The following is a 128,856-nucleotide window of genomic DNA, read 5'->3' as shown; positions in this document are numbered from 1 at the left end:
CAGGATGGGGCAAGAGGGATGATCCAGAGGACACAGAGAGCTAGCACAGGGGGTATTCCAGTGCCCAGGGATGGCTCTGGCTGCCCCTCCACTCTGCTTGGCAGGACTGATGTTCAGTGAGCCTGACCCACCAGCCACATTTCTCATCCCAGTGTGGCACAGCCATCAGCCATGCATCCATGGGGCAGCTGCCCTGTGCTAGCTTACAACTGAGAATGCCAATGGGATGGGCTGAAAGGAGCTCTTCATGCTCATCCTTCCAGACCAGGAGCCTGTTTGCTGCTGCCTCTCTTGGCTGCTCTGGGAGGGTCAGAGAAGAGCCCTTCTCGAACTGCCAGGTGAACTGTCCTGCAAAGTGCCCTACAAATTGTCCTGCAATCTGCCCTGCAAACTGTCCTACAAAGTCCTAGACCAAGGCAAGGTGAGCTGCTGGGCCACCTGCCATGCCTGTTTGTCCATTTCTTGCCCATTTGCCCATTAGTCCATTTCTTGCCCATTAGTCCATCTCTTGCCCATTTGCCCATTGGCCGCTTGCCCATTTTTTGTCCATTTTTGCCCATTTGCCCGTTCGCTGCTCCCCGGGGCCGTTTGAATCTCCCTTGGCTGCTCCCAGCACCGCCCCCTCCTCCCCTGGTTCGCTGCTGGAGCCGGCGGGCCCCGGGGCTGTCCCGGGCTGGGGAACCCCCGGTACAGCTCGGTCTGACCCTCACCCCCACACTTACTTACCTCAGCCACCGACTGAGATTGTCACTGTTGTTCTTCCCTCTCTGCAGTGGTGCAAAGATGAGATAGGGATGAGATGGAAGGAGATGAAGGCCGGAGGTTTAGCAGCTGTCTGCAGGCACTGCCCCAGAAAGTGCTGATTTCTCACTTCACAGTGTGAATAGGAAATTTCATGTGATCTCAGCATCCCCCCTTCCCCACTGTCCTTCCCTGGTGATGAACACGCTTGTGCCAGCTCAGATTCAGTGACTGAAGCATGGAGACCACCTCCCTGTGCCTCTTACAGAAGCATTCAAAGACATGGAGGTGGCTTTGTAATGGAAACCAAACGAGTTGTCTCCTAAAACATGTTTTCTGGAAGGGTCCTGGCTCAGCTCCAGGATGGGCAATGGCCCTTTGGTTCTGCCTCGCACAAGTTTTATACGAGCTCTCCCTGCCCAAAGGACAGTGGATAGTTGACTTTGGCTGCCTGCATCCCTCATCCAGCTGGAGCACATAGCATTAGCTAGGATGTTCATATTTCTTGGTGAAAGAAAATAATAAAACCAAATCAAGTGTTAAGGGATGCCCAGCCTGTGTTTATTTTCTCCTGACGTGCTCACACATTTCCAGTTTTTCACAGACTAATTCTTACTCCCTGTGTTGTGGCTTTTTTTCAATTTTACAGAGACTTGAAGCTGAACTCATTTACACTAGAAAGATTGTTTCTTGCTTCAGCTTCCCAACATGGGTTAAAATCAAAAACATTAAAGTTTATTTTAAACACTTTAGTTTAGCAAAGCAATTTTCTCAGCATTCCAGCCTGCTGTCATTTTTTTTCACTGCTATTTGCAATGCATTAGGTGTAGTAAAGGAGTGTTTCACAATCCCATCTGTTTTCAAAGACCTTTCTAACAAACCCTACAATGAGGATATAATTCATGTGATGACCTTGGTCAAAAATAAACACAGGCCCCAAGGTGCAGCATGTGCAAGGGGGTTGATACACACACAGGTTTCACTATAAAAGAGGTTTTATGTGTCACTGTCTTGCCAAAGCTGGCTGGTCTTGTGCACACCCAGCAGCATCACTGCTGCTGGGCAGGGTAGATATTCTTTTGACTCATTTGGAATATACATTTTATGGTTTTAAATAGACCCCATAGCCTGGGCATGGGAAATGCCCATGAGCTGATGTTTGTAAATACATGATGCCATTACCTCGTCAGCAGAATGAACCTATGTGCCATATTGTTCAACAGCAGAACTTAAAAGGCATGATCAGACATTTTTGTGAGTGAGAAGGGGTTGGAGGAGGTAAGGTGGGTGAATAAATTTGACACAGATGACACAACTCTGCAGGCAGGTCCCCTAAGGAGAGGGCAGTTGGGTTTTCTGTGCTGCAGATCTGACTGCCACAGACCAGGCTTTAAGCAGCTGATCTGGAGCAGCTGCAGACTCAGCTGCTGTCATGGAGCATTGAGCCATACATGGACCAGGCTTTGACATTTCCCCCGACTTCTGAAAACCAGGTCACCTCTCAGGTATTAAAAGTCTAATTTTAGGCTCCTGGCTGCAGCAAGCATCCCTATAAATGCTCAGTTTCTCTGCCAAGCTTCTGTAGGCTGGAGGGGAAATTTGCATCAAGAAGGCTTTACTGTCTGCACTCTGAATGGAAATAAGAAAAAAAAAATACTCAGGAAGATCATTTGGACGGAGTTACCTCTGAGAAGGCGACACAAGCAATAGAGACAGGATTAGTTATTTTGTTTTTCAGCACAGTTTTAGGGTCCAGCTTGTGACTTTAACCATCTTTCCACCCTATATGAACTGCTGGCAGTTGCTGGCTGCCACCACACTGACTGTCCCTTGGAGCCCCTGGAATGGTCCATGCTCAGCACCAGTTACATGTAGAAACAAAACTGGGCCAGAAGCTGTGAGCAGCTTGAGATGCTGTTGGCTCTGTTGTCCCATCTCACATCTGCTGCACATGGGAAGGGAGATGGGGACTGCAGAAAACCTGGCATTTTGTGGGAAGGAGGTGGGAGCAGGAAGGGATAGTGGAGGCTTTGAGGAAGGAGCGGACTGGATACTTGCCACCCTGTCCCCATGGTTCCACACACATAACTGATACTCTGGGATGACCCCTGGGTTATCTGAGGCTGCAGATTAGCTAAGGACTTGTTTGAAAGGACAGTTATTTTACAGTGGTGTGAGTTATCTGAGATGCAGGCTATATGCATGAAAACACAATTCTTGGAGCTCCCCAATTCAAAGCATTGTGATGTGATAGTCAGATACATATTATAGGGCCTTAAATCATCTCTACAGCCCTGATTGCAAATTCACACAGTCTTGTCTCAGCATGCACCAGGATCAGAGTCAGACCTGGAAAAGATTCTTTGGGGATGGATTATTCAAGTGCTCCAAATTCCTGGTCCGTCTCTGGGAGAGGATACTGATTCAGTGCTACCTTTGTTTCCCCAGGCTTTCATCTTGGAGAAAGCCTGTGCCACTTGCAGAGAAGGTCCTGCAGATATTTGGGGCACAGCAGTTACATCCAGCCACTGCCACTCTCCTAACACAGGAGTACAGACACAGGCCAGCTGGCAGAGTGTCAAATCCTGGCCCTACAAAAACTCGTGGATTTTCTGGCATAGGCCAGGGTTTCACCAGGCACATTCCTGCTCAACTTCATACCTTTTATCCTTGTTCATTAGAACTTAAAATCCAACTGAACAGACCACCCAGGCACTGGTCAGAGAAATGCATTTTCCAGTGTCTGGAGGAACAAGGAGGTTTGCCATGTCCCTTTGTCCTGGGTCTCTTGTGCCCATTTACCAGGCAGAATCTGCTGTATTGTTAACTACAGCACTAACTTCCCCCCCAGCTGCTTATTCTGCATTTTAGAGGATCTGGACCACTCCTGCATTTGCTCTCAGGGTCTTGTGCCTTTCCAAGGATTCTGGAGGATGAACCTGTAATTGGGCTACCTGGTATAAATGGGTGGGCTGGTTTTCAGGGGATTTTTTTAAAATATTTTCTTTATATTTAAATGACAGTATCAAACTCTTGACATAACTTCTGGTCCAATGTATCATATCCAGGGATGAAACCTCTGAGGTAACCACTCTGACAGAGGATCCAGAGACAGCAGGTAAGGAAGGTGCTGTAGGCACATGGAGAGGAGTTAAACATCCATCCTGACCCCTCCTCTGTGTAAGCCAATACAGACCCTACACTGGGATTGGTTTTGGCAACTGTGTTTTCCAGGCCATATTTCTAAAGGAGAGAAAAGCACTCAAATCTCTGACTTAAGGGCAAAAACTCTTCACCTCCTCAAGCCTCTCTGAAAAAACTCTAAACGTGAGGCCCAATGCTGGTAATGATGCTCTTTTTAAATGAGCCTTACTTAAAGAAGCCCCACTTGGTGTGCTGAAGATGACTTCAGATAGGGGAGCTAATTACTTTGCAATCTCCAACTGGGAATATCAAACGCTGGCAAAAGCTTCTTGTTTTACCCAACTCTGCAATTCTACAGAGGAAATAATGGCCATGCACTGCTGGGGTAGCCTCAAGCCAGGGCTGCTGATAAGCAGCAGCAGCAGCAGTAGGCAGGCAGACAACATCTTGAGGAGCCTCAGGGCAGGACTGCACTGGGAGCAGCCACTGACAGACACTGGAGACCTTTTCCTGACTAGAAAAAGTCCTGTAGGGAGCTCAGAGACAGGCACAGCTCCGGAGGGAGGGAAGACTTGTTTCTCTTCACATTTCTATTCCTATGTCCTTTTTCTGATAGGGTCTGTGGTCAGAAGGCCTGGAAATGCAGCAAGTGCTCATTTTACTCAATAGCAGAGCTGGATTTTGGTGTTGACAGTTCTTAGTAAGCTGTTGCACCCGGAGCTGTGCCAAAACAATCAAGGCAAAGAAAAGTAATTCTATCTTTCTGTGTAGGGTAAGTCAACAGAGATCCTTCTCCGGAAACAACAGAGCTGTATTTATTTGCATCCAACCTGGTTTGGCCCTGATTTGGCAAATAAAACCATGTAATTTCCATCAGCGAGCAGCTGAAAATTCCCCTCTGCTTTCAGAGACCTTTTGAAGTGGAGATGCCTCATATTTCTAAGAAAATTGGTGAAATCTTAAGATTAAACCACACGTCTATCATTACAGCGTGGGACATCTGGACTTCTTTAGGAGGTGGCAGAAAAAGGTTATATACAGTTTGAGGTGATCAGAAATGCGACTGTGGTTGGTAAGGTCACACACTTGCTGCATCAAAGGTGTGGGGACAAGTCTGCACCTGGCTGAGGCTCCTCAGGTTAATGCCACTGAACCTGTGGCCATGTCTGTGCTGGGCTGGGGAGATTCACCAGCCCCATGGCTGCCCCAGCCTGGGCACCTCCATCTTGCAGGAGCTTCCCTGGCATATTCTTCACTCTGAGAGTGGTGAGGCATGGGCACAGGCTGACAAGAAATCCATGGATGCCACATTCCTGTAAGTGTTGAAGGCCAGGTTGGACAGGGCTGGGAGCAACCTGATCTAGTAGAAGGTGTCCCTCTCCATGGCAGGGGCATTGGAACTGGATAATCATGAAGGTCCCTTCCAACACAAACCATTCTAGGATTCTGTGATGATATGAGGATGGAGGAAAGGTTTTTGTGCCAGGTACTTATGGAATTATGATCCTTTCTGAGGCCTTCAGGGGTGAGGGGTGCTCTGTTTGTGCTGTGGCACAAGTCCATCTCCTGTGTACTGCAGAGTGACAATGACAGAGCTGTGTGCCTCTGAGAACTTTCCTCCCATCCCTGCTTGAGCAGACCTGACCCCTTGGGATCTTCTTCTGTAATGGTTTTCATTAGTGCTGAAAAGAAGCTTTTCAATGAATTAAGAGCAAAAACATCCCCTTAGATGGGTACCGACACACAACTCACTGGGGAAAACACCTTCCTGAGAAAGAGCCTTCATTTAGCTGTGTGGCAGGAAAGCTCCCACTGATGGCTGTGAACAAAACTAAGAGCTTTTGGCTCATGCATCTATAATTAGACTGAGCAGAAGGCAAAATATTCCGTTATGACAACTTCAGAGTTGAAAGAAATAGGTCTGAGCAGATGTTGATTTGCAGGATAAACAAATTAATTCAATTCAATTTAGCCCCCTCTACAGTTACAGTCCTTTGTTCCTTGATTTAAAGTGTCAAATACAGGGCTCATGCTGTACACATGACAAAAAACACATGCCAGGACAAGCACATAAATCTGAAAATAGAAAATATATCCAGTATCCTTGGGGTCTGCTGTATTTCCATATCATCCCTTAACCTTCAGGACCTTGGCTGTTACCCAGGGCTGGTGTTCCACAAGCACACACTTGATTTACAAAGCCTTTGCAGCTTGCCAGTGGAAGGATTGCCTTTGATGCAGGGACCTCTAAGATTACAGGGCTGCATTACATTGGTCATTAGGTTGGAGTCTGAGCCTCCCAGTCTCCAAATTTTCTGGTGAAAACAATGTCCTTTGTAAAAGGCTGTTTGGTGGCTTGGTGAGGGGAGGGAGTCAAATGGATGCAAGCATGGGGTTGGCACTGAGTTCCTCCCTGCACATCCATCTGTTCTCACCTGGGATGGCAAAATCCTTTGGAATGGAACCTTCCTTGAAGCTCTGGAGAAGCCAAAGCTCATAAAGGGTGTCAATGCAAATTGTTTGAGAATAAGCTTGGAGACAAACAAGCAAACAAACAAACAAACAAGGGATCCCTCCTGGAGTCAAATACTCTTTCTGAAAAGCTGAGCTGGGGTTTAAAGGGCTTTACTTCCTTCAGAGGTCTTGGAGAGGTCTGTGGCTTCTCTGACTTCCAAGTTTAGACTGAGACATAATTCAGCCCTTTTAATAACTGAAAGGCATTGAGTCTTCTTAGTCCAAAGGAGCAGATAAGCAGCTTTCTGAGTACTCCAACTCAGGCTGGTTTTATAGCATTAGTGCAATATTCTGTCTATGCTTAATAATGTGTTTTGTATCAGCGGAGTATCAGTGCACACACAGGCTTAGAACGAGTGTCAAATATTTTTATTGTCTGGCATTCACTTTTCTGAAATTTTAGAAGAATTTATTTGATCTAGAGCACCCATGATCTGCATACAAATGGCTGGTGGGAGGGCTGAGCACTGCATTATGACCTGGAATACTGTTAAGCTGCCCTGTTTTGGATGCTGCTGCATGGGATCTGACATCTCCAGGTGGCACAAAGAGGCAGGCACTCTTCCCTCTACCTCAGAATGACCCAGCTGGCCCAAAACTGGTTCAAGGGAAGGAAACAGTTCCTAACCTGCACAGATGGCTCCCGTTAACTCCCCTGTGTCACCCCTCTGGCTCAGTCTGGAGTTTCATGGCAGTGTGTGCTGTTTGCTGGCAAAACAAGAGGGGCTATGAAATTACTCAAACTACCTTTGATTGCTGTCCTGCAGACAAGATATTTTTGTTTTGAACTACAATAGGATGGATATTTGCAGCTGGAGCGTGGCTGTAGCAGTAGGGCATGTCAAAAGTCATCAGACTACTGCCCCAACAGCCTTGTGGGCTTTTCCCAAGAACGGAAGGCTTCCTCATGCCATGGAAGTCTTGGCTGGAGATGGGTCCTGAGCCCCCTGAAACATTTAGAGTGGTCCTTTCTAGCTTCAGACTCCCCTGCTCCAAGGAGCTCAGCTTTTCAAGAAAAATCTCTACTTTTCTTGAAGAGACAACCCAAACTCTTATTCCACAAAGAAGATCTAAATATAGTACCCAAGGAAAAGAAAGTTCCTCTTTTTTGCATCAAGTGTAAATGCTCTGTGTAAATTCTGCAGTGCTATATGCAGGTCCTGAATGTGTTTTATGAAGCCAGTGAGACAAAACCAGCCCTGGGAGCACCAGCCCTGCAATGCCAGACCACCACTCTCAACTCTGACCCTCTTCCATCCAGAAACAGGACCTTACAAAAACGTGTTTTGTAAGCAAACAACTTCACAGAGGTAGTCATTTTGTTAAATGCTAGCAAAAAACTTCACAAAAATGAGTAATTTTGTTAAATCCTAGTTTCCATCTCCCCTCTCTGCTTGCCAGGCAGCCCAGGGTGGGTGCTCAGGTACAGGTGACAGAAGAAACACTGGGAGAAATTCATCACCCTGTGAGTGGCAGAGCTCATGGTCCAGCTCTGTGGATGCTTGAGTTGCAACTCCAGGGGCTTGCCCTCCCCACTAGCATTGCTAAACTCATCCTGGAGCAACTATCCCATCCAAGAGGTGGAGGTGCTGTGGTGAGCAGCAGCCAGAGCCCCTGCACTTGCAGGCAGGTTGCATAAGCCTTGTTTCTCTGAAAAAGCAGCTAAAAATAGCCAGGGGGGGTGTGCCATGGGCTGCAGGCTCCTGCTGCCAGATTTGTTTTATATTGCAGCAGCTCTGGGACTCAGTCCCAGGCCACGCACTGTGCCTGGAACCAGGATTTGGGAAGGGAGGGCTGGGGCTGGGCTGCCACGAGCCAGCACCACAGCTGGGCTGGGGCCACAGGAGGTGCCCTGTGCTCTGCCCTCATTCCTCAGTGGAGCCTGCCCAGCTCCTGGGGGACCACCCTGCCCTGACCCACTCCCAGAGCTGCTCGGGAGGATGGTTAATGAGGAGGATGGAGGCGCTCTCAGTTTCTTTATCCCTTGTAAGAGGGTTTGCACTATAAGGTGATACCTTTCTCCAGAGCAGCCTGGTCAAGTGGAAATCAACACTAGCTAAGTAAATGCTGATCATCCTGCTTAGAGACTTGAATTAAAAAGCTTTGCCAATCAGCCTTGATTGATAGAAAAAGGACAGGGCATTAGGATCAGTCATAAGGCTTTAGAAGGCAAGACATTCACTTCAATCTTTTTGTTTCCCCATTTATTAACCAGGAAGAGACCTGTATCATTAACAGCAGAATATTTACACATTGCTTTTGCCAGTGAGAAAAAACAAATGCCCATATTAGAGTCCACCTAGGAGCTAAATCCTGTGCTAGAGAGAGCTGTCACTCCGCTGTGATCAATAAGCCTGTTAGCCTTTGCTCAGTGCCTTGGCTCCCAGAGAGCCCCTGCAATCAGATCTGATTATGGTGATGTATTGGTGTGATTTTGACTGAGAGGCTGGGATCAGGTTGTGTGGAAGAGCAATAAAACAGAATAAAAATAGTAGTAAAAAAAAATACCCTGAACAAAGACATTAGAGGTAAAACAAAGCCATTTGGAAAAATGAAACTGGCAGCATGACTGGGAAGATGCAGCAGGGGAGAACATTGGGTACAAAGCTGGTACCTGGCTTGGCCATGTCCTGCTCCAGCTCTGGGCAGCCCAAAATGATGCTGCTACGTGATACTGCTGCTGCAGATGGGACAGTCTGCACTCTTACAAAATCAGCTGGTCGGGGATGTAAAGGGTTGTGGCTGCTTTGGAGGTCAGCATGAGGCTGTGCAATTTTCATACACACCCTGCACCAGCCTAATTCTGTTCCCTTTCTTTCCTGGCAGCCTGTTGCAAACCCCTCTCCCTGCTCTTTACAGATACTGCATAAATACCAGACAAAAGGTTGCTCACTCCAGCAAATGGGGTTTTCTGAAGCCCTTCCATGACTAAGCATAAACCTTGAATGTGATCTTGGCTGCTTTGCCCTGATGCCACCCCACCAGCTGCCCCAACCATGATAGGAAGAGACAAGACAGATCCTGATGCCAGTCCCAAAGACCAAGGAGAGTTGTTGTGGATGTGGAAGTCTCAGCTCTGTGCAGCTCTGCAGCTCTGTGGCTGCATTCAGGCCCCGCAGGCTCGGGGCTCCCCTGTGCTGCTGACACCCTGCTGAGCTGCCATAGTAGGAGCAACCGGGCCGCAAACCCGCCCTGGGGCTCCCTCATGATTGATAGCAGGAGAGCAGTGGGGCTGGCAAGTGGATGAGCAGCTGATGGATTGCTGTAACTCAAGCCTCTGCATCCCTGCTGCAGCGCCAGCTCCGGGGTCAGCAGCGCTCGGGTTGTGGCACAAACCCAGCCAGGCCAGCGAGCTCCCACTGAGAGCCTGCTGAAACTGGGAAACTGGGAATCTGTGGAGCAGCAAAACCCAAGTTCTGCCCCTGGGGAGACCCGTGGGGAGTGCTGAAGTCCTCCCAAAGCCCTTGCTTTAAATAGTGACTAGAAAAGGGGCGCTGAAGAAAGTGTGGCATGAACTTGTGATAAATCCGGTTTTGTTTTCCTGATTTTATTGCAAAAGGAGGACCTCCAAACGCCAGGGTGGGAGCGGGGGAGCCTGAAGGAGCAAAGGAAGGAGGTTACAAAAGGAGCGTGCGGGTTATCGGAGCGAGCACATTCCTGCGGGGCCGGGCGGGCCGGCGGCCGGGGCCCCTCGCACAAAACCCGGCGAGCTGTTTGCACAGCGACCGCCACTCGTCCCGAGAACATTTCTTAAATTGTTTCTAGCACTCTCAAGAGCGTGATTGTGCCTTGAACAGTTATTTTAGCGATTGCTGCAAGAGCAAGTGTTACCCCAACACCCCCTCCCCACGAAACAGGGCTGGACTCTGGAGGGACCCACACGCTGGGCAGGAGATGGAGGCACCTTTTATTCACCAGCCACCTCCCAGGCGAGACACATTGGAAACCCGATTAGTGACCCTGGACCCAAAACCTGGCCCAGGAGAGCTGGAGGGCACCAGCAGACTGGAGCACAGGGATTCTCATGGTCCCGGTCCTGCCCGCAGCCCCCGGGGTGGCTGGGCTGTGCCACAGACAGAGCACAGCACCACCCGTGCCCTCCATCACCTGCTGAGAACTTTGGAAAGGGCTGGGCTGGGGCCAGTGCCAGATAGCCCAAAGCACTGGGGCAAGGCTCGTCAGATGTTTCCATGGCATCTAGGGCCAGGTGAGATATCCTTCTGGGCTTATTGTCTGGGCTTAATTCCTTCAGAGAATTAACAAACTGACCTTTTTTTTTTCCTTTCCGAAGCCCCTCTCCACAAGTCCCAGGAAACAGGGTTAAACCCAGGCTGTGTTCACAGTGTGATGGACATGCACTGGGGTGGATGGAGGGGTCAGTCTCTCACACGTGTGGCTTCAACCCCAGGGGCTTCCCACACACAGCAACATTTTGCTGTCATAAAAGGGTCAAATCATGCTTTCCTCACCGTTGAATGCTCTACCCATCAATTCTCTACCCTGAGAACTGATGCACAGGTGGGCACAGGAGGAGCCCAGGGATTTTTCTGTTAATGAGGCTGGGGCACGAGGGCCACTGTTAATGATGACAGCTGACAGACGTTCCCACATTGCCCATTCCCAGCCCATTTTCCTCATAACCAAGGGTCCAAAAAGCGTTTCTCTGCGTGTCACTGCTTTTGAATGTTTTATTAGAGACTGAAGCCAGTACAGGATATTGAGCACTTCAGCAGCAGAGCAATACAGTGCGTGGTTGGCAGGATTTAATATGGATCTGATTGTATTTCCAATTACGAGAAATGCACTGAAGCCAGTCCTGAGACAGGCCAGAGAGCTCCAAGCGCCACAAATCTGGGCCATTTAGCTGCTATGAATTCTTCCTCTCTTCCCTTATGATTCATCTCGAGAGCATTTAAGTCCTTGTAAAAATGCATTGCCAATTAAAATGTGAGAGTGGCTCTGAAGGATTGGACAAATTGAGAAGTACCTTTTGCAGCAGGGTGGGATTTGAGCATCCCTTTTTTTTGTTTGTATCAAGCAAAATCCTGCATGACCCAGTGGGAACAAAAACTCCCACTGAAAACCTACTTCAGGGTCCATGGCCTCCTTCCTTTAATGAAAGTCAAATCTGGATTGGGCCTGAGGTCTCAGAACTCCACCTTAATGCTGTGCTGTGTGAGATGTAGCATCCCAAAGCAAAGCAAGCAAACCCCTTTTTGGAGAGGCTGAGCCCAAACGGGCTCGACTGCAAATCATTGGTACCTGATGGCAGAGCCACTGGGCAGCAGGAGCAGAAACCTGCTGTATCATAGAATCACTGTCTAGGAAGAGACCTTAAAGATCATCTGATTCCAACCCCCCTGCCATGGGCAGGGACACCTTCCATCTCAGGGACACCAGGTTGCTCTTGTCCCCTGTCCCTGCTCAGGCAGCAGCACTGCCGGTTACCTCCAGCCCAGCACAGCCACTACGACAGGAGCTGCAAATCCATCCTGTGTGCACAGGCTTCGCTCTGATCCCCCTGAAGCCTCTACAAGCTTCAGGCGGTGGCTCCCAGCAGCTTCAAACAACCACATTAATCTGTGACAGCCTCTCCTGCCAGAGCGCGGGGAGCACAGCAGGGGCGGCCCAGACGGACTTTTATGGCCACAAAGGCCACGTCGCACCTGCTGACGGTTGTGAATAGACTTGCAGACAGCACCAGGTGTGCCATTGCAACAGATTGCACAACTGGGTGTGCCTTTCATCTATGTATAGAGCCCCGGAGAAGGGATGGAGCGTGCTCGGCAATTGTCCTAATTTAGCAAAAATCCTATTTGTCCAGCGGGTCGCCCTGCGCGGTCGGCACGTGTATTTCAGGAGCAATTATCTCGGTTGCCCTTGGCCTGGCCCCGGCCCTGGCCCCGCGGGGAGTCGGGAGCGCCGCTTTTATGGCTGGCGGCGAGGGACGGTGGCGAGGGAGGGGGGAAAGGCGAGCGGGCTCCCGCCGGGGAGCGCTTCCAGCGGCGCGGGAGCATCCCCGCATTCCCAGGGGAATCCCGCACCCCGCCAGCCCCAGCGGGCAATTCAGCTCGCTTCTTTACAGTGACAGCCTTTTAGAGAAGGCGTTCTAATCATATCTCTGCTCCTGAGAGCTGGGAGCAGCCCAGGGCTTGCAGCCACTTTACAAATAGGGTCCCAAAGAGCAGTAACAGAGGGGATCCATGGATTTGCAAGGTGCAGGTGCCTTCTCTTCTGCCACCCAATAGTGAGCCCGACAGCGACACTGCATTGAAGATTTTATCATTCCAGGCTTCATTAGAAGTCTGAGTCATAACTTCATGTTCATTAGATTATTTCTACATCTCAAAGTCACATCATAAATACAGCAGAGATTCTAAGACTTGTGTTATAAATGTGGACCGCTCAATTGTACTCAATAAAAGATGCTGATCTCATGGGGATGGTGGGATGAGATCAGATCAGAGCTCTGCAGGCTGCAGCCAGTATTCATTAGCAGCAAATGGGGACCTTGCTTATGCTAACTGTCCACCTTCCATGGATGTATGTGTGGTGGCACGTCCAAAGGATGCATCTAAAACACTGATGTGATTGTGAGATTCCATTAGAAGAACTTTCCCCCTGCCTGGCTTGGCCAATGTATATTGGATTTGCTCTAATTAGGATCTTTGAAATGAACCCTGATGAGTGAAATGACATCTGAATTGTTCTGGTTTTATTTTTATAAATATGCATCATCTACTGTGTTGGAAAAAAAACCCTCAACAAGGCCAAGCCCTTTGTCCCATATTTTCAAACCTTTATAATTGCTTATAAAATCTCCCACCAAAATTAACATGGAAAAAGTAAGAGGTGGAAGACACATTTATATTTAATATTGCAGATTCAAACTCCAGATCCCCCACTGCTTTATGCACAGCTTTCAGTATACTGCTGTTTCTGTGGAAAATTCCCAAACTGTGGAAGAAAATGGAAGTAATCCTGGGACTGTTTTGTGTGTTTGAGAATTGCACAATGCGGGGATGGTGAGGAAGAGCACAGGCATGGAGTCCAGCATCAGAGCCACTGCAGTCCCCCAGGAGTTTGGAGGTGTGTGCCCAGTAGACCCCTGAGGAGCAGCCTGGGAGGTGGGGACAATGCTTCTTGTCTGGCTGCCTACATCATGGAGAAGTGCTGAGGGAATGCCCAGCTCATGCCACTGCACCATCACCACTATCCACCAGTATCAAGTGCCTAAAAGCACTCTGAAGCCTGTAGGTTGTGGTGGTGAGGTCACCTCAGAGCAAGCAGAGCACTGATGCCACCCTGCCACCCCTGTGGCTTCCTCCCCACACCCTTCCACACTGGCACATGTCCCCCTCTTCCCACAGGGTGACCTCCAGCTCTCTCCCCACCCCTGGGAAGCCTCTGCTGCTGCTCTGGTGGCGATGGCTCCTCGGTGTCACCCTGATGGCCCCAGCAGACACCTCCTGCGAGCCCCACCGTGCTGGTGAGCAATGGGGACCAGCAGCAGGACCTAGGGCCAAAATTTGGCAAGCCTGGCACTGCCCCTGGGGAGGTTTGGTACATTAAGAGGCACAGTCACAGCACTTGGAGGGGCAAAATATTTTATTTTTCCCAATTTCTGCATTATACATTTGACATGTATGCACACAAGCTGCTTTGTGACCAGTAATTTTAGTGGAATCAAACAGAAACTTTGGTTACTACAGTCTGGAATAAAAGGCATTATTTATTCTATGGACTGTAGTAGTTCATAAAGGCCTCAGCAGCAATCAGGACACACTGTACTAGACAGAGCAGTGGAGACCCCACCTTGAAACACCTTCCAATGTAAATACATCAGACAGACAGAATTTATTTGCTTCTCACAATAACTCAGCCCTTGACTCACCATGGACCAGGCCCAGCTCAACACAGCTGTGTCTGAACTTCCACAAATAGCCTGACTCCACAGACAGAGGCTGCTCCTTCTTCACTGGCTTGCCAAGGATCTTTCCTTCCTATCACGAGGAGAACCAGCAAGCAGCAATTCTAAAAGCTCCTTTTAAAAAAAATCTTTTTTATTTATACACCTATTGAGATAAGCAGTGATTTAAAATCAGCCACTGGACACCATCAGACACCTCTGCTGCATTTATTTCAGCTGTTAAGTTCAAGTTTGCAGATTTGCAGTTCTCTTCTAAACACACTTAGCACCTCAGTACCCCTGGAGGCATTTATAATATGGACATGTTGATTAAGTCAGTGAATAACATAACCCAGTGCATAATTAAATTGCCAGACTTGATTCTGTTTCATTCATGCTCTTAACAGTTTCACATGACAAACAGTCCACATCCAACCTACACTGATAGAACATGTACTATATGTTCTAATTAGAGCACTTTATTAAATCAAATTATTAAATCAAGACGTTGATTTTAAAAGACATTCCTCAGTGTGTCTGTGCAGGTTGCACAGGCTTTCATGTAAACTGCACAAATCATGATAAAATCACAATAAAGCACTTTCAGTCATTAGATTCCAAGAAGTGCTATCTGAGGGGTGAGTCCCATTCCTCTCATTTGGGTGGTAAGGAAATTGAGACCACAGCAAACCTCAGAGAAATCACTTGAGTTCATCACCTCATAGTCAAATTAAAAGAATTTGGCCTCTCTGGTCCCGCTCTCGAGGACAAAGTTTGATCTAATTTATCAACTATTGCCCATAAAGCAAACAAAGAAGCATGTGTTCCAGCAGAAGCCCCCACCCTTCACCCCTCCATCACCATCACTGCTGCCCAGCATTGTGATGGGAACAAACAGGAGCACATAATCTTACAGCTGCTCCATTGTCAAAGTGACACGTTAGCAGGATTTACAGACCTGTTTGCTTATGAAATAAAGGTTTGCATGTTCAGAAATGCAAAAGCCTCCTCTGTACAGGAGCCATACACCACAGAGAAAGCTGCTCCCTGAAAGCTGTGCTGAACTCAGGAACACTGTTATCTGTGACTATTAAGGTTTGCTGCTTTCTTAAAAAAAATATCAAAACCGACAATGAATACACAGTTGCCAGTATGTACAGACATGGTGAGAGGCTCCTGAGACAGCTGTGCTGAGGGCTTGGGCAGCTCCTCAAACAGTGCTGTGAGAAAGGAGAACTGGACACATTCATTTAACCTTTGCACAAAAATCAACATTTGGCTCTCCAAGGCAAATCCTGGCCCCAGTGAAGCCAGTTAGTGTTTTGCTAATAATGGAAACTGTGTGAATATTTTAATTCATAATTTACATCCAAATTTATTTAAAGAAAATATTATCTTGTGAGAAGTTGAGTTGATTGAGGCAGGCAGATTTGCAGTTTTCTGCATGCACAGCACCAGCAGAAAAGCTTTCCTTAAAATCATGGTGCTTTACTTTTTGGGTAGTTTAGGTGCTATGTTGTTGTGGAACCACATGAAGCTGAAGATGACACCCATTGTCTTCGGGAAAGTCTCATCATAAGCAAACTTCATGGATTCTCCTAAAGGTATTTCCACAACTTCAATCAGCTCTCCTTCTTCAGGCTGGCCACCTCCTCCACTGGTTCTCATCTGGTCGTTTACTTCTGCATAAAACAAAGTCTGCCTAGAACCTGTCACACCAACTCCGGACCTGGAAGAAAGCGGAGAGGAAACTCTGGTTTAGATAGAAAGAAGGCAGCAAGGAGCTAGGAATGGAAACCTGTGTCCTCCATGTGTGATACAGAAATTGATTGAGACAGAATTACTGAGACAGAAATTGATTGCAACTTTCATGCAGAAATACCAACAGTTTTGAATACAGTTCCATATAAAATAGATCCATCTTCAAATATATTCTTTGGAAATATGTGAATTTGGGAGAAAATAAAAAAAAAAGAAAGATTTTGTACTGGTGAACTGTTGTCCTACACACACTGTAGTCAAGAGTTCCTCCAGCTGACCTCAGGGAGGGCGAACTGCAGGATGACTCACAGAGATGCACAAACAACAGGAAGAAGCTCCCCAGTGTATCTGTGTGCTGTCGTGCTACATTTGTTTGCTTGTTTTTATACAAATATTTAGATTTTTTATTCTTAAGAAGATTATATCCATTCACAGCTGGAGTCCTCCACTCATGGACTGGATAGGTAAAGAAGGGAAAGGCAGTCTGAGACTCGCTCTCTATCCTTCCTGAACTTTAGCCTTGACCCAAATGGACCACTGTAAGCACGCACATGTCCAAAGTAATTCAGTCTCCCTGCTAAATTTGCTTCAGTGGATTTAGTTGAGGATATTTTAGATTATGTAGTCTTTCTTCAGCTAGACTGCTTGCTGTGTATTATACTTCTTATTTGTTAATCCTCTATTTCCTTAGGACTATTTAATTTAGGTATTATTAAATAAGGGATCAGTAGATAATCCACTCATTTAGTCCTTCCAAGAAAATATTCACATTGTAATTGCAATTTCTTCATTTCACATGATTACAAGCGACTTTTCACATTAAATCTGGATCCAAAGTTCACTGAAACTATGAATGAGGCATTAGGGCAAGATGAAAAATTAGCTTCCATACTATTACACATACAGAGGATTCTCAGATTTGTAGCAGTGTTATGATCTTAGAGTGTATATCCAGATTTACCCAACCATTAGTCAACTAAATCTTTCAGTTAATCCAGCACACATCACACCCCATAGCAGGAATTAATCATTTGTCTCTCAGTTTTCTAAGAACACTGGCAATTATTTTGTTTGGAGAATTAATAGTGACTACAGAAGTTGGTTTCTAATAGTGACTATTGAAGTTGGTTTCTTATATCAATATAAATTTTTTAAAAATACTGAATAGGGAGCGAATCAGTGAATTCTTTTCCTAAAATTACTTCTGATGCATTCTGTGACTTTGGACAAGATGTGTCACCCATCCAGGATCATTCTTATGAAAAGAAACTTGACCATCTTTGGCATTTTCAGGAACTCTGAAGGTTGATATTGGACCTCTGTCATTCTGTGCTCATCACTTTATCCCAGTGTTAGGACTGGGCTTTTTGATCCATGTTTTAAACAGCTGTAAAATTTGCAAGACAAAGAATGCAGTTTGCTGGTTGCCACAGGTTCCATGAAAAAACACAGGACTGTGTATAATATATTTAATGTCCTGTTATTTATGATGAGTATCAAGTCTGACACCTTCCTCTGGGATGCCCCACCTGGAGAATGAAAATCCTAACCTGAGTATTTCCATGTCCACTTGATGTTATATAAAGGTTATATACGAAACCAGCGAATTTATATAAGAAATACTTCTATAAGAACATTCTGGCTTGATTATTTACAGCATAATCTCCTTCTATGGCACCTGTGACCATTTCCTTATGAAATAGCTACAGCTGTGGAAATCAGTTCACTTTCCACACATCTTTTCTCTAAAGGAAAACTGATTTCCAAGGTGCTACACTGTAAGATTCAGGTTCTTGCCACCACAGCTCAAATAGCGGGATTGATTTCCATATGGTGCAATTTCTTTGCACTTATTCACATGATACTCCCTTGTTATGAACGAAATATATCAAGAGTAGCTACTACACTTAATATACTTGAAAAGATGAAAGTCTTGGACATCAAGGTCTTTCCTTTGATATGATGCCCAAAGTTATGGTATTTCTTCACATCTATTGGCATATAATTAACCACAGAAACAAACAAATATTTCTAACAATACATATTCAAAGCAGGACATACCCACAAGATCATTCTCTCTTACTTGATTACCTAACTTTCTCTTCTCTGGTGCATTTTTGCCACAAGATACTAGTTACAACATAATAAAAACTTCCAAGTGAGCTATAAATAAAATTAAAGAAAGCTGGTATTAATACTCATTACATTCTATTCTACTCTTTCCTTCCCAAATCAGCAAATCTAACATTTCTAAGCCTACCTAAGCCTACCTAGAGTCCCTTCACTATTTATATGGCGACTTTGCAGACTGTTGCAGGATGTTATTTATAAACATATTCACTGCTTTAATTTGTTGTCTAATCTCCCTCAAGGGAGTTGACAGTTACTCCCAATTTGATGATACTAAACTGGGAGGAGCTGTTGACTCCTTCAAGGGCAGAGAGGCCCTGCAGAGAGGCCTCAACGAATTAAGAGAGGGGCAATCATCAACCATATGGAGTTTAACAAGGGCAAGTGCTGGATTCTGCCTTCAACATCCTCACGAGGTACAGCAGATGGACTGACAGCCATCTCTTCACTCCTGTGGCCAGCAGCAGGACCCAAGGAAACAGCACAAAGCAGAGAGAGGAGAGGTTTAGGTTGGATATTAGAGAAAGGTTCTTCACCCAGAGGGTGTTTGGGCAGTGGAAAAGGCTCCCCCAGGGCAGTGGTCACAGCACCGAGGCTGACAGAGCTCAAGAAGCCTTTGGATAATACTCTCAGGCACAGGGTGTGACCCTTGGAATGTCCTGTGCAGAGTCAGGACCTGTACCTGATGATCCTTGTGGGTCCCTTCCAACTCAGTACATTCCATTAGTCTCTGATTCTAAAAGACTATTTCAATGGTTTCAGAAAGAAGTTGAAAGATATAGAAATATACTTTAATTCTTAAAAGAGGCAAATATCTTACTTTTTTTCACTTGATATTTTATTCTCTAAATGCTCTTGCTTACACTGCCAGTTGATCATTTTTGCATAGATCCACATGGACTGCCCTTTACTAAATTCAATATTCTTCAGTATTGCTTACTGCTGTCTTTCACGACATTTCCACACTGCTAATGTATCCTGCTTGTCCTTAGAAAATTGCACACAAATCAATGCTATTCACATTTTGTCTGTCTTAGTACCTTTGGCTTTTATAGAAATCAGAAGGTAGATTTGTTGCTTTGAAGCTTTTCAGGTAGAAGTAATAAAGCATTTTTCCATATAACCGTGCAAAACATTGTACATTTCAGTGATTTTGGGCACTGGAAGAGAGCAGAGAGGGAGAAAGTGGGTCTGACTATTGAATAGGCTACAGGAAACATTATGTTTGCAGTGTGCTTTCAGGTTTATCTGTCACTAGGAATTTTCTTTGCTTTGACACAATTACCTGCACTTTCTGAGTATGCTGCTTAAAGAATTTTGATGTGCGTTTAGTCCTATTTATACTCCTCTTTCTGCTACTGTCTTCTTCTATCCCACATATATGGCATACACTTTTCCTTTCCCCAGTATTTCCCACTACTAATAAAACACTTTTGCCATGGTCTGAAATGAGTCACCTATTAACAGATTACAGCTATATTCATTAGCTTTGCATCTGTGGAAATCACAGGGGTCAGCACACCCGAACCGTAAGTGATGAGTTTCAGCCTGGGAAAGCCACCTTCCTGATAAAGGTGCCTTCCTGGGACAAGAGAGGCTTGGCTGGGGGGAGGGTGAGCAGGTCTGAACTCAGCACCAGCCCACGGTGAGACTTTAGGCTTTGGTGTCAGTCCAGGGTTAAGCAGCATGCTGCCCAAACCCAGCAGGTCATGGCTCACACTGACCCAGACCTACTAAGCCCGGCTTGACCTCAGCTGACTGTTCCAGCTGTATTCTGATGTGTCTGCACAGGGCTTGACTTATTTGCCACTGTGGGACAAAGGCAAATGATCTACACAAAACAGAGCTCAGTTTTCTCGCCTCTTCATCCTGAGGATGGGTTTCCTCCGAGGAGCCGATGGTTTTTCCAATTAACAGCTACAGGGCTCACAAATACTCCTTGTCAAGTCATTAGGGCTTAAGCTCACAAGCCCTGTAATTTCAACAGAGAGATTTTAAACCCCAAAACTCTATTAGCACTAAACTTTCTGTGTTGCTTCAGACAGTCAGAAACCTCCATTACCTTTGACAACAGCAAGTCTAGGAATGTAAGCATGTCAAAGTAAGGATACCGAAGTCATATGGTTTTCATCACAACAGTAACTTATATATAAGTTTAACACACCAAAACAAGACTGTATGCTGCCTTCCCATATTTCATTTTGAATAAAACACTCAAATAGTGAGATTAAATCATGCTATGGCTTTTAAAGCCCTGGGCAACACACTTTTAGGCAATGCCACACCAGAGAAGGAGCTTCTGCAGAATGACTGCAAAGCACTTCTCACCTCCTGGCCAGGGGTGGGACTGGCTGGCAGCATGAGGCTGTAAGTACAGTATTTCCATCTACTTCCTCCTCAGACCAGGGGAAACACAGGAGGCAGACTGTCACTCCAATCTGTTTTTGAAACAGGGCAATAGCAGCTACCACAAAGCCTTTGTTTAACTGTTCCCTTTTATCAAATGCATGAGGAAATACACAACGCTCAAAATTGACCTCACAAAATGGGACTACTTACTTGTCCTAAGTTCATGAGCATAAAGATACAGTACATACATTTTTTATCAGAAGTGGGAAACAGTATCTTATGGCTTAAAAAAAAGGTTTAGTAGTGTCTGAAGCCAAAGTGAGATTGAGTTTGCCAACAGTCCGTGAGATTTTTCTTCACAATGAGTGTGCACACGTGTGCATGTCCACACACAAACACGCTGGTAATCAGGGCCAAAATTCAAAGCTTCTGGTTCAGATTAGCTTTGCCTTTTTCTCATGTCTGGGTGCTCGCCTATGCCAACCAATTATCTCATTCGTAAGTATCATGTTCGTAAATATTATATTTTTAATTTGAAGAAACAAGCATGTATGAGAATGTAAGCAGTATTTTATACTCTTCTCCTCTGCTGCAACATGAGGAACAAATAAATTGGTTTATCCTTGTGAAGACTTATTACTTTAGTTCAGATTTCTGATAGAAAGCAATTAAAAGCTAAATTTCTTGTAATGTGTTAATATTAAACAAATACAAAATCTATACACAATCAACATTCTTACCAACACAGAAATATGTCTCTTTTTTTTTGGTTTTAATCTTACATAGTAAATGTCCAAATTCTTGAAAGCAATATATCCTTTTCTAAGACATAAGCCATCTGGATGCAGAATTTGGGTATAGAGTGAATACATAATTCATGTTTACAAATAAATGTGAAACAAATCTCTGTTATTCATGTTTAAATCAAGATCCACTTAGGCATGCAACATGTAAACTGATGATCAGTGACATGCAGCTCCTATTGTCACTTCTTAGGACCTTTGAACAGTTCTGACATTATGAGCGGCAGGTGCAGGGAAAAAAGCACAGAAGTAATTAACATAAAATTATATTACATTATGCCATCACCCAACAGGTGTACTAGCAGGTGATCTTTCTAATTATAATGCACTCTAACATTTTCAGGGCTATTATTCCTTCTACATAAAAACCTGTGAATACAAACCATTTTTACCTCATTGCACAGAGGCTAAAAGCCATGGCACAGTAATTGGAACATACAATATTAATTCTCTGAATGCTCTTCTTGTACACTTTGGGAAAAAAATCAAATGTAGGAAGATTAAAGTAAGTACCTATTTTAATATAGTCAGTCCTTCAAACTAATCCATCTGATTTCTTTGCAGTGGGGCTGAAAACCTACAGCTCCTATTGTATCCAGGTCAGAGCCAAGAGTATTTTACAGCCTCTGGGAGAAAATGAAGATGTAATGAAAGGAAAAAGAAGCTGAACTAGAAGCTCTTGTACAACTTTACCCTGATGCTCTGAGGTGTTATTGAAGTCCAATTAATTTTATAAATATTCTTCAGGACAACTAACATTTTCAAGAACTAAAAGAAAATACTTGGCAATAGCAACAATAACATCAACAAGAACAATAACAACAATGACAACTTATTTCCCTGCCCCTGTCTTGTAAGGAAACACGTCTCAAGGCAGATAGTTGGAACTACTTCAACCTAAGAAATTAACTCACAGCTGAATTTCAGCACATGGGATTCAATCAGAAAACTGCTGGGATACCATGACAGAAAGAAAAATTGTTATATCTGGTATATGAGTAAGTCCAAAGTAAGACATTAACTTAAAAAAATTTTCCATTTGTGGAAAAAAACCCAAACATTAAGGGAAGCTCACAGATTTCTTTTAGAGCTTTTAAACATGTTGAATTTAACTGCAACCTTCAAACTTCATGAACCCTAAGTTTGTAATTATACTACAATTGGATTATCTTCATTTTGTTATTTGATTATTGAACCAGGTAATTCCTTTATACCCCTCACATCAATCACCTATGCTATTTTTGACTGATGCCATACATAAAACTGACAAGAACTCAAGACACCAGCAGCCACCAAAACTTCCTGGAAGTCTCCAAAAGTGAATTAGCTGCTGCCATAATTTAAACCAACCTTTTTGCAATACCAAAATGAAGTTACTAAATGCCAAGCACAAACGTAGAAATTTGTGGAGTGATGAAACTAAACTCACCACATTGTCTGCAAATAATGCAGATTCTTTTCAGAATGATCTCTCCTCTGTCTACACAGCAACATGAACCATCTGCATTTTAATTCACCTCCTGTCTGGCATTTTTCTATAATAGGAACAGATATTTCTGATTTTTGAAGTGTGATTCCTCTGTCCTCCTCCAGTCAAGTTCCTCTAAACATGTTTGTATTTCTTGTTATCTGCCCGCAACCCAGCCTTCTTCACTCACCCACACCATACTGTCCTCCTGCTGCTGGAACAATTTGTTCCAAATTATTCAAATGGTGCAAATTCCCCAACTCCTGGCTTCTTTCCTGATTCCTCATTGACTCCACAGCTCCTCTGTGGATCATTCAAGGTAATTAAATGTGAGATCTGCTTAATTCACTGTATGACTTCTATGTGATGAGTATTAAGTCACTGGAGTTTCGACAGAGCTTAATAAGGGGTCCAGTGGGTTACCTGCATGTGTATGAATTACCTGTGGCAGTACTGGGGTCACACTTTCCAGGTTAGCTGAGAAGCAATTAAAAAAAAGTCCCCCAAAACCACTGCTACAGGCCCTGATAATAAATAAGGAAAATCCCTGCTATCTTCAGATTACCTCTAACCTATACAGTTATAGAACAGAGAACAGAGCAGAGTTAAATACAGTCTAAATACTTTCCTCATTTCCTTACAGAGAATTCTTCTCTACTACAGTGAATGTACTTTCCCCAGGTCCATTTAGTTCTCAGCCTATGATTTTCTCTGCATTCATCTCTTCCTCTTTTTCCACTCCAGGTTTTCATATTCAATTTTTCCCCATAGTCTAAGTTCTCCCTGTGGATTGTCCATGCTCCATCTTTCTTAATCCATTAGGCATGGAAATGTACTGACCTCCCTAGCCAAAACCATTTCTCCCTTTACATTTGATGTGTCTTTGGCTCTTCATGCCCTTCTGTCAGGTCTAACTTAAATCCTGCTTTTATTTCAGTCAGGCACTTTCCTTCTGATGACCATGATTCCAGCAAGGGGTGTCATTAGGAATACAACTCCCTGCTTTCAGATCAAAAGCTCTGATGACACAGAATATGGACAGGAGCTGAATGACAATGCAGAATCATGGAATATTCTGAGTTGGAAGGGACCCACAAGGATTATCAGGTTCAAATCCTAGTTTTGAGACAGGGGAGGCATTGTGGAAGATAAATTACATCAGTAATGTAATGCCTCTGCAAAAAAGGCAAACAACAAACTGCAGTGTATAAAGAATGATCTGTGAGACTAGGGGAGATAATGCTTCCACTCTATCCAGGAAAGCCCCCACTAAAGCACTGTGCTTCACTTTGGGCACTAAATTTTTAAGAAATATGCAGACCAGATGGAGAGAAGGCAGAGGACAGCAGAAGGAATGATCAGATATCTAGAAAATATGATCTGAAAATAAAGACTTAATCAACTAAAATAGTTTTGCACAGGCAAAAATAAAATAAAGGGAACATGCTTTAACAAGGAGGTGGAAGGAGCAGAAGTACTTCAAGTCCACTGGGGACAGAGTAGTAAGTGTCAGTGTTGAAGTAAAGAAAGGGAAATTTAGGCAAGACATGAAGGAAAAGTTGCTTGTAGTGCAGACAGATAAGACACTTCAGACAGAATGCCAAAACCCTCCAAGAGAGGCCACGGAATGATCAGATTTGAGAGAAAGCACAGATGCACATTTGTCACAACTGGTGCCAATCCAGCTGAGGCTGATCTTTGGAAGAGGAGCCATCTAGAGAGAGCCCCCCAAAACTCTGACCTGAGGCACTGGATCAATAAATAATGCAGAGCAGCTATTACACAGATTGCTGGGATGGGAGATAAGAGTAGAAGTGCAGGATGCATTGCAACTGTAATGGCATGCATATGCATTAATGCAATGCTTTATGCCTGTGCTTTGTATTGACAGTCACAGCATGAAACAGCAGCATAAACCACTTGGAAAAACCTGCTACACTTAGAAAAAGCCCAGGAATTCTTATATGTACTGTAGTCATTACAGAAAAAATGTCCTTAGGAGACCATAAATGAACAGATTACTTCCTGTCTTTGCATCAAATCCTTAAGGATCAGAAAGATATGTCAATCCTTGGCTGGAGGAAAACAGGACACTCCTAATAGGAGTACCAAAATATATGGAATAAAATCCTAATAATAGAGCATGGGAAAGCACACAAAAAAAAAACCTGTGAAATATCATCTTTGAGGCGTCAACCTTTCATACTAATTTAAAAATGTAAAAATTATACAGGCCCTTCTGACTTCAGCATGGATCTCCATGGGCAGAAAGCTGTGTCCACATGGACAATGGAGGATTACGAGCTCTTTGCAAAGGTCTCAACAAAGAATACCCCAATTGTATACACCCTTCACAAGTCAGTGCAATTAAAAAAAAAATGCAACTGAATGAACAACCACCTGTAACATACAAAGACATTTATCAACATCAAAACACAGAGAGTTTTACGTAGATATAAATCATTAATATTGAGTCAAACTTCTGCACTAAATCTACAACCTTCTACAGGAATTGTATTGTACTTTTCCTCTTTTGCATTTGTATGCACACACATACGTACACATACATATGTATATATCTGCATGCAGCAGCCTGTCAGTGTCACCCAACCTATGAAATTCTATAGACAGCTTTTGCTCATAAATCTGGAAGACACTTTTTCTTTCAGCAGAACAAACCCTTAATCTGATTTCAATGAGTTGTAAAAGACAGCTCCTGTGATTCACCCCCTCCCCTCTACAGAAGCACTGCTTGTTAATCCAGCAGGAAATAACATTTGCCAGGATTGACAGCTGTGGATTTGTATTCAATTCCCAAATTAAAAACCAATGACAGTGCCTAGTTCAATGGAGATGTCAAGTAAAATAAAGAAAGTAAAAAACCTGCTGCTTTCTCTGTAAAATACAAACATACATACATTTTGGATAACAATACTAAAAGCAGTGAATGAGATAGAATAGGATTAAAGCTGTGTGCAAAGTTTCTCTTGAGGGTTTTTTTTCACCAACAACCCACACTTTGTATTTTTCCACTTACATATTAATTTTTCCCTTTACTCCTAATGAATGTTTTAAATCATGTTAAAAACTATTTCAATAACTATTTATAACCCTGCAAAAGTACAATGTAATAATTTTGACAGTCAAATCCACAAAATCTTCATATATAACAGTAAATACTGTCCAATTCAAAGAAGCTTTAATTACAGACCAAATATTATGAAGAGATCTAATGCCACAGGTTCTCATGCTTCTGCAAAATCATGTTTAATCAGAGAGCATCTTGAGCAGTTTCTACTGTTAATCTGAATAATAAGAATCAGAGATGGAGAACACCCAGGATAGTAAAGATGGGCTGTTTTCTAGTGCTGTACCAAACTCTGAAGAGCCCAATGCAACTTTTTCCTGTTCTAACAGTCTTTGGAATAAATCACAATAGTATGACTCTTCCTGGGAATTCAATCCCATAATTATCATATTGATTGTATATTTCTAATTCCTTACATTTCTGTAAATACTCCTCTCACTTGCTAAAAATTACACCTTTCTTGTGCCTTCAGATGTCCATGTTCCTCCAACACTCTGTTTAGACAAGGCAAGAGGGAACATTCAGGCCACTTCAGCAATCTGTGAAACAACAAAATGCTAAGTGTTGTAACTTGCTGCTCTTTACCTGTAAGAAGTGATCCTCCTGAGGTCTGCAATGGAAACACGATAGCCACACTCTTCCAAGACTTCCTCACAGGCAATTTCTTCTAATGAAAGGCCTGGCTTGTCCACAATGCCAGCACAGAGTTCGTAGGTCACTCCAACCACAGCAGGTAAGGGATTCTCCAGGGAAGTGAAGCTCTGCTTGTCCTGATTCTCAAAGACTTGAGGATGATGCCTTTCTATTTCACACATGTAAACAGCTTAAAAAAAAAACCCAAAAGACAAAAGAAAAGGAAACAAAGGGCAGTATATTAGTCTCTTCATATTAAATATAAAAAAGGGTGGTAGACAAATTTCGCCTGGAAATTAACAACCATGAGAGTACTTGAGAGTAACAAGGAATTCAGCTGTGTTATCTGTTAAAATAATGACACACCAAACTGGAATTTTAAAGAACAAAGGTTCTCTTGCCATGTCTGTAAAATTATTCTTTAAACTCTTATTTGTACTTACATCATCTGAAATTAAGTCATGCCCACCTTAAAATAAATAAGAATTGAAAAAGGAAGCTAGTTCATCCAAGAAATCTAAGTGCCAGAAGCACCATACAGCTCCCATTGGTTGGGCAATGCAGATATTGGGATTTAATTTAAACTATGCAGTTATCTTGCAGGAAAGTTGGGTTGCACATAAAGTACCATGTGCACAATGATGAGTCTTTCAGCCTGTCAACTCAGCTGTTATTTAGAAAGGGTATGAAAAGCATGTATGTTTTTTGAAAAAAAAAAAAACCTCTTTTGAACATAGAGTTCCTTGCACAGATTCCTGTGTGGAGTCTGAAAAAGACTTCTTGAACTAATCTACAAACAGCTGCCATTGTAATGCACCCCTAAAGAAAGTGCAAATGTCAGATTTTAGTCCTTATTTAAGCAAAACCTCTCACTGATGTCAAAAGAAATTTTGCCTGAGTGAGAACTGCAGGACTGGATGTCAACACACAAAGAATCCCTACTGACAGACAACTTCAGATCATTGTAACTTTAATATACAGGCATAATTCCACTTGTTTTTTCCTTGAAATGTCCTTATGTCTATCCCCTTGCTTTTCATGAAAGGTTTCCAAGAGAGTGTTATAAACCACCCTGAATAAAACTGTTTTAAACTTTGAACCTATTTTTATTCCATTAAAATATTTTACATACATACTTCACATACACGTACCATGGTTTTCTGATTCGTTTCTCTTTTATTTCCCATTCTAAATCTTGCAGAATGGATAAATAACAACTCAGGTTTAATAGGCAACTTTTTGTACTTCCAGATACTGTAGCTTGGTATTTCTTAAAAAAAGCTCTCTGGAGAAATGCTGTTGCATAACAGTGAAGTACCACAGTGTCTCCTTAAGCACTTGGTCTCTGAGGCAGAGTCTACACCCCAGCAATTTGTGCTTGGGCTCTTTCTGCAGTGCTCATTTTGACACCTCAGAAGTGTAGAATAGCAAGATCTGCACTTGAAAGGGAGATGTCCAATATCCAAAATCTAATCTTTCTCCAGAAGTTAAAACTTTCAAAGATGCTAGTCTTAGGTATATCCAGGTCTTTGAGATTCAAACAGGTACGGATCGGAGTTTCCATTTCTTACTTGAAAGACGTGAGTTAGAGCTCTTTTTTTTTTTTTTAAGCACAGCATGAAGCCAGAAAAAAAATATTCCCTGCCAGCTCTAGGGGACAGCTCCTTGAAGGGTGTCTATTGTCATTATTCCAAAAACTTCTAAAAGCTAGGAAAATTATCATAAATGACAACCACATCCAAGATTTCTCTGAGAGAAGCCAAATCCTCTGAAAGTTTTATTTCTTTTTTAGTACTGACAAACCCATATAAGATAATTAAAAAAGGAACAACACATGCATCCCATTAAAGGCTTTGGACATTAAACCAGGATGCAGGTAAGAGTGTGGGATACAGACATATGAAGCTGTGACTTAAAACTGTTAAAACTCTTCTGTATCCCTGAAACCCATCCTGTCATTCCATCAGGCACCTGCCATTCTCCTTCTCCCTCAGCACAACTGGGCCCCACGGAGATCAACATCTACATTCCCAGAAGGACCTAATTCAGCAGTCCTCTTCAGAGCAAAGTCCTGTGATATGGCCACACTTCAAGCCCAGGAACAGTTTTTCTCTGTAGATAAGGAAGAAAAGAAGCAGTACTAGCCACTTCTGTAAGAGCCCAAATATTAGAGCATTCACCAAGGAGTTTAATTATGAATTTAATATCATGTGGCTTGCAAAAGTTTAAACTCAACTCTCACAGATAAACGAAGCCAAGAAAGCCAAGCTGCCTTCTAAAGACAGGGAGCAGAGAATCTCCCATAACTCTCTTGAAAGTGCAAAACTGACTGCACAAGTGATGCACTGGATGATGAAGAACTGGATAGAAAAGCAGTGTGTGACCTACTGACTAAGGCACATTCTTCAGAGGGAAATCTGTGACCCTCCTCTTCCTCACCAGAGGTTGTCATCTTACTGCAAATCCACAGAGGTTGGAAAGCAGAATCCAGAAGCCCCAGCACAGTCATCCACCCACTTGTCCCATGTCCACTGTTCCCTTGTCTTCCGATGCCTCCTCGGCCAGGAATTGCCCCTGCACCATTGCTGGGCAGTCTCCTCCATTGCCAGATGGACACGGCCACGAGTGGCAGCACGGTGAGGAACCAACCTGTGCCAGGGCAGCTTCTGGCTGCACATCAGGAAGAATGACAACACAAAGGGCTGTCAGGCTTTGGAAAAGGCTTCCCAAGGAAGTGATGAAATCCACATCTGGACTAATTACCCTGGAGGCACTCAGCTCTAAGGAAGTTTCCACCCAGAGTGGAAACTCCAGTAGAATTGATGTTCTCACCTTCCTTTCTGTAATGTGGGACAAAGTATAGATGGTTCAACCAAACAGAACAAATAAGGTAACTGCTGTTTTTAAAAGTAGCCTTTGTAGGACACATACAGGGACTTGTTTGCTGTCCCCAAACAGAAGAAAACAACAGTACAGACTAAGGAGCCAGTGGGGTTTGGCTGTCTGGGAAGGCGCTGGCTCATCTCTAAACGTCTGACTGCACTGGAGTTTTGTACCTCCTGAAACAGAACACGGCTTATGATTCAAATCTTTGATACTGCCCATTTTAAGTCAGTGGAAAAACAAACATCACAATCCATTGAAAGGTCATTATACTTACAGTTAATAAGCCAGAGTACATTTTCATGGGTCTCAACCCTAGCAACATATTATTTTATTATATTTGAAAATGTGTGGTAAATTGCCTACCAAAATAAGCATGGACCAATACCTTTAAAAATTAGTCATGGGTGAGGTACATATACAGAGATACATGCTTATATTTCTTCTCTCTGCTCCTCCCAAATGTGTGATTTCATGATCATTCAAGATGATCTAATCCTAGAGCACACTGTTTGCCTCGCTGGTTGTGTGCTTCTGCCACCCTCAAGTCAGCATGAACTCCTTCAGCTCCCTGCTCCTCAAAACCTCCTGTCTGCAGCCATTCTGCTGTGGCTGCATAAGGGCTGCTGCTGCCAAACAGAATGGGAGGCATGAGTGCCTTTACAAGCAGCACAGACATCAGTGGGAAAAGCCGCTCCTGCCAGCACAGCCTAGGGAAAGGTGAGCACACCTGGCACCTGCACATGTGCAGGGGACGTGCCTGCAGAGCTGTTCCCTCACAGCAACGAGTGATCGCCTTCCTGGTGGGACCCTGGTGGGATCTGGTGAGGAGAAAAGCCTCAGCCTTTGTCTTGGCTTTGTGGACCAGGCACCAGGGCAGACAATAACCATGGAATGGAGATATAATTATAAATATAAGGATGTGAGTAATGGCAGGGCATTGTTGTGATCACTGAAGTGCTGTGGGGTATCTGACTGACCATTGTGCCTAGGACCAGGTGTCTGAGCAGCTACAGCCTCTGGAATTGTTTAACTCCAGTCTTTTGAGGCTGATTTGACACTTTCATAGAGATAATGCAATGAATGTGTTGCTGCTCAGTGCATATATATACATGTGTGTATATATATATATGTGTATGCACAGATATGAAGGCTTCTCCCTAAGATAGCTCAAAGAGAGCGAGAGCTATGGGAGCCATTTATTTGCTGGCAAATAAAAGACAGTGGATTAGTGATGAACAAATAACCAAACACTTTATACAAGTCAATTAGCACTTGATGAGAAGGATGCACTCTCAATGTAACACTGCTGCACAGCACTGGAGAGGCTGTAATCACTGTCAGGAAGAAAGGGCAGTGTGACACTACCCTAGAAAGTTTTCTATAAAGTCTACCATGAGCAGTCTTGAAATGGTCTCTTAGCAACAGTCAGTGAAATACCCTGTCATTTCTTTTAATTAACATGCAGCGAATATGCATTTAGTTTTTAACTTCCAGGAAGTAAATATTGCTTTGAGTTAAAATAACTGATACAAAAACTCAGAAGAAAATGTATATAAACCTAAATTCATAATAACTGGTAAAATGAAGTTGTCCACATACTGATGAAAAAGCATACAGTCCTGAATCTCCCTCATTTCAAATTCCCAACTATACAATGCACAATAAGACAGTAGAAATAAAAAGAATATTTAAGACAAAACAAAACAAAAAGGAAAATACTGTGCTTCTGTACAAGTAGGTCAAGAAGGAACTTCAAATTAAAGCAATTTCTTGCATGATCATTGTAGAGCTGTTTGTAATTCCATCCAAAAAAGGACAAGAACCAGCCCCAGAGCAGAATGTAAGACTACCCTGATCATTCGTTTCATCTGTAATGGAAATTTCCCTGGTTAGAAATTCTGACTGACTGAAAAGGATGGGCTATCATACAAAGAAACAGAATATAGAACAAAGATTTTATCACCATAGATGCACCAACTTTTAACTGCTAAACCCTTAAAAGCTTGCTTCACTAGAGAGCAAAAGTAAATGTAAAAGAGAGGATTACCTGGGCGGAACTGCTTCACCACAACAAAGCACTGCCGAGAAGTATTAAAGATCAGGATTGACACACTGAGGAGGAAGATAAAAAACACCAAAAGATCAATGCTTTATGAAGGATTAATGCAGAACTATTAAACTTAAATCTTGTGAATTTAATTTCAACTACATAAATACATGTAAGATTTATTACTAAAGCCTCAACAGAGCAAGGTCCTTGTCCAAAAAATCCGTCTAGAGGGATAGATAACGGATCATGTTTCCAAAGCCCATAACAATTTTGCTCAAAACTGAGTCCCTTTTGTCTCCTGGTGTGCAAAATAAGCACCAATCAATTCCTTCTTCCTAACAAGAACAAGACCACCACCCCCTCTTCCAGTCTAAGAACACTGGTACTAACTGGCAAAAAATCCTTACAAATAAAAACATATTTCCCCCTTATATCAGTCTCAAATTAGGGTAGTCAAAACCTCAGGCACAGTCTAGTTTCATTCAGAGCCAGTGATTTCCGTAAAAGCACAGAGCATCTCCTATGTGCAGATACTTGCTGAGCTCAGGTTTCAAAACAGACACCATCCAAGTCCAGTTTTGTACAAACTTAATCCAGTAGCTTCACCTGCTACATTCAGTGGTTCTTTGGCTGCTTGCAATAAGTGTCATGGGGACACCTGATGGGCTGAGTATTTGGACATGCTCTGGATGTGTAGAGTACTGATGCTCTCTGCTTGCCTAACACACTGTCAGGTTTTACCAGTTTAAGAAAATGCAGCAAAAGATTTTCTCCTTAGTTGGTAGCCCACTGCCACCTGAAAAAACAAGTGTGTATTTTGCTCATTACTATGGCAGCATTCTCTCATTTGTTCTGCCTCACTGTATGCCATTGAGACGTTAATTCATTATTCTATGAATTCTACAATGGATATGACTCACAATGGCATATTTGCAGGGTTGAGTCAAACTTTCAACTTTCCTTGTAAAAGAGCTGTATATTTATTTTCACTATTTGATTTAATAATGAAGTCCCAAGCTGCCAAAGAAAATGCTATCTGATGATTATTAAAAACAATATTAATGTTTATTATAATAGTACATAAAAGCCAAAACAGAATGGAGAAGTCCAGATGTTAGTATTTATATTCATGCTTGCTATTCTCAAAGACCTGTACTGCATATTGATGGCTTCCTGCCCCGGGAGATGCCATTTGCAGACAATTTTAAAGCAAAGGTTTTAGCCTTCAGAGAGGCTGGAGGAGAACATTCACTCTGTTTACTGGCACTAGGGTTCTTTCTGGAATATCTGGGAGTTTGTGCGGGAAGAAATGAAGTTAAACCACAGACCGTAATATTTTTAAGGTTACTTAAATATTATTCTTTTATTCTTTGATTTTTTTTTTCCTTTTCATGACCATTCCTCTCCCCAAAGCAGTACTGTCTGAGGGCAGACACTGCTCTAAATAAAAGAGGAAAAGGAATTACTGCCACTGAACCTTTGTTGTTTTGTCCACGGGCACTGCCTGAAACTGGAGAGAGCAGCAGCCTAAAGCTGCTGATGAAGAGTGGAAGCTCCCTGAAGCAGATGGTTGCCCTTTACCTTTCTTTACATCCACCACCCCAGGCCCAATCTTTCCTTTGGCTTGCCTTCTTCAGCACGTCTCATTAAATAACTCATACCAACTCATTAAAAATGGCTCAGCTATTAGACATTATTTTTTCCTAGGAGTCAATCACTTGAGATTTTTATGGAACAGATGGGAAAATTAAAAACAATCTGTCAGAATTAAGGAACAAGATCAAATTAGCTGGAAAGGAGTAGCAGCAAGTTATTACAATTGTCTGCTTCTCACACCATCTTGAGATGAGAGGGTACAGAAATGGCACAAATCTGTAGAACTTTCTATTTAATTACTTCTAATTTCTGAGAGCCTGACAAACAACTTTGAACAGAAATGTACATTTTTTAACAAACCACAACACACAAGCTCTAATATTTCCTGTCAGAGTTGGAGAGTCATGGAAAAGAAAGTTCAGAATTACCTTCTTAGGAGGGGGTAACATTGGGAATGCCATTTGCTGTTTCATTGTTCACAAGAAACAATGTAACATGAAATATTTCCACAGGTCACCAGGTCTGTAACTTCTGAAAACCCACTGAAGGCTGCATTCAGGACAGTTATTTGAGTATTACACAAAGTTAGAGCAAGACAGTTCAACTAAGCTAAGTGGAGGAGCCTCACTCCCATTTTCAGTGGGTTTCCTTATAACGACTCAAAATGTGGGTTTATATGATTAGTCTGGCCTGTAAGGAAAATATTTATCTTCTGGAGTTTTAAACCATCATACAAAGAATTCACTACAAAATCAGTCTGAAATTGCTATTTTTACAGATGATACAGGCTACCAAAAATAACTACTACAAATCCATTAGTAGGTCCAAATACATCTTTCAGTGGTACCATACCATCAGGTATTATAGAGGTATTTGATGCTTCAAGGCAATTCCCTTCAAAGTATTACAACCAGGTCTATTTTAGGGTATTATATACACAGTTTTTAAGTGAGGAGTAAACATACAAAAAATTAAAACATCCACAAGGACCTTTGTGAGCATCTCCACAATTAAAAGATACAGAAAAGAAATGAAGCCAAAGTTGTACATTTGGGAAAAACACACAGAAGCACTAGAAAAGAAAAAAGCCCAGCCACATTCCCTAAAAGAAGGCAGTAATACTATACAAGAATTTAATCTAAAATGGGTATCAAAGGCGCTAATGTAGTAACAGGCTTCTTGTCTCAAATGGGAGCACAAGACCACTTTTTTATTATATTTTACAAAGGAAAGCAATACCCAGATATAAAAGGATCATGATAAATCCCAAGCTTCCATCCATGCCTTAAAACAACCTCTGCACTAAGGAAACGCTGTCTCAGCTCGGACCTGCTGATCTTTACACTTTGTGTGGCAGGTTACTTTTACCATATTCCAGAGGTGTGGATCTTTGCTGGCTATTCCTCCAGCAGCTGACTCTGGGGGAAATCAGAGGTGCAAAAGGAGAGCTCAGGAATGCAAATACCACTGCCCAGTGAAGGAGACTCAGCTCCTCCACACCACATCTGTCGTGGCTGCATTAGGGACTACAGCCAAACGGAAAAAGAATTTATTAAGAGATGACAGGGTGTGTAAAGCGTCTTCCAGGGCTGGTGAAGACCACAGACCTACTTAGCCTTCAGCCCAACCTCATCCTCAACTTCCCACTGCAGTAGCTCTCACTCACTTTATACATAAAATAAATCACTACTCTAATTACAGTAGAAGTTTTCCCCAAATTACAGTTTCCCCCAAAGCAAACTTGCATGTAAACAGCTTACTGTGCAATGATGTATAATATTGTTCTTTCTATAAATAAAGGAACAATTAGAGTAGCTTTAAAATATTTTAAGAAAGATATGTACCTGAAATGTCACATACAAAGAGTGTTTAACCTGTACTTGAGCTGCTGTTGTACTCAAGTTTGCAGTTGAAGTGTGTCTGGTCTTGGCACCTAACACAAAGTTTTCTGAAAGGGATTCCAACTATTCAGCCAAGGCTCTCATGTAGCATTTAACCATTTAAACTTCAAGAAATCCCCAAGTGAAATAGGTATTAGGATTCTCTGATGGATATTTGACTTCCCTAAACTAAGTCAATGTGCAGAAATCAGATAGCTGAGCCAAGGACACTGCAACATAAGAGTGCAGAACCTTAATTCCTCCTCCACCTTTAAGACTCTTAGGAAAAGAGAAAATACCCACCTGAATACAACTTTTACAGCTGAAAACACTGCTGAGAATAGTTTAGAAAATGACTCCATTGTGTGTCATAGAAAACTACTTCCACATTTTTCCTTCCCCCAACATAGTACAGCTCTGTATTTATTGAAATCACAGTAACTGATGCTTTGTGATATTCCAGCTCAGCAGACACTTAGCTAGAAATACTACAACTTCACACTCTCAAACCTGAGAAAGGAAGGTGGTGTTTCATGGAGCAGCACAAGACACACAGCATTTGACCACAGCAGCTGAGGTAGGGGACAGATGAAAACTGACATCCTGTTAAAATGTGCACACACACATATGGACCATGCAAAGTTAATTCTTTTGAAATACATCCCAGCAATTGAGATCAACAAATGAACTCCACCACAGTTTCTTAAATGTGTACTTCTAGAGCTATAGTTAATCCACATGCAACTGCTGACACTTACTAATTGCTTTTCATGAGACAAACTTTCAAAATCCTTTAATAAATAAAGATGGATTCAGTCTTTATTCTTAGATGTGGTCTTAATGCTGACTTTACAAATGTGAATTTCTAAACTAAAAAATAATTTTAGAAAATCCCCACAGTACAGCAATAGCAAAGACAAGGACAAGACTCCTGTATTTCCGTCAGTGAGCTAAGACTCTCAGGGCTGGAGATGAGAGCTTTTAATGACAATCCTGTACTAATAACTAAAATACTAATACATTAGGTAAGTGATGAGGTAACACAGGCAAAGAAATTGACCTTTCTTAAATCCTTGTAAGAGCAACTCTGGAGCTGCTTGTGTCAAGGATGATGGGTATGTGTGTGACACACACAAATTGTGATCAGAAATGAACAGTGGAAGATAAAGCACCTAAAAAAAGACTGATATTAACATTGAAAGCCAGGACTTCTCAGCTATTAACCTCAGCCACTTTCACCTACTTTTAAAGATTAAAAAGTATCTCAAAAATAGTTTAAGGCTCGTAATACTGGTAAGTGCTGCCTAGAAACAATAATCTCAGCTCCATGGGGGAGACTTTAGGAACGAATGATATATGATTTCTAAAAAACCACAACAAACCAACCAAACCAAACTACCAAAACCCCTCCAATACTACTAATACAGCGCCTGCAGTATTTCAGTTACCATTCTCAAAGAAAAAGGAATGGCAGATTCCAAAAGAAGACACAAAAATGGCATGCAGGAATAAAAGCAAGTAAGTGATTTAATCAGCCCCCTTGACTCTCAACAGATATTTGGTTTTAAAAATCCCTTTGATACAATCAGAAGAAAATAATCAAATGTAGTGTGCAACCACAGAGGTATTTAGAGATGCATTCATCTCTGCTGGAGAGCATGTGAATATAAAACATACATTTCATATTTTTGCCCACATAGCTCATAAAGGAGAAAATGTCAAGATTTACAAATCATACTAGACGAAACGTTAGTAATAAATAAATAAATAAATAAATCAGAAATCCCATAATTGTTTTAGCTTTAAAGTATAAATTTGTTTTTCTTCTTGAACTTATATGAATTTGGCTTTCTTTGTTCATAGAGGGATGACAAATTGATTATTCATAGTTTTCCATGTCAAGCCTGTAATTCCAGCTAGTCTTTTTAAAATATCGTATTTGAGAAACACCCAAGACCACAAATAAAGTTTGTCCATAAAATGCTAAAGGGTTGGAATGGACTTTAAAGATCCTCTACCCCCAACCCCCTCTGCCATGGGCAGGGATGCCTCCCAGGCAACCAGATGTTTAAGGTGTTATCCAACCTGGCTTTAAACACTTCCTGGGCTGGGGCATCCACAATTTCCCTGGGCAACCTGTTCCAGTGCCTCACCACCCTCACAGTAAAACATTTCTTCCTGATATCTAACCTAAACTTTCCCTCTTTGAATCTGTACCTTGTCCTGTCACTACAGTTCCTGACAGAATCTGTCTCTGGCTTCTCTGTGGGCCCCCTTCAGATCCTGCAAGGTGCTGTGAGGTCTCCACACAACCACATTCACATTTGGGAACGTGTCCTCTCCTTGTTTGAATCTAAAATGATTGTGCTTTCAACTTGAAAGCGATAATCAAAAACCACATAAACTTGTTTGAGAGCCAACACTCAAAAGCAATTCTTTGGGAGGAGTCAACCTTTAGGAGGGCCTACTTCATCTTATTTTGAAATTATTTTTGATGTCTGTAAGAAAAAATTGTATGTAGCCCCCATGCCACTTCTGTATTCAAATTAACCATCAATTTCACAGCTGGACATGTCCTGAAAACTTTTAATGTGGCATCTAAAGCGCTGTCTTCTTCCTTTTATCAGCACAGCACCCAGAACCTTAAGCCAGAGAAAACAGCCCCTTCGTTTTCAGAACAGAGATGTAACAAAGCTGTACCCTTTGATTATTCTCCAGTGCAATTCCTTTAGTTTCCCAGAGCTTTAACTATAATGCAGATAGTCCTGAGATTAAATGTGTGCGCTTGCACAATCTTTACTGGTTCATTTAAGTCTTCCTTCAAAGCATTTTGCATCTTTCAAAGGCCAACACCAATCCAATTGGCTGCTTAAAATGCAGCCTATTACAAAAGCAAAGCTATAAGCTCCTGACAAAAACATTCACCCTTTCATACTAATCACAGATAAAGTGGATTTGGCAATAGATAATTAGAGACATCTAAAAGACTTCTGTATTCGGATGAAATTTGAATGCTTTCTCCAACACAACGTAAATATTTAATACTAAATAAACCCAGAATAAAGAGGTGAGCCATGTATGCTTAAGAAAATAAACGTTACTTTGGAAAAAATCAAAAGGAAGATTGCTTTCAGTAAACTGAACTGCAGCAGGAAGTTGTTCATGACAGCATAAAGCAGGAAGCATATATTTGGTTAATCATCAGACCAGCTTAAAATTAACTAAGAAGTGGTAACAAACCCATATACATGCACTTTTAAAACACAATTTGTATCTACTTGTAAAGTAGCAATTTGTATTGCCAACCAGAGAATATCATCAGGACAACTTCTTTGGAATAAACAATTCTCTCAGCAACTTATTTTCACACAACAAAGAAAAATTAGAAAGAAAATTCAACTGCAATATAAATGAGACATCAAAGCAGGCTGCTCTCAATAACATTCCTTAAGTGTCATATCTTGGCCAGTGTCCCAGGATACCCTTAGAAATGACACATTGCATCTCAATGGGATTCTTTCAACAAAATATTTTAATAAATAAATTCAGGTTTTATGCTAATGTATTTGATTAAATACAGCTTTATGGGAATTATGTGCAACAGATGTCAGAGCCTGATGGGCTTTTGTTCCAATTCCTAATTATTTGTGAAACTGCCATTTATAAATGCTATCACATAATAAGACCAATAAATAATCCACCCAAAAAGCCTAAGTATGCCTCTATTCCATTCTGAAATGGCAAAAGTCAAAGATTTAAAATACCATCAGGTTTCAAGGACAGCTTACAAAACAAAAAAGTTCAAGTGTTCTGCACTAAGGTACGGGAAACCAGCAACTTTGTTTATTACCTACCAAAATACAAGTATGATGGTAGTTGTTCATATTTTCCTCAATTTTCTAGAAAAAGGTTTAAATAATTCCATCTTTTCCAAGAGAAGTTTTCAGTTAAAATTCTAAAATACAGGCACTCCAACTACAGAACATCTCCTAGCTTGCCTAAGATTATTTTTACCCATCCCAAGTGCAGGCCATGATCATGCTACTGTCTCTAGGCCATGTACAAACTCTTGGCACCCTTTACACAGAACAGATATATTTCAAAATCACCTAAAAGCAGAAGTCACCTTTCTAATTTCACCTGAAATCACCTTTCTAATTTCAGTGATTGTAAGAGAATGAACACATTCATTTATTTTGCATATCATTGGAAACACTAGAATATTAAATCCCTAAACTTGTGAAAAACCCAAGATGCTTCTAATCTGGATACCAGAAACCTGTATTCAGAAATTAATGACTAACCAGCCAAAATTCTTGTGTACCTGCTTAGTTATAAGAATTTTCATGGATTCTATTCTTAAAATTAGGCAAATATTTAACTTCCCAATGAAGCAATGCCCTCTATAAAGATTGTATTGCCATTTTACCCTGTTTCAGTGATAGAGCAGAGAAGAGACTATATGCTATAGGGTGCTTTCATATCATATGCTTAAGAAGATGAAATGAGAATCTGAAAATTTATGACTTCATGTTTCTCTTTGATAACTTTACAGCATCTCATGTTTCTCTCATTCCTATGCTTTTATTTAAATTGGATCCTAAGGTAACAACATAGTAACTAATTTTAAAAGACAGTAAATACGCCTGCAGAATTCCTGGCACAAAAGCAGAGGATCTGTCAAGCCTTCACTGTAGAAAACCCCCAAAATGAACAACAAAAAACACAGCATTAAGTGCATTTTATTTGCAAATATTGTATGCAAACAAATCGTGTAATTACTTGGGTTGAAGGAAACTAATAGGCTACTACATTTTTTCCTTCTAGTACCAGGAAAATTATCATTATCCTGATAATATCCTTGATAGACAGATATCAAGCCTAGACCTGAGCATTTTCAATGACAGTGATTACAAAACACGCCTTCCTGGATTATCTTATTGCTTTTTGGTAAAACCAGTTTCTTAGTGTTTAATTTTAAAAATACTTTCCCCACCATACATCATTTCTCATTCTGTCATTGATTACTGATGAAATTTAATTATTCTGGCCTGTTCTGTAACTTTCCTTTACATTTTATGATAAGTGGTAATTTCTCTCCTCAATTGTGATATCCTTTGCATGAACATGCCCAGCTCTCATTCCCTTCTCTCAGCTATTACTTCCCTAAACTTTTCATGATTTTTGTTTGTTGAACTACCTCCAGCTGATTTTAAACAGTGCATTATCTTCCACACTATCTTTGAAGATAATCAAGAAAATTCCACATCACTGACACCCCGGAGGAGACATTACAAAGACAGACAAGGTTTACAGAACAACAGCACATCATTGAAAGTGAAAGGCATATGCCACCCAAGAAAAACTTTTTTCTTTTCTTTTTTTTTTTTACCTGTAATGATGTTTAAAAGCTGTATTTTAAAGCTACTGTGACAATTCTTGCACAAAGGAAGCATCTGAGTTAAATTTCATGGTGTCTTATAATACACCAGGACATAAACCAGAAAAATACATACAGGATTAAGTTTCCATAAAGCCCAAATGATCTGGCATATGAAATAGGAGAAGGAATTTAATCCACTCCTATAATGTGGTCAGGGCACATGACTTCCACCCTGTCTCCATAGCTGCCTGTGCAGCCACTGAGCCAGAATAGCACCGGTGGCTCCTGCAGGCCATGGCCCGGCTCTGGTGACCCATCCCTGGCCGGCTCCCGTGGCCAGGGCCGGGATGCAGCCGCAGCTGCTGGGCTGCGTTCCTCAGTGCCCTGGGCAGGACCTCCTGATCTCTGCCCTGGGCCAGGTAACTGCACAGCACACAGCCTCCACACCTGCATCCCCTCCTTCTGAGTTATGCTCATTTCTAACCTGCCTCCAGAACCTCCTCCTGTTTGCCTGCAGGACTGGTACCTGCAGGAGGGAGCAAGCTGAGGTGGAGGTTGCTTTGGATTCCTTCACCCTGTAAACTCACTCCTGATGGAAAACTACACTTTTCAGTTGTCTTTGTAATAGATAAAGTGTAAAGTCGTTTCTTCTGAGGAAGCAAATTAGATTAGGAGTTAATTTGTTTGAAATGTGAAACAAATGACTCTCTTTACTTGAAAAAACAAAAAGGTAAGTCTTATAAAGTAGGAATATAAGAATAAACTTTCAGCTTTTTTCATTAAGCATTTTTTAAGTCAGGAACTATTGCTGAGTCACTGTGACATGTTTTTGAAGGTAAAAATGCAGCATGAATGGGGTACAATGCATGTGGAGCTGAAAGTTTTTTAGTCCAAATGCTTTTTATTCATCACATGATATTTTCAGAATTGAAGAAACTCACATAACTATCTTGTACACAATTCAGTCTCCTCAAATTTGTTCTCTTTTAAATGCAGTGAACTTTACAGTGAATTTTTCATACTTTCAAATAGAGAGGTAGACATAATTTTGTTTTGTCAACTAGGAAAAGGTACAGTTGTGTCCCTGTTCTCAAGCGTTATTACTCAAAGCACAGAAGGGAGCACATGACTGTACACTGACCTTCATCTGTTCCCAAATTATGCCTTTTAAAAGCCTTGAATCTGTTTAAGGGGAGCTGCTGAAACCTGAAACGAACGTGGTCTATTGCTTTATAAAGTAGATGAATGTAGAACTTAAGTATTACATTTCAGGCTCTTACTGTACTATATATAGCAAAATTAGGATGAGGGAGAATATAACTGTAACCTGAGTCTGATTTTAGAGAATATTTTTTTGTTACAGGTATCAATGGTTACTCTGTAAAATTTAGTATGTTTCTATTTCTAACAGAAATCACCACAAATTTGCAGAAGGAAAATGTTCTCCTGATAAAGACTTTTATTTTTAAAAGCCAAGCCCTTAAAAAAATTAACAGCTCTTCAGCCCACAAATCACACCCCCACAAATTGCTAACCAGTTCTGACAGACCCAAGTCTAAAAAGAATCTTGAAATACACCTTGTATCTAAATTTTCATTGCTTGCACTCTGCCTGATTTTCATCAGGATATGTTTAATAATGACCAAACACATCATCTTGAGTATTAAAGGGAAAATTACACTTAATTAGAAAAGTCAGCAGTGCCTAACTCCAGAAAGCATCTTTGCTGTGTGCCTGACACAACAGGCCAAAATTATGTAACTCTTAGGAGCAACAGCTCAATAAACTTGTTCAATAATTACAGTGGAGAAGAGGTAATCAAGGATTTTTACTTCTCAGAGCCTTGTCCAGTCAAGGTTTGGATTTCTCTAAGGATGGAGATTCCTCAGTCTCTCTGGGCAAAGCATTCCAGGACCAAACTACTGTCCATAGGTATGTCCTTGTGTCGTGGATCTTCCTTCTGTTTGAATGTAAACCTAAATATGGTAAGAAATGCTGCTTCTTTTGTCTATGCTGACACACAGTTGACTTTTGAAGGCACAGGTTCCAAAGGTTTGCCTTAACACAGTTTATTGTGTGAACAGGAATAAATTGCACATAACTATTTTTGTCTTCAAGTGGCAGGGAGGGATTGGGAATAAGCAATTACTTGTTTAACATAAATTACAGCAGTGACTTCAGGATTGATGACTAGTTCTGAATGATCTTGATCTTAAGAAAGCTCATGAACCACATACTGTAAACTCATGCCCAGATGTGCAATAACTAAACGAAAGAAAAGAAATAAAAGGAAAAAACAGAAAAGTAGTACCAATTCTGCTATTTTACCTTGTGCTAGAGTTACACCACCAGATACATATAGTTAAATGATCTTGCCCCACTGCAACATATAGTGAGATTTTAAAAGATGACTCACATCTAAGGCAAATGAAGTGACTACTGCAGTCCTGTGCTTTTGTCTTTGTATAATTTAATCAGCTGTTCATCCGAACAGTTGGAAAGGATACATTTATACAACAATAACTTCATCTCTCCTGGTAAATATTTTCTCGTATCTTTTGATGCAAATCTATTAAATATTGGCTTATATTGACCTAATTTGAAGTGAGACAGAACACTGGGCTCCCAAAGGAACCCAGCACACAAGCTCTCAGTTCACTACCATGCAGCAAGGAAGTCAATCTTAAGCATGTTTACTTGTGCTGCTGAAAGAGGATGACAAATAAAGACATGGGTTAGGCACAATGTCTGGTTTTATATGATTACACAGTTGTTTTTTTAATTAATCATCACTAAATTCATAATACATATAAATTCTATGCAAATATATAATACATACATGTGTATACATACATGTTTATTACAGACACTTGGATCACTTAACAGTCTTACAGCACTTCCATAAGTAGTAAGCCATGAATACTTATGAAAAAGTATTATGGAAAAGGGATCTTAATTTTGGAAAACATCTACAATCTTCTTCAAACAGACATACACACCAGGAAATCCTGACCAACAGAACTGTGTCCCAGAAACCTCTCCTCTTCTTCAATATTTATCTTTCATTGGCAGTAATGAACCTGTAAGAGCTCTTTCAGCATGAAGTTCTTTATAATCTTCAAGAACCAGTTAAAATTACTTTTCCACATAATAAGCATCACAGCTATTAAAATACATCAAAATGTAGGGCTTTAAAGTATTATATGGGATTTTGAATCTGACTAATATATTGGGTAATAATTGCCTTCCTATTCACAGAAAAAAATTATGTAAACCCATGGATTTCCTACGCAGGAAGTTCACATTACTACCTTTGGTGTCAGAAGCTGCAATGAATTTCCTTGTGAAAGAGTGTTAGACATTCTGCAGTTCAACAGTAGTCACTAATAAGTTGGGGTGGCAGCTGTTGTGCATCTGAAGCTAACAAATGTTATGTGACCAGAGATGACTGGCATGACATGTGGCTGTAGCCTTTTTATAAAGTTATGTTCTCAACTATTTCAAAAATGTCCACAAAAGTCCTTCAGAAATACTGTTCCCAAGAAGTTCATGGAAAACTGATCCTTTAATACTTACCCCACTCAGTTAGTTGCATATATTCACACATTATCACAGAGTGATAAACTAAAGTTTAAACAAAAATAGTCATACAAATTCATCTGGAAGTCATGTTCTCAGCACTGTGACTTGAGGCTGGATTCACTTGCTTGAATGGGAATATATTAAATTTCCAGCAATCAATTATCATTTCAGCCTTTGTATCTGCCATCATAAATTCAGGCACATGCCCATATGGACAGACAAAGTGCAAAGACAGAACTGTCTTCCAGGCAAATTCCAAAAGCAAGTGTGAAGTTCAGTATTGAAATATCACTCCCTTTTCTCTCCTCATTCTCAAGCAGTACAGGAGGCATTTTTAATCCAGCTAATGCCTTCCCAGTCCTCCTGAAAATTTTACCTTCAGAATCTTTATATATATAAGAAGTGTTGCTAGAATTTTATATCCCTCCCAGGCACCCACATGCATGTAAAGACTCATGTCACAAAAAGACTCATGAAAGAACTTAGAGGGTTCCAACAGAGAAGGATTTCCCAAAATGCAACTGATTTTAGTTATTTAATGCATACAAAAAAAAAAAAACATCTCTTGATGTGGTTCGGGTTATGTCACAATTTATTTTAGTGTTTTGCTGCATTTTTTACATTTAATAGATTTAGAAAATCTTTTTCTTGGAAAAAGTTGTTACCCTTGATTTTATTATTATCTTCTAGTGCCTGAATTTTCAGCAAACAGATTAAATATTAATACTTTTTGAAAGACATATAAATATTTTAGTTTTTAATAACACTGAGACTTGGTCTGTTTTATATACACCTTATTGTTATAATCTTGTATGAACTGATCTTTGAAGTCAGGAGTTAATTGCTTTTCTTCCCTGATCAGAGAAATGCATTTGGAAAGACAGAAGAAACTCCTTCCTTCAGGTAATAAATTCCCACTCAAAAAAGAGGATTTCATACAATCCAAACTTTCAGTTTCATCTTCTATGTAATCATTAAAATGTACAATAATCTGTTAATAATGTAATGTGTAAATAATGTATACAATAATGTGTTAATGTACAATTATGTGTTAAAACTCTAATATTGGAATAGTCAAACACAGACAAAACTCACTGAAAACATAATAAACCACAAGGAGATTTTTAAATTTATGCTAATTCTATCTTAAACAGTAGAGAACCACCTGCAGGTATTACACAAGAAGCGAGAATTGAAGATGAAATTGGAGGAAAGAAAACATCAACAACACTTGACCAATGAAAGAGAATACAGTATGAAATACAACATGAAGACAATGGGAAATAATGTGATACCATCATTACCTGTCATGTGTCCTCATGAAATCCCAAAACTTCTTCGTGCCATTCTGGGGGGAAAAAAATTAAAAATCAGTTAAATTAATTCCAACTGAAAAATTACTATAATGAAATTTAACAAAACTTGAGAGGCATTGCTTCGAAAACTTAGTATAGTTAGTTTATGAGGCCAGTATTCTGAATGTTGACAGTTAGTATTACAGACACTGAGAACTGTCTTAGGAGAGTTCAAAATCTTAGACCCACAATAATATGATGACAGCTAGCAGACATTTATGGCAGCCTTCAGGCCCAGCTTTGGCCACAGCATCAACTTCAGCTGCCCAGTCTAACCATTCATGGTGGCAGGAAGCCATAAACAGCTCTGTTTTAACCAGTAAAGTAACCCACAGGTATGTCCTTCCATGTCCAGAAATGCTCTTACCTTGAGACCAGCTCAGCATTTACCTCCTAACTAAACCCATGTGGGAACCAGGAACAAGACACCTTCCCTCTAACCCCTTACAAGCACCAAAATAGGAGTTTTATCTACACCTAACATGAAGGGGTCATACTTCACTCTACACACAGCAGCTGTTCCTCTGCACTGCTGCTGGTGCCGAGGGTACTGCCTCACAGCAGGCTTGAAATCACAGCACTCACTCAAGAACTGGGAGACATAAAATGGCTGATTTTCTCAGGATGGGCCAATTCCTCTCCTCTGCCAGCTTAAAAATAACAATATCCACTACAGCACAGATGACAGTGATCTCTGAAAACAAGTGTTCTTTCATAATTATAATGAACACATATACCTTGCTAACATTTATATTATACCTTGTATAGTTACCTATAGCAATTCATACACATCAGTTAATGGAGATGCATATAATTCTTTATTCTCTTTACTGGAAGCATGATGGTGTTTTTCAGCTCAAATACAACTCAAGAGATTTCACTCCCAGGTTGAAGTCTGTGTTAGGAATCAGTATGAAACCAGAGGAAATTCTAGTGGTTGATACCTTTTTCTTATAAGCAACACAAAAACGAGACCTGCTGAAGACCTACATACCTAAAATATGCTTAATGTGAAAAGCAGCACTTGACTTCTATTATAAAGTATGGTTAAATGGATGATCAAACCCTGAGCAACTGGTTAATGATTTAAAGCAGGTAAATGTGAGCAATGAGAGAAGAATCAAGTTCAGTTGGTGTGTAAAGGTGCCAACCAATATAGACAGGCCCTTCAGCTCTATTACAGATGTCATGGCTACCAAGTACACAACAGCTGGTGGGGATTAGATAACAAGCACTCTGGTTCAGAGATTAAGCCCCTGAGCTTTATGAGTTTACCAAGCTTTTTGGAAGAGGGACTGTTTGCTTGCTAGCTGGGTTTTTCTTCATTCTCACAACTCTAATTATAAACAGTTGTTCACCTCAAGAGAAACTCTAATCCATGCTTCCATTGGTGTGTGCACATACCTTCTGTTAGCAGTGACAGGAATCCAATGTGTGCATTACAGGAGAAGCCCTGTCATTGTTTAAATGCAATATAATGTTGAAAGGGAAATAAAGACAGCAAATTCTTAAAGTGAACTGAAATATTAAAGCTATTGCTTCAAAACCTGAGTGTATATCCAATTCATTCCACCTGCTGAGAGACAGAGGAACAACTTTGATAGGACTATGATACAGTACACAGCTGCAACATGGGCTGCGTTGTATGGTAATATAATTTAAGCTATTAAGTGTGCAAGGTCAGCTCAATCTTTCTGTAGGTTTATTTCTATCTGTAAGCAAGGTATTTGTTGGATTTGTTAGCAGATTGCTGAGCAATTCTCCATTTAAGACAAAAGAACTGGAAAACTTTATACCAAGGGTAATTTCTCCTGCATGTAATTTCATATTCTTTCTCTAGCCTCAACCTTCCCCTGCTCCAAACCATAAGTTGGTGCTACTATCATCCACTCTCCCTTTGCAGTGTCCAGTTTGGAGAAGTGCGGGTGTCCAGCTGCTGGAGATGCCAAAAAAAAAAAAAGCCTGAATCAAGTCTCTCCTTGCAGTAATTTAGGCTGTTAGTCCTGTGATACTGCATTCTAACAGTCCCACCAACAATCTTCCTAGCTCTTTCCTTTTGCCATCATTTTGCAAATTATAGAACCTGATCACTTTGGAGCACTTATGAGAGGGTTTCAAATAGCTAAGGAAAATTACACCCTAGAGAATCATCCTCATACAGATGGGATCCATCAGAACTGAATGGCCTCTTCCCAAGGATGAGCTCTACTACCATTAACAGAGCCTACCTCACAGATGTGCACATCATTTTTAGCAGAAAGTAAAAGAAGGAACTTAGTACCTAAAAAGAAATTAATCGGAAAATAAAATCTGTATTTTCTATTTTCTAAGCCCAGGTAAAGTATTTTCTCTAGAACATGATTTGATTAGTTTAAGACCCAAATTCAAAACCAGCCACAGGCTAAATTATTTTGAGTCAAGACATTGGTTAGTATCACATACTCTGACTGGACAATGCTTACTAAGATAATTTCTGCCTATATTTGAATGAATTTTTTTTTCATATGATCAAGTTGCACCTGTCCAAATAAATAAATCAATAAACAAATGAAACATTCCAACATCTCTTTGTTTACAGTGGCAGAAACTCAAATGAGCCCCATTCATGCCCTATTGTTGAAGTCAAATGTAATTTGAACCCAACCGAATGGAGTTGAGTTTCTATTGTACCCAATGCATGGTTCTTTCCTAACAGACTGGTAGGAAGGTTGCTAATTATTAATAGCATGTAAACAGTTACCAATGGTTCTTATGCTGTTTTACATACTTTACAGAACATTAATTCCAGCCAGCATCTAACCAACTATATCAAGCTGCATGTAGTATCTCTATCTTATCTTTGAGACAGAAGTATTACTTGCAGAACTGATGAAGATTCATGCTTTTAGAAGCCAAGTGGCTATGATTACTTGTTAAAGCGTTCCACTCTACATATCCTGGTCTTTGACAAAACTCTGCTATGACCACAGTTACAGACAGCTGCAATATTAAAGGTATCCGTGGTCAACATCATTCCTGAAAAAGAGAAGTATCTTTGTGAAACACAAAGGCGCTCTCAAACCCTTAACATTTTTCATTTTAATAAGCATATGTGATTGCATTATTACAAGTAGTCCATTCTCCAATGTCTAGGATAAGGAACAATCACAGTATCTCTCAATGCAGTGAGAACTGAGTATAACTGCTGGGAGATCTAAACATTGATGACAGGAAGGAGAAAGAATTATTTTATGACATTTGAGAAAGATTTAAAAAATTATTCTTCAAACAGGGAATGTGTCCTGTGATGTTTATAAAGATAAATATGTCAGAAGTATTTTACACTAGTTTTAATCTGTTCAGAATAGCAGTTCAGATACTGCAACAACCTTGTGTAACACATAATCGATTTGGTAAATCTTTAATCACAAAGTAATCACACTCTAGTTCTGTGTTCAGTGATCAGGTTCTGTGATGTTGCAACACTCAACTAGTGCATATAGTATGTGTAAATTAATAAAGCTGTATTCCAGGAGAGGCAGCAAGAGAGAGAACCTCGTTTCACATTACACAGAAGACAGATCACTTACATAAGTACTAATTGCATAAGAAAGCCAAACCAGGTCAGACAAGATGTCCATCTTGCCTGGCAACCAGTCTCTAAAATTTAAGAACTGAGAAAGCACACAGTGATGCTTCCCCAGAACACTCTTCCAAGTCTGGAAAAAGGCACCAAAGGGTGGCAAAAGACAGTGCCTCAAAAAGGCACCCAAATAAACACAGTCCTCCCTCAACTCTAAAAAGCAAGCACAAATAGTCATTTCAGTACCACTTGAATGTGCAAAGTGGGTCACAAGACCATACTGTCTGTAAGACTGACTTGGTAATGGCATTGATAACTTAATCAGAATTAACAGCAGCTCACCCCCAGCTTGACAGTCTGCACAAGGAGACTCAATGCCTTCTGGTTCAAGTGATTCCAGGACAACCAGGCACTGCCAAGTGCTCTCTGCTAGACAAGTGTTGACAGTGGCTGCAATATTAGCAGATGGGACTCCTACCTGTGCAGAGCTGTTTATATCATGCATACTTGATCTTCACATTCTCTGTCTTTCTACCATCCTTGAAACAATTTTCTTTAGACTCTTCCTGCACCAGCTCAGTGCCATAATTACAGGCAGGAGTCTCTTCACACTGTCTGTAATGGATCAGCTGGACTTGTCTGCAGCCTATCAAAGTACCATTCTTTTTACCACATGCCCTCTAGCAAAAATGCCTTAAGAATCACTGTGCCAGGGATATTGCTGTCCTTTGCTTTCGTCCACCACCTGAGGCAATAAAATATCTGAACAGCAAGGTCAAGTCACTGCCAGAATGCCTAAAGGATAACTCTTGCTTGCTAGAGGAACTCGCCTAAGACTTAGCCCAGGCAGGCCAATAAAGAAGAGAAAAAGGACTTGCTGTGCTAATGATGTAGAAAGAAACATTCACTGGCACTGACTGTAGGGTGATCCTGGGTATGCTCCACATGTGACAGACCCTGGACGTGCTCTGATTGAAGTCACTGGAAGTTTCTACTCTTCACTTGGGGCAGCTTCAATGCCTTCCTCCTTTTCCCTGAGGGCAGTGCCCATGCACAATCTGCCACCTGAGAAGAACCAGCTCTTGAACCAACTCTTACGTAAGTCTTAATGTGTCTGCACAGGTACCTATACTGATCACTGTTAGACTGATACCATCCTGGGCTTTCAAAATACACCCAACTCAAACAAACCAATCCCCTCAGTCTTGCTCTGGTGTACAGCCCTCCAGAGACTCACAATTTCTCTGCAGATGCAGCTTTTTCAAATGGAAGGAATAAGTACTTAAACACAAATTTAGAGAGAGAGGTGTAGGCCTTTCCTCAAGGATCATGCCAAGAATCCTCCCAAAGAATGAGATCCTTTTCGTAAGTAATTTAATTGAGTTAGAGCTGTGGTACTCCAGTTATAAGATGCTACTGAGTTTCAGGGTGAGGAAGAGAAAGGACAGGGATGCTGTAGTCCATGGCACGCAGCTTACGGTAACCTTGATACAGCGCCACACTAAGGGCTGACACAGCAGAAGTCTGTTAAATCATGAATCACACAGAGAGGGTGGATGTGAAAAAATATTCACTCTTTCTCCTAATATAGAAGCAGTATGTCATAGCTGGCTAGCTGGGAAAAAGGCTGAGGTTTTGCTGGGCACTGATCTTCTCTGATCAGCCTCATCTCAATGAACCAGTGCTCAAGTCCTGCAGCTGCACAGAGAGGTTTGCCTTGCTTATGTATAAAAGAATTAACGGACAGCTTCTGAAACAGATACAGACAAACTGCATTACAAGTATGTTTTAAACATGTGCAATTAAAGGCTTATTCTTCTTAGATTTTGCTAGAAGTTTTATTCTGAAGAGTAAGCCGAAAACATGTTGGTGTTACAAGTGAAAGAACACTCACAAAACTGCTCTAACGCTTCCTTTAACTTTGTGTAATAGTTTTTTCACAACATCACACAAGGGTGTATAAAATAAATCCTCCACACACAGGTTTACAGTTACAGATTTCCTGTAGTTACTCTGTTGGGAGTTTTATTCAACAAAACAAAATTTATATTGGATTGTCACTTATTTAATGACTCCTTGAAATAAGCTTTGGACAGACAACACACAAGTGAAGGAGAAAGGATCTTTACCCAAAACCTACTTAAAGCTTCTCCTATATGATTTGCCTTATACAAATATCTAAGAATTTAAAAAGTGACCGAATTAAAGGCACTCCCTTATGTCATCCCCCACATTTATCCACAGACTTCTGCTTGGGCAGAGAAAGTCTAAGTGGCCAAGAACTGTAAAGTTACACCAAAGCCACCTCAGTAAAAAGGGTCTGTACCTTGTATTACATATTTTTGAAGAGAAAGGTAACAGGCCACGCAGGCAGATCACTTAAAATGCAGGAGACATGTGTCCAAAATATGTCTAAAATAAGCAAATTAACATCACATATACCACTAAAAGAGAAAGAAAAGCAATCTGTCCATGACAATGATTAACTTCTTTCTGTTTACATTACAGGAGAGACAACATGAGGTCTGGCGACCCATTGTGAAAGGCACTAAACACATATAGTGGGAACAGTTCCTGTTCAATGATCTTACAATTCAGTTAGAGCCCAGACAAAAGTTGTTGTAAACAAACAGAGGCAGTTAAGAAAAGTGACAAATACATTATGAGTTAGATAAGCTATATGCACTAGTTATGAGGGTTAAAATGACAAACATCAGTCATGATCCCCCAGTCTCTACCATTTGGATTGGGTTTAAAGCAGTCACCCAAGAAGTAAATGTTCCATATTTGTGAAAAAAAATCCAACTGGAGAAGTTGAAGCAATTATAACATAAAAATAACTCTGTCCTCATTGCTCCATTTACTCTGTTTCCACACTCCTAAGACTCAAAAGCAGTTAATGTCCTTAGTGCAAAGGAATAATGAGCATTCTTCATGTAATAAAATAATTGCATTATAGGTGCAGAAAAACAGATAAGAGAATTAATTGGCAAATAACGGTCTTAAACTAGAGTCAGCAAAGTCAAGCAAGAGTGAGGTCCCTATTTAATGATTTCCATGGACCAAAGCAGTAAAACTCCCCAGAGGAATAATCAATATTTGCTTTTTTTCTGCTCTCAAAAATTTTTTAAAGGTTTGAAGGTTATGTTTTTCTTTCAAAAAGTGTAAAACTTGTTTTTCTATTACACTTATTTTCACATTCAACCAATCTTTTACAAATGTATTCACACAGTTTAGTATCAATGTGCAAAGCAATGCTTCTAACTGGAAATTTACCATGCATTCTCCTGTGGAGGTGTCTACTTTTTGCCCAGACCTTCATAGCAAGAGAACACTGAACTTATAATTTTATTAGATGGGTTTTTGTCAGGTTATTCCACATAAGCAGTCAAGGAACTGACTCATGAAGAAAAAAATCTGCACCAACACAGCCAGCTCCTGCTACCTCCTGCCACCTTTATTTCCTTACATGGTCTCAGCTTAATGCTTTTCAGACATATTCACCTTTTTATGACCAGTAAAAGTTGCCAAGAGATAAATCTGCAATAAAAGCAACTCAGTAATTCAGAACTTTTTGGTTTATAAAATATATGGTTCTGCAACAGGAAAGATGTGTGTGAGCTGCTGTTTCTCAAGTCCCAGATCCTGGGTTAAACAGAGTGGACTTCCCCTACAGTAAAGCCATAAAAGTTATGTCCTCATCCTTCTGCAAACGAACCTTTCCCCTCCTTTCTCCACTCTCTACTGAAGAAGTGCTGCTATCAGCTGAGGCTTCCTTACGTTTCTTTTTTCAGCCTAATGGAACCTGATGTCACATCTGTAGTGGTTTTCAGTGGCAACATATGAGCATTGATAACCTAATGTAAACAATTTCTTGTCAGCTAAATTATTAATGCTGGAAGTCTCTGTTCTATAGAATCAATACAAAATGTTTTCAATGCCCACAGTGATGTGCCTGCAGAAACTGCACTTCCAGGACAATCTCAGGACTTTATTCTTTTCACTTCACTATCAGAGACAATTAGTCACCAAATTACCTTGCATTTTCTGAAGATCCTTCATAGTATTTTCAGAATATATAAAAATTATGTGAATTTAAAAAAATCACCCTCAAAATACAAAGTTTGGATTTTTTTTTTTTTTAAGAAATAAAGCATTGGCAGTCATCACAATGCTGTGAAGCCTGTATGAAGAACAGAAATCAAACTGAGATAGACAGCTAAAGCAAGTTTGGACTCCTGAAATTTTCCAAATAATGATAACATACCTATTCAATATTTATTCAATACACTTCAAAAGCTTCATTGCTTCCTGTTGAATATTTTTATTGGATTAATGAGTCAGTGGGATGGATTTTGTTTACAGAAGCTAAAGAATTGCCATGCTATATCTAAAAATCTTCATCCATAAAAAAAAATATGCAAATGAACAGTCAAAAATTCAAGGACATTTAATATTCAACTTTTTCATCTAAAAGAAAAACCCTGTCTTGAATAGACTACTTTGCATCTCAAATCTGTTTGAAATAATGACTTATCATAATTTTTTTTGTCTACTTGAAAGGTTTGATTTGTAGGAAGCAGGAGAATGCTGTCATCTTTTTATATAATTACAGACTTCATAGAAAGTTCTACATTATCTTTCAAAATGAAAGGAAGCACTTTCAGCTACCATAAAACCATGCAACTCAGTTACAAAAATATTAAAATCAATAAAATAATTTCAATTTGCATTAGTTGAGTGACCTGGTTTTCTTCCTTTTGAATGTACATATCAGTATTAGGGAACTGTCTTATGTTGGGCTCTCTTATTACATAACTACTAATTCAAATGCAAACTTGAAGTCAGTCTGTCCTGGGGTGCAGTCCCAAAACAGTGTAAGTCACACAAAAACTAGGCTGCCCCTTTTCCTACTCCACCTGCACATCTTTACTCTACCCTTACCCCACCACTGATATTTGTGTAGGCTGGTTCTGGGACCTCACCTAATCAAAAAACATTTTTTTTTTGCTCTAGAAAAAAAAAATGATGAAAACATTATTTAGTAGAATGAAAGTGAAAAATTAATAATGAAAAATTGTTAGTCAACATGAATGCTATGCCTTCATACAGACTGCAAGTCTTCAGCAATGACTATTAAGCAGAGGAGCCTTGGTCCTCTCACAACTACTCCTGGAGGACAGAGATGTGTCTGATAGGGAGTGTTCTACAGAGAGACACACGCACACAAAGAAGCCCAAATTACCATTTCAGTCCACACCCACCAATCCACTCCATCAGACTGCACACGCTGGAGTAAATGAAGCCTCATCTTCAAAAGCAATTTGCAGAATTACTTGCTGATGTTGAAAAACTACTTCAAAAGAGTTTAAGTGTTATGGAATTTTACTGGGTTTTTTAAACAAGCCACTATTTAAGCTCAAGAGGAAGGGGGGGAGTGTTTGCTTTTTAAACAAAGCTTGTAATATTTCATTACTAAACTATCCAGAGTGTTTATTTTAAAAGCATCATGATTACAAATAATGGCATTTTTCAGTTTTTAACTTCCCTGTTCAAGCATTTCAGTTGGAAACAACTCAGTTTACTGCCTTTCTAGAGTATGCATCCAAAAATACACAAACTGATGACATTTTAACAGAATTAAAAGTGAACATTCTACCTGAAGCAAAATACTAGTGCCGTTAATTGGCTTTAATTGACAATATAAACAGTTTCATAAATAAGACTGATCTAGTGAAGTCCATGCAGAAAAAACATCCTTTACACTAAAGGACATCATGTCAGATGTCCAGCAGTTCTGGGCAGGGCAGGACAAAGTTCCTGGGGTCTCACTCAGCTCATTTTAAGGCTTGAACAAGAGACTGGAGTGCTCAGCTCTGTGAGACAGCCAACTCTTTGATGCATGGGCTTCTTATCTAAAATTAGCTGGAAGACATAAGGTACTTCTTGAAGAAACTTTAACATCTACCAGTGGAGACCACACCAGGGACACCTCAAGGGACACAAAACCTAAGGTCAGAGACTGTAATTTTTACAACCCATATCAATTTTCTCTTCAAAGAGAAGGTTATTCTGGTAGGAGTGTGTAATGAAACTGCAAACAGATGGTTATAGCAATAGAGTTTACTGTTCAAAGGTGCAATTTTTTCACACTTTGGGAGGTAAAATAAACAATAGAGAATGCATTAATTTATTCAACTGTTAATGCAATACTGGGCCAAGCCACTTTGTTCATTTTATGTACATCAACTGCCAGAACAATTACAACTAAGATACCTGATGTGTAAGTAAACTTTCTCCTATAATCCTCTGGAAGTTTACTTTTCAGGTCACAGTTTGTTTTTTTGTGTGTACTTTTCAACAATGGAGTTGTTGCAGTTTACCTTGGCATTCAGCTATCATTAAGATCGCTTACCTTTGAATGAAATTTATAAAACATGAGAATTAAGCATATATAAGTACATTAAATACAATCACATCTCCTTTCTCACCTTGTTTTTCTGTTTTTAATATACATAATTATCATGAACAATTGCATGTAAAGATCAAACATGTTTTATTTCAAGGCAAATGCACAGCAGTACACTGAAATCTATACTAGAAAGAATAAGGACATTGAGAAACACAATATGCACAAAGGTCAAATTTATGACTTTTCTCACATCATTTTATTGCCAAGTCAGCATATAATTTAAGGTTATAAATTGAGATACAGATGGGGATTTCCTAGTATTAAAGTAAATCCAATTCTGTACAAAGGAACCAATTGCTAACACGTAGAGTCTTCAGATTCCTCTCTCATTGTATACAACCGATAAAATTTAAAGTGAATATTCAACTGTTTTTTACATAAAATCCTGTTATATTATTGAATTTTGCTGCATGTATTTTGCCAATTTCACTAAACTGTGTTTTCCCTTTGAAGTTTGTAACACACTTTCTTATTTTGCAGGGATAAAAGGAACATACACCTTCCATATTTCCAAAATTACTTACACTATTTTTTCTAGAACGCTATAGGAAAACATAAAACTTTTAACTTTGACTGGATGTAGATAAGAAAAATATTCCTAATAACAAAAGAAGTTTTAACAGAGATAACATAATTTGGAAACCGAATTCAGCTAATGTGACAGGAAAATACTTTACTGTAAATAAGTGCTGTACTTTCAAACAGATGTACTACACATCTCACACTTGTATCCATACTTGCTGAAAGCCTCCCCACCAAAGGCCTTTTCTCTAATCATTTACCAATATTTTTTCTGATATTTCTTATGAAAAAATCTCACAAAATTCTATTGTAGCAAAAACTACAATAGAAGGCTGAGAAGCATAAGTCCACGATGCACATCTGCTGGCTCCAGCTCAGAGAATAAAAGCCAAGGAAATACCTCAACCAAAGGCTGCTGAGAGCTCCTGGGTGTTCTGTGCCTCAGTACTTTTTCTGGAGTTTTCCTTATTTGTATACATTGTTGCGTATTGTTGCAGTTGGAAACAAACAAACAAACAAACAAACAAACATGGTCTTTGTAGTTCAGTAATAAATTAATGCGGGGAACACAGACATGGGTTCACAGCCCTACTCCAAATTTATAATAATTCATTAGTAACTCCAAAAGATGAGATTTACGAAAGCAGTTTAGCATTCAATAGCCGTCACTTTTAAGACCCTCACTAGAAAGATGGAAGAATTGAATTTAGACTTTACTGCGGACCACTGCATTTTCAGCCAAATGCCAGAAGCCCCCAGCTGCATCTAAACACCTTTTTTGAATACTGTAATTTCTGTGGTGGCACTTAAACTGCAATATTTGTCTAGGATTATAGAATTATTTCTGCTCTACCACCTGATGGAGCGTTAGTGAAATTAAGTAAGACCAATTCCTGAAAATTCCTTTGGAAAATGGCACTTAAACTCATAAGTTACTAAAGACAGTATTTTCCAAACTTCTAAATTTTACTGAGACTCACATAACAATGAAAAAAATTAATTTTAATTTTGGTGGTTTTTTTTTTTTAGAGAGACCACAAGAATTAAAAACATTTCCAGGAAACCTGTTTTCATCTTTTCTTGTCCACTGGCAGCTGCTCCTTTTGACGAGTTACCAAGATAAAGGGCCTGACTGAAATTTCAGACTAGTGATATTTAATGACAGGCAGGGGCAATAATTCTGCACTCATCATAACATACCTAGATCAATCATGTCTGTCTGTAGTAGCTGTTTCAAGACAGAGTGAAATTCAATATAAAGTACCCATTGCAAGTTCGAGACCCCACAGTTGATGAGAGTTCTCACTGAATACTCTTGAGCTCCTTCCTGTACTCATCTTGTGCACTCATCAGTCAAAATTACCTTTCAACCCCTTAGGAACAGGATTCTCCAAATGCTACACACAGGGCAAACCCTGCTTTGGTCCACATCACATTCCCACAACTCACGATTCCTTGGTCAGTTACTGGTACAGCACAGCCTTGTGTAGGATCTCTGACTCAGAGAGAAGTTCACCCCCCCTGACTTTGCTGGGATTTAGGGCTTTCACCTCATCTCTGAAGGCACACCAGGGAGAAAAGCAAGTACAAGTATAGTAAGAAGAAGGAATAAATGAATCTTAAAATCATCAAGGCATTAAAATCATCAAGTCCCAAGGCAACCACTACGCCTACAAACATAATTTCTTTTTCTTTGCTACTCTAGGTCATGACCCTTATCCAAGAGAGGAAGGAAAGAAACTGTCCTTTCATCATTAATTTTGCTATGTCATTCAGGAAAACAACACTGACAACACCATAAAACCACAGTTTAAGTTGCCACGGGTACTTCAGCCAAAAGCTAATCACCACCATCAATTGTCTAATATTTCTCATTACCTCTTTAGTCATTCTAACAATCCATGGCAACTTATATAGGATCTGATTAAAATCTTTTCTGGCTGACAAAGAGCCAGCAGGAAAATAAAACTATCCCTCTTCTACCACAATACTGGGCCACTCCATATTTAAACAGATAATAAATCTGCATTCAAAAAAAATGCAGCTGATGAACACTGCTCTAATTAAAAAAAAAACAAAAAAATTACTGACTGTGTCACCTGAAGCAGAATGCTGACAAGAAAAACCCTGTCCATAGACTGTTGTATCATTAAAATTTAAAATTTAAAAATCTAAAAACTTCCAAACAACACACAAAAAAAAACAATCCATCATGCATAGCTGCCAAGTTACTTGGCACCTGATAAGCAATATCACGGATCACATGAGTATGATTTTAAAATAGTTAACAAATCTATTCATTTATATATGTAACTTACAAAGGACAAAATACTTCTGATGCAGCATTCAAATCAATGCAGAAAATACAGCTCAATGAATTGCACACCTTGCCTTCCACACCAGGCTGGTACCTGCCAACAAAGATCCTGCATTAACAAGCTTGACCAAGGTTAGTAAGCAGCATTTGGGACATCCTGAGTGTCAACAAATTTGGGAACAAAGCCAGGAGCAGCGCTGCTGTGTCTCCATGGTGAAGTAAGGGCAGGGGAGGACACATCCTATGCACCAAATCTCACAGGAACTCAAGGCTACCACATCCTCTCAATATGTTCACAGAGCCCCAGGATTTTGAGCATGTCTCCTCAGCAGCACTGAATACTGTGAGCATGTTAAAACTGTTTCTTGGCCGCTTCTGTTGGCTCCTTCACTACAACACCAAGAGACTTTTAAGCCCTAAGACTTCACTCTGAGCATGCAATGGCATGAACACAGCATATACAGAAGAGCCTAAATCTTAAACAAAGAATGAAGGTCACAAGTTCACCCCACAGGGTCAGCAGGGCTAGTCCGAGAATGAAGATTCAACATTCACAACTACTACAGGCAATTCCACACCTTCCCCTGCAAGAGCAAGACACATTTTTCTCACTAAAACGTATACATAACATACCACTGCAGAAAGTTGTTTCTTCTTTCTTTCATCCTCTCCCCAAGGCACAACTGTTGGGTGTGGTTTATCATCCCACTTAGTGCAGGACTGGAAGGCCTGACACTGCTCTATCCTACAGGCTGCAGAAGAGTGCAGAGACAGAGGGGAGGGAAAACACCATACCAACTGTCATTCATCTAGGTTTTTTCAGAAATACTTCAAAAGCAAATATCCTGACAATTTTTCTGTTTAATGAAATAGTTTTCCTGACTTTTTTCAGCCCCTGGGTGTGATTAAATCTCTACTCTCCCATCCCTCAACATAATTCTTACACTTAAATCTTAACATTCATATTATTACTTTAACAAATTAATCTTTCTCTATGGAGTGTCCCATAATGCTCTAGGGAGGCTCATATGTTCCCCTGAGTCCTGTCAGATTTCTGCCAAGAGGTTTGAACTCCTAGACAGATCAAAGAGAAAGTAAGGGGACAAAAAGAAACAGGGTTCTCCAGACTGACAGGTCAACCACCTCTCCTTGTCAAGAAACAAGGGTGGTTTACAGAAACAATAAGGGAGACATTAGTGTTTCAGATTTGGTGGAACTATCCTGTAAAATACTATAGCAGTAATTTCTAAACTAATGATTACTGACTGGTTTCACTGAATAGGAAGCCAATATTCACAGAATGATTTGGCCTGGAAGAAACCTTTGGGATCATCAATTTCCAGACCCTCTGCCATGGGCTGGGACACCTTCCACCAGACCAGGCTGCTCAAAGCACCATCTAGTCTGGCCTTTAACATTTCAAGGGATGGGGCATCCACCCACAACTTCCCTGGGCAACCCGTGCCAATGCCTTACCACTGTCACAGCCAAGATTTTCCTCCTTATAGAAAATCTAAATCTATCTTCTTTCTGTTTAAGGACGTTCTCCCTTGTCCTATCAAGACATGAAATAATCTCATATTGTTTTTTAATTTATCTGAACAGTACAAATCAGATGAGTTACAGATAAAATTTTAGGCTGTACAAACTGCAGTGCTATGGAAATGTCACTCTGAAGAGAAACACAACTTTGCAAAGTAAGCCAGAAATTGCCTGTGTCCAATATTTTCAAGTGTCAGAAATGTTACAATGCTGAAAGCAGAGTGCTAAGTGCAGACACACATATGAAATTCTACAGCAGATTTGCCAAAAGATTTGATTTTTGAAAGCCAATTTTTCTTCTAATCCTGCTGCTTCAAAAGCTCAACAAGTTTAAGTGGCATAATGATAACCAAAATGAAGCCAAAATGAAACTAAACAAAGTCAACAGTGCTAGTTTATTTCAGCAGCTCTGGATAAGAATATATACAAGAGCTATATAGCGTCATAGCCTAAATATTTTTTTATTATTTATAATGTTATTATCAATACTGTTTGTCCCTATTTTCCCCCATATTTTCTTCCAGCTCAGTTTGTCAGAATATATAATTTCTAGTTAAAAACCACTGAACTGCTGCTACTCCAATCAGCTTACCAACTAAGTAAAAAGAAAAGTTACTCAAATTGCTTTCCAATTTGCTTTAACTAGGACTGAATACAAACAATGTAAGGGACAACCTGGCCTCATCAAGGAGAAGAGCTAAAATGCCATTTTATTCAGCAAGGTTGGAATTTCACAATGTTACAAAAATCATGCCAAGGATCTTAATATCTGGCCAGACCCAATTATTGTCGAGAATCTTTTTATGCAGCAAACCAAAATGCTATATCCAATCTAAGTTCACAAATAGCCATTACAGCTAATTAAAATATAACCTAAAATGACAAATATAATGGAAAAGAATCCTTAAAACAGTAACATCAAGTGACTAAATTCTATGTAGTTGATTGGATAGTCAATATTCTTACTCTCTATTTAAATGATCTCGTACATAATTAAAATCTTACAGATTTCACTAAAATAATGTCATGCTTTTTGATGAAACATACAATTTCTAAGCCTTATAATCTGCAGAAAATCCAGTAATTGCAGTCATCACATATTAGGCTCTTGGGAAAAACAATTTTCTGCATTTCATAGAATCAGATCTGGAGTCAGAATCATGCACAGATGTAGCTGTTTTACTCCAGAAGGAACCTGTGAATTAAAATTGGAATTACAACACTGAATATTTTTGAAATCTGAAGATGGATATTATACTTTATCAGCTTGCTAAGGAATTATTCTAGTCTTTAAAAAGAATTGCTTGTATTTGCTTACTTAATGTGCACCTTGATCATATGCAGCATGAGATCAGAAAAAGCATTTGGTTTAAGAAAATGAGGCTCATAGTCTCAGTGGAAATGCTGTTTTCAATGTATACATTTTTTTCCTTCACTTTTTCACATTAGATCTACAACACAACAGTAAAAAACACACTATTTACTGATTGGAAGGACTCTGGAGGGAATTGACAGTGGGGAGGGGAGAGGAGAGGAAAATAAGAGGGCAGGTTCCAGAAGAAACATGCAATTACTAGATGATACACAAATGCACTTTGCACACACTGAACACACACAACAAATATTATGCACTGCAACACAAGGAAAAACAACTATATCAGAACCAGATAAGAATTTGAAGCACTAGTTAATTAAAAATACCAGAAAAAAGCATCCCTTAAGACAGAGAGAAAATTAAAAAAGCACAGTAACGACCACCTACATATTTTTATGCTTTGGTACTTTTCCATCTATATGTGATGAAAAAAACCGCAACACTTGTGGAAAAAAAAACATCTTGCATATATACAGAGGGTCACAAAAGCTATGAAAGAGATACTTAACACAGGTTCCTGAGCAGATGACAAGCCATTAAACTTTCACCTTTAGGTAGTTATGATGATCTGATGTCTCTTTTATGATATCAGCCATTTTTTAAATTAAATCTACAATGTGTTTAACAAGCAATTCTTCCATCAATCTTTGATGTGTTTTACTTATAAAGCAATGACAGTTTTCAGTTCAGACTCCTTAAAGTTCCAGAGAAACCATTTTCCACTCACTTGCTTTGAAAGCCATTAAAACAACTTGATGAAGAACAGCAGCAGGGGGCTAACAGAAGCCAAGGCTTAGGAACAATCTTTAGATTTTTCTCCTAAGACTTTCTCACAGACCCTCCTCACAAAGATCCTCAGGGCTTTTCATCCTCTCCATTCTCCCCACCCCCTCTCAAAAATCAGTTCAAAGTGACAGATGCAACTAGCTCCAGATTCTGCTCTTCTCTTAATTTCACTTTTACCTCTCAATTTTGATAGACTCAACTGAAATCTGACTCCTGCAGAGGCAGTCCTCTTATCATCTTCCCATTGGGAAAAAGTCACACACAGAAAGATTCAAGTAACTTGTGAACACCTTCTAATCTGTCATCCATTCTAATACAGTGCACTACTAGTGAGACATGTACCTATTACTTAAATAACATATACTACTGGCATTCAGTAAATTGATTAAATTGGTGATTAACTGATTAGTGATTTATCTGCAGTTCTATGTGTTACTGCAGTATTTCTGGAACTTGCATGACAGTGACCCTGTAACAGTTTCAATACTGGGATATGAAGAACTGTGCAAGCCAACTATAAATGATCATTAAAATGCGAATTGCCTACAACAAATGGTAAATTCTTTGGTTATAGTTTCATGCAAATGCAGAAATCCCAGTTTTATGGAAAATACACCTATTAGGGACAGTACTTATACTAATTAGAATCAGCAGAGCAGATTTGTCTTGCTGTGCTCACCATAATTTTATTTCTTTGATTATGGCTGACTGAAGGACAAATTTCATTGATTGTTAATTTTGTGGAACATCTGTGACTCCAAAGCTCTACCAACTCTTCAGTTGCTGTATTCAAGTGATGTCACTGTGGTCAAGATACCGAACATGGAATTTCTCAAATGTGAACAGCTAATTTCATGAAGCAGGACTATGGGACACATCAATCCCAGATTCTTTTTTTACAATCCCTTGTTTTTTCACAAATGAGAGCTACAGTTACAGTATGCATGGCTAGCGGCAAGCAGGGACTGAAGGAGACCAGCCTCATGTCTCCCCAACTTGAGGACAGGGGCAGCACATATGAGGAATTTGAGGTCAGGAAGGACAGATGGCAGGCATTCCCATTACAGCTAAGTCACCTCTTGTCCTTACAACACTGAGCTTTATATTTACCAGTTGGTGACTCTCATGGTTTGTGTTTCTACATTATTTTACCAAGCTTGTATTTGTAACTCAAACTGTGAGAATACTCTGTGGAATAAATTTCTAGATGTCTTGTAAACAAATCTTATTGGTACTTTCTCAGAATATTAACAGTTATACTTTCTGCTTGTCCTCCCTTCAGCTAAAGTAATACATTAATAAAAAGTTAGTGTGAGATGTTTTTTTAGTGAGTTTTTCTTGACAGAAATTTGAAAGAAAAAATTTCATAAGAAATTCTAAGTCAGAAAACTGACATACAACCCTATAAGAGAACATGCAAAACGTTTGTTTGCTTTCTGACATTACTATATCATAAATATTGGAAAAGGATCCATCAAGAATATAAACTAAGGAAGTCCAAGAAGTAAAGAAACAATACACTAAGGAACAGGAGGAGTTATGTATGATATTCTACAAGCATTCAATCACTTCACAGAATTGAAAAAATGTTAAGGCTGGAAGGACCTCACAAGATCACTCAGTACAAGTCTCTTAACAGTGGCAGGATCAAACATATGTTATGTGAGTGCTATGTAATACATGCCAGATACAGAATATGCTTCTAAGCATTATCCAGTCAGAGCCTCCATTCCAGGCTGTTCCATCATTCAAACTATTCCACCATTTGTGCAGTCTCATGACTAAAATAAACACTTTCAATCCTATGTGTGCAATAGCACTGGTAAGATTGTTATGCTGGAAGTACACAACTTAAGAGTTTATCATGAACGCTCCTGTGGAATAATAATTTAATTAAAATTAGCATTAGCATTATTTCTTTCTATATTAATTTTCAAGAATATTTACTTCTCCAGAGGGCTAAACTTTTCCCATATTTTCTATTTCAAGAGAAAGAACATCTCTCATCTTCAGGAGTTTAGCCTCATTTCCCTATAATGTATTCATCACCACTCAGCACATCTGTCCCAGCAAATCCCATTTCCTGTTCTATTCATGAAGCTCAGCAACCTGGAGCTTTAGTGATTGCCGCCACACTTTTCCCATGGCCTTCTCACCTCTCACCCCCCCACGCACCCCGCTCCCATTGTTTATCATCTGCTCTCCCCTGCTGCAAACTGCTGTCAGATGTTCACTTATCCCTAATCTTACTCACTGCCTTTGATATTCTTTCTAATCCAACAACCTGTCAACTGGGGCATCAGCCCATGTCCACACCAGCTGCTCTGTCACAGGCTGTAAGATTCCCTCTCTTCTCCAAGAGGTATTTAAAGGATTTTGACACAGCAACCTCAACGTGAAACAAATAATTAATGCTGTTTTGATCAGTGATCAGGGCTTTAGTGTGACATGAGCTGACCACTAAGAAAAACTGAGCTTTACTTTGTTTAAACTTCAGTAAACTTTAGTGTTACTATATTAACAAGATTTTGATCAATGTCTGAAGGACAGTACCAAAAAGCTAAGTTCTTTAACTTTAGTTAAAAATTATGAAGAATAATTAATGAGTGCAAGTCAGAGAGGCAGATAACATTATATGCCTGCTGTGTAAAACACGCTCATTTATTCAGTATCAACTTGTATAGTTTTCAAAGCATGGGAGCTGACCTTTTATGAGTTGCAGCTGAAAATACAAATGCATTTTAAATATGGCAGCAGTTGAGATAAAATTATTTAAAATACACTTGTTTTCAGAAATAGAGTAGGATAGTTTCATCCCCTACAGAACATCAAACCCTGACATTTTAAAGAATACTGCCATTTACAGATGATATTCAGATTTGCTATAAACACTTAAAATTTTACAGTGTTCATCTACTTTAAAACATATCAAGTACACATAATGTCATAGCGGAGATTGTGATTCAGATGACACATTTTTTGTATGAGGAAAAGTTTCTGCTAGTTAAGCAAACACATGAATTTTGATCCAAACTGAAAAACAAATAGAGCATTTAGTTTTTGGAAGAACATGAGCACTATTTTATTTCTCAGATCTAACTTCAATTACTACAAAAGAGATGGTACCAAACAAGCCAAAAAAGCCTTCTTTATACCCTACAGTAACTGTATTTCACACGCAAAAGTATAATAAAACTTTAGTGATGAATTTTATAACATGGTTCATTCACTTAGAACTAAACCACTTTTATTCTTTTATTATACCAGGACATCAAGAAAATGAATCTGAAGTAAGTACCTTGATGAACTTGAATTCTGCTACTTAAACTCCATTAAACCCCTGTGTGGACACAGTCATCCAGTTTAGTTTACTGCTCCCTGAGGGCACACACTGGAAAGTTAACATGGATTAAGGTAGGGTACGAATTCAAAGTGCAGTCGTACTTTGAAAATGGTTTAACGTAAACAGAACCAGACTCTTTGTTGTAGAATGAGACATGGAGTTAATCAGGAAAGTCCTGTGCAGACAAGTCCTTGCAGATGAGGCTACTGGAGTGGTATTGCCAGAGCTGATGGTTTTCAACTTCTTCATCTGCAGATCTGGAAACATCTTCCAGGGAAGCTGCCGGCCTTGGTAGCACATTAAGCCTGCTAATAATTTATCTGCTTGTCTTAGTTGCCTCATATGGATGACCTACAAGTATTCCAATGGCACTCAGTGAGCAGCAGATCAGAACTTGAGAAGTACAATTTAAGCTCACTACAACTTAAATACCTCCTCCTACACTCAGTCTTAACTTCACAGTTACTGTGCAGTAACCCAAGTAGTCTGATGGCATTAAATGAGATTTTACTGATCGTTTATGTAAGTGCAGACACATTTCAGCTACAAAAGGTGCTCAACAAGGCCTTATTCTTTCCATTATGTGACGTTTGCTGTCACAAGTGTGTTAAATTGTAGTATGACTGACCTAAAAATACGAAATTTTGTCACTGTCAACTACTTTTCATGCATTTACTTCAAAGCTTACATTCACTTGTCAAAGCATGCTGGATAAAGAAATTAAGACTAACACGACATAATTTCACTGAAACAAAAACAGGTACTAGTGTTCTTTTCAACTACTGCTCTTATTAACTAATGCTTCTCATTTCCCCTTCAGTAATTAATAAATGTCTTATACAAAAATAACTTGTACAAATTTTCAGAGTTGAATTCAAAGCATATGGCAGAGACAGAAGCGGATATGCCTAGATTCCTTAGCTCCTTTTCTTAAATCCCTGTTCTAATTGCAGAGAACACCATTTCTCTCAAAGGAAATTAGGTTCCCTCAGTACTCAACTCCCTAATGCTGTCTTTGCAAAACCTTTTCTTTCTTTTCTTTCAAACATATGAAAGAATTATACTGCACCTCAACCACATTCACTGTTAACACAGCAGCAATAAGATCAAAAATCAGTCTCACCCAGGATCTACCCCTGACAGAAGCCAAGATGCCCAAGTAAGAATATATTGTTAAAACACTCTCAGACTCCTGCAATTTGCAGCTCAGGGACTCCCTGAGCTGGAAGCAGTATGTTTCCATTTAAGATTACTACTCAATACTGACATAACAGACTTGACAAGCTGCAGAAAATGAGGCAAACTTCACAGGGAAAAAATGGCATCTCCTTTCACTGCACTACTGCTTTAAAAAAATGAACTGCAAATAAATGTGTTACTTAGTAACATATTTCCTACTACTGCAACCTTTTGAAGATTCAACAGAAGACTTACTTGTTTGAACAGGTAACTTAAAAATCTGTTTACTCCCTCAACAGCGTAATTTTTAACTGTCAAAACAGAAAAGAATGTTTTATGTTTATAAAAAAGCAGACGGAAGTTCCAGAGAATATTTCAGGCAGCTGGGCACATTCATGTTGCTATTACCATATACAAAAATTCCTAAATGCAAAATAAGATTGTTAATATTATTGTTACATTGCCCTGCTTTGCTTTTTCATCTTCAAAGTTTTTCTGGCATTAATGATACAGGCCTCACTTCTTTCTCCATGTATACACATGTTCTAATCTTGATGACATCTCCAAGACAGTTAAAATTGTAAGATACAGTGGTTGCTCATGGTCACAGAAGAAAGCAGCAGCAAACTCAGATCAGAAGAAATTCTTTCTTCACAGATGAACTGCACTCTGCTCATGAAGCACATTTTCTACCCATTACAAAGTTCATGAGGTGTTAGAATCTACAGCAGCCTTGAAAATTGTTTTAGAACAACTTAAAACTCAAAGATATAATAATTTAAATCCCTTAACAGTGAATAAAAACCATCATGCATTAAAATGAACTTGAAGGGAGCATTTTTCATGTTCAACTTTAAAATAAATTATTCTAAGTATTAAATCAATAGAGGAAATGTGATGCCAAGGCATTGACCTACTCCGAAGTGTGGAAGGAATGTGAAGCTCAGAAAAGAGCAAATAGTTCCAATTTACCATTACTGACTGAGTGGTTCTGTCGATATGCATGGAGTTTTTGAGGTTTATCCCACCTGCATCATTGAAACAGATACCCATTCACCATTCCACAGATTCAAAACACAAACTCACTCACACACAAATGTGCTGGGAAAATTACTGACAGCTGCTTCTTGTCTGGTGACAAACTTCTAAAAGTTCCTGGGCAGAACACACATATATGTTTATAGAATGCAAGGAAACAGTGGCAAGAGCTCCCCTGCCAGAACAACTTTCAAAAACAAAGGTATATGAGTCTGGGAGAGATCCATAAAGGTTTTGATATGTGAGCTCTGGACAAATGTTTCTGTAACAGCTCAAGGTATTATTCCACCAGCTAGATGCTTCCCCCCAGGTGATGGATGCTGTGCCTCCCCTTTGAAGGGTGCTGTCCCTAGCACAGAGGCCACCAAAAAGAATATGTGAAGACAATTCCCTTATTCTGTGTAAAACTCAGTGATTTGGCTTAACGGGCTGATGGCAGTGGGTTTGAATTGGAACAGAGCAAGAGCTGGAGCAAAGCCACCTTCTACTGATTCCCAGGGGGTAAGAACCATTAGCACAGGAAAAACTTGCATGCAGTAATTTCTTAAATTGCTACAGCAAGATCCACCATAGCTCTGTCAAAACCCTGTGTAAGGGTCCAAATCCAACACGCAGAACCACTGAAATCAGTGCTCAGGTGCTGATTGAGAAGACTTTGTTGTGTCCAAATCCTATTTGGATACTTAATGCTGCTCAAAATCCTAACTACTCTTCTTAACTGTTGCTACTCAGAGTTGACTTAATGACTTGAAGTCTCAGCAGAGTTCTTAAACTTGTTTTTATTTTGGTGGTTTTTTTTTTTTGGTTTTTTTTTTTTTTTTTTGGTTTTTTTTTTTTTTTTTTTTGTTTTTGTTTTTTTTGGTTTTTTTTTTTGTCTAATATATAGGCTAGTGCCTGGCTAACATACACAAAAGAGAGCTGAAGTTTTACACACAAATGTGTATCCCAGCAGTGAGCACACTCTCCTGTGATGTGGGAAGCAATATTAATTGAAGTGAGATCTTGCAGCCTGAGTCTACCACATCCCAGGGAAATGCCCTAGCCCTTGGGCATTGAGTTAATCTCTCATTAGCCATCCCTCTGGTCTCTTGAATAAATTATTTATGAAAAGCAGAAAAACTTCAATAGGAAAAAGTGAAAAGAGATTTACCATGGAGTTCCTGGTAAAGAAGCCAATTCTTCAGGAGGTGATGTATGTTTAAAAAAAAACCAATTTAGATAACAAATCAATTTGCACTTTGGGGGCAAGCATACATTAAAGCTAGACAGATGCTATCCTCTATGTGAGAAAAATTCATTTTCTTCTCTCAGTATCAAGCAGAACCAAAATATATAGGAATACAGGGTTCCTACTGACAAAATGAAGAGAATATTCCTCAGGCTACATGAGGTACCTTGTCCATCTCTCAACCCCAGGCTACCTCACTTCAAACATGGTTGATTTGACTAAGGGCCCCACCTGGAGCAGGTCTGACAGCTAAAAATCCCAAATAGAAGCTGAGGTCCCTTTTGAAGTTGCGTCAGACACCTATTTTGAAGAATATAATCTTAATTTGTACTTTACCCCTCCATACTGGCCCTCACTGAAATCTGACTGCAGTTTGCTGAATTCCACAACTCCTTGGCTGTACTTCCATTTCTACCTCTACACTACACAAAGGCAGAACTAATAATTTAAATGAGTGACTGGTACAGTGATTTGTCCAGCAAGCCAGGCTATTCTCCATAGCTTGGATGCCCAACATGAAGCTGCAGGGTGCCTCAATCTGCAAGGTTTGAAACCTGGAAGTCTTTCAGAAGGGTATACAACTACTTTTATGCTCTACAAGAAAAATTCAGAGCTCATTGCTTTCATTTAAAATACAGATGGGCAGAAGGAGAGGATGATGAAACACTTCATATGAAAAGCTCTCATGACCCTCTGTGGGAACAACAGAATCCACCATGGGCATAAATTGCTGTACGGTTTTCCACTATTCCTTCTTCAGGAACTGCCATGATTCCATACAATCCTCACTTCAGTGAACGAGCCAGAAATGGACATTTTTCTCACAGACTTCTGAAAGAGTATTTCCATAAGTAACCAAATACAGACTAAAGGATGACTCAAGCTCTTACAACACAGGGGAACTTGGGACTCAAGCATAAACCTACAAGGACAGTGCTGTGTTTTTTTCTAACATGACAGTAGTTGTCTGACTGGATTCTTTGTAAACACAACTCTGTTCTTCTGTTTGTCCACAGCTCCCAGTCTGAGCATCTGTACGTCCAAGGAAAATACTAAAGTGGCTCAAACATTAATGCAATCCTTGGGCCTGCAACTGTCAATGTGTAAAATCCCTCTGAGAGCAGATAGAAAATGATCTGACTCTGTGGCTCCACTCTTCATCAGGTGTGACCACAGCCTCCTTCAGATGTGTAACCTGTGTGGATTTACAAAAGTATTTCCAGAATCACAGAATATTCTGAGTTGGAAAAGACTCACGAGGATCACTGATCCAACTCCTGAGTGAATGGCCCATACACTCAGGAGTGGCCGTGGTGTTATTAGCACCATGCTCTGACCAGCTGAGCTAACTTACTCAGCATTTTGTTTAGATTTCAGCCCCCAAATGGATCCTCTTCTGGTGTCTTACAGATTTTGAGTGGTCTGTAAAGCTGCTAGAACAACAGTGGTATACAAACCAGTGGGGTGCAGATTGAATAGATAAAATCAAACTAGCAGGGTAGACTGAAATGTAAATCACCTATCTACATTTATCTTTAAAATAATAAAATTTATTTTTCTGTTGAAGACCTTGCTGTATTATATATAGTAGTAGGATTCAAATTATCTCCACACAAGTAGCATAATTTTGATATGAAATGTCCAGAAATCAATGCTGTTATTCAAGCATTCATGAATGCTTAGAAATAATCTTAAAATCCTACACTGTATGTAAAATTTCTTTCAATTTCCTATTTGTACAGAAAAGCAGTAGTTGTGAAAGAAAACAAATGAATAAAAAACCCCCTCTCACTCTCTATATGTCCCTAGACAGAAGATTTATGTTGAATATCAATGCCTATTTTAGGAATACACCTTTTTGAAAATAGATTTCAAATTCTCAGTCTTCAATGCCCCTATTATCCTCCATTAATATTATATAAACATCAAAAATACACCAATTAATCTTCTTGAGACTACAATGAATTATAGGGGATATGTCATAGCTTCACAAAATGTACCTATAAGACCACCCCAAGCCTTCCACATATTGCATAATTCCACATATTGCATAATTTAAGTATCGAAACTAGTTTCAGTTTTCACAGTGCAACAAATGGCATTATTCAAGTTTCCCCCATTAGATTATTCTGTTATCCAGAAAGACTTTTTTATTAGATTTGGGTCAAGTTCAGCAAGCAATTGCAGGGAATTCATGGATGGGGGAAATTAATGTTACTTAGGAACAATTAGGAACTGGGAAGAAGAAAAGTTTCTTTTCTTTTTCCAGCTAGTGAATTAAAATAGTTGGACAAGGGAAGACCTAGTCAGTATAAAAGCATTAAGATCAAGGGCTAGATTTTGGAAACAACTGTCAGTTTTAGAGGAGTGGTAAAATTTTCAAAATTCTTAAGCACAACAGGCATCTAACTCTCTTGGATTTTAGACACTTGACTGTTTAATGGGGTTTTCAGCAGACCTAAATGGTTTTGAAACAATTAGTCAAATGAGTGAAAATATTTAGTATTTCCTCTGGTTAGTAAGTCAGTTTTTAAATGCAAAGTGGGTTTCAATAAACGTAAGGCCTGTTTCTCAGGTCAGGTTCAGACAGTTGTGCTCACACTGAGCTCATGCTCTCAGTGGGCTGGACCCAAGCCAGCCTCTGCACAGATGCCATAGAAACTACATTTTCAAGTTCATTTTAAGACAGTGCTGCAGCCAAGAGAAACAATCTCTCACCAGGCCCCAGACACTCATCCCTAACTACCACATTACCACCTCCCTCTGCCAGCATAATGAACTGAATCACTGATCTTGTCTAGCTTAAAACTGACTCCTTTTTTTGGCTAGATTAGGTTTTACCCTGGTCCAGCTCACTCAGTTGCTGCACAGACATTTGTGCAAGGAGAGGAAGTAGCAAGAAGGGCCAGGCTACTTCATTTAGTGATAATGCTGATCTCTGTCAATTCACAGCACATGACCAAACATATCCTTATTTCTTCTTTACAATACTCATCACATCTAAGGCGCATCTATTCAATTAAATGTAATTTTGCAATACTGTTTCAAACATTTTAATTAAATCCTTTTTTTTCATGTAAATAGAGCATGACTCAGAAGTGAAAATTAAATTAAGTTGTAAGACCCATCACTTGTAAGCTAAGCCAGCAAAAATTCAGAACGTGAAAGAATGTTGTTCAGGTTTACTTCTGATACCTAAAAAGACATAACTCACTATAAAGTTCTCAGCTGTTCATGAATCAAGACTGTTTATTTATCCCAACAAATGAGAAGAGAGCTTTCTTTAGGAAAATCATGTATAAAATGCATTTTTAAAAATGTTAAAAATCAGCCCATCTGCTTTGATGAAATCTATTTGAACCCTTGCTTTTAATTTTCTGTAGTTTATCTCACTGTTGGACTCAATACATTCCTCTTCTGCCTTTCCAACTGATGTGTTTAGAAGCAAAGCAAAGAAGGAATGAGAGATGTGTTTTCCACCATCCATTTCTAGGGCTGTCCGAACTCTGCTTCATCTCCCCTCCCACCACTCTGCCCGGGGAGAAGCTCGCCCTGGACCAGCCAACAACCAGGCCCAAGGAAAGCACCCAAGGGACACGCAATGCTTTGCACTGTAAGAAGTGACTTTCCTTTCAAAGCTCGCACTCCTGCCGCTGCTGGAAGCACCAGTTCTCCGTGATCCTGTGAAAGGTGACTCATGTTGATACAGACATGATAAGGGATAGGATTTCCTGCCCCACTTCCTACCTGCGGGCATTGAGGCTATTCACAGAATCACAGAATAGTCAGGGTGGAAAGGGACCTCTGGAGATCACCCAGTTCCAGCCCCCTCTCATGGCAGGGTCACCTGGAGCAGGTAACACAGGAATGAGTCCAGGTGGGTGTGGAATGCCTCCAGAAAGGTGAACACAACACCAGCACGGGGTGAAAGTGACAGCCCCAGCCCAGCGCGGGCGGCAGGCACAGGGAGCACCCATGGGGACGCAGGAACGTGGCATCCCAAGGCAGTGACCCCACGGTCGGTAGGGCCACCTGCGCTGCCCTCCTCGAACCCCACCTCAGGGCGGGCCGAGGGAGGGCTGGCGGCAGCCGGGGGTGCCATGAGGTGGCACCGGCGCTGCTCCAAAATGGCGCAGGCGGCGGCTGACGGGCCCCGCAGGGACGGGGCACGGCGGGCGGGCGGGCCAGTGCCGCCACTCACCTGCCGGTAAGAGAGGCGGAAAGGCCGCAGGTAGAGGGAGGAGGTGCAGGGCTGGACCGCCAGCTCCTCGATGGCCTCCATCCCTGCCGTGTGGGCAGCGGCCGCGGCGAGAGGAGGAGGAGGAGGAGGAGGAGGAGGAAGGGGAGAGGCGCGCGCAGCCGCCCGGACGGGCCGGGAGCGGCGCCGGAGCTGACGGACGCGGCTGCGGCGCTCTCCGGCCTCTGCCCTCAGAGGGAGCCGGAATCACGGAATGCTGCGTTTCACCCCCGCAAAGCGGGACACAGGAGCCTCGCCGCCTTGATTCACAGAATAACCAAGGCTGGAAGACATCTTTAAGATCATCCGGTTCAAGCGTCCGCCTAGCACTGCCCCTGTAACCCTTAAACCGCTAACACATCGCCCAGTGCCAGATCCAGACACATCTTGAACTGGTGACTCCACCATCTCCCTGAGCAGCCTGTTGCAATGTCTGACCATTATAACAGTGGAAAAATGTTTCTACTGTCTATTCTGAATCTCCCCTCTCTTAGCTTAAGGCCATTTATTCTTTTCCTCTCACTGCAGGCACGGAAGGAGAGACTGGCCCCCCACTCACCTCACTACAATCTCCGGTCGTGGAGTAGAATAATTCCCCAGAAACACCTACTCACACTCCTGTTTTCTCAGGAGCCTGGCAGATGTTCTCAGAGGGTCAGTTATTCCCACACTCTACACCAAAATTTATGGGGTATGCCCATAATTGGGAACTGAAACCCACCCCCCTCCTCCCAAGCCTTGATGTCATCTACGTGCTCCCAGGTCATCCCACTCCTGGACATCATCGGGCTCTGCAGAATGAGCACCTTGCTGTGGAAAGCACAGTCCCTTCTGCCTGCCTGCCTGTGTGGTGTTTTCCTGCTAAATGGAGATTGTATGAGTGGTGTGGAAAGTGCAGCTACAAATACAGATTCTTGGATAACCTGCAATCTATCGCTCGATGCATCTCCAACTTTCCTTTTTAGGGTCAGCTTCCAGTACTGGCCATGCACCCAGCCCTTAGCTGGAGAATAAAAGCAGCTTGGTTAGACTCCTCTGGCTGTTTTCAAGTTATAAAATAGTTATCACCTCTCCTTTTATTCACTATTTTTCAAGCGGAACACGATTCAATTTAGCAATTTCCTGGTTATTGTAGAAGTTTGATCACAGTTATGCAACATTAGGTTACATTACTCTGGGTGTTTTCATATTCCTAATAATTATTTTCTAGGTTCATGAGCAAGAGAGCTCACAATTTGTGGTGGTTGTTATCTCTCTGATTTGTGATCACTTTCCATGCAGATGTTCTTGTGTACAGCAATTTAGGTGCCATATAAATCAAAATATTTTGTCAATATATTGGCCACACTGAGAAAAATCTGAAGTTTCTTGTATTTTTTCTTTTTTTGTCTTCCTCTGTACTTCCACTGCATCACTAAGTTTATTGTCTTGTCATGTGGTAGAATTTCAGCAGTCTAACTAAAAGGAACAGATTCAGCAATTACAAAACTCACTAAGAAGTAAATGAGGCAGCACTTATATTGCAGAATGCTTGCCATCAGTTCTGATAACGTAAGTGGCAAAAAAAATGCTTGGTGGGGCTGAAAAGTGTGGTTTTAAAAGTATGTTTGCAAAGCTATCATAAAAAATAGGCAAGGAAATGTATTTTATTAGCTGACTTCAAAAATATTTGTGTAACTCTGTTTGCATCACTGTATATGTCTACATATTTCTTTTTTTTTCAGAATGATCTCGAGGTCATTCAGAGCTCCTGGGAACTTAAGCTATATTTTTCTAGTAAGTTATTTCAGTCTTCCAAGTCCAATTTAAGTATAAACACAGTTTCCATGCACAGCAGGTTTACAGTATCTCTGTTTGCTTATGTTAAAAGTTACCGGCTACCCAGGTCGGTTCAGCCACTCAGATTGCCCTCTTCAATAAACATTCTGACACCACTTTCAGGTTTTGAGTGTGTGTGTGTTTTGGGGAACGTGTCACACTGTATGATGGATTGCTTATTCCATTCCTAGGCTTAGGTGGGAAGCTTTTGGGGTTGTGAAGTGTCACAGACCTGGTCTCGTTAATGTACCTGGAATAGTTGAGCACAGTGTCCCAGGAAAATGCATCTTGAGATGCTCTGGTGTTGCAATTGCAATGGAAAGCTGTCGATTCCTTTGTTGGAAAATCTTCTTTGTGAGTATGCCAGCTGAATTGAGGATTTAACAGGCTGAGATTGATGAGTTGCCTTAATGTTCCTGTTTTACAGGTGAAATCTGAGCAAGAAAATAAATAGGAAAAATATGTTCTGCATAGTGGGACTATCATTCAGCACCTGGAACTGAATTTCATTATAGTTCTTTATTAAGGCTCAGATACCTTCTGCAGCAAGTGGCTTTGCATTTGCTAGTCCAGGAACAATCCCAAGAAGGAAATTTCTCTCAGCTACCATTTATTCAAAGGGACAATAATAAAGGGGAACAACTTTTGTATGGGTGAGACACACTCCAGCTTTCCTGTTCCCTTTCACTGCTTTTGTGGCTGTCTGGCACAGTGACACCAACCTGGCTCAAGGTGCACTGAGTTCACAGCAAGGATTAGGAGATGATACAATGCAGAGATGCTGCTCAGCTCCTCAGCTCAGGGGTCAGGAGAGCTCTTTTCCCACCTGTGTTCCAAAGGCATGTTTGCTCAGTAAACTGCCCCAACTACTTTGTTGTGTATTCCTTGATATCCGTGTGTGTTTACTCCTTTTTAAAGCAGAACTACTAGTGGTGGGATATGTCCAGAAACTTGGGAAAACAGATGTCCAAAGTGTTATAGGACTGTGTTCATGCCTATTACCTTCAATTAGATATTTCCAATACTTAAGTCCATCTTTAACTGCTTGCAGAATCTTTTGGGTTTGATTAGCATTATTCCAGTATCATTTACATTTCTACGATCCTGTCCCTAGTTCATCAGTTCCCAAACTTCTTACATCCTGGATTACTCTTGGTTATCACAGTTTCTTTGCAGGGTGCTATCCAGGTTTATCATTGCACTTCTAATCAAAACAGCTACCTCTGATGTCCTTCCACAAACCAAGTGCCTTATGCCATCATATCTTCCTTGCCAAATATGACTGTTAACTTGACTTCCAGAAAACTGAGAATGTGTCAGAATGACAGGTTGCCTTTCACTACATTAAATACATTCCTTTTTCTCCCTTAACAGTGGCTTCTGGAGTGTTTTCTTGTTATTAAAAAAACCCAAAAAAACCCAGATACAAAGTTGTGAATGCTGTCATGTGTAGTTTGCTCATGGGTTCTTCAGTCTCCTGGAGCTGCTGGTCTCCTGCTGTAAAATACTAAAATCTAGATGTTTTTCCTTAGGCTGTAGTAGATCTGAGTATGGTTTGTGTAACAGTGTGATAAACAGCCCAATGAAGAAAAGCAGAAAGTGTGAATAAAAATTTGTATCTTTCCTGGAAAGGAGGCAGAGAGGGAAAAAAGAGATGTGTCCTGTCTGGAGTAAAGAGTCTTAAGGGAAGATTGACTGGGATTTCTTACAAAAAATGAAATGTCAACATTAGTGTTAAAAAGGAATTCTTTCTGCAGAGTAAAGATCTTTGTTTAACAGACTTCTCTTTCCTTCAAAGCACTGTTTGCTCTGTGTAACTTCGTGAGTAACTTTTATTACCAGCAAAGTACCCAAACTTTTTTTTTTTTTTTTTTTTTTTTTTTTTTTTTTTTTTTTTTTGTGTTGTTGCTCTTTTAAAAAATCCCCTTGAGCTTGGAGTTTCAGCCGACACAGTCCTTCCCTTCCCCTTACAGCCCTGCGGTCCTTGGGCATGCACTCTGCAGAGGGTCAGGTTGCATCCTCATTAGCAGTTTGTTTTATTGCTGTTTGCTTTGGGACACAACCGGGAATGTTTCCCTCGAAAGCCCTGGGAGCCAAGCACACCTCTCACCTCGGCCCAGGCTTACAGTGAGTGGACACCCAGGAATGTCCCTTGTAGTATTTCCCTGTTCCCACTGGAGCTTTGTTCCCAACAGCCTGAGCTGTTGGGTTCACTCATGCAGAGTTAGGCAGCACATTTTCCATAGTGATTTTTGTGTGTGTACGTGTCTGCGTGTACTTTTAATCTCCGTCAATCCCTGCCAGGCTCACTTTGTTCTTTGACATGCCATGGCTCATGAACAAAAAATCATCAGGTCCTGAGCCTTTCATCTCCAGAGGACTCCTTAATATATTGCAGAGTATCATTACTTTTGATATTTGTGAGTACAGTAGTTACTAAGATACTACAAATATGGAAGCCTCAACAACCAGAGGCATGTTGACTTGCAGTTCTCAAATTTCATTTTTAAAAAATATTTCTAACCCTCATGGTTACAGGGTAAAATGGCAAATGTAAATGATGGAAATGTAAATGTTGGCAAACTTAATGGTTTGTGAGCTGTTAAGTAGAGGTGATGCCACAAAGAAGGGCTTTGCTGTTGGGGTGACAAATAACCTGAATCCCCAGCTGTAGGCAGAAGAATGCCAGCAGAGGCTGCTGAAGCCAAGAGGCACTGGATCCAGCTGTGTGCCCACATCAGCCCTGTCCAGCTGGGATGCCATCAAAGCCGTTGTCTTCTGCCTAGAAACTGCTCCCAGAACTTCCTCCTCTGCCTCATCTCCCTGGGCCACACGCAGTTTTTGTTAAGGTCACATAGGGGTATTAGGAGAGTTGAACACCTTTCCTGTATAGGCTTTGTGAGAAGGATGGATGAAAGTGTCCCAAATTAAGTCTATTTTGTAAACTCAGGTTGGGAATCCTTATGGTTGACAGCATGAAATCGTATTCTCTTCATGTGGGCCATCCTTGCATTGCCACAGAGATGTTAGTTTTTAGTGCCTTTCTGGGGATCAGATGCATGTTCTTTCTGTAATGAAGTGGCTGTTGTGAAGTTTGCCTTCTAAAGCTTACCCCTTAGCCTCCTGGGGAAAAGCAAGCCTGAAGCTGCCAATATCTAACTTTTAATTATTATTCAGTGCTGGGGCATAACCACCCTGGTTACATTCATGAAAGTCAGGAATTGTGCTTATGCAATTCTTTTGGCATTGTAAATAGAGCCCTAGAAAAATTTGTTTGGATTTTAGTAGTAACTTTCCTGAGAGACTACTTTTTGTTTTAATAAATTATTTACATTTCAATTACAAAATATAAAATTAGAGGTCCACACTGCAGTACATAATATTGTGTTGCAACAATTTTATTCACCATCAATTGGTTCAGGGCTGCTTTAATCCATGAATAGACTCAGTCTGAAGAACTTGGAGCAATTATTCCTGAATTTGGTTTGTAAGGACTAACAGCATGGTCAAGACAGGCATGGTGTGTGGTATTGCTGATGTGCACCACAGCAAGTTGGAGTATGTCAGTTGGGTTCCCTTAGATGTTTTGATTAGCTCCACCTTGTTTTCAGAAAAAGTGTATCTCTTTTAATGAGAACAACCATCTTGGTCTTTACTTTGCAAAGTCAAAAACTGTCTCATGGCTGTAATAGGAAACTCACCTGTGTCTAGTTAGAATAGTGTCATTTCCCAGAAGAGCTGAAATTTATCCATCTGCCTTGTGAAATGAAGGTCTGATAAATAGCTTTTTTTTTTCGTGCCTATCATCAGTAAAAGCCTTGAACTAAATATGGTAAGAAAAAAAATATTAAACATATTCAGTATAAATATAGAAACAGATATTATGACATGTAAAATTGGTCTCTAAAAATAGTGAAGGAAAAAAGCTCTGCAACATAAATGTGTAACTAATATGTCAAATAGTTCTTAAGTTATTCACAATATAATATGACAAGTTGCAATATGGTATAAAGTAGAGGAGGGGAGGTGAGAACATGGGAAGTAAATTCTCATTCTTAGCTTTTCAGCTGGGGGAAGAACAAACACAGTCTGTGGAAAAAAAAGAAACAATATGCATGCAAAATTTAGATACTTTTATATTATTTTAATTACTATCCAACAAATGTTGCCTACAGCTAATAGAGTGAAAATAATTAGAGGGAAAGCTTTGATTATTCAATAAACTTCTCTCTAAGGAGGGAAAAAATAAAATGATAACACCGTGTTGTTTGTATTACAGAACCATGTATAACCAATATCTGTATCTCATTATGCTGGGAACTGTTCAAATGCAGGTAGAAAAATGGTGTCTTTCACAAAAAAAAGCAGCAAAATAATTTGCACAAAAGAACAAATAAGATGAATGTACAGTAATAAGGAACAGCTGAAGGAGAGCAAAAGATCACAAAGGATCTTCTTTTGTTTGCCACATATGTGTGCAATAGAGCTGGAAGGAGAAAAGTATTTTGATTTCTCAGGGAACCTTGATGTTCCAACAGTTTGAAATTGCCTGTAAAAAAGGACTGGAGCCAGAGCTGTTGGATACTGGAGGGCTGGCCGTGGCTGTAGCCGTGACCCTGGTTTTTCTGAGCTCTCCAGTCACCACAACACTGTGCTGTGCCCGGTGCTCTGCCCTGGACTGGGGGCCTTATACACCCGAGGGTCCTTAATCTTCAGGCAATTTGTCCAGCAAGATTTCTTGAAACTGTAGGAGCTGGAAGCCCTGGTCCTCAGGAGGCTACCAGCTGGGCTGCTCAGAAGCTGGGGCTGGCATAGCTCCAGTGGAAGCTTGCCTGTTTTTCAAAGGAATTTAATTGAATACTTGTCTGGATGAAATGTTTCTGTTTGGTAAATTGAGACATTCCAAAATAAAAATATAGTCAGAGAGGTTTTTTTCACCAGATGTAGGGAGCAGGTACATGGTTTCTATTTCAACATATTTAAATATAAATATATGTACCTGTGTTTTATGTGATAGAAAGGTAGAGAGACACAGCTGGCCATTTTTCTGCCTCCTCTTCATTAGGCGTATTATATTATTTTCTGGTTTATTTCTATTGCGCCAGTGCTTAGGAACCCAGAGCTTTATTGTGCTCATCGGTATCGAATCACAGAACAAAACAGCCTAAATGCTCTAGTGAGATTCTTGTGGTTGGAAGTGAGTTGGAGAAGAGCTCAGAGGAAGGACAGGGTAAGGACCCCACAACTTAGTTCAAGGAGTTGTAACTTTTCTTCAAAAAACAGGAGGACAGCACAGACAGTGATTCTGGGAGTGCTGTGGCAGCGTGGGATGTGTGCTGGAGATACGGAGCAGCAGGATTTCATTATCAGAGACTTGATGTCAGGAAGCAATATAAGAGTTGGACTGAGTCAGTTGAAATGATTTAGCAAGTAACCTGCAGGTAGTTGAACTGATTTGTTGTTGAGGGCTAGCTGGAAAGTTAGAATATGGGTCTTTAAAAGATTGGGTCTGTAAGAGATTGGATCTCCATAAAAATCAAAGTTCTGAAAAACAAAATCCTAGGCATTTTATACTGGACTCTCAAAACTGTTGGCACTGACCTTTCCTAACTTGGGAAAGTGCCTGACTTTGAAACCTTGACAATTTTTTGTTTTTAATAAATGTTCTGCATACTTTTCAATTCTTTAGTTGTAGTCCAGAAAAAAAAATAACCACAAAAATCAACCCTTCGTCCTCTTTCCTATTTGTGATCTATCTTGCTGGAATTATTATTTTGCACTGTGTCCTTGGAGGCTGCAGAGAAGGTTTCCAGAGCATTTCAATTGGAGATGTGGGCATTAGTATGCCCACAGTAAAACTGAGCCCAGAGATATCCAGCTCTAATCTCTGTGGATTTCCCAGAGCAGCCGATTTTCATTTTACTTTTGCAGTGCTCCCTCTCTCAATGCCTCTTCCTTGCCTGCAGCCACTTCATTAGAAAGCCTGTGGAGCAGGAGAGGCGGATGTGTTCAATGTTGACAGGAGTCAAGACCAAAGGAAAGGCACTGTTTGTTTGGCTCCCTGCTCATGTGTGAGGAGTTTGCAGCTCAGCTGAACACAATGGACAAGGCATGGCGTGTTAGGGTATGAAGTTGGCTTGTGCTGGGCAGGGGATATCATTGCTTTTAAACTGGTGGGGATCTATTCACTGTGTTGCCTTTTTGCTGAGACTAGATTTGAGATTCTCATAACTAAGCAACCTGTAGGAAGAAATTGCCCTCCTCCATCAAGATCAGGAATTATATATTGTTTTAACCACAGTGCTCTCCAAAAACTACTACAGTCTTCTGCTTGTATTTTGAAGATACACAGTCCATGTATGCTAATATATCTGCATGAGAAATTGTGAGGACTTAGAGGCAGTCTTTGGCAGAGACGATAGAACAGGCTCACAAACAGGTGGTTTTCATCACTGGATGCATAGTGCTGTGAGTATGTTTTAGCCCCTTGCCTGATGCTCTGATGCTGCAGAGGAGGCAGTTGTCTCTGGACATAAATCAGGATGCATTTGCTGGAGAGGGTAACAAAGTTCTTCCATCACTGAGGCATCCTGCCTGGTACCTGTACAAATACCTCTAGGCAAGCAGGTAAACCAACAACACATAATCTGTCATTGCTAAGGACAGCATTGCTGCTCTGTGTACACAAGAAAGGAAAATATGTTTAGAATGAATGTGGCTATTCTGTTCTTCATTCATGTGTGACTGAATTCTAATCTCTTTTAGTGTGCTGTAAATCCAAAATAACATATTGAAGTCAGTGCAGTTCCTGGGGATTTGTGCTACTGTAAATGAGAACAGAATAAAGAAATTTTTTCTTCTTCTCTCTTGTAATGGTGAGAAGAAAAGCTGGATTGTCAGCCTGGCTATGCTTCTTTGCTTTGCTCACTTTGTCATAAAATGGACATCATTAAACAATATTTTATTTTTTTATATTTAGAAAATAGCAGAAGGAAAGCCTTGATGGTTTTTTATTTCACAGAAATATAAACATTAAAGTAATTTTTCTTTTACACGTGACTTAGAAAGCATAATTTACGTGAAAGGACCCTATTATATACTCTGGCCTGTATTTGTTTATCTAACTGAATAGAAGAGCATTTACTTCAGTTTCAAAGTTAAGCCAATAAACATTTGTCTTTGTATTGCAGCAGCGATGTTTGACAATTGGGTTGGGTAACACCCATTTTAACTTGGGTTTATTTTATAGTATTGATGAAGCAAAACTCCAAGTACATATTCACCCCCTTGCTTGTATTGTTGCCATAAGGTAGATATTTGGCAAAAGATCCTGAAAGCTTTTCTTACAAGCTGCCTGTGTTATTTACATCATCCTTATTCCCTTCACCATATAGGTCATCTCACAACTTTACATTTTATTTCACATATCCCTGTATATCCTGGTTCCTTGGTATATGAAACAAGATGTAGAGATATGAGCAGAGGGATTTTAAATGGACCTACCTTTGTATTTCCAGTTAAAATCAAGAGGAAAGCAGCAAAAACCAAACTGAACCTTTTATGTGTCATGCTCACACCAAAACATCTGTCCATCCACTCTACCTGCTTCAAATCCAGGAACACCATGGTTATAGGAATGTTTAATGCTTATTTTCACTGTCAGTTAGAAGATGTCATTGGCATACTTACACATAAAAATACTTAAAGAGTGCTGTATTGTTATATTTTTGCTCTATAAATGGCATTCTGGATTGTGCTGCCTGTATCAAATAGCTCCTAGAACATCCCTCCTAATCAGTTCCTTTTGGGAGCAGGATCATCAGGCTCGTTCTGAAGCCGTGCCAGTGCCAGCAGTGCATGGGGACTACAGATGAGAGCTTTGTTAGAGGAGCATGAGATCAATTCACCATTCCAGGCCATGTAGTAAATGCATTCCTGACTGAATGTTACATCGTTTTTATGTTCCTGGGACAGCACTGTACTGTGTCTCCTCACTGAAAGAGCTATGTTCATTAGATACAGGAAGTTCTGCTAATCATCCATAACGCAACATTAACAGCTGCTGGTAGATCTTTGTATGCCCACTGATCAGGGGAGAGCTTGCAGGAGATTTGGTGCTTCTTTGCTGTGATTGTTTCCCTCAGCATGCTTCAGAATCTGAAGTTCTGTGGAGAAAAAAAAAAAAGGAAAAAAAAAAAAGGCAGTTAATCCTTAAGGTTTTGAGGAAAACTTTTAAAACATGCACCAGATGGAAATCAATGCAGTAGTGTCTGCAGGCAGACACATACACTGAGAAGCAATCTGAAGACTGACACTATTTGGATTAAAGGCAAAAGAGCTGCAAAGCAGTCACACAACTTAGATATCATCAATACAGTACAGGGACTCTGCAGTTCTGCAGTGAGCCCTGTCTTGTTTCACATGGTTGATAGCTTTGTTTTTGCCAGTGGCTCAAGATAAACCAAATTTTCTCTCCTGTTGATTTGTGCTCCCTTTCTTTTGTATAGACAACTTCCATTACTTCCTTTAGCAGTGTACACAGATAGCTGACTCAGGAATGGAGCTGACCGGAAAAAAAAGTATTTCTAGTCTATGGACAATAAATTTATATTTCTCCACTTGTTTTCTGCCCATTTTCTCACAACAAGAAAAAAAAAAAAAAAAAGAGAGAGAGAGAATAGAGAATAACTGATGAATGGTGAGATGTTTGTTTTGAACTGTTTTATCTATATGAAACCCCTAATGCTGGAGTTGATTAGCCTAGTGGCTGCTTTGTGTATAGTAAAGTCTTCAAGAATCTATCCTGGGTGCCAACAGTTATTCGTTAACCCTAGCTTGGGATCTCTGACACCTCTTTGTGGGTGAGATATAGCAGGATTTCTACAGATTATTCTCCAGAACAATCCACTGTTCATGCAGGAGTCCCGCATGTCCAGCTCCCATCCAGTTCATGGGACAGACTGTCTGCTAACAGTGTTGCTGGTTTTGGTAGAGAAAATATTAATCCAACATCCTCCCTGTAAAGTAAATGATCAAATAAATCCCAAGGTGGTTTACAGTGTCTGGAAGGAAAAGTACATAGCAAATCACATCTTGTACCCTGGAAGCCAAGTGGTGTCAGCAGCGAACAGGGGCTGTGGCTTCAGAGAACTGGGTATTCCATGTGACACAGAGGGGATATGGGCCAAAAGCACATGCAAGCACCTTCATTCCTGGTCCTTCCAACACAGGAAAATGCCCATAGACCATAAGAACCTGATCAAGAGTGAAAGCCCTGCCAAATGAATAGTGCAGAGCTGGTAGCAGCTGCTGGCTGAAACAGGAAGGCAGCTGCTGTCTATGGATAGGGCCCATGGGAAGAACTGCCCTAAGAGGTAGCAAAGGTAAAGCAGAACAATAATCAAAGAAATGCCCATCCTCTGGGTGGAAGTCTTTGCATGCAGCACCTTGCTACACACTTAAGTGCCTGGCAGCTCGAGGTTGTTGATACTCTGCAAGATCATACATGGTACCATTTGCTTTAATAGTAGCAATTAGTGGGCCAGTAGAATAAACAGTGATTCTATGAAAATGAGGACTGACCCATTCATGGATGGATCTGGGACAAAGATTGAATCCCATGCTTGTCGTCAATCAATGCCCCCCTCAAGATGTTCATTGTTCAGCCAGTTATTACTGCAAGATCCGTACAACAGGCCATGCATTTTTGTACATTTGCTGCATTGCACAGTACCCTGGGGCCCCAAAGCAGCTCTTTGCTGTCAGTAATGCCTGCTGTATGCTCTAGTGCAGGCAGGCAGAAGAGCAGGTCCCAGAATCTGTTCACAAAATTAAAAAAAAAAAAAAAAACCCAAAAAAAAAACCAGTATCATGGAATGCTTCTGTTTTGCCCAATTTACCCTTGCAGTGAGATGCTCTATGGCACTGCAATAACCAGAATTTGCAGTAAGAAGCTGCAGTAAGGCAAGTTTAAATGAAAATTAAGAAGTGTGCTTCCAACAGTGGGCATCACTCACCAAGGGAGCACAAGTTCCAAGAGAAACCACCTCATGGCTGATGATTAGTATGGTATTTTTGGGTAATTTATGGACAAATTGATAGATTACACCAAGTTTCATCTGTTGCAGACTGTGAGCAAAGCAAGTAGGGATTTGTCTGGGGAGGAGTGCATGGCAGAAAACTCATTGGTTCCAGTCCTCCACCACCTCCTGTGTCCTCTTTCTTGGTGTCCCTCCTGTGTTCCCAGCAGGGAGCCTCAGGAGGTCAAACTGCAGGGCTGGGGCACCTTTTGTGCCTGCAGCTCAGTGACAACCAGGCTGCTCCCTTGGTATTCAAGGTGAAGTAGGTGAAAGAGGACTTAAGTTTCATATTTCTGCATCTTCAGCCTTCCTTTTGTACTTCCCTCCCTTGAATTTGGTAGTTCAGCGCTGCTGGGAGAAAAGGGTGGGAGATCTGGCTTTGAAGGAGATGAATCCTAGAACAGAACAGGAGTCTTCAGGCTCCAGTTATTTCTACCTGGTCACAGAGAATAAGTTTCTGCTGTTACTGGATGGTACATGCAGACAGGATAAGATGCTTGAAGCCGTCAGATGTTGTCTGCTGTCAGCAAACAGCATAAAAAATGTAGCACTCAAGTTCCAAATCCTGGGAATTGGCCATGAGGATTCACAATAAATAAGCATTTCAATTTCCCTGCACTGGGGGTCTTTAATGATTTTGTGGTTTTCTTCATAAACATGGAGGCTTAAAATGAATTATTTAGGTGGAAGATGGCTCTTTCTTATGATTATGATTTCTTGTCTTTGTCTACTTAGACACCCAGTACTGTAGGTTAAAGAAACACATCAGATTTGCTTTGATATCCTTAAACCTGGAAACAATGGATTCATACCAGAGAATGACACTGTTGTGAAACTGAAGTCTTGGCTTTAGCTGCAGAAGTGATTTTAACAGGCGTCCACATGTGTTTAATAAAATCAGATTTCCACCTTTCCAACTGGAGCTTTAGTCACAGCAGCTTATTTTGCAGTTCCCACTCAAGCCAAGCAGCATGTGATAGTAAGGACACTGTTGCTGGAGCAGGGAAAGTGGAATCAAACAGCATGGTAATCCATCTCACACTTCTCAGCCAACAAACTGAGAAGGAAAGTGTTAAATCTCCTGCTGCAATGCTGTATGGGAGCCTGCCAGTCATCTTTGCCTTTATTTGCAACTCAAGCAAAGGAGTAGATCCTCCAAATTAGGTCATCTGTTTGCTTCATTCTGAAAGATTTTTATTAAAATTAAAAGTGTTGTCTGTTTCTTCTCCCAGAGAGAAAACAAACATTGGCATCTAACGTGGTGGAAGACAAACACTTGGTGCTGGGCAACTTGATTAAAGTGTATTCCTTGTAATGAGCGGTGCCTCCCTTATCCTGCCATTGTGTTCAGACAAGAAAAAAAAAAAAAAAAAAAGGAGGGCCTGCCCTTTCCCATTGTACAGTCACATTTTCCAAATGCAGTGAAAATGGGTTTTATAAAAAGCTCTAAAAAATTTTTAAAAAATTAACTCTGTCTTTTAGTAAACCACTGAAGCAACTCTTCAATGAAGGCAACCTTGTGCACCTTGTATGTAGGAAAACTGTTAGAGTTGGTGCTCTATCTAACCTACCAGAGAGGAAGATAATGGTCTAGGATAAATGTTATCTGAGCTTTGCTTAAAAGTTTGCTACTAGAATCAAAGTTGATTTTCAGTTGGGAAAGGCAATAAAGGAAGAAGTGATTTGCAGCAGAGGACTGTGTTTGTACTGTTATATTTTTATCACTGCCATCACCAATACCAACATCTGCATTTATCTACCAGTGTACATTAACCAGCAGTCCACTAATACATTAACAGACATTATTAGCTGTAATAGCCCAGTTCAGTGAGATGTAGTGAGAGAATCACAGTGTCTCTGCATCATGTTTGCCCTTATCCAGAGAGAGTTGCCTGTGGGCATTCACCTGTGTGCAAACTGGGCAGAAAAAATGAAAACTGTGCATTGTATGCTTACATTTTGGAAACATTAAAAAGAAGCTGTAGTCAGTAGAAATACATACCTATCCTCAAAAATAAAAGCCCCAACAAAGAAAGTTTGAGACTTAGGCTAAGCCATGTCCTCAACTCTGTTTTGTGGCACTTCTATTTGTTTTGAAAGATTCAGCATGGATTTTCCTTGGTATCTTTGTGTGCTGAGTTTTACTGTACTGGTTCCACCACCAGCAGACTCAGTAAACAAGGATGTGCCCAGGGAAAAACAGACATGGTTAAAAAGATCTGTGTTGCCAGCCAAAATCTGATGAGGTTAGTTTGGGCTTCTAGCAGCCAAAATAAAACAGTTGTGCAGGGCCAGGAATTTTGAGATAGAGAGGGCTGAAGGAATTCTAAGTATGCTACAGAAGTGGAAGCAACAGAACTTGGCAAAATCCTTGGTTGAGATAGAGAAACAACGTGTCTCTCTAGCCAAACAACAGGGTGGTGTTGAAAGAGAGAGTGAGATGGCAAACCCTTGGGCAGAGAGAGGATATCCAGGAAGGAGTGTTTGAAACTTGGGCCCAGATGGAGATTAAAAGTTAGCTCTAATGAAACACCCATTTGCTCAGATATTTGGTTCACTGTAAATATAAATTCTTGACCTAAAATTCTTCTTTAGTATGATCAAGGGATCTGAGCTGAGCAAATAGTTCTGAGATCCAACAAAAATACAGGACTCTTGAAGTATACATAGATAAATATAATATATATACACCTCCATCCATACTTACAAATATGTGTGTTACATGGACATGGTTTTGACATAATAGTTGAAATAATAGAAATATTTCATGCTAGAATAGTATTAAACAATTACAGTAAAGAATCTAATTTCCTTGTGCTTAACTTTAGTTCTGTATCAACACATTTGCTTTTAGGTTTTCTTCTTTTCCTTCCTAATTTTAGGGATAATTACATTCCCTGTACCTACTTCACTAACAGAAATAAATTTACCTATGGATCCTGCATCAGAGAAGCTTAACATATAAATGCTTGTACCTGTTTGGCAAGAGAATTAGCAAAGTGATGCTAATTGACACTGAACATCTTGAGGGGGGATATTTTTATAGTCACCAATTACACACTAATGTGTATTGATTGAGAGGCAAGCAGTGCACACATCAACTTCTCAGCACAAAAAAAAAAAAAAAAGCACTCAGCCAGTATAGCATTTTTGCTGTGTGATTTTCTTTTTTTTTTTTAGCACCAAGTCCGAAATAAAAGGCAGGTACTTTCAGTTAATTAAAATTACACATTTTATCCAGGAACACATCAATAGATAGGCGTGTAAAAGGTAGAGATGTTATCTCACTCAAAGGGAACATGGGTTTGGTTCACTCTTACTCTTTGAATTTGTGTTTGTGGCTTATTACCACTGTAATCAACAAAATATAAATCTCCTTCCAAGTGCCTGCTTGAGCCTGACAGCTCCAAGGGAGCATTTCACAGCAGGACCCTTCCATCCAGACCCCCACACTGCTCAGGGTCTTTTTTAATTCTTGTGTTGGAGCTGTCAGAGCTCACAGATGTAGTGTTGGGGTTAGTCAACAAAAACCAGCCCCGTGTTGCTCTGCTGGTGTCTGGCATGCAGAGCCTGGTCTGCAGGAGCAGAAGGGATGCACGTGCCCCACAGGGCCTGGAGCCCACCGAGGGCGGAGACACAGCTCGTGCCAAAATATGCAAGGAATTGAAATGAAGATTCTCCTAACCCTATGCAACATGCATTTTCAAAAAAATGCCTAGATCTCTCATCAAAGTAAAATATAATTAGGGATATTATTACTTGCCTTCTTAATTGCAACAGCTTGTGACAGAGAAATATTTGGGAGGATAACAAAGTGCAGAAGTTGTGTGTGCACAGCTCTAAGGGAAACGCTGTCCAGCACATCCATGTCCATGCAAAGCAGAGGAATGGTGAGGGTCAGTGGGACTGCCCACGTGCCCAAAGTGGTTCATGTGCAGAAAGACTCATAGCTTCTTCTGTAATCACAGTAAGACACTGTTAAGGTTCCTCTGGGCTAAGCAGGAATATGTCACTCCCCTGTGAGCAGTAGGGAGTACTTGAACAAGTCATATGTAAGTATAAGTGACACCTTTTCTCCAGAAGCATGACGGAATTATCAATCTTCTGCCCTGTCTTGGAGTTACTCTCCCAAATACAAAACCAGCCGTGCCAATGAAAGGACAAGCAATTGTGCAGCCAGTTCAGAAAATTACTCCTGTAAGACCCAGCCATGAGAGTGAGACAGCAGCAAATGGATGGGAAGAATTCCCACAGACAGGGCAGTGGAGAGAGACCATAGATGGGATTTGGGCACAGTTAGGGAGGGGTTGACACTGGGAGGTGAAAGATGCCTTCATTCTTCTCATGTGGTTGGCTCTGCACTGCCATAGCCAGAGGAATAATACCCCAGGGGACTGCTCTCCCAGACAGTCTGGCCATGGGCCAGGTATTAATTTCTCTGGGTTCCTGTGTGGAAGCAGGGAAAGTGAAGAAAAGTGTTAGAAATGAAAATAAGATGAGAATATTAATGATGCTTTCCATGGTGTTTCTTCTTAGGCAATGTGCTGCTAGCACACCCCCAGAGTAAATGTAGAAACAAATTTGTTATTTTCACATGACTAATAATGTAATTTTTTTGTTTAATACATTTCTTGGTGGAAGGGAAGTGTAGCTGGGAAGATTTATTTTAATGTGGTGCATTGAGAAGAGCTGTTGCCTGATATTCAATAGTTAAGTTGAAGTATCGGACACTGGAGTAATAAAAACCTACTTGCTTTGATCTTGTAGTTAAAAAATGATTAAAGTATAGAATTGCATGTGCTGACATTAGACCTCCACCCACAGAGAGATTTAAAACTGTCGAGGGAAAAAGGAAAGTTGAAAGACAGCTTAAATATAATAATTCAGAAATTGAGCTGCTTTGTTATTTCAAAGATGGTCAGAGTAAAGGGGATTTTTCAGACCCTATTTGTTACACTAGATCTAAGAACCTTATCCCAGGACATTTCCTCTTGCATACAACCGAAAAGATGAAAATTGCTAAGAAGAGGTAGCATAGGAGAGACCTACATTTCCATACTTTGTGTTGAACTGAACTCAGTGAATTTACAGCCTTGGGGATTCCCTCTTCCTCTCCTGGTACCTCCACCCTGTGCAGGGTGACCTCTGCCCTCCCTTCTGCATGCAAGTAGAAAAGATCGCAGAATTCAGTAATACAGTTTGCAGGGATGAAAAGCTTTCTTCTTTTAATTGTATGCATATTGTCATCTCCCAGGCACATGAAATTACCTTGTGGAATTGCAATTATGAACTTATTACTGGTTTATCTAATTGTTAAAGAATACAGAGTTGGATTTCTGGCCTCTGACATCTAAACTGCTCCAACAAAGGCACACCCTTACACCCACACACAGTCCTGATTTAAGTCAGTAGGAAGCCTCTGGTTTTGCATAAGCATTTTGCAGCCAGTATAGAGACTTACAAAAATGTATTGGCTGATGCTTGCATGATTACATCTGCCCAGCCAGGTTTCTTAATTCTTTTGTAGCAACAGCTTTACTTATGCAAAGTCAATATTTGATCTTGCAGTGTCGTTGATTATACAGATAATTTTGATTCTCTGGCAAATTACAGACCCTTAGCGTTTTGTCAAACATTCTTCAATAAAAGGACTTCTGTGATAAAAAAAACCCACAGTAGTGCTCATTGCAAATGACCCTGGAGATCAGACAGAACATTAGATCAGTGAGTTGGGTTTCACTAAAACTGCTTCATTCCTATTAACATGATGATCCTAATCAGAAATTGCAGAGTGACTGAGGTTAATGTTGCTGTTCTTTGAGAATAAAGAGCCAGAAATCACACCATGTCATCTCTGAGACATGAGATATGCTAGGACAAGAAGATTCCAAGACAGCTTTCTGGAATCAGCTTCATTTATACAGGTTATAACATTTTTGCTTTTGAATTGCCTGCCATGTTGGCAATGCCCTGCTGTTCTTCTGCTGTATTCTTTACCAGATGTTCATTGCTGAAGCACACACTTCAGAAATCATGTTGGTTTTTGGGATAAGTAGGATTATTGCAACTCACTGGTTTTATATGCATTGCCCTTCTCAATATCAAAATTTAAATACTGTGTTTCTGGCTGCTGGGGTGGACAAGAAGTTCATTTTGTTCTTCCAACCAGCAAGGATTGTCTTTTCAGAAAGCCATTCTCATTATGTGTGTGGACAAGGGAACCTTCCAACCACGTAGAGTTTCCCCTGTGTTGTTTGCTGAAAGGATCATTCCTTTCCTGATCATCTGCAAAGCGCACTGGAATCTGCAATGAGAGTTCTCTTCAGGTGAGAAAAATAGTGTTAAACTATCGGATTCTTCTGTCTGAAGGTCTGTTTCCTGGTTAATTTTGAATTTTCCTTGCTTCATGAGATGGAAGGACAACAACCATGCATGATGAGGCAGGGTTTGCCTCTTGGAAGTGCAGGTGTGTTCTCCAGCATCTCAGTCCCTTGGGGGCATTGAGAAACTGGTTTAGGATCTTACTTATCCTTAAGTTAGTCTTAACAATTGGAAGTAGAATTTTAAGATACTCGTGTAATAGGGGATGTAGCAGCAGTACATGGCACATGGATTAGGTATAAATGGGGAAAAATAAGAAAGTTCCACAGAAAATCGTAGCAAAGTAGATCTCCATGTTTGGCCAACTTCATCTGCACTGACTCTGGCTATAAGGAAATATCCACTGGGAAATGGGCTCTCTCTGGCAGAGCTGTCAAAGGAAGGTACCCAGTCAGGCTTGCAGAGAACTGAACATCATCTGCCTTTGGGCTTCTCTGAAAATTGAAAGAATGAGGTGTTTACAGATCATTTCAGACAACAAAGGTTTGTCTTGGGGTTCTAATACAGCATGGTTGAAATAGACATATTTTAAACGCTCACATCCTCTATGCAAAAAAATAACGCTTTCAAGTTAAAATAGCAAAGAACATCTTGAAGCTTATATCTGTGGAAATAAACCTTCCAAACTAATAGTAAATGACTATTTATAATTGCCTATTGGGATGCCTGACATCAGATGGTTGTACTACTAACATGAGAACGGTATCTGACAGGTTGGGAAAAACACATGGCAGAAGATGGGAATATTGATTCGTAGGCAAAATTTGGAGGGAGGGGGAAGGAGACAGCAGCCAAGAATGTGCTTTACTTTTTAAGAAAGTGACATTCCTACCACCAAAACAAAAACCTGAGAAAGAAAGCACATTCCAAAATGATATCATCACATTCCTTCTATACGGACAAACATGCAGCACTGTAGCTGCTGTTTCCTGCATTTGTGATTTCCCTCAAAGAGTGCTTCGATGAGAGAGGTTTTCAAATAGGAAAAGAAATTCAGTTTCAATGTCTTTAAGAACCTCTTAGCAAAGTTAGACGGTCTCTCTGAGGCCAGGACTGGCTTAAACAACATCTGGGTTGGCTAATGCATCAACTTGAAAGTTTGTGATGGAGGTAGAAAGTAGGTTTTCCAGTCTTCAGTGACACTTTTTAGAAAATATCCACATATTCTGGTGGATGCTTTAGGCTGAATAATAGACCCAACATGAGATTTTAATTTGTATTGTACTGAAACAGAATCTGCAAATTGTCTTGACTTCCAGGTTTGCAAGTGGATAGGAGGCCTGTGAGGCTTGAGAGGATTTGTGTTAAATTGACTCACCGAGTGTAGCAAACCACAGCAACACCTGACCAGGCATGTGGTGATTCTCCGTCATCAGGAGACTGGACCAAGCCATATTTTTTTAAACCACCAGCAACCACAAATTGAGACCACAGGGTTGAGCAGAAGCTTCGGCATTAATTTCTTCACCTTGGGGTGCTCCAAAGGTCAGAGCAAATGATCATGAGATCATGAGCTGTGAGTGCATGGGCTGCCACAGCCTGAGATCAGTGTGGGGCTTTGCCTGTGCTGTCCCATTCAGGGTGGGGAGAAAGGGATGAGGAGATTCAGGCTCCCATAATTTACAGGCTGTCAAATGTCTTAGAGCAGCAAAGCAGGCAGAGTCTCACTGCAACTGCGTGGCAGGGGACTTGCTGTTGGTCTGCTCTCTTCTGAGTTCCATTCTGGTATAACTCAGTGGCTTCCCACAAAGTAAATCCAAATGTAACTGAAGGGAGAACAAATTCATGGTCAATTAAAAAAATGAAATCTGAGATTCCTGTGCTTTTTGGACTACAGACTGCAAAATCATCGCTCTATGTATGCGATTTTTCAGTGTGTGATTCTGAATTCTGTTATTATAAATAACACAGAGTATTACTTAGAAACCTTAAATTTCATCATCAACCATGAACACCTGGAGGATTTCTGTAACTGTTTCCCCATACTCCTACCTTCTATTGTTAGCATCCTAAAATCAGCATTCAGGCACAGACACTGTCCTCTTGTGTGATTTATGACAACCTAATCCTTCCCTTTCTATTTCTGTTATCTTTGCTATACAGCATCTCTCTCACTGATTTCAAATGCATGTTTTGAGGGGTCTGCCTTTGTGAGCATGAAGAGATCTTGTTCTCACTTGGGATTGCAGTACAAACCTGCAAAATTATTATAAATATTATCATAAGAAATAATATTTATTTTTGAAAGGACAAACATTTACCCAATCCTTGGGTACTGACTCAGGTCAGTAGCTCAGTCCTTATACCAAATAGGTGCATTTTGCACAAGTGGTGCCAAATTACCATGTCTTCACAAACACCAGTGTCATTGTAAAATCTCTCTTGGTTTCAAGATTACTTTTTGGGTGATGAACCATCTATTACAGCAGAAACCTGATGGTCCAGCAAAGAGAATTGCATGTCAAAATTGTGCCCCTCACAACCTTTTCCAAACCATTCCCCTGCTGATTACAGTTTGTATCCAAATGCTATTCTGCTTTTATAGAGTGTGTAAACCTCCTCCATCCTGCTGCCCCCAGACTGGCAGCTGCTCCTTCTGTCCTTGAAGTGCTGAGGGAAGCTGTGACTGGCATGTGGCTCTTCCTCCCCTCCAAGTAAATGATGAGGTTATATGGCAGATCCATGTTTCCTTTGTTATCATTTTGTTTGAAGAAACAGGGGTTTAGCTTGAGTAGGTCTGCAGAGGCATTCAATTAAACAAAGACATTTTATTTTAGCCTCTGTTTAATGAAGAGGAAACCAATAGACCATCTTCTCTTCCTCTGGGTGAGGAAGGCATTGACAAGTGCTATATTTAGTTGTGAACTAATGCAACCTACAAAAGGATTTTATCCAACTTACCAGGAAATAAATTCCCCTTAATTTCTAACAACTTGAACTTCAGGGAATGTGAGCAGCTCACACTACACTGGAAGATCATGTTCCTAAATGCACTTGAGTTTTAAAACAAAACAAAGAAAAATCCAAACCAAAAGTAGGTGAAAAAACCAGCATTTTTAGGCAAGCAATTCTTCTATCTCAGTCATAATTTGGGATACACTTGCTGGCATTGGAAGGCAAGATTACTTTTTTTCTTGTTCCTCTCAGTGCTGATAGCCTAGGGGAAAGGGTGTTTGAATGGGACTGGATGAGGAACTATGGGCATGGCATGGAGCTCCATCTCCAGGGATAAGCATTGGCCTCGGTTATGCCAGACAACAGTCCTGAGCTACAGGACTTTGATGTATTTATTGCTGCTGCTGATGATTCATAAGACACTTGAGAAGACAACTAGTTCCTCATATCCCAAAACAAGTTTCCAAGTCTGGGTAGTGTAGCTGAAAGCTGAGCTAATTAAAGATAATTTTTAGTATATGACAGGAAAATGCTGATAACATCAAACCCTAATGGAGGGAGATGGGAGAATTTCCCTGAGCTACGTGATTGCTGCTGAGAAAGTGGAGCTTGGCAGATGGAGGAAGATGGAACTGATTTCCAATTTAGCCTTCTATTAATGTTTTATGAATTTAAATTTAGCCTAGTAATTCACTCTTCTGTAATCTTTGCAGGTCTCCTATTTCCTTTCCATGAACTGCTAAAATGAATTCTGTAAAAATATCTGTGTATACACATATCAGAAATCTCTCCTGTCCAAAAGAGGAACAAGAGAATCTCAGTACAAATTCCACAGGAATTGCCCTTCCTACCATATGAGGCTCAACATCCTTATTCTGTCAAAACTTCCTCTGAGCACTGTGGCTTAGATCCAGGTTTGTCTGGGTCCAGCATCTCAGGTATAGATGGGTAAGAGTGAGCAGAGGACACACATTGTTTTTATTCTCTTAATCTCTCTGAGCAATTAGGCTTTGGCAGAGAAAGGGTGAGAGATGCAGTGAGAGTCCTTTCCTCCCCACTCTGCGTGGGCTTGAGCTACAGGCTGTGTGATTTTATCCAGTGCATTCTTATGGCACTTGGGGAGTGCTCTGGCAGCAGGCCATCAAGGCATACTGATGGCATCCCAGGAAATCTCTTTAGAGAAATGCAGGAAAGTAAAATACATATCCACCCACCCTGGGCACTAGGGACTGTCTGAGAGACGGATGCTGATTCATTCTGCCAAAAAAAACCCCAGTAGGTGGAATGCCCAGCATGAATTACCTTCTGCCTCTCTTTTCATTGATTATAATTTAATCATGTAGTGATCTGGCTTGGACTCAGAAACCTCAGATTTAGGCAGATGAACTTGGACAAAAAGCATTCAGCTCCAAGGACCAAGATGGAAACAAAAAGTTATTTTTCTCAGGGCATGTTTCATCCCATGATTGATGAATGTGTCAGTGTCTCAGGATTAATCCCTGGGAGCATCCCCATGGCTTTCATACTGCCAGGCCCTATACAGGCTGAGGGGCCAGTGGGTGAAGGATCAGCACATGCTGGTAAGTTAATTGGGGTTTTGGTCATACTGGCATGAATCTAGAGCAGCTCTCCCAAAGCCAACAGCAGCTCTCTCTGTCTGTGCCACTGACACTTGGAAACCAGAGAGCAAAGCACTATGAATTTGGGAGCTTCAATTAGCAGTTCCAATAACGATGGAATCCTATGAGGTATTGCATCAGCTGAAAGCAAGCAGAAGGATTCCCAAAGTATAAGCATGATTCTGCAGAAAATCAGTGAGAAAAACAGACTGGGGAGGGAATTTTGCCCAGCAGGGTGTCCCCGGCAGGAAAGGAATCTTTATTTGGAGAAACACAACTTCATTGTGTCGATTGTAGCACTTTTTCTTATCATGTGCTGTTGCACAAAGAGAAAAGAGGTGTCTGCAAGAAGGCCTAATATGCTGATGCTGATTTAGGTGAGACTGGGTGTAAAACCACAGTCATTTCAGAGCTGGGGTAGCTGCTGCTGGCAATTTAGCACTGCATATCTCAGGGTCTGTCTGCTCCGACCGGCTTCCTGCCGCTATCCACCATTATGTATCAGCAGGAAATTACACTTTTATGAGTGATTTACCTTTAAACAAACACTACTACACAAACAATATGGTATTGAATTTGGTGGTTTGCCTTTTAAGTATTACAGTGAAAGACTGTAACAGCTGTCTAAGCTGATAACTACTACCTAGGGTAAGAATAATGTTGACTGAGTTATTAGTCAATTGTTTAACTAAATCTAGCTGCATCTCTCTCTTTTAACTGTGTTGCATTTACAGTTTCTTTAAACAATATAGTCCCTTAAAACATGTAACTGGTTCCTTGGGTGGGAACTTTATGGATAAAGAATTGTTTTGGAAGTCAGATCACATTTTTAATTTAAATTTTTGTATGTCTGTGTTTATTCCTTTATTTTTCATAGCCAATGCCTGGCGGGAATAGTCTCCTAGAAGTGAATTTCCATGTGGCTTGCTAAATTTAGCAGATGAGTTGCAACCACAACTTGTGGCTAAAGGTGACTAGCATACACAGCTGGATGAATTTTGGCAGAGCTGGATTGAGACAAGGTAATGAAACCACTGCATATCTACTGCAGTGGTTTTTGTGGAAGGTTTATCCTAAGATGAGGGGTCATTTTGTAAGCTGCTGAATGCCTGCAGCCTTCAAGAAGACTCTCAAGCAAAATAGGACACAGCATGTGTGGAGGAGGTTGACCTAACAAAATTTTTATTCCCTTTTTGAACAATCAGGGTTAACTTCAAGCCCAGTTGAGACTTCCAGACTTTGAGGCTCCAGAGTTTGGACCAGATCCAAGGTCCAGTTAAGTCACCTGGAGATTTTCCACTGACTTCACCATGCTTTGGACTAGGCACTTTGAAAGGCTATTCCTGTGAATTCAAATGCCTAAAGTCAAACATGGCTTTATACAATTGAAAATCACCTGCTTTGTATGTTTTCAAAGGCAGCTCCACCACTCAGCAGTAACAATGTAGAATTGGGTTGAAAGGGTGAAAATAGAGGTGGATGTGAAGTGACTCTTCAAAAAGTCCGTGGCAATGGTCCAGCTCTGCTACACTGAAAATGAGAAGTTTTAATGCAGACTTTTCATGGTCATTCCTGAACCAGATTTAAAGGGAAAAAAAATCTTGTCGCTATTGCAGAACAAGCACCCTCCTCGTGTTTTATAGATTTGAACAATCCTCACTGCATTCTTTGAAAAGAGAAACACTTCAATGCTTCAAGGCATTCCTTTTGTTGTATCACTTCTACTACCATTTTAAAGCCAATTTTTTGATATGAGCTCTGGTGATACTCTGGAGTTGGTCTCTACCAACAGCCCATTTTCATCAAATCACACCTGGAGTCGTTTGCCCATTGCAGGAAGAATCAGTGCTATGCCTCAGAGACAAACTGTTCTCTGCAGCTTTGCACCTGGCAACAGCCTAGTTCCAAAGAACCAGACTCACCCCTGAATTCATGTACGATCTATGAATAAAGGCAGTCTCATGTCTTTTGTTCCACCATTAATTTTTTGAAACTACAGTTCCCCTTTGCCTATAACTGTTTTTTGTAACAAAAATTCTGAATTTTTAAGTTGAGCTTATATCACTGTCTTTATGGTTTTCTTCTTTCAAACAAGGTCAGTTTTGATAATCCATGTACATATGTGCAAATTCTTGTACAATTATGTGAGTTCTGATGTAAGTGCCCAAAAGTTAAGAGGACTGGGCCCTTCTTTGTCTTATTACATGGATGAAAAGGAAGAAAAGAAAGGTGACAGAGGATTTATAAAGCCTCATGATTTACTTCTATAGCTTATTTTCTGCCCATGTCTGAAAGGGTCCTTTCTTCATTAGAGGGCTAATTATTTTGTCTAGTGAGCCAAAGCAGAGATTAATATTGGATTAACAGTGCCCACTAACTCTCCCTCAGCAGGTGGAAGATTTGATTCTGATCTGCTTGGTGGTGATGTAAAGGAAGAGTCATGACCTGGAACCAAATGAATATGGAAGGGCACAAAGGAGGATGAGATCAGAAGGAGTTTCTATTACTGTCTGGGCAGCTCCCTGCTGATGTAGCCATCCTTGAAAGAATAATAAACTCTTACAGTTGACTTTTCAGGTCCTTGTGTATTTTGGGGTGCAAGAACTATTGGTCACAGAGAAAATAAATTATCTATTTTCAAGCTATTTTCCTTTTTTGTTGTTGGTTTGTTTTTTGTTGTTGCTTTGTTTGGTTTTGTGTCCATACCAAACTGGGAAGAACTGCGGGTGATGATGAGTATGAGGTTCTGAAATGCACGAAAATGGCAGAACAGCCTTGAACACAAATAAAAAGGAGCACTTCTCTGTAAAACAAGTTGTCAAAAGCACTGCCTCTTAATGCAGAACAGAAAAATAATCTTTTCAAACAGTTTAGTGGCCAGGATGAATGAAAGAATCTGTGTATGCTTTACAAATGACCTGATTACTGCCAGCTCACATGCTTGCTCTGCAGTTGTAGTACATTAGAATTTGAAGTAGGATGTTGTTAGCAACTCTTTGCGTGGGGTGGAATTTGAATCAAAAGCTATAAATGACCTGTGACAGCAAAAATGAAAGTGCAATTGCTTTCTCACATGACCTGTTTCTTTTAGTGTCATTAAACTCAATCAATGATTAACCTTTGGTTTAACAGTGCTTGTCATTTCATAGCAAATCAAGTAGAAAAAATGTTGTCTACCTGAATAATTCCCTAGAAAATGTCTCTGAGGTACATTAATAGTTTGAGAGGTGAGAGGCTGGCCTAAATTTGAAGTGCAAAATCACTGAGTGCAATTGAGGGAATGAGAAACATCTGACTATCCGTTTGGCTTGCAGAAATCCTGCATGCCAACCCAGACTATAGTAAGACCTGGTGTCTTCTTGCATGAACAGGACAATGTTTGACTCATAAATAACACATAAGAAATAGCATTGAATAATTTCTAAGAACCTTAATCTCACTAAGATTGTTTTTTGCATAATAATTTTATGTACTAAATATATACAAACAATGTGTTATAATCCAAGATTCTCTGGATATGGTTGTGTTTTTTTGTTCCTCATTGAGATCAAATGAGTTACGTTACTTTACACTAAGTTAAGGTCTAGTTGGAATGAATTTCCTTTTGGCAACCAATTAGGATGTTTAAAGAATTTACTTTTATTTCTTGATCTCAAAAGTATTTGTGGACAGTTCACATGGACAATATATTACTGTGCCTAACTGCCTGTATAATTATGTCATTTGCATATGCTAACAAGGTACATTATAGGTATGGTGTTTTCACATGCCTTTTATCCAATTAGCTCATTGTACCCAGCAGTCTTGTGTTCTGCCTCTCTGTCACCAAATTACGAAGAGCTGTGAATTGAAAATGGTTCCATTCATGTGGTGTATCTGTGCAGACAGACCTTATTCAGAAGAAATGTGGTTTCTGCTGTTTGCAGTCCTGATTTATTCATTGCACATGAGGGGAGGGTGTGCAGGGCCCCCAGATAAGCTGGGGAGCTTGATGTGGGAGATGAGAATTGCTTGAGAATTTCACAAAAAGTTGTGCTCTAAAAAATACAGAATTCCCAGGATGACTTCTTGTGCTCATCAAGCACCTTTCAACTGAAGGCACATGAAATAAATAACCTTTGCTTGCTTTCATTCATTTTGCTCTCAAAAGGAAAAGTTGCACACAGTGAGATCTCTTTCCTCTTTTTTTCCTATATCCAACTATTCCAATGCACTTTGTTTAGCATTTTTAGTTCAATCCCATTGAAGTGGGATTCATTCAGGTGATTCAGCCATGCTCATGTGCCTTCATGTGCAGAATCATACCCAGCTATGTTTCTTTTAAAAGAGGATTTGCATGTAGATTTGCACCAGGGGGGATAAAAATTTTCAATAAATTCCCTTCCTAAAATTTTGGCACAAAATATATATGATCCTGGACAAGGATCCTGGTGAAATCACCCTGTTAATAGTATTGCAACATGATAGTGCTGTCATCATGGTCAGTGAAGTCAGAGCAGTGTTGGGAAAGTATAAGAGACAAGAAGGTTAAGTTTTCATCCCCAGTGCTCTTTTCTATCTTATCCTTTTTTAAATTGTGAATATTCCCAAAGAAAACTGCAGAGTCAGATTAGGAACATCTCCTATTTTATTGTCATATGATTAAAACCTCATTTACTCAATGACGGCCTAATTAATCCCTGGAAAAATTAAAAGGAGAGAAAAAATGGGGCAACAATTTGCAAGCAGTATTCAGGCAAGAAGGAAATGGGTTAAAAGAAGTGTGGAGAACATGGTTTTCAGTTACTCTGTTTTCTCCTTTTCCCTTCTTTCTATCCCATCCATGTCACTCCAAGAAAAGCAGCTGGCATCTGTAGCCTGTTGTGCAGATGGGTTGAGAGGAGCACATATTCCACGATGTGTCTGGCACACTTCAAAAGTGGCTGGTGACTGATTGTGTATTTGCCAGCAGCCAGTGATTAGGGAGACTTGCTGTAGCCATAGATGTCTGGCAGCACACGGAGTCCAAGAGACTGAGGGCATAAGGAAACATCACATTAATGTCTCTCAAAACGCTGGCCACATATGCAGCCACTTGGTAGACACAGCCTGCAGGGTGAGCATGTCCCTTATCCAGACTTGTCAGTTTCACAGGAGTCCTAAGTTTTCGTTTTTATTCCTAGATGTATGGAGTGTGCACTGGAATATGTTGTTGTGTGTGTACACCTTGTGAGAACAACTTGCAGTTTAAATAGGCAGGAGCAGCAAAGGGCTGGAGACAGATTTCCCCATTCCATGGGGAAGGAACTGAAACACAGAGAAATAACATTGCTGGGTGACACGTGGGCGTTGTGACAGTGGTGAGAGCTAAATCCCATTATTGCAAGCCTTTGTTGAGGGTTTTAAAAATTATTTTTTACCTGTATGTACAAGGCACACCTTTGACTTGATGCCACTTGACTCTTTCCTCCAGCAAGGCAGGGTTCTGCTAACCTTGAGCGCAGGTCAGATGCCAACATTACCAGGGTTCTGTGCCTCTCCTCAATTTCCACTGTGGCCTTGCTGTCATCACCACCCTGCAGCACAGCTGGGACACAGTTCTTGCTTTTTGGAGGATGCACAGGAGCCACTAATGCCTTTCACTGTCTCCTCCCTGCCCACCCCACCAGGTGTAGGACCAGGAGAGAAAACAAGGCACAGGCAGACAGATGGAAAATGACACTGAGAGGATGCTGACATGGCTGGAGCAACATTCCTGCAAAGAGCCAGCCGCTGGCAGGCAGCTTTGCCATGGACTTTGCCATGCAGGCGGGACATGGCATAGCTCAGGAACTCTCTGGAGCCTCTCCCTTGTTTTTCTGGAATGGTACCAGCACAAAGCTGCAGCAACATGCTGGTGATTGAGGCCCAGCATGAATGGTTGGGCTGGACTGGTAACTGTGCTGCATGCCAAGAGGGACTCTGCCAGAAAATTCACTGCCAGCAGCATACTTGCACCACATTCAGCTTTACAGACACCTTTCCAAAACAAATATATCTGCTTAGAATGAAATTCAGTTCTTTGTGAAGTGGCGTCAGGCTCGGCGGATTGGGGTTGTTTATGGAAAGTCACCGGCTCTCCAGTGGTGAGTTCTCCAGCAAATCCAGTCTCTGCATTCCTCATGGCGAAATTAAAAGCCCTCTTCCAACCTACACTCAGGATTCAAACATTTGATGATCTTCAGGAGAGGCTAAGGCGGAATATCTTCCTCCTTTTCCTCCATCATTGGGTGATCTTTTTTATTATAGGACTTAGGCACTTCCAGTGCTGTGTCCCTGGTGAACTGGTCTGTTCATTGGTCACTAACTCACCTCTGGCCTCAGTTTCCCATGAGAAAATCCCAATGGCATCTCCTGCCCAACCATTTGGCTGTGATAGAAGACCCATGGGCTCTAGCAGGACCTCAGCCAGCATCAATGAAAACCAAAAATACCCCTTTATTCAGACCCACTCTCACACCTCTTCTGCATTGGTGCTTTTCTAGATGATCCAGAAACTGAAGGAGGACTGGGACACCACTGACAAACATGGTGGCTCCTCCTCCTCTAGAACTGTCCAGGTGGCAAGGAATGGCTCTCTGCCTCTGCCCTGGGCACAGACAAGAACACTGCTGTGGCTGCACCTGAGCAAGACCCAGGACCAACCTTTCTTGCCAGAGGTTGCATGAACAAAATACTTGCATGAACAGAAATAAAACAGGTGACAGAGAATTGGGAGGATCAGGATTGCAGATCAGTGTTGACCACCTTTCTCTGCAATGGGAGCACCTGTGCATGAGACATGGAACCTCAGTCTTTGGTCAGTCTTTATACATTATTCATGGTTATAAATTGCTATTGTATACCCTGATATTGCAGCCTGTTGGCTGACACTGCCATGCCCAGTGATTTCATAAGGTATAGTGGCTACCACCAGCCTGAGCCTAGCCCAGAAGCCTATGAAAATTAGGATATTCACCAGGTGCTTTTAGGAGGGAAAGCTTCCCACAGACAAAGCTTGAGTTAGTGTATGAGGAAAGAAGAGGAAATGCAAAGCTGGCATAGCCTCAGCTTGGAAAAACTGACAGTCAGACAGCAGTCCCCAGGGAAAATATCCTAATTTGGGAGAGCAGAAGGAATAGCTGTGGCTTGTTTGGTGCAGGGTTGGGAGTGTAGCCAGGCCAATTCCAGGGCTATGGTGGGAGCAGCTGGGGAAGGACAGGCAGTGTAGGGCCAGGGGCTCCACGTGGATATCGGATGTGGCCAGTGGGGCTTGGCATCCTGGAAGAGCCTCTCTGGTTGATCCAAGCAGTAGCACAGAGGGAAGCAGTGCGGGGGCTTTGCCTCACACTTGCTTTCTCCCTCGCAGAGGTAAACTATTCAACCCTCTGCACTCCAGCCCCTGCGGGGACTTGCCACCCAGCTCGAGAGCAGGCGCATTAATAAAGCAACAATATCTGCGTCTGCATCTAGATCTAATCTGAGCTGCTAAGTGAGATGTGCTGCTTCCCACCCCCAGAAGCATCTTGTCAGTAGTTCTGGAGCTCAGTTCTCCACCTGCAGTTTGAACATCCCATGAGGTTGTGTTAATTTAGAGCCCATTCCTCCACTGTTCTGTTGACCAGTGTTAGGGAAGTGCAGGTGATGTCCATCCCTTCAGGAAAGTGATGCCTTTCCTGCTTTCAGTGGTTAGTTCAGCACATGATTCTGGCTTGCTGGATAGACAAGCCCTTGCTTGGATTTTGTCAGCTGAGGGGCAGCACTTACCTGCTTCACTGGAAGCCCTCCAGTGGTCATTAATTTGGCACCAGTGTTTCCACCTGAGGTTGCTGTCAGGTTTTTGTCATGGTCTCACAGTCTGATCTCTGTGGAATCCTCCAGAAAGATCTTGATGGCACACACGGCCAAGCAGAGTCTCCGCTTCCCCAAGCTGCCTTCCTGCCACCTCCCTTCCTCTGTTTCGTCTGAGCTGCAGCTTCACACAACAGTGTTTAGTACCTTCAAATTCATTATTTAGCTACATTTTGGGCAAAACACTCTAAATATTAATGCAAACAAGGCCTGTTTCTTTTAACTGTTTCCCTCTGCTTGCTGATAGAAACAAGAGGAGAGCTAATCCCTGGGGACAGCCTGCCCATCTGGAGTATTCAGGCTTTTAGGGTCTGCTTTTCATCTTCTTCCCTGGCACATGCTTCTTGCAGGGCTGGGCTGCACATTCACAGGTATATGACATTATTGCTAATACTGCAACAAGCTGGCATTCATCAAGCATCTGGGATGAAAGCTGTCTTTAAAAAGGCAGGTAGGGGCCTGTGCCATGGGAAAAATGACCAGGTTTTCTAATCACTCATATGGAGTTATCCGGACACATGGCTACCTTTCATCACTTACGCTGACGCCAAAAAAAGGGGATTATAAAGCCAACATGCCTGTTGAAATGTCTGTGTGTACTAGCTGTCATGGACTTGTTTTGGGTCAAAATAACATGTGTACTTGATTTCTTTGTTTTTAATTTTTCTTTTCTTTCTTTTTTTACTGTCCTAATTTTCTTGTAAGAATGTGAATAAAGAAGACACAACTTATCCACAGAAAATATAAGTAATAGTGCCATTAACCAACATTACTACTTGAAAGCCATGCATAATCCAAAGCATACTGTAATGGTAGAAGTAAATACAAATATCCAAGAAACTTTTCTCTTAAAAACTAAACACTTCAGTAAATGGGTTTGAGAAGCTGGTCTAGTGGGAGGTGTCCCTGCCCATGACAGGCTGGCTGGAACGAGATGATCTTTAAGGTCCTTTCCAACCCAAGGCCATTCTCTGATTCCATGAGCTACAGCTTCCTTATCACCAGTGTCTGTACCACAAACATAAAACCAGGAGAGCAGCTGTACCATGTCACGTCAAGGTCCATCTTGACTGGCATCCAGCTTTGGACTGAAATCATAAACAGATGCCTTGGGAAGAGGAAGGAAGCAGAAAACCTGTAAGATACATTCCCCTTCCAGCATCAGCTGTTCTCAGGTCAGGGACTCCCTGAGCAAGGTGTGGTTTGTCTGTTTAGTAACCTCAGTGCATTTCTCTACTCTGAACTTGTCCAGTCACTGGTTGAACCCTTATAAACTTTTATCATCCACAACATCCTTTGGCAAGCAAATCCACAGATCTACCATCTATTGCATGCAAAACTACCTCTTCTTGTTTGGAATCCAGTTCATGCACAGCAAAAGACAACTGACAGTCCATCCCTATCCAACTTTTCTGTGATAATGTTAAGCAGCTATGCAAATTAACAGCAATGGCATTATTCAGATTTGGCTTTACATCATCCTTGAAGCTGTGCTGACATATTGCAGACTAGCAAATGCTCATCTTCTGCAGAACTTGCTTGGAAAAGGCACAAACCCCCTACCAGCTAATAAAAGAATGCATTCAAAAGATTTTCTGGCCTATACAAGTACTGAACAATTTGAACAATCCGTAGGGCTTGGTTTTCCATTGCATGTCAGTAATGGTGTAATACTTGGAGAAACTGTGTATAGAGCTCTATGGGTTGGAAAGGAAGTAATTTCCACTAAAATCCTATGAAGAAAAAAAGGTGCAGCACTGGACAATGTAGTGCTCAAAAATATGCTGCAAGAGACAGAAAAAAAAATATATTAGTTTTTAAAATGTCATTGTTCAAAGGTATAACGTTAGTCCTTCCAGGTTTTCCTGATGGCAGTGAGTGATAGGGCTCTGCTTTGCTCCCCCGTGAGTCAGTGGTGTGCACCACCCCACAACATTTATGGCTTTTCATTTATCATTGTGCAGCACTTTGTCCCCATTCTTGTGTGTTTTCCTCTGCTTCTGCCATTTGTGTCATTCCAATGGGGCAATTTTAACCCAACAAGCAGCAGCAAGGCAGTGAGGCCCTCTGAGGAGGCAGCCAGCATCTCCCATGTCTCCAAGGAGAGAACTGCAAAGAATGGCAAGGAGGATGCCAAGCCAGAGAGTCACTCCAGCCAGAGCTGGGAGAGTCACTGTGGCAAGGGAGGAACAAGAAAGGGAGGAGGAGGGAGCTTGCCACCTTTCCCTGCAGGACTCATGCAAAGCACTGATAATATGTGTTTTATTCATTCCTTGCCTTTGTTCTCTAACCATCTCTTGAGAGACATTTCAAAGAAAGGGAGGTGAGGAATAGACTAAAAGTCTCCTTTTAGATTGAGGAATGCAGGCTCCACCCTTGCTCCCAGCTCCATCCTTTTTGTGCTGCTGCAGCTGGGGAGTCTCCCTTGAGGCTCTAACATAAACCTGGGCTTGGTCCTAAGCCAAATGGTCCAAGGATCAGGGGAGCCATTTTCTTCCCTGAGCTCAGGGCTGGCCTTTCATTACAGTGCTGGGAAGTCAAAGATCCTTTGGGAAAGGACTCCATCCCTTGCACCACAGGACAGTTGGAAAGATGTAGGGGTGACAGTGAGCAACCAGGTGAATGTCATCACCTTGTGTGATGCTGCTGTGCAGAATGTCCTGAACATGCACAGGAGGAGCCACGACCTGGATTTATTTCTGTGCACAACAGCATGGAGCAGCCATGGGAACGCTCTGTCCCATTTTCAAGTCTACACTTCAAAAGAGACGTTGACAGGTTGGAAAGGCATCAGGGAAAGGTACATGAGCAGCCTGAGATCTCGAAAACTTTATGGTAGGAGACTGAGAACTCAGTGGAATTCTTCTGTTTGAAGGAAGGCTGAGGGGTGACTTGCTTGTGGTCTACAAGTATGAGCATGGGGAAAATACAACAGATGCTCCAAGCAGAAAATAAACCCATAATAACATCTAGTGGTTGGTTGTTGATGCTAGATACATCCAGAACAGAAGGCAAGTTAAAAAAATTGATGGTAATTAGCCACTACTTACTAGAGTAAAGTTGGATTCTCAGTTTCTCTTTTAAATCTAGAGTGGTTGACTTCCTGGAACATCTGAAGATGGAGAAGAGCTCATGGGAGATGATTTTGTATCAGGGTTATACAGCAGTTCAGATGAGCATCATGAAAGCTCCCATGGCAAAACTGAATGTACAGCAGAGTTGGCCTTTCCATGCCAAGTGCCTTTAGTCCTTACTCTGACAGCCCTTATGTGACCTGGGTGCACTGGGAAATCCACATGGTCCATAGTCACAGTGTGTTTATATACCCCAGAGAGATGAATGGGAGAAATGTTTCCATACTGGGTAATCAGGATTAAATCTCACTGAGATTACAGCATTCAATGCCAGCATTTCTGAAACTGAGATAAAGAACAAGAATAAGTAAAAATATAGCCCCCTTTCATTTTCACACAATAGATCTGCTATCAACAGTAGCCGATCTGCTGTCAACAGTAGCCAGTCTGCTAGCAATGATATTAAAATGTATTGCTATGTTCAGGAAACATACCATTTTTGGGTATAGTGGGTGCCTCACCTAAAACCAGTGTGATCTGACCAGCTGGGAGAAGTGAGTGTTGGGAAAACGTTGTGTCTGGTCATTTGAGCTCGGGGAGATCCACTGGACTACCTGGAGGCTTTGGCACTGTTTGGATTCAGATCTTCACAAGGCTAAATTTTATTTTTTAAAATATACTTAATGCGTGGGGATTATCATGTGCATGCCTGGGAATAAAGTCGTTTTTAGGTATTTGGCTCGCAATGGGTCCCGGGTGAGCGTTCCCACTCCCGTTCTGCAGTGACCTCTGCTGGCAAGGGCAGGAGCCGGGCTCTCCATCCCTGCCTCCCGCTCCGCCGCGTCCGGGGCATCTGCAAACAGGCTTTTTTATTAGCACCTTTATCTGGAGGTGTTCAATTACCCTTCGTGTCAGTGCGGGGCAACACGGGTAAGGTAATGGAGCTGTCATACAAAAGCAAAAAAAAAAAAAAAATGCCATGGGGCCTATTAAGGTGGTAGTTAAACAGAGATAGTAAAATCTGATTAACAGCAATGATAGAGGAGTGTCAACATATGCCAGTCTCAATGATTAAAAGAGAAAGTAGCTGGAAATTAGCAATTGTTATAGGTAGCTTAAGGATATTGTTATTTTTTTCACCTTTTGAAACTTCCCTTCGGGCATGTGTCTGCCAGTGAAATCACTGAGATGTTTTTCCAGTGCGTAAGGAGTTGCTGTCATGCAGCAACTCATCAGAGATGCCCCTTGCATTTCTGGAGGGATCTGTGCTTTTAGTGGCAGAGTCTCTGTTGCTGTAAATCACATTAGTGCAATTTACTTCATTGCTTTCTTAACCTGACAGAGAATCTGGCTCCAAATCTTTACATTACAGTTGTCCAAGAGCACCTACAAACACTGGGTTAGTTCTTGGCCCTTGGACAAGTCCCCAGTGTTCACTGTTGCAACTTGCCTTCTTATAGCTGACTTTTTTTTTTTTTTCCTATGTATTTTGTTTTTCTTTCTGTGATCACCATTTGTTTGCCACTTCAGGCACATTGTGTTTGCACCCTGTGATCAGTAAAGTCGTATTTCCATGCGGAATGCAGAGAGGAGCAGTGTTTCTAGGCAGTATTCTCAACTCAGTGCAGGTGGAAACGTTAAAGTCGCGGCTGCCTGCCTGTCCTGAGCTCTGCCCTCCTTACCGTCACTGTCTGAATATGCACGGCTAGTTCTGACTGTGAGCAGCAACTCAGAGCCAGAGCACGAACAGAGCCAAGAGGGCAAAATTAGCTTACAAATTAACATGCAATGTGTAACCTGAGTTTTGGCTGTGTGCTGGTGCTCTCAGGGAGCAGGCAGGGGCTGGTGTCTGAGGAAGAGGATAACAGCAGGGCAGCACAGAGCAGATAGCCCCCAGCCTGCTCTGCCAGCCACCAGGGACTAATCTGACCCGGGTGCTGCAACTGGTGATGTATAAGGTGTTGATGAAAAATTACCCATTTCCCATCACCTGTCCCTATCATGCAAGTAGCTCCAGCTCTTGGAGACATCCTGGTCTAGAAGCAGGAGGATACAAGAATTTGTCTTCAGAGGGCTTCCCCTCCCTAGGACCACTTGTCCCCATCTCCCTGGGGTTGCAGTGGCAAATGGAGATGGGATGTATCTCCTCCCCTGCAGAGGAAGAGGCTCATGAATAATTGTGTTCCCTGAGAAAACTGCCCAGGGCCAAGTGCTGGAAGGCAAAGTAAAAGGAGAGGGAAGCTTTATGACTCCAGCATGGCCAGAATGGTTCTAAGCACCAGCAGACAACTAAGTTCATGTCTCCTGAAATTCTTCTTGTGGTGAAACCCTTCAGGAAAACTCAGTTTTACCCCTCCATGGCAGAACACCCTACCACCTCCAAACTGCTCCATGAGGGCTGCCAGGAAGAAGTGGCACATGAAAGCCTGAGCACCACAATTTCTTCATGTGCCCCCTGTTAGACTATTCCTTGGACATTCTGGTCAGGGCTAAACCACCACACCCCCTGTACTGGGAACAGACCACCAGCCCAAGCAGCTTTGCTGCCTTCTACCCCTCCTAGCTGACTCCCAGTATTTTGTCTGGATCACTGACAGTCCTGGTTAGGTAAGGTGGCTCTCCAGCACCTTGCAGAAGACTCCCAGCTCTTCAGGTCTCTTCCTGTGAACTCCTGGGATTTGATGAACTTTGTTGCAGCCAAGGTGCAGGGGAATCTCATAAATCTTCTCCTGCCCTATTGTATGTTGTTTAGTGCATCTTATCATGTTCGACATCTCTAGTTGTAGTAATCACTTTAAAAAATGTACTTCTGCGATGTCAGTAATTAATCAAATGCCTTTGTTTCATTAGCCATAATAATACCTTTGGTTTCATGTTCTTAGGTGTTCCTCTTTATAAACCCCTCGTGATGAGTCTCTCCTCCTTAGAACCCCATCACTCCAGATGCTTTAACATTGCTGATAAGATGTTTAATGGGAAGACTATGAAAATGTCTTTTCTCATATCAGGCTGGGATCTAAAAGGGTTGGGATCAGCATCAGGTCTGCTTTGCAGCTGCAAATACTGGCTCTGCCCTTTGATCCCTGTAGCTTCTGACTGACTCCAGAAAGCTTCCCCTGCAGCTCCCAGCCCACCCCTCTTGCAAGGTCTCGTGTTGGTCTGAAAAGAATAGGATCAGCCCTAGAGGTAAGATAAACTCCTGACAATCTGTAGAGGAAAAGGTTATGAGTGAACAGACTGTGGATTTTGGTAGAAGTGGAAGAAAATTAAAAGGATGTCCAAACCCAACACTGTATCTGTATTGATAAGAGAGCAACAAAGCTGAAGTCATTGCATATGTCCCCCACTGAGAGCTGGTGTGTGGGGACCTCACCTGTCACAGCAATGTGCACTGAAGCTGTGCACACCGAGCTGACTGGTGAAGCCTGGTTATTCAGTATCTCTAACTCTGAAATTTGTGCCGCTGCTCTACACTTCAGAGTCGTGCTGTACAACAAGAACTTTCTTCTCTTCTCACTTTCTTTTTTCCTCTGGGATCATTCTTTTTTTTTTTTTCTTTTACTTTTTAAATCAAGGAAAAAAATAATTCTGGCATACTTCTGGGAGTAAAATAATTGTATAAAGTCACTGGCAAACAATCTTTGCCCAAACACGCATGCAGAAAGTGAGTTCTCACAATTATGGTTAATGCAAAATGAAGTCAGATTATAGAGGCCTCCAGCGTGATTTCTAGCATGATAATGATGAGAAGAGAAGATTAGGCTTATCACAGACAAAGCTTGTGTGCTGAGATTTTTAGTAATTCAAAAACAGGCGCCCTGCTACAATGCACTTACACTACTTATCTGCTGCACGGTGTTCACAAATGCTGTAGCTTTGCAAAGTGAGGCAAAGGAGGAATTTTCTGCACTATTTTTCACCCCAAAACTTCAGTAGTGCAGGCATCACCTCCATCTCCAGCATGTGGAGCAGCTCTGTGGGCTCAGCTGGGAAGCGCCATGTGCCTTGAGGTGCACAGGTGCTGCTCATTACCTGGGTGCTCAAGCAGTTTGGTTTTTTGGTGGGCTTTTGTGTTTTGGTTTTTTGGGTTTTTTTTTTTTAATTTTGGAGCCAGGCCTTATCTGAACCTCCTACAGCTCTGTGCATCTGCCATGGGACGGCTGGGAAGTCTCGGAGAGCCTGGTGTGAGCCTGGAGCAAGGCTCGCCCCCTCTTTTGTTTAGTGAGGAACTCCAGAGCAAAACTCAGAGCTGTTATGCCCTGGTAGAACATGAAGTCGGCAGAAACTGTTTAAGTGCTGGGCATGGCATGGATCCAAAATTCCTTACACGTCCATATTCCCACTCCATATGGCACTGGTTTGAGATGGGGACTGTCTCAGAAGAAATGAGTCTGAGTGTGGTTTCCTACGCCCCGATGAGTCCTGCCAGAGTGCTGGGCAGGGCATGGCAGGTCTGTTTTACCTCTTTCTCATTGCTTTTCTTTTGCAGCTCCATCAGGACCCTTGACCTCATAGTACCAAGTTCCTCAGCTCTGATTGTTGTGTCTGAAAACTTGTGTCCCTTTGCCTTGATTCCGGTGAGGGTCTGTCTCGGCTGGCAGAGAAAATCCTGTGTTCTGGATAACCCAAATTACACAAGACAGCAGAACACGAAGAAATACAGCCTCTGAGCAGCCATCATGTGAATTAGCCCAGCTGGAAGGGAGCCAGGCTGCAGGAAGGGCAGTGCTGAGTCAGGCTGAGGGGTCACCTAGACTACATCCTGTCTCTGACCAGCCTGGAGCCAATGCTCAGCAAAAGAACACAGGAGCAGGACAAGTACAGAGATATTTCCTCCACTTCATCCTTCCAGCTTCTGGCAGTCTGGAGTTTAGTGACTTCCTGATCCAGAGCTGTATCTTCATCTCTGCAGTCTAGGGGCCTTTGATAGACTTTTCTTTCAAGAATTTTCTAATTGTATTTGGAACCTGTTTATACCTTTGGCCTCCACGACATCCTGTGGCAATGGGTGTTACAAAGTGCTTATGCTTTGGGTGTGTTTGCTTTAAACCTGGCACTTAATCATGTAAAGTCTCCCCAGTTCTCACACTATGGGAGACACATTTTTATCCCATTCTCCAGGCCATTCCTGATTTCACACACCTCCCTCATCTGCTGTCCCAGTGGTCTCTTCACTAGTTGAGCAGTCCCAGCCCATGTGATGCTGCTTTATTTTGAAGACTTTCCATAGCTTTGATCATCCCTGTTGATCTCCTGTGAGCATATCTGGTCCTGCTCTGTTTTTCCTGGGCACAGTGAGCAGCCCTGCCTGCAGGGGTACACACCATCAATGTACACAGCAGCACAGGGATGAGAACAGCTGTCTTTTTTTTTTTTCTCTGTTTCTTTCTTAATAGTTCCTGATGCTCAGTTTTGCTTTTTGAGTGCTGCTAGACCTTGAATTATGTACTTACAAGCACTAGGCACACTGATTGCAGTGTCTTTCCTGAGAGGAAGTAACTAATGCAATGTCCATTACTGTGTAGATATTATTAGGCTGTGGTTTTTGCCCTGTAAGAGTCAGCTTGTGTTTGTTATCAAGAAACTTTTATTTTTATTTCATCTTTTGATGAAATGTTAGATCACAGTCACTGGTAGAGCGGGATTTTCTGTGACTCTTCACAACCAGCATTAGCTGTTTGACTTTTCAAAGTCAGCCTTCATTTTTAACAACTGGGCAAGATTAATACAGGGATAATACTTAGGGTCTCATCCTTAAGGGAAGTACTGGATACAACCCACCAAACTTTGGAGTTTGTGCCTATAGGATGCTCTTCACAGGACCAAAAGTGTGTTGGACATCTCAGAAGTAGAGATGACACCAACACCTCATTTCTTGAATTACAAACACCAATCCTTGCCTCATCCTGCTCCAGGGAGTACAGAGTTGAAATGCCTGATTAGTGAGCTGGCTGTAATGCAGATGCTTTGGGGCTATTCCAGGCACTGGAATTAATCCAGGCTGTGGGGTACAGCAATGGGCCCCGAGCTGTGCAGGTTGCAGACTGGATTCCGCTATGAGATTAAGTTACTGATTTTCTTTATGAAGCTTTAAATATCCCAGAATGCTTATGTTTTGAAGGCACAACTCTTCTGAAGCTGATCTTTGACAATGGCAAAAAAAGTGTGTCTGTGACCTTGAATCTCCCAGGTAATTTATTGGTTGTCTCATTCCATGAGCTGGGATCTTCTTTGCTCTATACAATTTGACTCTGTAAATTCTAGGGATTTTTAGAGATGCTGTGAAGGAGCCATTGATCTACTGCTGGCTTAGGGGGAAAGAGTGAAGCTGGGATGATTTTTGAGGCTTACATTTGATCATAATTGGCCGTTGCAGGGTGGGAAGAAGAAGTTGGCTTTCCTTGTGACAGATGCTGGGGAGGCAGAGCCAGGATAGGTCGTTTCCGATGGGAGCTCATGGTATGAAATAAATAAGGGGAAAGTGAGAGTGAAAGACACATTGTATAAGATGTGCAACTGGCAAAGTGCCAGCATAAATATTCATTGCGTATGTTAATTAGCAACTATTGCTGTTACTCATTAACTAATTTATTCAACAAATAGCATTCAGGCCACTCTAGAACACTGCATACTGTTACTGCTAAAAGGGGTATCAGTTTCCCTGGCTGTCACCTGGAGACATTGATACTCCCCCATCTTTGCAAGTACTTTGATGTGTGGAGATGGAAACTGCTGCAGGGGGCCAGTGGAGCACAGTGTGTCACTTATGGAGTAGGATAAGTCCAGTCCCATTCCCAGCAACCTGCTAAGATATTTAATTCATTAATTCAACCTCAACTGGAGACGAATGGCAAGTCCACGACAAGACTTCTGTTTGGACAACAGCAATAGTGTGTAGGTGGGACAGAGTCTGCAAAGAAATGGATGGGCTTCTCTGTGAATTGATTATTTTTTAAAAGAGAGGTATTAAAGGTGTTATAAAGAGTCAGCTTTGGTTGTTTCCACCAAATATGATAAGTCCTGCCTGTCAAAACTTCTGCTGGCAGCAAAGAGTTGCAGAAGAGTTTGGTGCTACTGAGTGGCTGGATGATAAAACAGAAATGGAATTTAGTATTGGAAAGTGCAAAGTAATGCACTGCAGAGAAAAACAATCTGAATATTACACAGGTAATGAGGGCTTCTAATATAGCAATTACCAATCAGGAAAGGGAAACTGGGGTCACTGGGGACACTGGGATCACACCACCAGTGAGTGCTCAGTAGTGATCAGAAAGGCAAATGGGATGTTGGTAATTACAGGAAAGAGAATACAGGAAAAAAAAAATTATTAAGCCATTACTCCAATCCAAGTACATTCAAATAGCCTGGTCCCCCATCTCAAAAGCTCAGAGCAGAACTGTATTACATCTGTAACTGTGACAGAGTATGGTGTGATATTTATGGAGAAATAACTTCTATGCAACGACTGAACAAGTAGAAAGGAATGTACCTTATGGGGAAAAAAGTGATGATGAAAGGCAACATCTGAGAAAAAAATGTTTTCCATACCAAATGGCACAGAAAAGGTAAATAAAGACAGCTGTTCTTACAATAGAAGAACTGAGACACATGCAAAGAAATGATCAAGCAGCAAACTCAAATAAGAAGAAATACTGCTTCATACCACATCTAATGTGTTGGTGGAACTCCTTGCCCAGGGTGTTAGGGGGGCCAAGAATATAACTGGTTCCAGAAAAGGAACAAAACCATTCATGATGAAAAATTCCTTTAGAGTCTACTAAAGCAGAAGTTGAGGGAGTTGTTGATTGCCACAAGCTGTGAGGAGGCCATGCCCACAGGAGGATTTCTGCATCGTGCCCTGCTTTGGACTCTACAAACCTGCTGCAGGTCACTGTCAGAGAGAAGGTCCTGGGGTACCTGGACTCATAGGTGGCCTTGTGTAGGGTTTTTATGTCAATGCTCTGCAGTGAGGACTGAGATCCCTTTGAGGTCCCTTCCACATCATCTTTTCTAATTGGACTTTGGAGAAGAGCCAGAGGTTGAAGAATCCTGATCTATCAGTCTAGCTGTCTGTATTCCTACCTACTTATGCACCCAGATAATATGTGTCACTTAGCAATGGCAAAGCTTCATGGTGTATCTTACAGTACCTAAGACACCTTCACCAGCAGTTGAGACACCAGTGGTGTGCTGTGATACCCAGCAGACATGGATTGCACCACAATTCTACCACTCACTCAGATAAAGTGGTGAGCTGGTCCTTGTGGGCTGCTCCCACAACATGGGCTTTCTAGCAAGAGACTCAGGCAGCAGCACTTGTAAATTCAGGTACGGCAGTAGCATCCCCAGCTGCTGGTCTGTGCCTGTACTAACAGACTTTTAGAGCATCCCAACATGAATTTCAGAGAATCCTAGAGTGGTTTGGGCTGGGAGGGACCTTAAAGAACATCCAATTCCAACCTCCTTGCCATGAGCAGGAACACCTTCCACCAGAGCAGGTTGCTCAAAACCCCATCCAGCCTGGCCTTGAACACTCCCAGGGATGGGGCATCCATGACTTCCATCTCCGGGCATTTGCCCATTCTAACTCTGTTCTCAGGCACAGCACTTAGAGCAGTCCAGGGTCCATTTCCAGCAAGTGGTTGCCATGTGAACAGCTTTAACCAGGCAGTCCAGGCACAGGCTCTGCCTTTTCCAGCTGGCTGCAGTGCCCAGGAGTGCTGCTGCCCGTGTTTAATTTACCAGTGTACGTGTAGCTTCTGTGCCTGGATCCAATTACAGGATTAGGCCCACAAGGACAGGAGAGATGAATTTGTGAATCAAAGCAGTGCAAATTTATTTCCTATGAAGGGCAACATTTTCATGTGAGGCCAAAGGTAGACCAGCTCCTCAAAGAAAACCCCATTGATTCTTATCTCAGCTGTAAGGAATGCGTGCATTTTGGAATTACACCATGAATGATAGTAGGATGCTGAGCTGGAAAGGAAAGAAGCTGGAACAGAGGTTCGAGGACTCTGAACCTCAAGAAGGAATGGCCTGGAGGAAAAGCCTCACCAAAAGAAAAAAAAAAAAAAAAGAAAAAGGAAATAAAGGAGCAAATGAAAACATAGCTGACATTTATGCAGTACCTCAGACAATGACCTCCTAGTAGAACTTCTTAGAACTGGTGTATTTTAAATGAAATGTAAAGTGAAGCAGCAATTAACTAAAAAGGCAATCCAAGTCCAGCCCCTACAACAAGTTGCAATATGTAGAGAAATATGTATGAAATTCTTTGATGGGGGTTTAAAGTGTGAGATAAAAGTGGTGTTGAGAAAACAGTACTCTCTTTCTGCTATCTGGTCCATCACCACCAGTGACTGTAAGTCGGTCATGGTAACTGCCTAGCATTTGGTACTGCTGCTTTTTGGGGTGGTTGAGACTGAAGGAAAAAAATGCAGATGCACGCTGTTCCCAAAGTGTTGGATGCATTTTATTAAAGCATGAAAGATATTAGTGAGCTGACATTACTCATGCTCAAGCTGACAAAAAGCACTGCAAAAAAGTTAATAAATAGCTGGCCCTCTCCCTTCAGTAGCAGCTTGTGATGACACAGACTTTGTGAGGAGTCTGGAGCTGTTCTTCCTAATCTGTGCTATGCTCTAGCTTTGGAGCAGGGTAAATCCACACCAAGATTTATGCACAGAACCACTACATTTCCTGGTGTGGGAGCAATGGGATGGATCTGGCACACGAGTTCATGTGGCAAAGGAGTCCCTGTGCGATGGACAAGAGCCAGGAGATGTGGGAGGACTCTACAGCATGGGAGTAGGAGTGGAGGGGCAGGAGCTGGGCCAGCAATGCTCAGGCTTTGCCCTAAGAGATTCTTGTGAATCCACCTCAGGAAAACTTTCCCTTGCTTTCCAGTTTTAATATGCTCACAGAGTGTTTTCTCACATCATACAGGCTCTTTATTATTATTATTATTATTGCCAGTATTTTCCAAGTTTATTTTTAATTTGGTGCAATGGCTCACACCCAGAAGGGCTCTTTTTAATAAAATGAGGAATATTTTCTCTTTGGATAAAGTCTTCATGGGAGAAGAAGGTTTTAAAGTAGCTCAAGAAGGGAGGGGAAAAAAAAGGCAATTGTTTTCTTTAAAGGAAGAGCAACATGTATCTACAAATCAAAAAGATTTCTGCAGCCTACGCTTAAAAACCCTGGAGAATCCCTTGCAGGGAGGATATCACCTCAGGGAGAGTCCATCCTCTCTCCTTCCAACCCTGCCACGTGCTGCTCTGGGTGCAAATGAAGTTTACCCTTGTGTTGGCTCCAAACCCAGCCAGCCTCTCTCTCCTCCCGTGGGAAGCTGAACAGAGCAGTGCCCACAGGCTGGACACCACATGCCTCCTTCTGCTCCCTACCAGACATAGAGGTGTGCTGGGGCTCCAGTCTTTTCTAGATAAGCTTTGGAGGCTGTCTGGGGACAGACCTGCTTGGCCCATCCAGCCTGACATCCCTCAGGAGCACCAGCTGCAGGCAGTGTCTTCACTAAGGTCCAGAAGGAAATAGCTGGGCAGTGTGGGATCACATTTACTGCTATTCCCTTGGGAAGGTTCCTTCAAGGCATTATTTTGGATGAACCTAGGCCAAATAATTCTGTAACTGTGTTTGCAGCAGAGGTGAGGGAAGTGAACGGTCCTGAGGGAAATGTATTTCAAATAATTTCAAATACTGGCAAATACTGTAATTTCTAGGTGATATCTAACTCTGTTGCAAATCCTTCCTTTGTCTAGTTACCAAAATAAAGAGTATTCTTTAGTAGCTGGTTATAGAAAGCAGACTAAAAAAAAGCTGATTTTTCACCCAGAGCAAAGACAGTGCTGTGGGTGTTTTGTCTAGTGTCATGCATAAAGACTTTTTAATGTCCCCCAAGGAACATCTCTTTAAAGCAGCCTGTCAGCTTTACACTTTAATCCATTAGGCTACAAAATACAGATAAATGAACAGAAAAATACCTATCTTTAAGCTACCCTTGCTTAATCTGCTTCAGTATTTACATATTTAGCAGCAGACAAATAATGGGCTTGCTCATTAGCAAGAGTTTGTTTTGTGCCACTTTTATTTTCTTTTCAGCTTTGTTGGAACCTGATCACCCAACCAACAATACACTGGGGGAGCTAATGTCATTTCATATGATTTAGCTGCAAGGCACATCTTGGATTTCCAAATGCTTGCATGCATTGTTCCATTCACAGTATATGTTGTCCCACTCCCTTTTGAATAAGGACAAATATTTTTACATATGCAGGTCATCAGCCAGCTCAGGCCCATTCTGTTTTGACTGGGTGCTGAAGGACTGCACTCAGAAACCAGTCACATGGATTCCCGCTCCTGCCTCATTGTCCACACTTCCCGACAATCAGTCAGTTGTCCTTCTTGGCTTTTTTTGCCTAGAGCAGCTGAGTAAAGCCACATGCTCTCTGGATAATCAAACAGCTGATCCTCGGGGCGTGCGTTGCCAATCGTGACTCAGTAGATATGGAGACAGTCGCTAGCTGGCCTTATGATTTGCTCCTCGTGGCTCCTCAATAGGCAATAGCACAAAGGGATGAGGACAGACATTCAGGTCACATGCACAACCAAAACCGTGGCATGGCAAAGCTTATCTTTGTTTGCAAGCCTTCAGCCAGGCCTTCATTTGCTGCACCTGGATGTCACATCCTTGAATACAGTAGCTCTGCACCTACCCATTGCACCCACAGATCCAGCTCTTCCCCATCCTCTCTTTCAAATGCTCATCTTTAGCAGAGGAAACTCGCTGGGGATCCATTGCCCAGTCTAAGGACAGAACACATGCACAGAGACCCCATTCTTCCCTTTAATGAGATGCCATCTCCATTTAACTACTTTCTGGCAGAATTTTCAAGCGTTGCAGATCTCACATTCCAATTACATCAGTCGGTATTTTGCTCCTTGGCAAAGGCCACCGGCTTCAGCAGCTTGCTGCATTCACCACCAGTAGCAGTGACTATCTACAAAGCAGGGCCACAGGCCTAAATAAGCAAGTTACACGCAAGGAGCCAGATCCTTGGCCCAGCTGGGGCCGCTTTGCCCAGCTCCGGCAGCACAAAGCTGTCACCAAGCCAGCCCAAACAGCTGTTGGAGGATTCCCTTGGCGCAAAAGAATTCCTGAATGGCAAAGAGCCACTAAAGCAACTCCTACACAATCTCACTCACTGGTCCCCAGAAATCCCTGACAGCTGGGACGGCACAATGGGGCCAGAAGCACCTGTTACCATTCAGAGTGGCCTAAAGGCTGCTCTATAGGGCAATGAATGGCAAAAGGAGCACCCAGTATCTTTGGGAGCCCTTTTGGGAGCGCACAGAGACATGCCTTCATCACCTCGCTTCCACAGCCGGAGGTGCACCGTGGGAATGTTTGTTGGAGGCACGGCCATGGCAGAGTCAAGGACTTGAGGCACTCCATGTGTGGCTGTGCTTTCTGACCTTTGTGTGCAGGGAGATGTGGAGAGAGGGAAGAAGGAAGCCTGGAGGCCTGCAGGGGAAGGATCCTGGAAACAGAGACAGGTTTCTCAGCCCTCTCAGTGTGGGCCCACTGGACCCACCTCAGATGTGAGCCTCCTTCTGGAAATTTGTAGCCATCTATTATGAAAGCAAATATTGTAGCTCAGTGCCTTATTTAATTTGGCATTTCAGGTCAAACCCAGAGTTTTCTCTCAATCAAGAATACCAGAACCTTCTCCATCCTGCTTGATCTCACAGTCAGTTCACCCTTGCTAATTCCTGTTGTCACTGGCCACAAAGTGTCATCGTGCCCCCAGCTCATCTCTTAGACAAATACAGCCCTCTCTTATTTAGTGTTTATCTGCCACAATGTTCCTCCTGGTCACAGATTCATGGAATGCTTTCAGTTGGAAGATCATCTAGTCCCAACCCCACTGCATGGGCAGGGATGTTGTTTACTAGGTTGCTATTCACTAGATCACTGATGCTCTTAGATTTTCTGTTCTACTCAGGTTTTGGCTCTGATTTCTGAATTTCACTAATCCTTTGGCACATGGGAACTGATGAGTCCCTTAGAAACACAGAGCTATCCCAGGAGAGGATGATTCTTTCTGCAAATGACCATAAAATTCTGTGTTGTGTATCCTGTGTTCCTAGAGAAGTTGTAAAGCAGAATGAAGCCCCAGATTCAGGGGCTCAGGTTCAGGGGCTAATGTTTAAGCCAATTTTTATTTGTGTCTGAATTTCTAAAATTTATACAAATGGTGCATAGTACAAAGAAAGCTGTTGTTACTTTTATTTTATTATATACAACACAACCACCAAATTCCAAATAAATAAATAAAATATGTCCATCTCTGTTAATAATATTTTCCTAGTGCTTATCATGGAATTCTTCCCAGCCCTGGACAGATTTCACTCAAGTGACAATATCAGCATCAAGATTTCATGCAGCATCTGAATGGAGCATTGTCTCTGTGCTGTGCTCTTAACACGCTCTTGCTCTTATTAATTGGGTACTTAATAAGAATTTGTGAGGAATCCACCTTTTATGTACTGCCAATGTGAAAGGGATTAATATAGAAGAGATCTAACAAAGGAAACAAAGACAAGCCCTGACCCAGAGACCTCCTAATCAAGGATTTAGACAGTACACAACAGGTGAATACCCTGGTAGGATAAATGGAGACAGGAAGGAGGAATGGAAGTGCTTTTGCCTAAGCTAATAATCACAGTGATCTCAAGAGTCACAGGTGGTCACTAGCTGAACCCATGACTCAACAGCCAAAAAAGTTTAGTCCAAAAGCTCACAAGATGAATGTGGTCTATGTGAGCACAATTCAAAGCATTTAAAAGCCACTGGAAAGACTCCCATTAATGAGGCCTGAGGAGCTGAAATATTTACCTCTTGGCTTTAATCATTATTGGATGCAAAATTTGTGGATGCAATAAAGACAGTGGTTTTATGGCATGTTCTAATCCCTCAGTAACTGTTCTCAGCAAATACCTCTGTGTTCCTGAGGTGATAAATTACCTGTCTCTTTCCCTCTGAACCACACAGGCTAATGCCCTTCGGGACTCCACTTTTAGTAGCAGTCCCTCCTGACACCAGCAAGCCACAGGCACCAGCTACCTTTCATCTCAAGTGATATCTCTTCCTGCTGTATTAACAGATTTCAAAGCAACACTTTTCAACCTCTACCCGTTTTTGAAGATTGGAACTTTCTGACATTCAGTGGTGTCCTCAAAAACTTGTCTAACCCTTCCAAGCACAGTAGGTGGTCTAAGAAAACTATTTGTACTCCTGACACATTTTGACATTCCTAGCAATTAATTGGAAAAGTATAGATTTTTGCCTTTTCTGAAAAACTTGTTCCAAATGCAAAGCAAGCCTAGCATTTTAATTCATCAAGTCAATGATTTTCCATTGCAGCTCAGAATAATGCAGGTGAGATCAGGTAAGCATGCAATGAGGGAGAGATTAAAATTGCTGTAAGCTGGTGATGAAAGACCACTCATTCATACAAAGATATGTCACCAAGCATCTTTGGTTTGTACAGGTTATATATACACTCCCTCAGTATATGCCAGAGGAGCATTTCTACCACACACTAAAACTCTGAGAACAAAGTCCTCAGCAGTTTTGTGTAATACTTTACTAGATATGGCAAAAGTAACCCACGGAAGTAACCAAATTCAAACCCAGTGGAAATAGACTCTCAGCTCGTCTGTGCTGCAGTGTCACTGGTGTAGCCACATCAGGCAGTGCATAGAGACACCCCTTCCTCAGACAGGTTTTTACAAACAGAACCCCTTGCTTTACTGTTCTGGGATAACACATTTGCCCCTGGGCTGTGGGTGAAGGTGAAACAAGTCACACTGCCAAAAGTGCAGTTCCCCCGATATGAGCTACATTCACAAAAAGGCATTTTGCTGCTGGAGAATACTGTTAAAGATGTATTGGCAGAGTAGAGGGATGTGGACCTGATCCGAGAGAAGCTGGCAGGTTTGCATACTGTGTATTATTCCTTTCCAACCTTGTCTTGTGAATAAAAAATGGTGTGGAGTCTAATTTCCTCTCTGAATAAAACATGAATATAGATAAGACAAAGTAAGGACCCAGAGACCACAGCAGCATACTTTCTTGTTCTCCTTACTATTCAACATCATGGCAGCTCACATATAGAGCAGCTCTAGAAACCATCTGTCATTGAGCAGTTCTTTATTCAAATGAAATCAACTGTGAAGTAATCATGGTTCTCATTTTTATTATCTCTCCTTACAGTGAACTTGATTAAAATCCAGCGCACGGTATGCAAACAGGCTGTTGTAAATTTGTACTCTGACAAAAGGGGAAAGTAAGTGATCTGCCCACATGCCTAGAACTTTGTCATTATACATGGGGACAAAAAAAGGAAGGGGCATACTGGGTTGCATAAACAAGTTTGTCCGGACACAAACTGTCCTAGCCCTATACAAAGGCCACGTCTGCTGCATGACACCATCAGAGGGGCCGAGGAGAAGCTAATTTTACTAGCACATATAAAAGGCTGGGGCATGTTCTGAATAAACCAGATAGCCTGGCTTCAGCAGCACGTGCTTTCAAGTCCTTTGCCCAGGAGGATGAGCTGAGCTTCTGAGGAATGAACTCAAAACAGACGTGATTCTCCTTTCACTTCTGGCGGTGTAAATGGGGAGTGATTCCATTGTATGGCTGGTATGAATGAGACTGGGAAAGAGTCCCAATCAGTCAATCATTCCCTGCTTTGTCTATTCATTAAAGCCCTCTTCTCCTCTGCACAGATGGCCAATGTACTATTGTACTCTAAGAACTGGCCAAGTTAAAAAAACAACACAAAGGAATATGCCTGACAAGTCAGCAATAAATGTTTGTTTTTCAGAAAAAAAAAAGGGGGGGGGCATATTAGCCTGTTGTACAGATAAGACTTAACCTGTGCATGTACACATATGTGTAAGTTGATACAGATCCATATATATGTAGATATGCAGAACCTCTGTAACATGCATGCACACACTGTGAGTGTATGTGTATATATACCTCACCCCAACGCCCACAGATTTCCCAGCACAAGGCAAAAGGTATGATTTTTTAAAATCATAGTAGCTGCTGCTGTGTTAACAAACCTTTCTTTGTGATTTGGAAGCAGCACGGCCAGAGAGTGAGACTGCAAGAGACATTAATTCTATACAGCAGTGTTTCTCAGCTCCCTAAAAGCAGGAGCATGTCCAGGAGTGCAGGCACGAAGCATGGAGGCTGTGCCCCAGCTCCTGGGACTGCCAGCTGCAGGCAGCGAGCACTGGGCTGGGAAGGTAGAGGATGGAGGAGAAGGATGAGGGGAAGCGTAGACAGGGGATGCCATGTCATCCCTGCCAGACTCCTGGGGTATAACCAGAGAAGAGATGGTGCCATTCAGCAGACCCCAGCACATCTTTAGAACCAGTGAGTCGGGGTCTGTGGAAGATAGGACATTTAGCTCAGCTCTCCTTAGCCCTAGAGTGCTCAAGTATGAAATCTCTGTACCTTCTTCTAGGAAAATCCTGTACAATAACTACCTGGGATTAATACTTACACGGGTCTCAGTTGCCCCCAAGGTCTAAGGAATTATAGGAAGGATGCCTTTCCCACATGACCTTAGGAGATACTACAAAATTAAATTCCTACTAAAATTTTCGAGCTCTGGTTAGTCACAGGGACCCACAACAAATTTGGTGGCTGTAACATTCACACGGTGCACACTCGTATTTGCCAAAGTGTTTTATGGGGTTTCCAACATAGCACACTGATGAAAGGGTGATCCACGTCATCCTGAGTGCCATGGCCTGAGCAAATGCACCCACCACCTGCACCCAACCAGTGGCTTCTCATTAGCTGGTATGCAGAGATTAATCAGCAAACTTCTTGGACAGCTTGAATCATGCCAATGGTGGGCATAATCCCTGTGTAGGAATGGGCTATACCGTGGCTGTGCAGGAGGCACTGGCCATACAGATGGGTCTGAATTTTCTAAAGCACTTTCTGGGACACAGCTTGCTTGTGATAAGAAATACCAGGGTTTGTTGCTCAAGTAAATGTCTCCAGCCAATGGTGTTTCATGTTGAGCCTTATTCAAGTCATCTTTGGCACCACTCAGGAACAGATTCTCTGTCTGTAATGCCCTCAACTCATTTAATTTGCCATTGCCAGGACTGAGAGGGTCTGTGTCTAGGACATGAACAATCTTCCTAGCCTGGGTGTTCCTTGCCTTGTCACCCAAGGACCGATAGTCACAAGCTAGGCACAAATCACGTGTCAGTTGAGATGCTGCTTCTCATCCCATACTGAAGAGACCATGTTCTTAAAGATTTGGAGTTTGTGGAAGGGTCAAAAAGGTGTTCTCCATCAGCTGCTTCTTTGCAGAAAATGTGCTGAAGCTGGTGCATCACTGGAAGTAGTAGATGTACACAGGGAAGAGGTGGTTTGTGCTGCTGACTCTGCTCTCCTTGGGCAGGACACCTGGCACTGGTGTCACTGCCTAAATCATGAGCTGAGACTTATAGGAAACTTTCATCCTCCCTACAGGGCCTTCGATACCCTGCAGACATAATTCACTGAGAATGAATTTCATAGCCTTATACTCAGAGAAATATCAAGCCTGATAAGATGGGACAGCTTTGTGTAAACTAATGAGTTTTCAAGCCATTTTGGTCTGAAAATTCTTAGTGAAAGTATTCTTAGTGAAAAAATAAGTTTAGGGAGCATTGCTTACATATAACAGGATGTTCATGGTAGCCCTGGTATATATCATTGTTTCCTGTGCAAAAAGTATGTTGCTATAGTTCTTCAGTGAAGGAAAAAATGCCAATAAAGAGAAAATATGGGAAAATCTGAGAGCACAGGGCACTTCTGAGTATACAGAGTGCAGCTGCAAGAACAAAATGCCTGCTTTGTCTGTGATAGGTAGGAACTCAAATATGCAGCACCCAAGAAATAAAAGGTTTTACCCAGGCAATAAACAGAAGATGATTACTTTGGAGCTGCACATAAACGCTGAAATTCCTTGGCAATGATTTCATGCCTTTTCCTGAGGCACACTCTGCTGGTACGTAAAACCTGTATCTTCCCGTGTCCCACGGGGATTTATGTTTTTGTTACTCACTCGAGGTGGGACTGTGGGCAGGGTCAAGCAATTCACCTAGAGGTGAAAATGTGGGAGCAGCCCTCCCTCCAGCTTCTTCTCTGGGGGCTTCATTTGCTGCGTTTTTAATAATGAAAACCAAACCAAAACAAGAACACAGCATCTGAAGTGTTTAGAAAACACAGGGCCCCGCTTAGATGAAAGCAAACTGTGCTCCCTCATCAGGTGTATGGAAGTCTGCACCCTCCTGTATTTATCTGCTCCCTGCTAACCTCAATTCACCTTCATGGCATCCAGGGAATCTTTGCTACAGGGCTCAGGTATCAAAGTCTTCAGTTTCTGAGCGTCTCATTGCGCCGCGCTTCATCAGATTAGGGCGTTGCACATCCTTCCATTGATCCGCTGGGCTTTGGATGTGGGTCCTTTGTGCCTTTTCCAACCAGCACATCTTGACTTTTCTCAGAATGCCTGCCTTATTTTGGACATATGTAGCCCACCACCTTCATATAACCTTGGATTCTTTAAAAATACCAACACTTGGAAACCGGGCCCAAGAGGCCCCCCTGGAACCTGTTGAGATAACTTCACCCTCAGCCGATCCACGCAGAATGAGACCAGCAAAAGAGAGGTGCTGAGCTGCATGGAACGAGGGGAAAGAAAGCTTTGGGGTTCTCCTCAAACTCTAAACAAATATTTTATTCTGCTGCTGAATGGCAGGGACTTTTTCACAAGTAATCTAGAGGGTAATCTAAGGGCAAAACTATGGGAGGTTTGGTTCTGTCTGAACTGCAAACCTGCCCTGACTGGGTCAGACAGCCCTCTGAATTCACAGCACTGGGGAGATGTCTTCAGGTTGAACAGCTGAGGAAATAAGACATCTTTAACAAAACAAGATATAAAGCCTGGCTTCTTTCATTAAGTATATATAATCTGGATGCATTTATTACTTGTGTAAAAGAGTGACTCACAGGGCTGACATGATGCAAGTGCATCTCTCGGGAGCTCTTTGAAGGCCATCACTGACAGCAAAGAAGTTCTTAGTTCTGACCTGAAATGTCCTCTGCTGTCCCAGACAAGAGATTCTCTTCCCTAGACATCACCATTTCCAGTGAACTGAACTGTAGTTTTGTAGTCTGTGCAAACTGGAGTCTACTGGAGAAATGAAAATTAAAATTACTTTTGAAAGTAAATTAAAATCCAGTTTGCAGAATTTCCCTTTACATTGTATTTTATTTCAAAACAAATTCGAATTTCCTTTTTTGTCAGTCTGTACATCTCCTTAATGCACATTTTAAAGCCTAATCTCACATTCTTCATTTTCTCAAGTTATTTTATGCATGGACTCACCATCTCTCCATAGCACTGCAATAATTATGATTATTTACAAGATCAACTGAAGATGACCTGACATGAAAAAAAGCAGACCTAAAAAAGTCTTACATTCCCCCAACCTTATCTTTGTTTTCCCACCATTATCAGCTGGATTAATAATGAGATGCTATCTCACCTTCCAAACAACTACCTTGTTTATGTCGTTAGATCTTTATTACTTTAGCAACTCACATCTTGCCTTCACCCTCGGAAAGAGAGACATTACTCGTGTTGCTGGCTGCAGGTTCTGTGCTAAAGCATTGTCACTGCCTCGCTTTGTGTCACTCTGGCTGCACAGGGAACTCATTTGAGCAGCTTTAGAGAGAATCACAGAACATCTTAGAGCAGCAGGGACCTCTCAGTGTCACCTGGTCACACGCCCACTCACAGCACAGCCAACTTCAAAGCCAAATGCAACTTCAAAGTCAGATCAGGTTGCTCAGGGTCATACCTGGCTGAGACTGGAGTGCCTCCAAGGATGGAGACTCCACAACAATCTCTCTCTGAAGCACTCATTGCTCTCTTGATGCTGTGGGGTACCTGGGTGCATCCCACCATGCAGCTATTCAGCACTGAGCTAGTAGGAGTTTGTGTGCTGGCCAACACAGTGCTAGTCCTTGGTCCTTCAGAGGATTTGCATTCCTTCTTGTTCCTCATGAAAATACAGTTGCCTTCAGTGCTGGAGTGACTAGTTAAGACAATGTGAATTGCTGCTACTTTCATCTTCATCTTTGTTTCTTTTGGTTTCAGAAAATATTTCCTGCCAGTTTGTCTGAGCATTTATCCTATTTTGATATCCTTTTTACCCAGGAAAAAAAAAAAAAAAGAACTCCCCAAATTCCAATAAAACCTCAAACACTGGAGCTATAATTAAAAAAAATAAAAACTTATAAACTTCAAAATGAACCTGAGGCAAAATCATGCAGTAAAAAACCCGTGTGCTTAATCCAAAAACTGTTTGCCTGCCTTTGCTTGCCTCCAATTTTACCTGATCTTCATTGACCTAAAAAAAAATTTCTGTTATTTTGCTGTCTTGCTGCATAGTTGAATTTAGAGCATTATCTGTGGTCTTGTAGACTCAGCTTTTTTGACTCATCCACAAGTTTGAGACATCACTTGGATATTCATAACCTCTGGACACTGTGGAATCAACTTAGTGGATAAGAAGCAGAAACAGGGGAAATGATCAGGAGATGTTCTGCAGTCAGTTTTGACCAGGGGAAGCAGTTTAGGCATGATTTATAGGGGGAAAAGTGTGCAGGGTGTGTCCTGCTCTAGAAGACTATTAAAGCAAATCCATATTTGTAAATGGAAGTAATCAGATACATATAAAAGAGCACAGTTTGCTCTTTCTAACGTTAATGCCACTAATAGTAAAATGAAAGCATATGTGTTGTTGGTGATGCTTGCCAGTATTTCAGTGTATTGATTTAGGACTGTACAATATATTTCAGTGATAAGAAATCCAAAAAGTCTACACTGAGTCAGCTTAAGAAATCTTCTGACATTTTGGATAGATTGTTGATTTCTCCTAAATTAATTTGTATTTTTCTGCAGCAATTTCTCTGCTAAAACCTTCCAGGTTTTAAGACAGCAGCCCATATTTTCAAATGAAACACTGACATTTTCCACTGAATCTTGTGTTAAAAGCAATTTCTTTTCCACTTTTGTCAAGCATTTCCAGCAATATATTGCCAGTTTTCTGCTGACTTTGCAAGAACCAAAGGCCATTTTAAGGGACTTGGATAAAAGTCCAATACACTTGCAATTGCTTTACTCCCTCTCAGCTGTCCTAATTCCTGTAGTCCAGATTTCTGGCCCTTCCTGATGAGTTGAATGTAACATGACTCATCTCCTTCTTGACCTACCCAGCTGTTCTTATTTCATTTCCCTTCGCTAGGTCAGAGACAATCAGATCATTTATTCCAACCTTTCCAAGATGAAGGGAAAACAACATTTTAAAATGACAACATATGATGACCAACGACCCAATTACAGAGTCTCATTCAAGTATTTGTTACCCTGGATTTTTAGTAGGACTCGGTTATTTGATGTTGATTGATAACATTTGTAGTATTTGGATGCCAGAGTAAGCATGACATATCTTGCTGATTTGTAAGGTCAAGGAAAAATTCTTCTCTATAGCAATACACCAGAGCTCAGTGTAATACAGGGACTTTTCATTTTCCTTTGAAAGACTGATTAGCAACCACATCTTAAAACAAGCAACTGGCCCTAGTAGGCCAAAGGTCTAGGTTTTTACTCCAGTCTCTGTATATATCACTACAGAAATATCAATATAGCTTAAGGCCAGCCATTCAGGTTTCTATCTGCCTGCAGATTCTTGTCATGTTCTCTTTTTGCCAGGTCTCTCAGGGGAATTTGTTATGGAAGGCATCAGCCTTGTCTTGGGTGAAACATCACGAAGCGAAGATAACAGGATGGGAGAGTTAAGCAGGGCAGGAAAGAAGGATTAATGAGGGGAATGGAAACAAACTGGAAAGAGGAGATTATTTCTTTAAAAAGGTTGGCCAAGGCAGGCAACTTTTTTTTTCTGTTTTTCTGTGGCTCGATGTCAAAAACTCCATTATCTATGAGTAGACAGGAGAAGAAACAATTTGCAAAACATGAACACCTCAGCTTTATGTGTCTGGCATAGACCTTCCTGATTTTTTTTCCCTATCTATGTTATTTTCCTCTACAATAATAAAAAAACAGCCTAATGATGAGAAGTAGACCAGGACAGCAATATCAG

General features: G+C 41.3%; 1 protein-coding gene across 3 annotated transcripts; it reads right to left on the bottom strand.

Annotated features, from left to right (window-relative positions):
• Positions 1 to 14,512: 14,512 nt before the first annotated feature.
• Positions 14,513 to 73,014, bottom strand: NUDT14 (nudix hydrolase 14). Of its 3 annotated transcripts, XM_053981187.1 has the most exons (6): positions 72,838 to 72,911; positions 72,384 to 72,483; positions 45,222 to 45,265; positions 31,474 to 31,538; positions 26,493 to 26,730; positions 14,513 to 16,037 (listed from the first exon to the last, which is right to left on the bottom strand). In XM_053981187.1, the coding sequence occupies exons 3-6, from the start codon at positions 45,236 to 45,238 to the stop codon at positions 15,797 to 15,799; spliced, it is 561 nt and encodes a 186-aa protein (XP_053837162.1). In that variant the 5' UTR covers positions 45,239 to 45,265; positions 72,384 to 72,483; positions 72,838 to 72,911; the 3' UTR covers positions 14,513 to 15,796. The 3 variants fall into 3 exon arrangements, with proteins under 3 accessions (XP_053837162.1, XP_053837161.1, XP_053837163.1); XM_053981186.1 differs by lacking the exon at positions 72,384 to 72,483 and having other exon boundaries at positions 72,838 to 73,014; XM_053981188.1 differs by lacking the exons at positions 72,384 to 72,483; positions 72,838 to 72,911 and adding an exon at positions 60,735 to 60,847.
• Positions 73,015 to 128,856: the final 55,842 nt, after the last annotated feature.

Source organism: Vidua macroura, chromosome 6 (assembly GCF_024509145.1).
Source record: "Vidua macroura isolate BioBank_ID:100142 chromosome 6, ASM2450914v1, whole genome shotgun sequence".
Lineage (NCBI taxonomy): Eukaryota > Metazoa > Chordata > Aves > Passeriformes > Viduidae > Vidua > Vidua macroura.
This window is presented reverse-complemented; position numbering and strand designations above follow the sequence as displayed.

Excerpts from the sequence above, each read along its gene's own strand:
- NUDT14 (XM_053981186.1), bottom strand. The coding sequence starts at position 72,918 with ATGGAGGCCATCGAGGAGCTGGCGGTCCAGCCCTGCACCTCCTCCCTC. Across the intron at positions 45,266-72,837 it reads TCCGCCTCTCTTACCGGCAG|AATGGCACGAAGAAGTTTTG; the intron begins GTGAGTGGCGGC and ends TTTTCCCCCCAG. Across the intron at positions 16,038-26,492 it reads AGGAGGATCACTTCTTACAG|GTCCGGAGTTGGTGTGACAG; the intron begins GTAAAGAGCAGC and ends GCTTTCTTCCAG.